This window comes from Prionailurus viverrinus, chromosome X (genome assembly GCF_022837055.1).
Source record: "Prionailurus viverrinus isolate Anna chromosome X, UM_Priviv_1.0, whole genome shotgun sequence".
Lineage (NCBI taxonomy): Eukaryota > Metazoa > Chordata > Mammalia > Carnivora > Felidae > Prionailurus > Prionailurus viverrinus.
Window position 1 is genome coordinate 87,395,852 of NC_062579.1, and position 137,170 is coordinate 87,533,021.

A 137,170-nucleotide genomic window follows, 5' to 3' on the forward strand; every position below is an offset into this window, starting at 1 on the left:
AAAAAAGCATCTAGTAAAATGTTTCACATGATTCTGCTCTCCCTTTTTATACTTAATTATAAACCTTCCCATATTTTCATCAGAGTAAATGAGTCATCTTGCCCCAGAAGACATTCAGCTGCCCTTGGTAATTCAGGCTAACTTGTATTTTAATTTGATTTTTAATGGACAATTTACCACATGCTTTGGGAGGCACTAAAATAAGTGAAATGATTCCAAATGTTTTAAGTCAATATAACTTACTTTACCATAAAAAAAAAAAAAAGGAATGAAATAGAGGCACCTGCGTGGCTCAGTCGATTAAGCCACCAACTCTTGATCTCAGCTCAGGTCATGATCTCACAGTTGTGAGATCAAGCACCATGTTGGGCTCCACACTGACAGCATGGAGCCTGCTTGGGATTCTTTCTCCCTCCCTCTCTCTGCCCCTCTCCTGCTCATGCTCTCATTCTCTGTCTCTAAAAATAAATAAATAAACATCTTTAAAAAAGGAATGAAATAAATAAATACCTTTTTCCATTTGTTCACAAGGGATGTAATCTGTAACTGAAAGCGTCGAATTTCAGCTCAGGTCATGAGTTCACAGTTTGTGAGTTTGAGCCCCGCGTGGGGCTCTGTGCTGACAGCTCAGAGCCTGGAGCCTGCTTCGGATTCTGCATCTTCCTCTCTCTCTGCCCCCTCCCCCACTTAAGTGCGTGCTCTCTCTCTCTCTCTCTCTCTCAAAAATAAATAAGCATTAAAAAATTATAAATATTTAAAATTAAGTATGTATTTGTATGGGGCCCAAATTTTGTATTCATCATGGTAGCCTGAAAGAGTAAGTATGCTTTCAACTTGAAACCAAGAATTTCTGCCTAGCAAGAGGAGAATGGACTAACATGAACACCATGAAAAGTAAGTGTAGTTTTCTTCCCTAAGCATTCCAAAAGAGGAACATGCTTTGCGTTAATATTTGCTAATTTAACATTATATGAACTTGAGTTTTATAAATACTTATATTATTCTTCATGTGACTAAAATCACATGGTCATGTGTGCTTAAAATAGATTTTAAAAGAAAATTTAAAAAATAGTATTAATCAGAGCATCAAGCACATCTCTTTTTTTTTTTAAGTTTTTTAAATTTATTTTGAGAGAGACGGAGACAGAAGGAGACAGAGAATCCCAAGGAGGCTCTGCACTGTCAGCACAGAGCTCAATCTCATGAACTGAGAGATCATGACCTGAGCCGAGATCAAGAGTTGGAGGCTTAATCCACTGAGCCACCAAGGCGCCCTAAGCACACCTTTTAAAACCATAAAAGAAGGGGAAAGCGTTGGTGGGGAAGGGGTTAAATAGGCAATGGGGACTAAGGAATGCACCTGTCGTGATGAGTACCAGGTGATGTATGGAAGTGTTCAGACACTATATTGTTCACCCGAAACTAATACAACACTGTATGTTAACTAACTGAAATTAATATAAAAACTTAAGAAAATAATTAAATAAAACCATAAAAGAAAATCCAAAAGTTCTTAATAAAGTAGAACACATTTCAGAATAGAGACCTATTAAAAAATGCTAAGTACCTGTTACCAAGACCTTGAATCATCACTTAAAATATCGAACTACTATTGTATAATAAACTGATACTGACATAAAGTTTGAACGACCACAAAGCCTTATTACTAAAACTGGTCGCTCAGCCAGCAAGATCTGCATCACTTGGGAGCTTGTTAGAAATGGAGAATCTGAAAGCCCACCCCTGAACTGTTGAATCAACTGGTATTTGGTTAATAAGGTCACTAGGTGCTCCACATGCATATTAAAGTTTCAGAATCACTGTCCTATAGAATAATATTACTTCATAAATTATACAGCATTACTTGTTATTTCTTTGCATTAGAAGTGACTGAGGTATCTGAACAAAGTTCTAGAAAATTCAACTTGCTATCTGAAAAATCTATTTCTATTTATATATTTACATATGGACATACCTAATATATTTTTTGCTTATTTAGGTAGACCCTTGATGAATATTAATGGCATACAGTAAAAATGATTAACTTTCCTTAATCTTCAAGTGGCAGCATAATATTATGTATTTAAGAATCAAAGAAAATAGGCTGCAATAGCTTCTTCAAAATTTTTTAAAAGAAAAAATTTAAAGAATTTTCAAGAATCTTCTCTTTTACAAATTGTGGTAACTTTCAAATGATTCAGTCAGCAACTTCCCATCCTAAACTACTGATGTCAGAATTCTCACAGCTTGTAAAAACTCTGATTTTCCAATGCAGTAAGACTCTCCTTGGCTACAATAGACGAACCCTTGCTTAACACGTGCGTGCGTGCGTGCACACACACACACACACACACACTCACACACACACTCTCTCCCTCTTTCTGTGGAAAATCTAAGCTATTTTAACACCATAAGCACAGGGATTTTTTTCATGTTTTAAAATGCAGAAATAAAAAAGACTATGCCTTAAGGAAGAGAAGACATCTAGGCATTTCCAAATTAACTTAATATACATTAATGTATCAAAGGGCACCCAGTCTGTTAGAGCACTCTGGATGCTGAGACAGGTTCCTGAGAACCTTAGAACCACTCTATGTATAACATCAATATTTATTAAAGCAAATAAAGACAATTCAAAATTCTGTGATAAAGTTAGGATACTTTTTTAACAACTTATGCTAAATGTTTACTTCTTTTCAAAAAAAAATTTTACATTTATTTATTTTTGATAGACAGAGACAAAGCACAAGTTGGGGAGGGGCAGAGAAAGGAGGAGACACAGAATCCAAAGCAGGCTTCAGGCTCTGAGCTGTCAGCACAGAGCCCGACGAGGGGCTCGAACTCACAAACTGTGAGATCATGACCCGAGCCGAAGTCGGATGCTTAACCAACTGAGCCACTCAGGCACCCCACTGTTTACTTACTTCTTAAGCACATCTTTAAATCTCAGACTTTAGGGTAACTTTATAGTTACAGGGGCAATATCACCTTTAATAATAATATTTACCTGAATAAGCTTCCACTAGTAGGATGAATAATAATTATGAATAAATGACAGTCATTTTAATGAAATAGGTGGAGCTTTTAAAAACTGGAATTACTTGAAAATGATTTTTTTTATCAAATTGCTTAAGGGTAATTCAATCATATACCTCACACTAAATTCTACAATATAAATAACCACCTATCCTATCTTTTATTTTACGTAAAAGTTTATCTGACATTTATGTATCTAAAGAGTCTAACTTATATAAAGGTGATTTATTTTGTGACAGTATCTTAGGAACTGTAAAGAGAATCTGAACTCTTAAGCAACTTACATGAAATATCCTCTTGAAGTCTATTTTTCCATAGTAGAGAATACAAACACAAGCTATCAAATACCTAGGAAAGATGGATGCTGTGATGTTGGGAGAAGAAGTAAAGAGAGAGAAAAGAAATCTCAGACTTTAATTTTTTCATTCAACTTTATCCACAGTTTGCATCGGTAATATACATTTAGTGTTCCATTTATTTTTAAATGCATCAGAAAATCAATTATGATAGATCTGTGACCAATACAAAGATTTCTGAATTCTTCAAAAAATTCACTTAGAAAAGTTGATAAACTAGCATTCTGTAAAGATAATTATTAAACAAATGGTAATGCATTTTTACTCCTTATTTCAATTCTAACATATCCAACATCACTTCTTTCTTGTGCCATACAGTAATAAAATTTAGCAGAAGTAGCTATCTACTACATTTTTTAGGGCCTAATAAAATATTTGCTTGACTTATTTAACCCCTTCAAATCACAAATCCAATTCAAATAATTATAATCATTCTTAATTCAATAAGTGATGAAGTAAATATAAAATAACCATAAAAACCATTTAGAATAAAATTTACACTTATTTTAAAAACTACTAAAAGAAATACATCAGAGCCTTGATAAAATGTGTCCTTGGGGACTATGCTGAGAAACTGACTTAGAGGTGGTGTTGCCTTTTGGCACTAGAGTAAATAGACTGACATGATGTGAACCTCAGATGAACCCATCTTAAATGGAATTTTGCTTTGCGGCGAAGAATGCTGTAAGTGAGGTTCTGGTGTATTTTCCCTTTAAAGCAATAACTGACAAGTAAGTGAAATGCAGTAAGGAAATGGCCTATAATTTCAATGAGAAACAGGAAAATACCTGTAGAATAATTAACATCTAGACTGACTGAGAAGACGAATCCTACCGCATGGGAACTATGAAAGCAGTATGAATGATTGCTGTAGCTCTTAATGGTCACTTGATTTGTAACGTCGTCAGATTTGTACAATAAAAACTAACAACTTGAGATCTTTATTTGCCATTTCTTACCTTTATTACCCAAGTTTTCACTAGGGAGATTGATTATGCCAATGAAGTTTTTTTTTAGATCCAACTGAAAAATAGTAACTAATTAACTGAAATATTTAAAGTAATAAATTACTAATAATTTAATTTTAAACCTTACAGTTATAAGAAGCTTTAGTTCTTTAAAAGCTCCAATTTCACACTTGGGGAATGTAAGGAACACATGTGTATTCTAATGCCAAAATGTAATTATATGGCTTCATTGCCAACTGATCAATAAAAGTAGAGTTGTTTCTAAACCAACCCTTATTATACCATTTGGCACACTAGTTTTTACCTTTTATATATACCCTTTGAAATACCCAGGCCAACACTTTTAATAAGTTGCATCCATATTAAGAGGTAACAAGTGCAAATAATCACGTATTTAAGATATGGTACTTGCTTGGCTACTACAAAAGTAATTATACTAAGGTTCTTCTATAGCAAACTGAGTTATTACAGTAATGTTTTTGAAAAATTCCTGCACTCCTACCAACGTAAATTTACCCAGCTCCAAACTAAACAAGGACTTTAGGTAACATAGCATACTTAGGAAAATATTTATAGAATGGTCTGTGTTTAATTCAACATCATGTTCATTGAGGATCCTAAGATTTACAGGATCCACAAATGGCCAGATTCCAAATACACACCTATTCTTCAATGGCTGCTCTATGAATCTGAAAAAAAAAACAACCCAGCTAATGGCAGCATGCCGACTGAAAGTCCAGACACAGATCCAAACTTTGGCAGTTTTATCAAAGTGTCCTTGATAATGAGTACTTGGCTACTTCTCAAAAACCTTACTGCTTTGTGTAACATTTTCAATACAGAAATAAAATACTCTTCAAATAATACATATTAAAAGATGATTAAGTTTTGCAAAATTAAATAGCATAAATTAAGCATATTAACATTGTTTTTTTTTTTTTTGACAACATGACATAACCAATTTAAGGAAAACTGCAATGGACTAAATAAAAAACCACAAATGTCACCGTGTGAGGCACATTTAAATCCTCACGTATAACTGACCTTACAAAATCTACTAAAATATTTTAAAGTTCCATTGATTCCATTAATACATAAAAAGAAATTGCAAAAATGCTTAAGACTATGTAAGAGTCATCAATTACACAGGCACTTCACATGTAAACAGTCTACAGTACAACTGAAAATATTTTGGCACTAACCTATAATACTAAAAGAATTTAATATAAAGCCAGAGTTCTGCATTTTCTACTCATCTTTTTCTAGAAAACTAAGACCAAAGATTGAAGAAACTGTGTATAAACTAGAATTAGAAGTGTATTAAATAACTCAAATATAGAATAGTTTTAAATCGGTAAAAAAATGATTACCTCATCCAGGTGTTTACTAGTATGCTCTGATATAAAAAAGTAAACCTAATGTGATTATTAAATTGAAACCACATCTTAAATTTAGTATCAATCTGGTTTTTGAAAAATAATGAAGGTTATCAACTGACTCAGTAAAAAGAGAATTTGAATTTATCAAAAACTCTTATTAAGTTAATCCAGTTTTTCCCCCAAAAGAAGTTTGGGCAATTCGAAATTTAACTTTGATGTTTTAACATGATTTTTTTTAAGCTATGGATTGACCTAATAAAATTATTAATTTTGATTAGACATTCTTATCACGAATTTGAGATTTTTTAAATCACTTCAAATAAATGAAACTATACACTTATAATTTTGAAATGTTACATCAAGCTGTAGAAAGCTGAGATGCCTTGGTTGTAGGTAATTCAAGAAGAGCCTGCACTGTGACACCAACTTTCACAAGACCTCTCTCTTCCAGAATATGATGAGGCAAACAGAGTCTTTCCTGAAAAACAAAATAAATGATATCAGAACATCTGTTTTTTAATAGTGCAGTAAAGCCTGAACAAGTCAGAACTGGATTTTTAAAACATGTGTCCTGTAAAACTTCAAGTAGAAAGTACACAATTTTAATTAAATTCTAAACTTTTTATTCTCTTCTTGAGGTGTAACTGCCATGTAACATTATATTAGTTTCAAGTGTAAAACATAATGATTTGAACAGCATTCTCTTCTCTGTATCTATAATGTACATTTTATTTTGTTTGTCCACTTGGGTTTTTTTTAGAGTCTACATGTAAGTGGAAACATACAGGATTTGTCGTTCTCTGTCTGACTTAATTTTGTTTAGCATAATTCCCTCAAAGTCCATCCAAGTCACAAATGGCAAGATTTCGTTCTTTTTTATGGCTGAGTAGTATTCCGCTGTATGTATACCACATCTGTGTCCATTCATCCACCAACGGTCTCTTCGGTTGCCTCCATATCCTGGCTATCGTAAATAATGCCACAATGAACACAGGGGTGTGAATATCCCCTTGAATTGGTATGTTTGTTTTCTTTGGATAAACACTCCGAAGTAGAATTGCTGGATCATATGGTATTTCTATTTTTAATTTTTGAGGATCCTGCATACTGTTTGCCACAGTGGCTGCACCAATTTACCTTCCCATCAACCTGACGCAAGGGTTCTCTTTTTTCCACGTCCTCATCAACATTTTGTCTTTTGGACAACAGCCATTCTAACAGCGGTCAGGTGGCATCTCATTGTACAAATTCTAATTCTAAAATGGCTCTTTCGATAGACTTTTAGGGTATGGGATTCTATTTTACGGGCTCTGTTCTGATCTGAGGTTGATCTGATCCACATAAATAAGCGAATATTTTAAAGTGAGACAGTCATGCTAGAAGTTCCCTAAGCTCTTGTGCTGGAGTAGAAAGAGCACTCCATTTCCAGTCAGGAAATCTAAGGGCCATGCAATACGAAGTACTAAAGGTACTAAAAACTACCCAGAGACTCAGTTTCTTCAACCTGAAGAAAGGACCGTGTAAGAAACAAACTGAAGAGTGTAAACTCTTCAGTCCTGTACAAAATTGGCCTCTCTCGTTCATTCTACCAGTTCTGAGGTTCCACGGTCTCTAATATATGAAATGATTCAGTACTTTTTTTTTGTCTTACTGTTACTTCTTTCCAGCTGCTAGTGATCTTTGTTGCTTCTTAGTTCAGTGCTCTAGAATTTGAGAAGTAGCAACTGCCTCCTCTTGTAAACACATCACATGTCATTTGACCTTAAAGGCAGCTTTGCATTAGGTTTCATTAGCCTTGGCTGATCCTCTTCTAACTTCTTTCCTTTTTGTAAGTAATCTCTACTCCCGACGTGGGGCTCAAACTCACCACCCCAAGATCAAGAGTCACATGCTCTACCAACTCAGCCAGCCAGGTTGTCCCTCTTCTAGCATTCTTGATGTTTTCAAGAGTTCTGTCTTCACTCTCTTCTCTTTTGTACTATATCTTCTCTTTGGTATTCTGAAAGCCTTATCAAAATTGCAAGGGTTAACTAAATAAATTTGGTAGCTATTTCTGAAGAAACAGGGCAGTCCACTGCTTCAGCTGGGACACATATTCATCTCAGGAAAGTAAGCTAGTAATGGATAGTGTGGGCGGCAAACAGACCATCGACAGGACCCATCTGGTCCATAACTATACACTTGGTGAGCACAGTATCTTACAAGTCTAGAAACATTACATTTTTTTCTAAATCCACTGTTTCTTCAAACATGGGGGGCCTTGGCAAGACTAGGCCCCTATTCCCAAACAGTAATAACTATATCCTCCACACTGATGACTTTCAAATCTTTATTTCCTGCCATGACCTCTCTATTGAGCTCCAGATACAAATATGAACATGATACAGCCAAATGGATGTCTAACAGGCAGATCAAAATCAATCTGTCCACAACCGAATTACATCATCACTAAGTTAAACTGTCCTTTTATATTCTGTACCTACGTCAGTAATACACTATTCAATTTCTCTCAATATAAACCTCGGAATCCTAAGTCTTTTCTTTCTTCCTTATTCCCATAAACCATTCACCAAACACTACTGGTAATAATCCCATTTATCAGAAGCATTCTCAAAAACTATCTTCTTATCTCCATTTTCACAATAGCATTTGCTGCCTTTCCAATGTTGTGTTTATTTATTCAAATAATCACTGAAATGTTAGAAAAGAAAAAAAGGTTTCAAATCAATGACCTCAGCTTCCACCTTAGAACTAGAAAAAGAACAAACAAATTAAGCCGATGGCAAGAAGAAAGAAAGAACATATGAAGTTGAGAGAGGAAAGCAATAAAATAAAAACCAGAAAATAATAGACAAAAAAAAAAAAAAATCAGTGAAACCAAATGTTAGTTCACTGAGAAAATTTTTAAAAATTCATAAGCTTCTAGCTAGGTTAATCAGAAAAAAGAAAATACACAAATTACCGACATCAGGAATAAGAGAAGTAACATCAGAAGAGATATTACAAATACTAAACTGATAATAAGGGGACATTATAAACAACTTTATAATAATAAGTTTGACAAACTACATGAAATAGACAAATTCCTTGACACACAGTATACCAAAAGCTCATGCAAGAAGAAACAGAAAACCAGAATAGCCTTGTATCTATTAAAGAAATTAGAATTGTAGTTGAAATCCTTTCCGCAAAGAAAACTTTTGGCCCAGCTGGGTTCATTAAAGAATCTGACCAAATGTTTTAAAAGGAAGTAAGATCAATTCTACACAAAATTTTCACAAAAAGTGAGGAGCAGGGAATACTTCCTAACCTATTTCTTAAGGTCAATATTACCATGACACTAAAGCCAGGCAAAAGATATTAAAAGAAAAGAAAACTAAAGACCAATATCCCCATGAACAGAGATGTAAAAAGTCTAAACAAAATTTTAGCAAACTGAGTTCAACAATATCAAAACAACAACAAAATCTATGATGACCAAGAGGGGTTTATCCCAGAAATCCAGGTTTGAGTTAATATCTGAAAATCAACCACCATTAAGTCACAATACTGTGAAAGAAAAAGGATGTTATCATCTCAGTAGTTGTAGAAAAAGCATTTGACAGAACTCAACATCCGTTCCTGATAAGAACTCTCAACAATCTAGGAATAGAAAGGAATTTGCTCAACCTGATACAGTTCATCTATAAAGAAAAACAACAGCTAACATTTGCAAAGCATATATCTCATAGAGTACTTTTATCTGGAATATAGAAAAAAAACACCCACAACTCATTAATAAAAAGGTGAATAATCCAATTAATAAAGGGGCACAGGATTTGAAAAGACACTTCTCCAAAGAATGTATACAAATAGTCAATAAGCACATGAAAATGTGTCCCACATAATTAGCCACTAGGGAAATGCTAATTAAAACCACAATGGCTGTGGGTGCCTCACATCCAGTGAGCTATGCTAGCTTACTGTCAACTTCCCCTAGAGGGTGAGGGCCCCCAATCCAGCTGCACAGCTGTGGATGCTGGGGATTGTGTTGGATGTCCAGAAACAGTCAGGGGTGGCAAATGGGTCAGATCCACATTTCAGCTCTGGAGGAACTCTGGGTGCGGGGTGGGGCAATGGGATCCTCCAGCCTTTGCATCCCAGGCTCCCCCATCGAGCCCAGAGCCCAATCCCTCCCGAGGCAATGGCAGGACTGGGTCCCTAGCTGACCAGGCGCAGGGATGCCGCAGGGGAGGCGACACAGGCATCAGCCACAAGAAACCGAAAAGCAGCAGCTGTGAACCTCTCCCAAGCACAGTAAATGATGTGACGTTCCCCGGCTCCTCTGAGAATCTCTGCCTGCTCCCTCCTCTTTCCCACCCTCAACTGTGTCCTTGGGGCCTAGGTATAGAATGAAGAAAGCTGAAACAAGTGTTCAAAAAAAAAATTTGTTCATGAGTGTTCATAGCAGCATTATTCATAATAAACAATGAGTGGAAACAGCCCAAACGTCCATCAACTTATGAACTGAAAACAAAATGTGGTATAAATGTTAGTTAGTTAGAAGGTATCAGCCAGGAGGGATAAACTGGTGCTGGCCACACCCTCGGAGGCACCCCCAAAGGTTGACAGCCACACCTTCAGAGCCACCTCTAAGGGCTAACAGAGCAGGAAAGGCTTAGCCACAGAGTTGGCTCAAAAGGCACAAAGGGACTTCTAAGAACTGAGCAAGCACACAAAAGGTTGCCTTGTGCTATCCCCTGTCACCTTAGGTTACCTTAAAGTCACAGCAAAGCCCATTAAAACTCTTGAATATGCAGCACATAAATAAATACAATTATAACAGAATGCATCATATGTAGCTAGAGCTTCTCAGGTCCATTGCCATTCTTACTCCGGCAGGGGCCTGATTTCACTCTTAAAAGTATACTATACTTATCTACTTGATAAACTCTATCTCCCTATTCTGGTCTCAGGTCTCTAATTCATTGCTGCATCCAGGCCAAGAACCTAGTGACCCAGTAACCTAGACATACAATAAAATATTCAGCCATAAAAATAAATAAAGTACCACTTTACACAAGAACACGGATAAACCTTGGAAACATTATACAAAATGAAAAAAGCAGACACAAAAGATCCCATATTGTAGGACTTCATTTATACGTAATGTCCACGATAGGCAAATCCACAGAAACAGAATGGGGTGTGGGGTGCTGGGGGTGGGGAGTATGGACAGGGAGACTACTAATGGGTAAGAGGTTTCTTTCTGGGAGGATAAAAATATTCTAGGGGAGGAGCTAAGATGGTAGAGTACTAGGAGGACCCTAGGCTTCCCTCATCACTGGAACATACCTAGATAACCATCAAATCATTCTGAATACCCAAAAAATCCATTTGAGGACTGACAGAACAAACTGCACAACTAAAGGGAGAGAAGGGGCCACATCATGGAAGGTAGGAGGCACGGAGCTATGGTCTGGGGAAGAAAAGTGCTGCAGAGGGGAGGGAGCCCTGGTTGTGGAGAAAAGAGAGGGAGGGAGAGAGGGAGAGAGAGAGAGAGAGAGAGAGAGAGAGAGAGAGAGAGAGAGAAGCACAACAGGGGGTAGCATAAGGAAAACACTTCTCCAAAGCTACTGACTGGGAAAAGGAGAGAGGCTGATTTTCATGAGTTTTCGCACCCAGTGGGGCTCAAAGACTGAAGTATTAGAGGTCTGTGGCACAGCTGGTCTAGAGCCCTGAGAGCGCTGCAGTGCTCCTGTAAGAGGTGATAGGCAGGTGACCCGGGGGCAGACATGTGACGCGTGGACTGCCTGAGATGCACTGACAGAGACAGTTCTCCATTCTTGGAGCACATCTGAGAGAGGTAGAGTTTCCTCTCCAGGGACAAAGGAGCCAGTGAACGCCATTTCCCACCCCTGCCCCCTGAGCATAGACACAGAGACACCCACTGAGGGCAGCCAGCCTAGGCACTGGTTCTTTAGCGCACTTGGCCCCTGCCCTTCTGGGTCAAACCTGCATCAATCCCAGTGCAGCAAGACCCTCCCCAGGAAGACCGGCACAGGTCCCCCCCCCCCCCCCCGCCATACCTGGGTCCCTAAAGTTCAGAGTTTTAAACTCAGTGGGCCTGGCTGGGATAGAGTCCAAAGTGCACTGCACTGCTCCAGGCAGGCAAACAATCCAGACATATTGTGAAAACAGCAATCTGAAAAACACCTAGGACACATGAGGGGAAATTATTAGCTCCTCTGGGAGGGCTTCCCTGACAGCAGTGAGCATAAACCCCTCTCTGGGGACAAAGGAGCTGGTTGGTGCCATTTCCCTCTCCCATCCCTCAGCATAGACTAACTTCAGTCAACAGCACAGTGCCAACACCTGCTGCTAAAATTACTTTCACTAAGCCCCGCCACCCTTCGTTGTGCTGGTACTGCTTTTCTCAGGCAAACATCCCTGAGAACTGATGCAGCAGGCTCCTCCCCCAGAAGACCAGCACAAAACCCTGCACAAACCACATCTACTGACCATAAAGATCTGCAAGGCTTCAGCTCTAGTGGAAAAAGCATCAGGTCTGTTAACAAGCAGACCAAAGCACATGTAGATAGAACTAGCCACGCTCTGGCCAAGGTCCAAACACTCCCCACTGCAGGCAAGGAGCAACTCTACAGAGGACTAACGGATGGGATACAGCAGTCATAACGTGGCAGCAGAGCACATGTAGCATACGCCAGAGACACTTCCTGAAGCGTCAGGCCCTGGATGTTCTATGATTTCTTATTCATAGAGCCATTAACCTCAGAAGCAGGGAACATAACAGGCTTTCCTAACACACAGAAGAAGACAGAAACCTAGACAAAATGCCAAGACAAAGGAATTCATCCCAAAAGAAAGAATAAGAAAAAGTCATGGCCAGGGATCTAATCAAAACAGATGTAAGTAATACGCCTGATCCAGAATTTAAAACAACAATCATAAGGATACTAGCTGGGCTTGGGAAAAGCATAGAAGACATCAGGGAGACACTTACCACAGCGATAAAAGAGCTTAAAACTGATAAAGCCAAAATGAAAAGTGAAATAACCAAGATTCGAAACCAACTGGTTGTAATGACCACAAGGACGGAAGAAGCAGAGGAATGAACAACATATAAGATAAAATTATGGAAATAATGAATCTAATCAAAAGAAGGAAAGAAAAATCTTGGACCATGAATGTAGACTTAGGGAACTCGGTGGCTTAATGAAGTGTAGTTAACATTCATATCATAGGACACCCAGAAGAAGAGACAGAAAAGGGGACAGAAAATTTATTTGAGGAAATTATAGCGTCCCTAATCTGGGGAAGGAAATAGACTTCCAAATCCAGGAGGCACAGAAAACTCCCATCAAAATCAACAGAAACAGGCCAACACCAAAATATATCATTAATTTGCAAAATACAGAGGTAAGGAAAAAAATCCTAAAAGCAGAAGACAAAAGAAGCCCCTAACTTACAAGAGATGACAAATAAGGTTAGCAGCAGATCTCTCTACAGAAACTTGGCAGGCTAGAAGGGAGTGGAATGATACACTCAATGTGCTGAATGGGAAAAATCTTCAGCCAAGAATACTCTATTGAGCAAGGCAATCAATCAGAAAAGAAGGAAAGATAAAAGAGTTTCCTAGACAAACAAAAATTAAGAGTTTGTGACCACTAAAGTAGCCCTGCAAGAAATATTAAAGGGGACTCTTTGAGTGGGAAAGAAAGACCAAAAGCAACAAAGATTAGAAAGGAACAGAGAAAATCTCCAGAAACAATGACAAAACAAGTAATAAGATGGCACTAAATTCATATCTATCATTACTCTGAATGTAAATGGACGAAATGCTCCACTCAAAAGACACAGGGTGTCAGGATGCATAAAAAACAAGAGCCATCAAGGGGCGCTTGGGTGGCTCAGTCAGGTAAGTGTCCAACTTTGGCTCAGGTCATGATCTTACAGTTCGTGGGTTCAAACCCTGTGTTGGGCTCCATGATGACAGCTCAGAGCCTGGAGCTTGCTTCGGATTCTGTGTCTCCCTCTCTACCCCTCCCCCACTTGTGCTCTGTCTCTATCTCTCAAAAATAAATAAAACATTAAAAAAAAAAAGACCCATCTATATGCTGCCTAGAAGAGACCCATTTTGGACCTATAGACAGCTGCATACTGAAAGTAAGCAGAGGGAAAAACATTTACCATGCAAATAGACATCAAAACAAAAAAGCCAGAGTAGCAATACTTATATCAGACAAACTAGATTTTAAACTAAAGATTGTAACAAGAGATGAAGAAGGGCACCATATTATAATAAAGGAGTCTGTCTATCCAACAAGATCTAACAAGTAAATATTTATGTCCCCAACTTGAAACCCCAAACATATAAAACAATTAATAACAAACATAAAGGAACTCGTTGACAATAATACAATAATGGTAGACTTTAAAACCCCACTCATATCAATGGACAGATCATCTGAACAGAAAATCAACAAGGAACAATGCCTTTGAATGACACACTGGACCAGATGGACTTAACAGATACATTCAGAACATTTTATCCAAAAGCAACAGAATATACATTCTTCTCAAGCACACATGGGACATTCTCCAGGATAGATCATGTATTAGTTCACAAATCAGGGCTCAGCAAGTACAAAAAGATTGAGATCATACCATGCATATTTTCAGATCCCAACGCTATGAAACTGAAAGTGAACCACAAGAAAAATTTTGAAAATACCACAAATACATGGGAGGATAAAGAATATCATTCTAAAGAATGAATAAGTCAAGCAGGAAATTAAAGAAGAAATAAAAAACACACATGGAAACAAATGAAAATGAACAACATGGTCCAAAAGATTTGGGATGCAGCAAAAGTGATCATAAGAGGGAAGTATACAGCAATACAGGGCTACCTCAAGAAGCAAGAAAAATCTCAAATACACAGCCTAACCTTACACATAAAGGAGCTAGAAAAAGAACAACATATGAAGCCTAAAGCAAGTAGATAGGAAATAATAAATATCAGAGCAGAAATAAATGATATAGAAGGAAGAACAAGAACAACAAAAAACCACAGTAGAACAGATCAAAGACACCAGAAGCTGATTCCTTGAAAAAATTAATAAAATTGATAAACCCCTACCTGGACTTACCAAAAAGAAAAGAGAAAGGACCCAAATAAATAAAATCATGAATGAGTGGGGAGAAATCACAACCAACACCACAGAAATACAAAGAATTATAAGAGAAAATTATAAAAAATTATATGTAAACAAATTGGACATTCTAGAATACAATCTGGAATAAATTCCTAGAAATATATCAACTACCAAAACTGAAACATGAGGAAATAGAAAACTTGAACAGACTAATAATAACCAGCAAAGAAATTGAATCAGTAATCAAAACTCTCCCAACAAACAAAGTCCAGTATCAGATGGCTTCAGAGGAGAAATCTAACAAACATTTAAAGAAGAATTAATAGCTATTCTTCTCAAACTGTTCCAAAAAATAGAAATGGAAGGAAAACCGCCACGTTCATTCTACGAGGACAGCATTACCTTGATTCTAAAACCAGACAAACCCATTAGAAACAGAGCTACAACCCAATATCCCTGATGAACATGGATGCAAAAATTCTCAACAAAATACTAGCAAAGCGAATCCAACAGCACATTAAAATAACCATTCTCCACAATCAAGTAGGATTTCTTCCTGGTTGCCAGGGTTGGTCAATATTCACAAATCAATCAATGTGAAACACCACATTCATAAAGGAAAGGATAAGAACCAACATGATCCTCTCAACAGACACAGAAAAAGCATTTGACAAACTACAGCATCCATTCATGATAAAACCCTCAAGAAAGTAGGGATCCAGGGAACGTGCCTCAACATCATAAAGGTCATATATGAAAAACCCATGGCTAGTATCATCCTCGCTGGGGAAAAACGGAGAGTTTTCCTCTACAGTCAGTAATAAGACAAGGCTGTCCACTCTCACTGCTGTTATTTAACATAGTACTGGAAGTCCTAGCCTCAGCAATCAGACAACAAAAAGAAATAAAAGGCATCCAAATTGGCAAAGAAGAAGTCAAACTTTCACTATTTGCACATTACATGATATCTATGTAGAAAACGCAAAAGACTCTACCAAAAGACTGCTAGAGTTGATACACAAATTCAGTGAAGTCGCAGGATACAAAACCAACATACAGAAATCTGTTGCATTTCTATACACAAATAATGAAGCAGCAGAAAGAGAAATCAAGGAATCAATCCCATTTACGATTCTACCGAAAACCATGAGACACTCAGGAATAAACAAATCAAAGAGGTAAAAGATCTGTATTCCAAAAACTATAAAACATTGATGAAAGAAACTGAAGACATCACAAGGAAATCGAAAGACATACCATGGATATTCTTTCCTGCTTTGTCAAAGAGGAGTTGACCATATAGTTGTGGATTCATCTCTGGGTTTTTTATTCTGTTCCACTGATCTATGTGTCTGTTTTTGTGCCAGTACCATACTGTCTTGGTCCCTACAGGTTTGTAATACAGCTTGAAGTCTGGATTTGTGACCCCCTCCAGCTTTGCTTTTCTTTTTCAGGATTTCTTTGGCTATTCGGGGTCGTTTGTGGTTTCATACAAATCCAAAAGCACTATTTTTAAACATGATAAATTTTACTTCAAAAAATATAAAGCTTGTGCTGTTTGGAAGATACTATAATGAGGGGCACCTGGGTGGCTCATTTGGCTAAGCGTCTGACTCGACTTTGGCTCAGGTCACGATCTCATGGTTCTTGAGTTCAAGCCCTGTATTGAGCTCTATGCTGACAGCGCAGCATCTGCTCGAGCTTCTCTCTCTGTCCCTCCCTCTCTGCCCTTCCCCTTCGTGCTCTCTATGAAAATAAATAAATAAACTTAAAAAAAGATACTCTAATGAGAATGAAAAGATAAGCCAAAGACTTGTGATACAATATTTGTTTATCACATATCTGGTAAAGAACTTAGTTCAAAATTTATAGAGAAATCTCAAACTCAGTGACAAGAAAACAGCTCAATTAAAAAACAGACAAAAGAGGGGTGCCTGGGTGGCTCAGCTGAGTAAGCATCTGACTCGATCTTGGCCCAAGTCTTGATCTCACGGTTCTTGGGATGAAGTCCCGCGTCAGGCTCTGTCACTGATAGTGCAGAGCTTGCTTGGGATTCTCTCTCTCTCTGCCCCTCTCCTGTGCACACATGCATGCGTTCTCTCTAAATAAATAAATAAACTTTGAAAAAAGAGACTAAAATAATAGAAGATTAGAATAGAATACGCCATAAAAGAAGCCATACCAATGGCAAATAAGCCCTTGAAAAGATGATCAACATTATTAGCCTTCAGGGAAGTGCAGATTAAAACCACATTGACAAACTGGTACATACCTATCACAATGGCAAAAAATAAAGAAAAAAAAACCACTATATTAAATGCTGTTGAGGATATGGAGGAACTAGAACTCTCATATACTGTTGACAGGAATGTAAAATGGTACAACTACTTTGGGAAACAGTTTTTTACTTTCCTGTAAGGTTAAGTACACACCTACCATATGTTTCATTCATGTTACTCCTGGGTATCTACCCCAAATTAAAGAATGTATGTATATATTCAAAGATTTGTGTATAAATGTTCATAGCAGTCTTGTTTGTCTCAGTGGTCGCTAAAACTGGAAACAATCCAAATGACCATCAACAAGTCAAAAGACCAACAAACTGTGGTTCACAATGAAATACTACTCAGCAATAAAAAGGAATGATCTATTTATATATGCAACATCACTGATGAGTCTTAAAACAATTACACTGAGTGAAAAAAGCCAGAAAAAAAATCATACATATTCTATCATTCCATTTATATACAACTCTAGATAGAAAATGCAAACTATTTTTTTTATTTTTATTTTTTTTACATTTATTTATTTTTGAGAAACAGAGTGAGACAAAGCATGAGCAGGGGAGGGACAGAGAGAGAGAAGGAGACACAGACTCCAAAGCAGGCTCCAGGCTCCAGGCTCTGAGCTGCCAGCACAGAGCCTGACGCGGGGCTCGAACCCACGAACCGTGAGATCATGACCTGAGCTGAAGTCGGATGCTCAACCGACTGAGCCACCCAGGCACCCCAGAAAATGCAAACTAAACTATAACAACAGATAGCAGATTAGTGGTTACCCACAGAAAAAAGGATTGCCAAGGGACACACGGAAAGTTTTAGGGGTCATGAACATGCTCATTATCTTGACTATGGTGATGATTTCATGGTGTATGCATGTCAAAACTTACTTAATTGTATAGCTTATCTATATGCACTTTATTGTATGTCAATTATACCTCAAAAAAGCTATTAAAACACAAAAATCTCTTGGGGCTCCTGGGTGGCTTAGTCAGTTAGGCATCTGACTTCGGCTCAGGTCATGATCTCATGGTTCGTGAATTAGAGTCTCACATCGGATGAGCTTGAGCCCAACTTTGGGTGAGCCTCACTTCTCTCTCTCTCTCTCCCTCTCTCTGCCCCTCATGGGATTCTCTCTCCCTCTCTCTGCCCCTAGCTCACTTGCACCCTCTCTCTAAAAAAAATACAAAAATACAAAAGTACATGAAAATGAAATAAAAAACACTAAATGAAGAAACGGACTCTATATTACAATTTCTAAGTCAAGGAAAAACAAGAAGCTAATGCTAAAACTCTTTCCCCGATACCAGTAGCTGGGAAGTTTGAAAATGGGAGTTGAGGGGCGCCTGGGTGGCGCAGTCGGTTAAGCAAGCGTCCGACTTCAGCCAGGTCACGATCTTGCGGTCCGTGAGTTCGAGCCCCGCGTCGGGCTCTGGGCCGATGGCTCGGAGCCTGGAGCCTGTTTCCGATTCTGTGTCTCCCTCTCTCTCTGCCCCTCCCCCGTTCATGCTCTGTCTCTCTCTGTCCCAAAAATAAATAAACGTTGAAAAAAAAAAAATTAAAAAAAAAAAAAAAAAAAAAAAAGAAAATGGGAGTTGAAAACTGGTCCTTCCATAGTCCCTCTTGTGGTAGCATGGGTGGGTTACTAACCCTTTCCTAAAACAAGCTAGAAAGAGAGTATTAGACTATGCTAAGTAGAATAGTTTCCGTTAAGACCTTCCTAATTGATGCTTCTTGCCTACTGTACCAAGAAGGTATCTGGAATATGTTGCAATGTCTTTTCTTTCATATAAAAGAACACAAATAGAGAGTATCCAAGCTTGAGGATATGTTCTCAAGTTAGATCACCTGGGTTCATAGCTTGGCCCCCACTGTGCACTAAAGATGAGACCTTGGACAAGTTCTCTAACCTCCCTGTGCCTCAGTTTACTCATCTGTAAAATGTGCATTCATTCGATAAATGTTTATCGAGAATGCCCCCCCAAAAAACTCTTAAAAATGATAAAACAGAAAAATATATATAATGTAATCCTAACTAGAAAACAAAACTTCCTAATTTTTCTGTTTTCTCAATAAGAGATTAAGAGTCTAACAAAGAAGAACTAACATAAAAATGTTTAAGAATTAAAATTTTAAAACATCATGTCAAGCATAAAGATGTAATTAGAGAACAGCAGCATATAGTTTCGAAATTACAGGGTAATTCAACTGATTCTCTCTATATAAATTATATTTATTCACTTGAGGAAAGAGATTAAAGTGGAATCTGTCGACCAGATTATTAGGACACTGGTAAAAAGAGCTAAATGAGCACAACTCAATATATAAATGTATCAAATCAACACACTGCACACCAAACTTAATGTTATGGATCAATTATATCTCAATAAAAATGAATTTTTAAAAATAAAAGGATGTCAGCAAATTTGACAACAAATTATATTTGAAAAACTAAATAAAGAAAATAAAAGGGAAAAGTATCACAACTATATTGTGATCTGGTAACAACACCATGTCCTTTCAACACCTGATCATCTTGATGTTGGGCCTATGATGTTTTCTAAAAAAGTAGTATTTTAATTATTTGTTTTCATTATACATTTACAATACTACTTTGCTAATTTTATAGTACTGCAATTATCACCTGAAACATAAGCCAAATTCTACAAATTTCAGACAAAGTTTGTCCCATGAGAAATTGTCATAATATGTTACTAATATGTAGAATTCGACATTCTAAAGTTTAAAACGCTGTTCACCCTGAATGCAAATCTTCTGATGAGAGTCTACCCATGGATTTACAAAGCAGTCCAAATGTGTTTCAGCAGGAGAAAGGAAAGCAGCAACTGCATCACAATCAACTTTTAATATAGCCACTAAGTTATGTTTTCTCAGTGATATGTATGATTACTGCATTTTTCCATATATGTAGCTATTTTATAAATGACTTTAAAAGCAGCTTTAAAACATTCATTAGACAGCTGCTACAGTTAAAGCTGGAACTCAGTAAAAGGTACCAAGAGAACGTATTCATTTTCATGTCCACAAAGCATTATTTGTTCCTATTGTGAAGAAGAACCCTGGTATGCACATAATAAGTTAATATTTAAATGATCATTTTGTTAGAAAAAGAACAGTTACCTGTGAGACACCCAACTTTTTACATGCGTCAAGAAAATTTTCTACATTTCTTCGACATTTTGCCATGCTCAGTTTAGGCTGTGAAGTAAGGGGAAAAAGGTATTTTTCAGGCACACTTATACAAAAATTAATCAAAACTAAAAATTACATTTACTGACGTGTATTATTTAAAGACAGTTTTGAGAAGCTCTATCTTCCTTTAGAGAATTACTGAAGAAACTTACCACTGCTGGTGATGGCACGTGAATACTAGCTACAGAGCGTGGCCTTATATGATTGGCTAAATGGCAAAGAACAACCCCATCCATCAGTGCAGCTCCAATGTCATCAGGCAAAATGACTTTTAACCTGGATTCGAGATTCTATAAAGAAATGGGTATAAATCACAGACATTCTATCTAAATATAAATGCTATATATTTGTATCAGTAACCATTATATAATCCAAAATTTTAAAAAGCTTTGCAAATAAAATGCATCTAGCTTGCTAATTTTCCAAGTTAAACTCATTTCTGCAAAGCAAATCTGTAAGGTCAATCTCGCTTACGTTGCGAAGTTGTCGTATTTGCTCTCGTTCTTCCCGGAGATGTTCCATCTTTCTTCTCATTGTAAATCCTGGATCTGCTGCCCCATATTCCTGACGAGATGAGCGGCTAAAAGCTATAAAAACAGACATTTCCTAGCTTATCACAAGGCTAACAGGAAGAAGCAACCAGCAGTGGGGGAAGAGGCATGATGAAAAAGAATCAGTACAAAACTACAAAAAACACCATCACTCAATACATTCTAAATACTTTTTGTAGAATATCATTGAAATCTACTTATGTGCATAACTGAAAGCAACAGGGAAGACAAGTGTAACAATTTCTACCACCCATACATGTTCTTATTTAAACATATGTGATTAGAAACTTATGATCCAGGTTAAAAATTGTTATTGAACATACATCAGCCGTTATTATCTTTAAAGAAAAAGGAAATTATTCTTGAAGGTCAATACAGTTATTCAGGAATAAAAACTATAATTCAATACCTTGCCAAGTAACATGGATCCATTTTCTTTTGGGCTTGCCAAATGCGAAAAGATCCCTTTTTAAAACCACAATATAATGGAGTGCTACAATTTCAAACAGTGTTTGGTCTGCTGGCAGAGTGGTCATTCTAAGAGCAGTCACAGTAGAGTAGAAATAAGACTGCAGTATATCTAAGGCAAAAAGCTGAGGTTTCAGGAGCTTGAAGGTAAAGAGGAAGAAAGAAATGGGGGATGGGAATTGGAAAGACAAATAAGGTTAAGAGAAAATTACTTTTAGGAGAGGGGAAAGAATCTATGTGTACTTAAAACTACGGAATCAATCCCATTTAAGCAGGAAAGCTCTAGTTTCATACATAACCAATAAATTTTATTTGCAGAATATATATTTACCTGATCTAGGCTTCAAGCCAAAAGGACCATGTGAAAAACCATCAGTTCTATCATACTCCTAAAAAAAAAAAAAAAAAAAAGAAAAAAAAAAAAAAAGAAAAGAAAAGAAAGAAAAAAAATAAATAAATAAAACCACTTCTCTTTCCAAATAACCAAGGTAGTTATTTGTATCCGTTTCAATTTTAGAAGTATTTGGTTTTTTCCATGATTAGTGGAGCACAGAAAGGTAAACTGCATTTCAATTCAAATCGATACATTTCACTTTTAAAAGACCTACAAATATTTGCTAATTGATCTGACTGCATAAGCTTTTAAATACTTCTCTCTCATAGTTTAAGGAAAATTAAAAATTATTGAATTACATAAAATAAATAGGTATTTTTTGAATGAAGAACCAGATTAAAGCCTCCGAAAAAAATGAAGTAAGCTTCAATGAAGAAATAAGTGAAATCAGCAACATTTACTAAGTGTCTACTACGGACTTGACATTGAATAGATAATCTGAGGCAAATCTACACGTTCACGGTAATAGGGAGTGACAGGTGATACCAACAGATGACAAATTATCATCTCTTCTATTTTAAGGTTCATTGTTTCCAAGTGCATTTAGAGGTGTGCTATGGAAAGAACTGTGGTATGTTTTTAACGTCTGAGCTTGGAGTTAGAAAGCTTAGCAAAACATTTAATTTCTCTGTGACTACTTCTTCACATTTAAACTGGAAGACTGTTGTGAAGATTAACTGAGATGACTAAAAGAAAGTACTCTGGAAATTGTACAGCTGTAAGAAAACAATTTTAGCAGTAGCTTACTTAACACTTGCAACAACTACAAGGGCCTCAGTCACTTCCCTACCATTTATTGACTGGGATCTTTGGCAAAGGTTACCAGTCTCCTCAGCTATAAAATTATGAGGATAATACTCAGCTCATGGGGCTGGCTCTAGGTTCAGGTGGACAGGCAAGCACTTTGTTAAAAGTAGAGTACTATAACTAGGGGCGCCTGGCTGGCCCAGTCGGAAGAGCATGCAACTCTTGATCTCGGGGTCATGAGTTCAAGCCCAACGTTGTGCATGGAGCCTCCTTAACATTTTTTAAAAAACGGAAATGAAAATAAATAGTATAGCAATATACTAAATGTTTTTACCATTTTGTTTTACAGATGAAATGGAAGTTATCAGAATTTCGGTGATTCTCTGAATCTTCTGCTGATTAGTATGGTACATGCAGTTCAAGTTGAATGTTAATTGAGCCACCACCACATGTATTCATCACCCTATCCACCCACAAGCCTCACGATTTGTTCGTTATTTTGGTTAAAAGTATTATGAATTCCCCCAAATTTCATTTATCCAAATGCAAGCAACATGTATTATAAAAGCAATATAATTTATCTGAGAAAATTGGCACTAATACTCTCTCCCCATGAGCATAGATCATAAAATCATAAAGCAACCAGGCAACTAGTCACTTATATGCTTACATTTTTATAACTGAAAGTAAAAGAAAGGATTAACAAAAGCATGTGACAAAGACTAATTTTACGATACCCTAACTTAAATTACTTTCTAAAAGAACGCAAACCATTTTACCTGCCATACAAATAATTTAGAGATGTGTTTATAAAACTAACATCCAAGTCCATTTAAAAGTTTTATAATGCAACTCACCCAAAACAACAGACAAATGATCCGGGCTTTTTAAAAAAACTAACACCACCTATATAAAATGAAACACTACCTTTGTAATTAACCAAAGTTATATGGTGAATATGGATGACCCAAACATTTAGACAAAGTTCCGAATTCACCAAATGAATACATAATCATTTATTTACCAATGCCAACACACTTTTATAATACTAAATAAGGTCATCTGAAGTAGCAAAGACACTGCTTAGAATTGCTCATTTATCTCTTGTTGTAAAGCAATAGGTCTCACTAAGTTAGAAGAACCAATCATTCAAACCACTAGAGTATTTGGGTAAGATCTCACAAACTCCACCTTTCAGCCACCCCTCCTTCCCCAGGCTCGCCCTTAGGTCTAAGATGCCAGGAAATGTGTACCCTCCTGTCGATAGGAACAACCCACCGCAGGGATGTTTCTCGTGGAAAAAGGAAGTTTCTGTTGCATTGCTTTCAGACCTAAGTGGTTATGAGAAAAACCAAAGGTCATTGCACAATGCTGAAGTACTTCTTTCAAATTTAAAACTGTAAAGTTGCTCTTCTCATTTCAAAATATAGATGAATTCTAAAACACAGAATTTTATAAATGGAAGTCTTTTCTGTGCTCTACAGGCATTTTCCAATTATGATTATGAACATTTGTACAAAAGATGGTGTCCTCAGAATTTTTTTACAGACTAGGTTTGTACAAATTAACCTACTATGGATTTTTTAATATGAGTGAATAAATTGTATTGTTTCAAAAAAAAAAAAAAAGAAAGATGAGGTTACAGAGAAGAGACAAGGAAGAAACCTATGTAAACACACATAAAAACAGAACTTGTACCTCAGATGATACTGGAGATTGTGGTGACATATAAGCATTATCACTGTCTTGCTAAAATATAAAAATAAAAAGATGAAAGATGAAATTAAAATACAAATGATGATTTAGACATATAAAAGAAAAACTGAAAATTGCTTCTGATCCACTGCTAAAGGAAGAATCTAGAAAATACCATCTACCACCTTGCCACTCAAAGTGTGGTCGGTGAACCAACAGCATCAGCACCCTCTGGAAGCCTGTTAGAAATGCAGAATCTCAGGCCAACCCTAGACCCGCTGAACCAGAATCTAGATCAATAAAATCATAAGCACTTTAAGGTATCAGAAGCACTATCTAGTCGTATCAAATATTCCTGTGAATTTATGTCCTTTAAGTAACACAAATGAGGAAAATCTTTATTTCTTACAAGAGATCCATATATTAGGATTAATTCAAAATGCCAACAATACGCGACAATCTGAGAGAAGTACGTGGAGGCAAGCAAAAATTGCATCACCTCAAATAAGAACATTTACCTGGAAAATTACGTGTATCTACTATAGGCTTAGAAATAAATACAAAAGATTTACCTGCCTAAACTAATAGTAAATAGTCCATGTTTTTTTAATGACCACTAGCAACCAAATTGAAAAATCTTAACATTTAACCTTGAATATGCATACCATAGGACATCATCATTTCCTTCAACAGAAGATTACCGACTACCTACTGTATGTCAGACACTGTGCTACCCAGTGGGAATATTAAAACTTAGTAAAATATCATCCACTCAAGGATCTCTCAGTCTAGGGGGAAAATAGATTCATTTGTACAGGCAATACAACCTTCTCAGTACGATGACAGACCCATGGCCTGGCATATTATGAGACGCAGATGAGGGGCACTTGGGGAAATGGTAGGGGTGGTGGAGAAAGGCAAATTTCCTGGGAAAGTAAAAAACTGAGTAGGTGTTTACCAGAAACAGAAGGAAGGGAACGACATTCCAAGATGAGAGGACAAGGACGAAGGCACGGGAGCAAAAATGAAAGGATGAGGCAGAAAACCCGTGAGCAGTTCATACTGCTGGACGGCACAACGAAAGCGAGAGAAAGCAGAACACATCATGAGCAGAGGCTGGTGTGGTAAACAGGGGCTTGATCAGGAAGGCCCTAGAATTTACCTTCTAAGTGACGGGGACGCATTGAAGGTTTCTAAGCAAGGAGAGAACCTGCTCACATTTCTGTGTTCTTTGGAGCAGTCACTGTGGCTGCAGGGAGGAAAATGGACTGGAGAAAGGGATGAGAGCAAGGACACTATTGTGGTGGTACAGGCAGAAACTGTTAAGGGCCTGGGTCAGGGCAGAAATAGCAGAAGTGCAGATGGGGAATGTATTCAAAACATTTCAGTATCAAAAAGAAAAAGTAGGTCTTGCTAAGTGATTAGATATTGAGGTAGGCAGGACCAGAGTGGATATAAAATATAAAGGGACAGGGACAATAGCCAAGCTGAGCGTCTAGCTCAGGGTTCAGCAAACATTTTCTGTGTGGTCCCATTTCTTAAAATTGAAGTATTCAGAAGCCCTGCCAAGTACTCAACACCAAATTAATACCAATCCCTTCAACCAAAAATACCCAAAGCTGAAGTATTTATGGTGATGACACTGTGTCATTCCAAAAATGCTAGGTTGCTGCATAACTTAAAATGGTGAGGTAGAAAAATTTATAATAAGGCACAAACCATAGAAATCTAATTTCAAATGTTAAAATAGTACACAGAATTTGCAGAAAAAGATTAACAAATTCCAAAAGAATCTCAACTGACCACAAGGTTGGTTTAGGGAGACAAAAGATGAGAAAATGTAAAAGGTAAATGTTAATAAAATTCTAAAACCGAACTATTAGATGGGGCGCCTGGGTGGCTCAGTCAGTTAAGCGTCTGACTTCAGCTCAGGTCATGATCTTGTGGTTCGTGGGTTCGAGCTCTGTGTTGGGCTCTGTGCTGACGGCTCAGAGCCTGGAACCTGCTTCTGATTCTGTGTCTCCCTCTCTCTCTCTCTCTGCCCCTCCCCTGCTCTCACACTTGTCTCGCTCTCAAAAATAAATAAACATTAAAAAGAAAGAACTGAACTGTCAGAAATTCCGTTCGAGGTAAAAGATATATGGAAATTACATAATTAAATCAATAACTGCATGATGATGTTCTGTTTGTATTATTGGAAAAAACCCACGCATTAAATCACTAACAAACTGACAGATGTATTACATTTTACTTTCATTGAACCAACTACATATGAAAAGTAAACATTTTAAAGAATTGCTTTACCCTCTTTTCTCACCTCATCGTTTTCATTGCCACTTGAACTCTTCCTTGATGATTTATACTGAAAAAAATTTAAAACATATACTTTACTTTTCTTTGAACATACGAATTCTCTACTAGTAAATGCTATGTGAGGTTTATTCATATCTTATTAAATTCTCTGATACTTTTGTTAAATTACCTGATACCAAGTTTAGATATATAAGCAGTTAAATAGTCCTTGGCGCTTACTAATAGCTAACATACAGTGCTTTCTATGTGCAAGGCATTGTTCTATATATCTAGTAACGTTTCTTTCCTGAGCTGATCCATTTCCCATCCATTCAGGTTTGCTATCTGAAGGTTGGTCTTAAGTTCGCCCTTTTTCTTAACCCACCATATCCAAGACATCATTGTCATTTTTTTCCATAATCTCTCTCAGACTTACTTCTTCTGAACTCTTGTAACTACCAGGGTGCCTGGGTGGCTCAGTCAATTAAGTGTGCAACTTTGGTTCTGGTCATGATCTCACGGTTTTGGGGTCCAAGCCCCACGTCGGGCTCTGTGTTGACAGCTCAGAGCCTGGAACCTGCTTCAGATTCCATGTCTCCCTCTCTCTCTGCCCCTCCCCCACTTGTTCTCTCTCTCTCTCTCTCTCTCTCTCTCTCTCTCTCTCTCAAAAATAAATAAACATTTGAATTCTTACAACTACCAACTTATCCTGGGCCCCCATTATCTCACACTTTGTCTGTAATTTCACCAAAAATGCAACCTATTGCTAAGAAGCCTACTGATTTCAGGTAAGAAAAAATACCATACTAGGTGTTTATATTGACTATACAATAACAGTAGTAGCAATAATAGCTAATGCTAATATTGCTGCTTCCTATAGCCCAAGTACTGAAAGAAGTGTGTTTACATGTATCATCCCATTTAATCATCGTAACCACCCTCAAGTAAATACTATTATCTGCATCTTATACTGAGGCACAAAGATAATATGCTTAAAATAAAAAATGCTACTATGTGAAAAGGTGCTTGTTTTTACAATCAAGAATTGAAGAAATGCAGTATGACAACCACTAGTGTTCTTATTTCTAAGTCCTCCTCACCACAAATAATCTCGTAAATCAGTGGCAGATTACAACACTTGAAATATTGGGGCGCCTGGGTGGCTCAGTCAGTTAGGTGTCCGACTTCGGCTCAGGTCATGATCTAGCGTGGGTTTGAGCCCGGCGTCCGGCTCTGTGCTGACAACTTGGAGCCTGGAGCCTGCTTCGGATTCTGTGTCCTCCCTTTCTTCCTGCCCTGACCCTGCTCTCTCTCTCTCTCTTTCGAAAATAAACATTAAAAAAAATTTTTTTTAAACACTCGAAATACCACTTGCAACTCAGGATTCTCCTATTGGAAAACCGACTTGCAAATTTCTTTGCCTGGCACTCCCATGTTTTATTTAATGGCACCCTTTACTTACGCAGCTTTAATTCCCTACTCTTGGGAAACGAGATAACCTACCTGATAGCTCAAACACAGATTGGTGAACGAGCACGATTACGGATTACAAATATGAGACCTAAGTTCCTCCATTGTCTCTCCAGTGATTTATGACAACCACCACTAACCTACCAGGGTGCTTTTTCAAGCTGACCTCAGACATAGTGTCAATATGTTTGCAACCCGATGTTCCAGAGACAGCCCCTGAAGGCAGCCGGCATGTGCGAACAGACCTATCTGCCATCTCTAGGCTCAATGCTCACTGGCAGCATGTATTCTTGGTCCTATTCTACTTTAACAAAAGGGTGACATTTGCACAGCAGACCCCAGGACCTGAAGATGGTGTCAGTCATAGCAATAACGGAGAAGAAACGCATGGATGTCAAAACGGAGCCGCTGCCAAGCTGAATACCGATGCAGGATCTCACCCCTAAAGGCACTGTTGGGAGGGTTTCAAAGAGGTTACTACCAGTACCACAAGTATGTCAATGCGAAGAAAGGGAGCATCGTGGGGGTTTCTATGTCGCTGGCATCTTACATGCTTTTCAACTACTGCCGTTCATACAAGGACACTCAAACATAAGCAGCTACACAAGTACCACTGAAGAAGGCCCAGTATGGATTCCTGCCTTCCTGACCATGACCTTCTTTGCCAGGCACCCCTGATAATTTGCTGCAACCTTTCATATTTTAATTGAGAATGAATACCCGATAGAAGATGACTCCTGCAAAAACAAAAACTAAAACAAAAGAATGACATTTGAGTGAATAATAAGCTAATTTTTATTAACTGTATACTCTATGGCAAGTGCTTTTCTAATAAGCACTTTATATTATTAAGTAATTCATTAGTGAAAATAATCCTGTAAAGGAAGACACTATTCGAGTCATTTGAGGATAGAAAAAAATTAAGCTTAACAAGGTTAGGTAATTTGTCAAAGTCACACAGTTAGCTGATCTCCCAGTTGAACACTGGAACCAAAGTGGTTTGATTTGACAAGCCAAGGATATTAACCCCTATGCTATACTTCCATCTCTAAATCCCGAATGATTAGCAAAGGTTTGCCAGGAATAAAAAGGGCTAGTGGGCATTCTCAGAAGAAGGAAAGCACAGAGGAATAAAAAAGCTCAGTCTGTGCAGAAAACAAAGAGTAGCAGTATGGCTACTTGAGAAGAGTGAATTGTGGAAGGTAGTAAGACTTAGAGAAGTAGGGAAGCCTGGCGCCTGACATTTTTTAAAAGTCCAAACTTGGCGTGTCTGGGTAGCTCAGTCAGTTAAGTGTCTGACTCTTGATTTCGACTCAGGTCATGATCTCATGGTTCATGAGCTCGAGCCCCATGTCAGGCTCTGCACTGACAGCACAGAGCCTGCTTGGGATTCTCTTTCTCTTTCTCTCTCTCTCTCTCTCTCTCTCTCTCTCTCTCTCTCTCTCCCCCCCCCTCAAAATAAATAAATAAACATTAAAAAATTAGTTTAAATTAAAAAATTCTTAAAATATCCAAGCTTTCTGTTGTTGATACTAGAGAGTCAAGAAAGTCTGGCCCTAAAATAAAAAAGATAAGGCAACAGCTGCAAGGGGAATTAGGGATAACTGTAGAGGTCTAAGCACATTTATAAGATGGAACGTAAAGAGACAGAAAGGATGTAGAGAAGTGAATAATTGATAAAGGAAAGAAACAGAGGATGATGAAGTCAAGAACACAGATAGTAATAATATTACCTACTACTCAACTATACTTCTAGTGAAAACACAGAAAGGTACTACTTAGTTTGCATTATGCACAGATTTGAAGGTCCTAAAACCCCAAACCTAATATATACACAGATTTGAAAATATTCTAGAAGTCCAACTTGTACTGAATCAACGCAATGCCCTCAATTAGTATTAGTCTGAATAACTGAAGCTTACTATATCTAAATTCAAATAATATAATAAAGACCTGTTTACAAACCAGAGAAACAAAAAGGTCGATTCACTTTTGAAATTTAAGTTAATTTCACAGGAGAGACAGTAACTAGTGCACAAACTCGAACTCAGAACAAATCAGGTTATTTCACAAACCCAACTGGCTTCCCCATCCCAGTATAAAATTAACCATGATCACAGAAAATATACAAAAATATTTTCCTTGGAGTTAGCCTTTAAATTCAAACATTATACTATATTTATGCAATCAGATAGGTATTTTAAGGGTCATTGTAATGTTTTAGCGCAACAGTAATAAGATACCTTTGAAGACAAATATGTATGGCATGTCGATAAATCAAATCATCCTTAAAACTGATATGTTACAGTTACTGTAATGCTTTATAACTTCTTTGTTTAGAAATCAATCATCAAATGCATTTAGAAATTCATGTGTTATCATTCTTAGAAGAAATTAAAGCTACTAATTTATATTAATGTAATTTATCAAAAAATCAGATGTTCATATTTTGTTGTGTATCTCATTAAAAAGGTTAACACGTTTCTGTAAAGTGTAAAATACATTTGCTTTTTGTAAATGATTTTTAATAAGGTAATATATTTCCTGAAATACTTTTACTCTGAAAAATGCGGTGACTTTATTTTGGCAATAAGGACACTAAATTTGATTTAGTAGAGTAGTAATCTGCACAAGAATGGCCTGGAAGCCTAGAAGGGTTAGTCAGTATCACTCTGCTGTAGTGATTTACTTACTCAGATAATCTGACCCAATTTATCTTCTTGTTCACATAATCTGGCTAGTATGTTGAAACATTTTTTACTTACTTTCAGGGGCTTACCTGAAAAACCTTACTACCCAAATTCAGTCTTGGCAACTAGGAAGCAGTAACTGGAGAGATCCACATACAACAAACATTCACACAAACGCTTTCAATAAATATACCGAATAACAACACCATTAATAATTTACCATGGAACATAAAGAAACCTTGTGGCTTAGCCATTTATATGTCTTAGGATAAAGTGGCAACAAAAGCTCTGTATGTTTCTTAACACAGAAAAGCTAAAGGGGCCATCACTGAGTGAGCCTGGTGATATTTTTCTATGAATCTCTAGAGTAGTGCATTTTAATGTTGAATGAACTATAAATCCAGATTAAGTGCAGTGCTGTATCCTATGAATAACCCTTTTGATTCCTGGGAGATGGGTGATTAAAAGAAATTTTGTTTTTTTAAATAAAGACACTTCATAGCTGTCAATGATGTTTCAATCAAGAAAATCCTGGCAATTCTGAATAATGGTTTTGACTTAGAAACTATCTCAGGGTTTATATATTTTTTTTTACATCTTAGGAAAAAAATTGTTGACATTCCATTTTTTTGCAGTGTCCTAACACTGACATCTTCTGACTGTTGAGGAGAACTACATATCTCCTTAAAATTTCCCAGTCACTAAAACTTACCTTTGCACCCACTTTATTTTAAAGTGGAAGACATTAACATTTGTTGAAAGATAATAATGTAATGGACATTTCAAATATTATCTCATTTGATCTCTTAGCAACTTATAAAAGAGAAATATTACAGGAGATAATTTAAGCCATAAAAAATGAAATCCTTATCAACAAATGATGCTATTAACTCAAAGAACTTTTTTAAGAGCTCACTGAGGCTTCTAGTAAGACTTTATTGAGAAGTTCAGTTGGGGGCGCCTGGGTGGCTCAGTAAGTCTTAAATGTCTGACTTCTTTCTGCTCAGGTCATGATCTCATGGTTTGTGGGTTTGAGCCCCACGTCAGGCTCTGTGCTGACAGCTTAGAGCCTGGAGCCTGCTTCAGATTCTCTGTCTCCCTCTCTCTCTGCCCCTCCTCCGCTCGTACTCTGTCTCTCTCTCTCAAAAATAAAGAAACATTAAAATTTTTTTTAAAAAGTTCAGTTGGGTTACCATAAAATATTTTTTAAAACAATGAAACTGTATTGATTTGCAAGTTTAATTTGATATTAGGCTATCCACAGTAGATAAACAGACAGCATAGCATAGGCTCTGGGTTCAAATCCTGACTCAGCTACTTATTAGCTAAGTGACGTGGAGCATATTACTTTGCCTCTCTGTGCCTTAATTTCTCCATTTGTAAAATAGGAACGATAAGGTACTTACTTCACAGGATTGTTATGAATATTAAATGAGTTGATATTTGTAAAGTACTTAGAACAGTGCAAAGCATTTAGTACATGGTGTGCAAGAGTTCTGATAAATTGTCAGAATTTATATGCTTTTACTTTACTAGTAGATCAAATAAATATCAAAATCTCATTCTTTAGCCAGAAATACCAAAATTTCCCCCACATCATCACTCATTCATCAGGTTTTCTCTACTAACAAATTTTATCAAGTGCCTTTGTTCGAGATCCTATAAACTAAAAGAGGAGACTTTAAAATCAATGTCAGAATGTACACAAAACTGCAGATCTGTAGAGACATGGGATAAACAGACTTAAACCATTACTGATCAGGGTTCTACTTTAGAGTGTTTTTCCTTTTTTCCCTATATCTTTTATTACTTCATTACCTCTCACAGTGACCAGGTAACATGAAGCGCAATAAAAAGATTCAGTAATTACTTGTTGAAAGATGAAACTTGCTATGACATGTAATGTTTCTGTTTTGGTCATATGATACTACTTCCATATATGCTATACTCCCATATAAGGAAACAGATCAATGTGTATAGATAACCACCTCTACCAAAGAAAAACATGAAATATAATCCTACCCATTAGTGATATAAACTTCAAATTACCTACCCATTAGCATAGAGCAATGTCATTTACATAAAATGATTATTATTAGATAAAAATTAGGCTTCAGGAAACAGAAAAGTACACAAAGACAACAGAATTTGCTATTCATGGGGCAGGAAGCTTCCCTGCACTGTTCATTTGAGTCAGAAATTCCAATAATGGATTCTGATTAGTACTGAATATTATGCTAATTCCACAGGCATCTACAAACATAGCGGACTTTAACCACAAATGAGTAATACTACAATACTTACAAAGGTATACCCAGTAAAATTTCATTAAAACACTTCTAAACTAGAAATCTGAGAGAATTCAGATAGTCTAAGCTTTCCAAATTTATCTATGATGAAAGATCATCTTAAGAAATCTACTATGGTAGCAAGAAGAAAAAATGAGGGACAAACACTTTCAGGCATTTTTAAGAGCCATGTACACAGCATTTATTTAGACAGAAACAGTTAAATGCTAATTGCAAATATGTGTGAACTACATACTGAAACAAATCTAATTAAAGACCTTTTCTAAGTAATTCTTCTAAAACATTACTACATATTGCTACAATTAGCAGGATAGCAACCATTCATCTTTCTTGTCAAGTATTTGGTAAATCACAATTCAAACTGATCTACTCATCCTTAGTTATTCTGAATTATTGAAATTTTACCTATTTAACTGGATCATAGTATCCATACTCTTGCATGGGGGAAATCAAGACAAAATAACATATTTACTATATGTAACTAGAGTTCTATTCTACCTTATTAACACAAAACTGATAACATCAAAACTAATAATTACGAAGTAAATTTTGCAATTCAATAAAGTACCTTGAAATATTCTTTTCTAATCTGTTTGCTCCGCCTCCTTTCTTCACTCTGCCAGATTATAGGTTGAGATTCTGGCCACTGCTGTTCATCTATTTGATCCTTCTGATTTTCTAAAGGCTGTAATGAGACAATTTCTTTTAACTAAATAAATGAGAACAAAATATTAGATATAACAGTAATTCATTTTCCTCTTACCTGCCATGTGAGAGGTGATAACGGTGAATTAACTTCATCTGCTGAGACACTACAAAATTAAAGATGCCTTAATATATTAAAATCTTTAGAATTACCCTTAAGTATTTATTATGAGCATTATAAAGTTGTCTCTCTCTCTCTTTTTGTAGCAGAAATCTAAAGAATTTACCCATGTCTATGGTTTGAACTAATAACATAAAACTTAGCTGACAAAAACACATTTAAGTTCCCAATCACTTATATTCCTTTAAAAAACATTAAAACGAGTTTACTTAATATCATCCTACGCACAGAACTCCTCTAAGGACTTTTTAGAGGCCAAAAGAAACGTGACACCTAGACAAACAATGAAAACACAGAATGTTTATTGTATTAAACCATTACCAAAAACAAACAAACAAACAAACAAACAAACAAAAACCGAGTAATTTCTTTATACAAATGTCTTTTGTTTAAATGCCAAAGAGAATAGGGGAGCAATTCTTTTTGACTATTGAATTACTGATTATGAACCTCTAACGCTTCATTCTGACACACAGGGGCTATGGCAGAAATTCTTTTCATCTATTTTTGTGGGGAACAGTAAACCACACATGCTGTTGTTAGGTAGCCACTCTGAACAAGAAGTTCCTTTGGAAAAAATACACAAACAAAATTCCCACAAGAGCTATTATTATTCAACACTGTTATAGAACTTCTCTATAGTACAGTTAGAAAAGAAACATGTAAAAATTAGAGAGAAAGAAATAAATTTTCAAAATTTATAGAAAACATAATTATCCAAAGGAGGTAAAATCTATTCTTACTAAGAGAATGTTACCAGTTATAAAAAATATACAAAAGTTAATAGCCTTCTCATATAACAATTATAACAAGCTATAAAATATATTAGGAAAAAACTCATTCATAAAAGTAAGGAAAATCAAAAATATGGAAGAAACTGAACTTAAACATGCCTAAGACCTACATGGAAAAAAAAAAAACACTACCAATGTCTAGTAAGGAACTTGAATAATTGGAAAGTTCTTAGACAGAAAGACTAAGTATTATAGGTGTAACTTTTACTTCAAATTAATGGACACCTGAAATGAACTATAATAAAAAACCAGAAAGTATTTTGGGGCTTGTATTAGAAATGCAATAGGGGCGCTTAGGTGGCTCGGTGGTTTAAGGGTCTGACTTTGGCTCAAGTCATGATCTCGTGGTTCACAAGTTCGAGCCCCGCGACAGGCTTTGTGCTGACAGCTCAGAGCCTGGAGCTTGCTTCGGATTCTGTGTCTCCCTCTCCCTTTCTCTCTCTCTCTGTCTCTCTCCCGCTTGTGCTCTGTCTCTGTCTCTGTCTCTCTCTCAAAAGTAAACATTAAATTTTTTTTAAATAAAGAAATGTGATAAAAGAATTTCCAAGTTGATTTGGAAGAACAGATGATCAGGAAGAGAAAAGTTATATAATAAAAGGGACTTCCTTACTAGGAAATTACATATATTCTATTAAATTAGAGTAATTAAATACTACTAGATCCAGATTTTCCAGGGGAAGACAAGTACAGGACCACAAATGTAACAACTTTTGATTTAAAAATATGAAATTTACAATCACCGTAGAAATGATAGGTTATGTAGCAAATCGTGTTGAGACAACTGGTTAACCAATTATAAAATACACACAGAAAGAAAGAAAAACAGAAGGGGAGGAGGAGAGGGCGTGAAAAAAGGAGAGAGGGAGCAAGAGAGGAAAAAAAAACACTAGATACCTTATACTTTTCATCAAATACCAAATTAATGACTAAAAGATTTAAATATAAATAAAGATAACATCACAAGCATATGAAAAATATGGGCAGTAGAAGTTTTTAAACATTGGGACAGACAAGGTATATGAAGAAGCAAACTAAATATTGACAAAACACACAAAATGTAGGAGTTATACTTTGTGTCTGGCCAAGACAGAAGTAACAGTGATCAGATTTATTCCCTGACTAAAAACACTAAAAGAACAGACAAGATATATAAAATTCTACCTTCCAAGATCCTGAATATCAGGCAAGGCCAAAAAAAAAAAAAAAAAAAAAAAACATTTTTTTTTTCCTGGACAGATGGCTTAACAAACAAGTCAAACCCCACAACTGTGCCAGGTTGCTGCAGAAAGAGAGCTTCCAGGCTTCAGGCTTCAGCCCACAGACCAGGAACCAAAGCACGGCCCAAGGGTATCCGTGAATTAAGGAAACCGAGCTGGGACCCAGAGTGAAAGAGGTAGATGGAATTAACAGGACAAAGTAATAAAGAAAAGAGCAACACGCAGAGAAAGAACTTACGAACTCTCACAAATTGTCTTCAAATTTTCGAATTTCAAAATCTTCAAATTTTCAGCTGAGTACTGATCACCGATCTTATACTAGGCAAAAGAATGAATCACCAGAAAGATTCGACAGAATAGTTCTCAGACTCACAGAGGACTACAAGCAATACGGGTTCCCACAAGCCAGACCAGAAAAGCATATAGTTGATGGAGCATCAGCCAGAGTACTAAGAAAGTCTTGCCCCACTAGGGGGCCAAATCTGGCCCCAGACTAAATGTCACACTGATTCCACGTAACAAGTCATAAAAACCAAGTCCCCAAAATATCAAATCGTTGTCAAGTAATTTAACCACATCCGAGAACAAAGTTCCAGAATATTTACAGCAATGCTGTAAGATCCAGCACCCAAGAAGGTGAAGTTCACGGTTCAACCAAAAATTCAATCAGGTAATGTTCAGGAAGCTCGAGGAAAAGACTAAACATGTTAAGTACAGACGTGATGGACATAAAATAGGTAAAAATCAAAGTTCAAGAGATGACAAGTACAACATCTCTTTCAAGTACGAAGAAAATGACACTACATGGAAACACAAAGGAACACGGGGCACTAGAGATGGTGATGAAGGGAGTAAGGATAAAAGGCATTATTCTGATTATTTAAATCTCTTTAAAGAAGTTACTATTTAAAGCAAAAGTAGAACAATGTATTATGGGGCTTATGACATGTATAGAAGTCAAATGTGTAGCCGCAACACCACAGAGGCCAGAAGGGAAGAAATAGGATTCTGTTGTGAAGTCATGCAATGTATGAAATGGCATAATAGCACTGGGAGATAGACTGTGAGATGTTCAAATACTATACTGTAACCCCCAAAATAATAACTAACGTATGATAACAAAGAGTTATAGCTAATAAGCCCATGAAGGAGAGAAAGAGGAATTTTCAAATAAAATTTAAAAGACAAGAGAAAAAGAAGAAAGATGGCTACAAAGAACAGATAAGACAAAAATTAAACACATTACAAGATGATACATTTAAATCCATTAATACCAATAATTCCATTAAATATGAGCAATATTAACGCTGCCATTAAAATTCAGACTGTCAGATTAGATAAAAAAGGAAGGTGCCACCATATGCTAACTATAAGAAACCCATTTTCTTCACAAAAACACAAATAGGTTAAAAATAAAAGGATGGTAGGGGCGCCTGGGTGACTCAGTCAGTTGAGCGACCGACTCCAGCTCAGGTCATGATCTCAAGGTCTGTGAGTTCGAGCCCCGCGTCGGGCTCTGTGCTGACAGCTCGGAGCCTGGAGCCTGCTTCGGATTCTGTGTCTCCCTCTCTCTCTGCCCCTCCCCCGCTCATGCTCTGTCTCTCTCTGTCTCAGAAATAAATAAACATTTTTAAAAAATTAAAAAAAATAAAAGGATGGAGAAAGATGTATCATGTGCTGAGATGACTATATAATATCAGAAAAGTAGACTTCAGAGCAAAGAACATTACCAGAGATATAAAAAATGCCATTTCATAATGACCAACGTATAAACTCGCCCTAAACATTTATGCAGCTAATAAAAGCCTCAGAACATATGAAGGAAAAATGATAGGACTTCAAAGACAAATCCCCGATTTGTGCTGGAGATTTCAATAGTCTTCTCTAACAACTGATAAAGCTGACTGACACTGAAGTGTGCCAAGGGGGCGGTGGGGTAGTGAAGACAAACAACGAACAAATAAAGCAATACACATTCAGGATGCCAGATGGTAAAAAAGTATAAATTCAGAACGTCAGAGGGTTCTGTGGAGAAAAATAAACCCGAGATATGGATAAAGAGACAGAAGTGGGAGAGGCATGGTCTTTTATTTAAGTTGTTCAGGGAACCCCTTGCTACAGAAACCTGACGGCAGAGCATAGGGCTTATACGGTTACCTGGGGGTGAATCATTCCAGGCAGAGGCAAAAGCCTTGAAGGAGTGGAAAATGCCTGGTATATTGAGATTCAACAAGGAGGCCAGTAGAGCTAGAGAAGAACTAACTAACTAGGAAGACCGAGGCAAGAGAGGAAGACAACAGGGAGCCAGATGATGTTAGAGGTTTCCGAGTCCTCAAAGGGCTCTGGTTTTTATTCTCAATGAGATGGAAAGTCATTAAAGAATTACTTCTGAAGGGTGACGTGATCTGACTTACATTTGAAAAAATACCGATCTGATGCTTTTTTGAAAAACAGGCTAAAGGAAAGCAAGGGCGGGAGAACTGTTAGGAAGCTACTGTAATAAATGAAGGAAGAGAAGGCCAGGGCTAGGGTGGTAGGTGTGGAGGTGACAAGATGTGATCGGATTCAGGGTATATTTTGAAGGTAGCCTCAACAAGATTTGCTCGTGGATTAGATAGGGTGTGTGAAAGAAAGTGACGAGGTTGACTCTGAGGTTTTTGAGCTGAGTAACTACAAGGATGAGTTGACATTTTCAGAAATGGGAAAAAAAATACAGGAAAACCAAGTTTAAGAGGTACAAGGAGGGAGATTAAGAGTGTGGTTTTGGAAAATGAAGTTTCGTATGCCTATTATACATCTAAGTAGAGGTGCTCAATAGGCACCGGGTCATACAACTCTGTGGTGTGTGCACACACGCACACACAGATGAAAAAAGGGCCTCAAGGGAAAAATATCAAAGTACTATAGCTTGTCATCTCTAGAGAGATGGACAATAGGTGGTGTTTATTTATGTGTTTGCTAAATTTCATAATTTTTCAACAAAAAAGCTACACTAATCTTATAATCAGGAACAAATTTAAATTATTTTTTGTTCTTACAAAAAATATTGAGGGCCGCCTGGGTGGCTCAGTCGGTCAGGCGTCCGACTTCGGCTCAGGTCACGATCTCGCGGTCCATGAGTTCAAGCCCCGCGTCGGGCTCTGGGCTGATGGCTCAGAGCCTGGGGCCTGTTTCGGATTCTGTGTCTCCCTCTCTCTCTGCCCCTCCCCCGTTCATGCTCTGTCTCTCTCTGTCTCAAAAATAAATAAAACGTTAAAAAAAAATTAAAAGAAAAAAAGAAAATATTGAGTGTTTTGAAGATGAGGAAAGTAGAAGTAACAGTTCTATGAAGGAGAGGCCAGGATTACACATCACAATTTTGAGGTCTGAGTAACTGGGGCTTTCTCAAGAGAATGTTAGGAACCTGGGGAGGAAGCTTAAGATGGGAATGAAAGGAAGTGACAGGGAAAGTGATAACACAAACTTTACGAGAGCAAACATGTAAGAAAACACAATCAGTTTTCAAAAAGGGAGGGAGTGGGTTAAATCCAATTAATGAAATTTGAGTAGAGGAATGTTTCTAGACTGGAGTATAAAAAGTCACCTTAGGGGTGCCTGGGTGGCTCAGTCAGTTAAGCGTCCAGTTCTTGATTTTGGCTCAGGTCATGATGTCACAGTTGTGAGATCAAGCCCCGCGGTGGGCTTGGCACTGGGCATGGGGCCTGCTTGGGATTCTCTCTCTCCCTCTCTTTCTACCCCTCCCCAGATCACTCATGCTCTCTAAATAAATAAATCAATACACGAACTTAAAAAAAAATGTCATCTCACACTTGAACTCAGAATTCTGAAAGCCCAAGTGAAAAAAAGAAGGGCAATCCCAGTAGAGAAACCAGGATATAGAACACAGATATATGAAACCATGCTAGAATAAAGAAGAAAAAGCACCCTTCCAAACGGCAAAAGGTGCCAGTGGGAAAGCACATGATAAGGTTCTTGAGGTAGGCAGAAACTCACTTCAATCTTACAGGTTAAGTCAAACATTTTCAGCTTTCTCCTGAAAGTTATAAAGAACCAGTAGAAAATAATAAATGGGAGGCACACAGTTAGATGGTTTTAGAGCCATCACTCTTTACGTCAGTGCAGGAGACAAATTTAAAGGTAGGCAAAAGTGAAGAAAAGAGATGACTGGTGACTGCTGCAGTAATCCAGGAGGAAAAGGATGGGGCCTAAACCAACACCACCGTGCGAGGAATGGAGAGGTTGGGATAGATGCAAGTGATGTTAAGGAGCTAGAATTTTCTGTGATTGACTAGATGACTGACTAGATTGGGAGGGGTGCCTAACAGAGAGAAGTTTCCGATGATTTCAAAGTTGCCGGCTTGGGTGACTAAGTAGTGACACATTCATTCAGGCTAACCCTATGAGAAGCAGTCACGTCGGGAAAAAGAAAGTTCACTTTAGACCGTGAGGTATCCACGAAAAGTTATCAGTGGGATGTGTGAACCTCGAGGAAGCTGAATGTTGTTACCATATCTTACGATGAGGGGTTCTGGAACCAGACAACCTGGGCTTGGATCTTCACTGTACCACTTACTAGCCGTGTGACCTTGAGCAAATTATGGTAATTTCTGAGCCTCAGTTTTCTCCCCTACAAAATGGGGTAACAACAGTAACGGACTTCACAAAGAGGATTAAATGAGAGAAGACATCTAACACATCAGAACAGTTTGCATATAACAAGCATTCAAGAAATGTTCGCTCTCTCTGTATTTCAATACTCAGCCTACCCCTAGCCTTGGACCTCTACACTCCTGGGGGAATGACCCAGGAGTTGAGCCTGATGCAAATTTTCAAACCGCCATAAAGAATAAATCGAAACTTTCAAAGTCTTCTAATTCTGTGGAATTCATATATATTAACTTAGACCCTGTATTCATGTAGAAGAATTTAGTAAACCCCAATTGAAATGAAACGAAAAAGTGAACAGTAACAGAGAATAAACACAATGATGAAGAAAAACATTATTCCTGGCAGTAATAGTAATCCAATAAATGGTTTGCTGAATTAATAAATGAATAAACGATTCTATCACCAAGACAGAATGCAGGTATGAGCACAAAAAGAGATCAAATAAGCATTTTTGGATCCGTTTATATGAAAAGTAAATTCAACTGGTGCTGTAAACACATTTCCCCATTAAATTATCTAGTTATATTAAATCTATATCATTTATTCAATTAAAGCCCACACATGGGAACATCACTGTTAGAGAATCAAGTTTCATTATACAATACTAAATATAAGGACTAAGATATTTATATACCTCTTTTCGCATTCCACACTTTGTTTTGGCTTGTTTCTTGGGACAGAAGTTGAATGGTTAAGAATCCTAGAAGTAAAGCAATACATTAATTTCAAAATACATCGAAAAGTATTCTTTTTTTTTTGCACACGATAGAATAGATCTCCCTAATAAACTGCATCTGGTCCGTGAAGATCTCTGCTAGAAAACAACGTTAAATATTATTTCGATCTAATGCCTATAAGCGCACTGGGTATTACTAGGGAATGAAGCTCACCGACTGTTCCGTGCATCTTCTTTCATAAACCCTTTCTTTAAGTTTGGGGATCTTCTAACCATGCTATTGCCCTGCGTATCTAACTTTTGGCCGAGACAGAAGATAAACAGATGCAGGTTGTTTAGGTACCATCATGATTGATTTCATTTTCCCAGCACAGCAAATGACACGAGTTATACTGATGTAACAGATGACTATTTTGCTAAAAGCCAAATACATCTTAATTCTAAAGGCAAAGCCATGTTGAAGTTCCATTCTTAAAAAAAAAACAAAAACACAAGTTTATTACATTTTTAATACCCAAATGAAATGGTATTTGAAGAAAACAAAAAAGAAAAAGAATGATAAAGCATTATATGAGAGAACTATTTGTCCATAATTTTATAGAATTCTAAATATTATTCTCAAAGTCAAAAGTAATGAATTAATATATTTCTTTAGCATAAGTCACCAACATATTTAATAGTTCTTAATATTTATCTAGTGACCATAGATATAAATGTAACTTTTCAATTTTAAAGTTTAGTCTTATAAAGAATAAAATACATCTTATATTCAAAACTTTTTGGAGGTCAACTATCAAAATATACAGGAGAAAACACTTAAAAATTAAAACTACATATTAACTACTAAAATATATCATAAGCTAAAGATAAGTTGGTAACTATAGAAAGATGGTTGACATAAAGAAGCCAATTTCTATGACCCCGCGTTCCTCACTAGCTTGGATGTATTAAAGCTCCCCTGGGAAAAGTCACATGAGAGGCAAAGGACAAGGAACACAGGCAAAGGAGTGTAGCTTTGCACCAAAGAATTTCGAGATTAATGACATCTTTATTCTTCTTAGTACGGGCATGTAACTAAAATTGCACTTAATCCCCAAATGCAGAAGAATCAGGGTAAAAAAATACTCAAGACTATTAAGAAGAAATACTTTTTTAAAGAGTGATTTTTAAAAAAGAGATATAACAGTGAGAACTATCCTGAGGGGTGAGTGTCAGAATTATTGCAGGGGGGGGGCGAGCAGGGGGAGGATCATATTACTATGCCCTCACTACAGTAAATTCTGAATTCTCCTCAAACCACACTTACTAGCATTGTGATCACTGATGCATATGAGTCATACTGGAGGAGAAAGAAAAAAACAGTTGAGACCTACTTACCTATAAAATGTATTTCATACACTTAAGAATTCTCCTATGTAAATGTTTGTTTGTACGTGGATCTTTAATGTTTTACTCTGTGATATTAAAGGTCAAAATAAACCTCTGCTTGGGGCGCCTGGGTAGCTCAGTCAGTTAAACTGTCCAACTTCAGCTCACGTCGTGACCTCCCAGTTCACGAGTTCGAGTCCCGCGTCGGGCTCTGTGCTGACAGCTCAGAGCCTGGAGCCTGCTTCGGATTCTGTGTCTCCCTCTCTCTGCCCCTCCCCTGCTCATGTTCTGTCTGTCTGTCTCTCAAAAATAAATAAACATTGAAAAATAATAATAATAATAAACATCTGCTTTATCTAAATATCTATTCTAGATTATTAACACATTTCCCTAATCCAGTTACCAGTACTATGTTTTAAGTAAAAGACTATAAAATTCAGCTGTACCCACCTGGCCCCTTAACACTTAAGGCTTCCACAAACTCTATAGACACCCTGATGCATGCCCTGCTGCTCTGGTCCTCTGGAAGAGGTTTTCACTGAACGATGCTCTAGAACATAAAGGCCTCTGTCTGTATTCACATCTCCCGTACATCACCCAAACCAAAAGACGGAAGGGGTAAGATTAGGGGGAGAGGACAGGGAAGTCATTAGTAAAGCAAACAGAAAAGAAAGAATGGATGGATTTCAAGGGTTGAGAGAACTACTTAATTAGTTATAACAAGCTAGAGGTTAACACTGGACTACTTGTATGGTCAGAAAAAAAAAATCCCACGAAATTGGTTATGTACATAATTTCAAAATTCCAAACCAAAGTAATGAACTTCTCAAAATCTGATTTTCCTTTCCATGATCCTTAGTTATACATCAATAGAACGTTTCAAAATTGCTTTTTTTTTTTTTTATTCAGCCATATCACATAGTACTCAGAAGTACATCTTTCCACAATAAGTGAAAACTCTCAGGACACACTTAACAGCAAATAACATAATTATTAAAAAGAAAGATGTAATAGAAAATAGCATACAAGTTAAGAGGAATGAACATGCAATGGGAACCGGTCAACTGAAGCTATTCATTGCAAAAGACCCACATATATTGTAATCCTTTCTCTATGATGATAACCAAGCAAATTCTAAGGAGCCAGCTAAACGTCAACTTATTATAAAGCCACATAGTAAGAAAATCTGTGTAAGAAAAATAACAGTAGCCACCTCTCTAATAATAAGATAGATAAGAAGGATTGGTGGAAATTTGAAGAATTAGCTAAATAATTTAGGGTAGAACATTAAGGTAATTTTTAAGACAATAGTATTTTTTTTTAATTTCCCAAATTACAGCGAATGTTGAAAACTTGCAGAATAGGGGCACCTGGATGCCTCAGTAGATTAAGCATCCGACTTCAGCTCAGGTCATGATCTAATGGTTTGTGAGTTTGAGCCCTGCATCAGGCTCTGTGCTCACAGCTCAGAGCCTGGAGCCTGCTTCAGATTCTGTGTCTCCTTCGCCCTCTGCCCCTCCCCTGCTCACACTCTGTCTCTCTCTCTCTCTCTCTCTCTCTCTCTCAAAAATAAGTTAAAACATTTTTCAAACACTTGCAGAATAGCTATTTTAATATGGACAGCTTCACTGATTCAGAGGGACTTCAATACACTCAAATACAAGTAGAAATAATCCAGTATTTTGATAAGGGGGATAAAGATGAGCTTCTAAAAACTCAACAGTAAACTGCCAATACAAAGTAGCTTAACCTATGCAATTCAGAGAGGAAACAGTCTTCTAAAAACTAGGCTTCAGACTTTGAACACGTACCAGTTATCTACTTGATAGTCTATTCGATCTCCTTTCCCACTCTTTTTGACTATTAATTCTGTGCAATACCCTCTTGTTATTTTCCTAGGGTATTGCATAGTATGTTTATGCACATAAACATACTAGGCATGTTTATACCTAGTATTAGTATAAACATGCGTAATGAATAAAAGACATTTTTAAAAGTAGCAGGAACTAAACAACTGGCAAAGTTGCTTTAAGAAAATCATCGCTGAACCCAACCTAAGCAGCTTTTTAATAGCCTCTCGTTTGGGAGTGCGCACACGGCTTCTTTCAGCTCAGAGCTACCACTGCATTTACCTTCAACTAGTAGCTAGCTAAAGAACATCTAAGTAGTATACAGTCAAAACAGGAGCCCGAGGTGGCACTTCCTGATATGCGAGGGTAACCTTACTCTAAATAAATTATTTTAAATCGTGACAAACAACAAACAAAAACATTGCAACGACTGTGTTACAACCTAAAGAGACATGTTATAACTCCTGGTTGATCTGCAATTTTAAATAGCATTTCAGATTCTTTATTAATAAAGTTGGAATCTACAATGCAGTATGGAAGAGCAATCTACAACCAGAGAAGGTGTAAATAACATCAAATCCTCTAAGGGATGGATATATCCTTATAGAAGATTACTTCTGATTTTCTTGGACTCACTCCAATTCAAGTATTGTAATAGTAAACAAAAATCTTAATTATCTATACCTAAGAGATGTGAGCAATAGCAACATACTTTAGAAAAAGGGAAGAGATTATTTAGCGGAGAAAATGCTAGAGTTAGCATAAAAAAATTCTGAGATCAATTTAACAGAACTGGCCAAGGATCTAATTAAAATTGTTTATAAATTATACATTTCAAAAGTAAAATGTGCTCCTTACATTATGACCAGATATGATAAATATTTTAATGCCTTCCAAAGCTAGACATAATTATTACATTAATGTCACTGCATATTAACGTTTATCTTTAAGAAATCTGTACTCCTATGTGTTAACATCTGAAAAGGGAGATGAAGAGAAACATCAGACATAAATTGCTTTTGCACACATCTAAAAAAATAAGTTATTTAGAAAGGACATCACTAAATTAATAGTTCCTATTAGCTTTACATTTGTTTACCTCATCTTCCAGCAATCAGTTAACTAATAATATTACTGAGTACCTACCATGTACAAGGCACAGTGCTAGGTGCTATTTTGTACAGATCACAAAACTATCACACAAAAAAACCCTAGGAAACATCATTTGATATTGTTTCTATAGTAAAAAGAATAATTCAAGCCATAGGAATAGATTAAAAACTAATACAGTAGTAGAAAACTGGAAAATATAGAAATGATATATAGGACGATGTTAAAATCTAAAATTATGTACTCTGGTGCTATTCTTCACACAATCAGAGAAATACTGTCGTGGGTTCTTTCAAAATCAATATTATCTGCTCATAATGACAAATACAATTATTTCACCCGCCAGGTACAAAAGATAGAAACTCAACTATTTCTTAAGCTACACAGAGCAGGTGATGGCTTGCTTCAACAAACCTCTTAAACCATGGGGGAGATCAATACTCGGATTATACTGGAAGGGGAAAAACATACACTAGCACTCACAAGTAGCCAGTATAAAAAGAGGCCCATTAGAAATGAATCATAGGAAGAGATTAGAAAATAAATTTCACAGAAAAGGGTGATAGAAAGTTATGGTAAAAGAAAAACATGAACTGGGAATGAGGATACATTAGATATAGAAGGAATAAGGATGAGTGATATTTTCTAGTATGGTTTTTAATTCTATAAATGTAGTAGCTGCACACATGCACAAAAAATATTTAGTAATTATTTTAAAAAACATAGTGGCCCTTAAAACCACACATCTGCAATTTGCTAAGTCTTAACAGCCATTATTCTTCAAAGCCTATCTAAGCAAATGCCAGTATACATCCTAAAACACGGTCACGTAAGCCACAAACATTTATTGTTTTGATTGAGAAAAACAAAATACTCATTAGTTACCCACACTAATAAATGTACAAAAATTATCCTTTTAATTTTCTCAAAGCAAAAAACCACTCAGATCTTCTTTATCATTTCAAAACTAAACTAAATCATGCAGATGCACGAAGAACTGACCCTGAGCAGCACGCAGAACTTCTGTAATTAAAAAGGGACTCGCATTCATTTCATACTCCTTCATATAATGTCTTTCTTATGGCCAACGGCACGTGTATCTGGAGAAAGTCCAGCCAGAGGGAGAAACCCTCCCTGACCAAGAAGCAGACCAAAGTGAACCTGTGACCTTCAAACCATAATGCTGATTTAATCAACAATTATAAGTCCATTCAATTCTGAGGAGTTTACGCATATCCCAAGTAATCTGGAATCTCATAAAAAGCATACTACACACACATGACACGGGGAAAAATGCTTATAACGTCTCTAAGGCTATTGTGAGCTAAAATGAATACCAACAAATAAATCAGTTACTATTATTTAGCACACAGGACTAAAAAAGAGACACCTACACAGTAGTTAAATAAAATGACTATGTGGGTATAAACCATTTGTTAATTGTGGGTGTAACTGGACGCTTCCCTCCTAAGTATTTCCTAGTGTCTTTTAATAGCCCCTTGACACAGATCTTAAATGGTCCTATTGTTTACTGGAAACTTCATTTGATAATCTTTGAATAATCATTTGAGGATTATAACGTCTGCCTATTTGAATCTCATTACTGAAAAAAATACCTGTTCTTCTGCTCTTGCTGCAATAACTGAGCGGCTATTTTCCTCAAATCAGTTACTTCCTTCAAATCATCATCCTCTTCCTCTGCAAGTAACTGTTCTTTCCCAAGTCTGAAAGGTGACACAAACATGGTTATCCAGAAAGTAAGGCAGATGACATTTTATGCCAGCTTCCAGAAGCAGAAACCATTTGTTCGTTTTTAATATCAACTGAAAGCTAAAATCCTAATGTCCTTGTACTTGAAACATTAAAACAAGAAATAAGGAATATTTAAGGAATATAAAAACATACCTAACCTCTAGTCAATAGGAAATGTGTCATACTGGTGATATTAATAAATGGCTAACAAAGTAAACTGTATTACCGTTTTGTAATTTCTGAAATGTATAATTTAACAACGCATACTCCCCAGTCTTGAGTGTAATAAGAACTCCAGAGCCCTATATGCCTGTCTTTATAAATATCAAATGTTATCAGTTTATCAGTTTATTCATCGTGACGTTAAAAGTCTCTATGTAAGATGTTTAAGTAGAGGAAATGCAAAACAGGTCCAAGTAAGACTGGCGAATTTGCAGGAAAATGCTCATTAAAATACATAATTTTTAATCAAAGAGAACAAAAGAATTTTTCAATAAGTTCTCCAAACTCCAGTGATTTTATCCCAAAGGTATTTCATTTACAACGCAGTATCAAACCCTAAGACTCCGTATCTTCACCATATCTTGTATGCCACTGTGACCCTCAAGTTTAGGCAAAGATCTTCAGGAGATAAAGTGAGAAAGTAAGAGAAGAATGACATATAAAGAGTGTAAGACAAAGCAATGTACCTCCTTATGGGGTACCAGAGATGATTAATTCAAGATTGCTTAAAAAGTTACCAATGAGGTCATTTGGAGGAAGCACAATGGACAGAAAAGAGAAAAGCTTGGAGATCAGAAACAGCTAGGGTCACACCGTAGGTTCTAGTGGACGCCATCTAAGTGGTTCTAGGCAAGAAACTTTAGAGTCTCCCAAGCTTCATCTTCCTCATCTGTAAAAATGGGGATAGCATTAACCCTGCAAGATTTAGTGAAGATTAAGTAAGAAACATGAGGGGCACCTGGCTGGCTCAGCTGGGAGAGCACGAAACTCTTGATCTCAGGGCCATGAGTTTGAGTCCCATGTTGGGTTAAATAAATAAAACTTAAAAAACTATATAATAATCTTTGGGACACCTGGCCGGCTCAGTTGCAAGAGCACGCAACTCTTGATCTCAGGGTCATGAGTTCGAGGCCCACACTGTGTATAGAGATTACTAAAACAAAATAAAAATCTTTAAAAATAAATAAATAAGAAACACGGGAAAGCACACAGCACAGATCCTGGTACATGGTAGGTATACGACAAATGTTCCTTCCTTCCTTCCTTCCTTCCTTCCTTCCTTCCTTCCTTCCTTCCTACAGCTGTATAGCAACTTTAAGGAGTGACTGAATGTGGCAGGTCACACTCCATCATTTCCTAAGATGATACAGAAAAGATCTCAAGTGCATTATTTTCATAAAACAGAAGTAGATACCCTTAAAATTACTATAACCAGTCTGATGAAATGGAAAGTGTAGTAGACAAAGAGTTGAAACATCTCAGTTCCAGACATTTGAAACTCCAGGTCTATATCCTTATTGGCCAAATGATGCAAAAAAAAAAAAATCATTTATTTTCAAGAGTTGCTTAATAGCTCAAATGAAGCAATGAATGTGAAGGTACAGTCGTCCTCGGTAATAACAGAATTATTACACTTCTTAGCCAGGGTGGTGGGGGGATGTATATACTACACTGAGCTTAAATGCTTACTATCATCTTCAGTTTAATTGAGGAATGCAGACAAATGTTTCGTGTATAAGTTACATTTCAATTGGAGGATTCGTGTATGCTTACCTTTTTTCATCTCCCAATTCTTCATTTTTCTGAGATTTCTCAGGACCTTTTTCTTTTCCCTTACATAAAAGAAAGTTACCATTTTAAATCTGTGTGGTGTACTTTTGTGAGATAAAGAAGAGTATGTTATTAATATTTGTTCAAAGTTTTCTTTACCTTAAGGAAAGAGACATATGATCCAATATGTGCATCTCCTTGTTCAAGAACTGCTACATCTTCTGTGTTGGGATCAATAAAATCATACACCTCCTGGTCTAAGTATAGATTAGTAATTATTAGAAAATATAAATAGTAAGCAGTATGCTTTCATACTGTAGTGTTTAGAATAAAAGTATATTTTTTCAATAAAAGAGGTGGCCAAAGACATTGTAATTTTTCGAAATGCATTTCTGATTAAGGGCAATATACATGAAATAAAAATAGGGGTGCCTGGGTGGCTCAGTCAGTTTAACATCCGACTTCAGTTTGGGTCATGATCTTGAGGTCCGTGAGTTTGAGCCCCACGTCGGGCTCTGTGCTGATAGCTCAGAGCCTGGAGCCTGCTTCAGATTCTGTGTGTGTGTGTGTGTGTGTGTGTGTGTGTGTGTGTGTCTCTCTCTCTCTCTCTCTGCCCCTCCCCCACTTACGCGCACATGCTCTCTCTCTCCCTCTCTCTCTCAAAAACAAATAAACATTTAAAAAAATTAAAATAAAATAGCAGGCACCCATATGAATTACCTTTCTGAGAATCAGGTTTGCTTCCAATTGAGTGACTGTCATTTCTTGATGTCTGTTCTCTATTTGACTCGGAGACTTGAGAGTGAAGGCTGATTGTGTCGTCATCTGATGGCTGAAAGGAATAAGCACAAAGTACAAATGAGGCACTTGAAACATAGAATAAGGATTAGGTTATTTTAATTTCACATAAGACGCGTAGAGTATCTGCTTTACATCTCCAGTTCTCAAACCAAAAATTAGTATGTTAAGCTTTCCTGTTCTGCTTCTAAAAATGTGCATGTCCTTTTCATCTGAAGTCATTAAATGCAATAATGATTGTATTTTTAAGCAAAATAAATCAAGTGTGCACAAGTGTCTATGTATTTCAAAACTCTAACAAAATTTATAAATAAAATAGATTAGCAATAGAAAAGACTCACTTCAGTTGTAGATAATCGTTTCTCTCCATTATCACTTCCAATCCCAGAGTCAGGGCCATGATTTTTATTTGGATAAAAATCTTCCATACTATGGAAATAGAAATTCTAAGGACAATTAGGGTTTTCTTCTTAAATCAACACAGACTTGACCTAAAATGTCCCTAGATAATACAGAATATATACTCTTGATGTTTAACATCCTTAAGGACATGAAGGGAAAGTATCAGAAACCATCTGATAAAATATTTTATTCATATCCCTCATGTAATATTTTCCCTTCATGTGCTCTGTTGTAAAGTGTCAATTGTTAACAATAAACTATTACTTCTCCTGAGAGATTCAGAAAAGCAGAGTCCTGCTAAAAAATACTCTTAATGAAAGCCCTTTCTATTTTTCTCATTGCTTTAACAAATTTTACCATAGAACACTGAAATATGTTTTTAACTTCATAGTTTCTTCTTCATTAGCTGTAAAAATACGCTTTCGCTTTATAAATAATGCCCATCCGATAATTAAGAGAAAATGCAAAAAAAAAAAAAAAAGTATGCAAAGCACTGAATAAACAATTGTTTTGGCAGAGCAGTCCTTGAAAATTTCGGAATTACACAACACAACAGTATGCCGCCCAGGTTGCAAGGTATTTTTCGCTTTAATTTGCAAATTTACATACGCGCAACCTTGCATACACTCCATACGTACCATTTATTATGTGCCAGGAATTAAGCTAAGTGCTTTAAAGACAATACCTCACACACGCCTTGTGAAAACTCTAGCAGGTTGGTGGTGCAGTCTCACTCTGCAGATGAGAAAACTGAGGCCAGGAGGGATTGAACAACTTTTCCATGACACGCAATTTGCAAATGGCGGCTTAAATGTGATCCCAAGATTATCTAACACTGAAGTCTCTGATCTTAATCACGATGCTCTTATTTCTTCCCCAAATGCCGATCCGTACACTTTCCAGGAATGTATCAATATAGGTGCGCCGCCTCCTCCCCTCCGTACGCAGAAGGCCGGGCGGGGCCCGCGCGACGCCCCGCCCACTCCCCCTCCGCCCCCCCATCATCAGGCCGTGACGTCGTCAGGAAGCGCACTCGTGAGCCACGAGGCAGAGCGGGCGGCCGCGCGCCGGGAGGAGGCGGCTGAACGCCGGGAGGTCGCATAGAGCGAACGAGCGAGCGCCCGCGCGTGTGACCCGTGTGGCGTGAGGCGTGAGGGGAAGCCGCTGCCTGCCCCCTTCGCCTTCCCTTCTCTCCTGTTCCCTGCGACCGTGACCGCGACCGTGGAGCAGCACCATGTGGGCGCCGGAGGCCGAACTCGGTAAAAAGCTCAACTCCAACCACGACGGGTCCAGCGAGACCGCAGAAAAAGAACAGCAAGAAGCGATTGAACATATAGATGAAATACAGAGTGAAATCGACATACTTAATGAACAAGCCAGCGAGGAGATCCTGAAAATCGAAGAGAAATACAACAAGCTCCGCCAACCGTTTTTTCAGAAGAGGTCGGAAGCGATCGCCAAAATCCCAAATTTTTGGGTAACAACATTCGTCAACCATCCACAAGTGTCTGCGCTGCTTGGGGAGGAGGATGAAGCGGCGCTGCATTATCTGACAAGAGTGGAAGTGGCAGAATTTGAAGATATCCAGTCAGGTTACAAAATAGATTTATATTTTGATGAAAACCCTTACTTCGAAAATGAAGTTCTCTCCAAGGAATTTCACGTGAATGAGAGTGGTGATGCATCTTTGAAGTCCACCGAAATCCTATGGAAATCTGGAAAGGATCTGACGAAACGTTCAACTCAGGCACCGAACACGGGCAGCAGGAAGAGAAAGTATGAAGAACCTGAGAGTTTTTTCGCCTGGTTCACTAACCATCCTGATGCAGACGTGGATGAGTTAGGCGAGCTCATCAAAGATGATATTTGGCCAAATCCACTGCAGTACTACTTGCTTCCTGATATGGATGATGATGATGAAGAAGAGGAGGAAGAAGAAGAAGAGGAAGAAGAGGAAGAAGAAGAAGAGGAAGAGGAAGAAGAGGAAGAAGAAGAAGGGGAAGGGAAAGGAGAAGGAGAAGAAGAGAAGAAGGAAGAGGAAGAAGAAGGTGAAGATGATGACAAGGGGGAGAAAGGCGAGCCGGATGACGACAAAGGTGACTAATGGAACGCGGATGGATGCCAACCTTCCTTTTTCAGTTTTCTCCAGTCTCTGGGAGCAACTTACAATCTTCCCCACCCCCATCCCCCCCCCACCCCCGCCCTTCTCCTCCTCTTGTGCTCATTTGCCCTGTTTTTTGTGTACTTCATTTTTTTTAAAATGTTTGTTTGTTTGTTTTTCAGAGAGAGAGCCAGAGACACACGCAGCGTGAGAGCCACAGGCGGAGAGAGGGGGAGACGCAGAACCCGAAGCAGGCTCCAGTCTCCAAGCTGTCGGCGCAGAGCCGGATGCGGGGCTCCAACCCACAAACCGTGAGATCACGACCCGAGCCCAAGTTGGACTGAGCCACACAGGCGCCCCTCGTTTGCCTTATGTTTTGAAGTCTCTTTTCTCTCCCTTTATGCCATGGTTCTCTACTTATTGGGGGGGGGGGGGGAGGGGGAATACGTTGAGCAGAATACACTGGGAAAAGAATCTCTACCCCTTTCTGTTCCAAATTCATTTTTATCCCTTTAAAAATTTCGTCTCAACAAAAACTTTATGGAATCGGCACTGCCATGTTCTGTGGGGAAAAAAGGGAAAAAAAAAAGACAAACGTTCTGCTCCCTTAGCTCTGCTGGAAGCTGGAGGGTGTTTAGGCCCCTGTGTAGTAGCGCATAGAATTCTAGCTTTTTCCCTCCTTTCTCTGTATACTGGGCTCAGAGAGTAGTACACTGTGTCTCTGAATATGGACAGTTAGCATTTACCACCATTATCTGTCTACTTTCTCTTGTTTAAAAAAAAAAAAAAAGAAAACTTTTAAAAATAGGATTAGAGAAGGTCAGCAAAGGGTGAGATGTTTGGGTGGGTTGAGCGGGCATTTTGACCACATGGCTTCTGCTCTGGCAGGTTTATAATTGTGATGTTTAACAGACATCCTTGCAGCTGAAGATGACACTCTTACAACAAAATTCTCTCCTGATGATGATTTGAGCCCTGCCACTTGCCAGGAGAGTCGGCAGAACCCGTAGGATCTTATTTAGAATTGACATTCTCTTGGAATTTTGTTCTTGTTTATTTTTAAATATCTTTTTCTTTCATTGGAAAGATGATGCTCAGTTTTAAACGTTAAACGTGTACAAGTTGCTTTGTTACAATAAAACTAAATTTCTACAAAAAGGATTTGATGCTTTTCTCTCAGAACAGATGTATTTCATTATGACTTTCCAAGTTTGAGTCATATAATGTATTGTCAAACTTGGTCACCCTGACTCCGTATTTTTTGACATGCACTTTGCCGGGTGACCTCGGGGCTTGTGTGGACTGAGAAAGGGATTTGAATTAATGGGTACGATTTGCCATCAGCTTCTGAAATCTTCCACCTCAGTTGGGGTACCAGATTGCTCAAAAGTCAGTTCTGATTATGCCGTGCCCTTGATTTGTATCCCAAATTGGCGTTTTTAAAAATGGGCCTTTATTTACCTGGATATAATCACAGTGCCTGCCACCGCGGTCAGACAGACCTGGTGCTCTAATGCCGAATTACACGAAGGGCGGTTGCTGGCCTGTCTTCATTGGCACTATGAGATGTGGCCGAGAAGACAGACTCTCAAGAGAAGTCTGTGCTGGTGGTGAACTCAGGAGTACTTTCGTCTCAAAGTACTAGCTATTTCGCGCACAGCTCTCAAGCGAGGCCTGTCTGTGTGAATCTGGGTGAGAATGACCGGCTCGGCTCCGCTAAATGCCATTGTGCGCAGACTAACATTTTGGGAAGCTACCTAATGCATAAGCTTTTTCATGCTGTAAAGGATGATAGCTAAAATTAAATGCCACTTAACTTTTTCAGAGAGGAATTCGTGGATAGCCAGGTCAAATTCAAAGTTTTCTGATGCATGAAACTTTATAAATGGAACGATTCCATCGATAGGCAAAGGGTAATGAAAACCTGTCTAGATGGATAGCACGTATAATTTCTGCACAGGTCATGTTTAGTAAGTACTACATCAGTGTATACGGGTCAGGAATCTTGCTCCAATAAAGGAACATAAAGATTTAAAACTATATATGTATAAAAAATTAAATAAACTCAGGTGAGCAATTACCAAGTGTCAGACACTATGCTGAATGCCTGAAAAGATAGGAGATGAATTAAACAAATGTTTGGCCTCAAAGGGCTCTCAGCCCAGAGGGGAAGTGTGTTTATATATTTTGAAGACTATGACAAAGGTAAATCTATCAAGTAACATGAGAAAAGAGTGATCAATTAATTCTCCTTGGTAAGGTTAGGAAGGGCCTCACCCAAGAAAGTGGCTTTGGAGCTTAGTCTAGAAGGATGAAGAGAGGCAATCATTGCTAGCATTTATGGAGTGTCCTTATTAGCTTCTGTGCCAGGTACACATCATATTTTATTTATAATCCTTACATTCTGCAATTCATGCATCATTTCTTTTCATAAATGAGAACAGAACTTCTAAAAGTTATCCTCCCAGGGGGGAAAAACAGAACCCGTACTGAATATCATGTCTTGAACTAGTTGCCGAGTACACATTTAATTCTCACAACAAGCTTTTGAAGTGGGTATTGTTAACATTTTAAACAAAGAAATAGGCTCAGAGACAGTAAACAACGTATGCAGGCAAAAGAAGAATTAAGAGGTTAAACCATGATTAGAAGCAAAATCCACCTGACGCCACTGCACAATAATACATCCGTGTACTATACTAAAATCTATGCGTATCTGTGATAGTTGACAATGATAACAATAAGCTATTAGTTGAGGAACTGTTATGGGTAAGGCGTGTTAAGTGCTCTATATACATTATTTAATTTAATCCCGACAGCATCCATATGATTATTTCCCTTTTTACAAATGTAAGAACACTGAGGGCTACAGACATTATGACACAAGGACATGAAGTTATCAAGAGTCAGAGAAGGGTTTCATGGGTATATTATGCCTGACTGCAAAAGTTGATATACCTAACCACTGTAATGCTTATCTGTGTAGAATAAATACTTCACAAAATCGCCAAGGCACAGAAGGCTATTCTAGGTAGTAAGAATCAAAGAGACAAAGGCATAAGCGTAGAGGTGGAAAGTGCACACAGGAATTTTCTAAGTAGTTCAAAACAGCCTGTGAGTAGAAAATCAGCACGCCTAAGAGTCGCTTCATAAGTAGATTCAATTGACTTGTACTACCCTATATAGTAGCCACTAACCATCATATGGCTGTTGAGCACTGGACATATGGCTAGTCTAAACTCAAACGTGCTATAAATGAAAAACACACACCAGATTTCAATGATGTAACAGAAAAAGAATGAAAAACCTTACATTTTTTATAGGGATTACATGTTGAAACATGTAATTACGGGTTTTGGATATCCTGGGTTCAGTAACATTAAAATTAATTTCACCTGTTTCAGTTTTACTTTTTTTTTTACGTGTATTTATCTTGAGAGAGAGAGAGAGAGTCAGACAGAGAGAGACAGAGGGGGAGAGAGAATCCCAAGAGGGGCTGGATCTCACAAACCGTGAGATCATGACCTGAGCCGAAATCAAGAGTCGGACGCTTAACTGACTGAGCCTACCCAGGTGCCCCATTTTTGCTTTTTTTTTTTTAATGGATTACAAGAAAATGTAAAATTACACATGTGGCTTATATTCCACTTCTATTGGACACCAGTGCTAGAGACCATCTCTAAAATATATCTCCGTTCTTTCCACTCCTTTTCGTCTCCACCGCACCCACCCTATTCCAGACCCCTTGATCTCTTGGCAGTACTGCAACAACCTAACTAGTCCCTGTGCTTCTACGTTTGTTTACTTCCAATCTATGCTCCTTTCAAAAGCCAAAATAGCCGTTTAAATATAAACCAGATCATGTTCTTCCGCGGCTCATAACTGTCTGCTGACTTCCCACTGCACTGTAAGTAAAATTCAAACTCTGCACACCACAGCCCCCAAAGCCCCCACGTGACTTGAGGCCTGACTACTTCTCCAAAATCAACTCGGACGTCTTTTTCTTCAGCCACTCTGCTCCGACCGTGCTGGCCTTTCAGTTTCTTTAACACACCAAGTTTCTTCCTAACTTCGGGTCTTAGCGCGTGTCGTGCTTTCTGCCTGAAATGCTCCTCCCTTAGTCTTTACGCAGCTAGCTTTTCTCCTTTCAAGTCTTGACTTAAAACCTCACCTTCCCAAAGCGACACTCCCTGACCACACTCCTGAAACATGTTCCTCTCCTTTGTAGCCCTTGCCACAATTTGAAGTCGTATGTGTGCATGTGTATTAGGTTTCTTTGCTTCATTTGCTGGCTGGCTCCTTCTCCGCTAGACTGTGGGCTCCATGAGGGCCGATACCAAGGTACAGGCCATTCAACAAAACATACCCTGAACCTGCCAGCAGGCATCTGACTGCTATTTGGTGTTTGGTTCAACTGATATTGGTACAATAAACAAATGATTAATATAATCAGTGTCACTACTAAAGAAAATTCATTTTTACATAAACGTAAAGCAAACTAATAGAGATCACAATACGAATAAAGCCTAATTTTTATAGGACTGTTTGGCTTATTATCACTCATAATATTAAACAGAATAATCTTTAGGAATTAAATATAATGTGTAAATATTTAATTCTACTGAGGCAACAGAAATACTCTAGAAAACATCCCATTTGGGAATTCAAAAACACTACTTAAATACTGCCATTCCAATTACTCTAAACTCTGTCACAAATAAAATGACAAACCTTTAAACATTTCAGGCAGGAGTGTAGTCTCCCTTTCTGCAGTCTCACCCCATTCCACATTATTTCCCATACTACTTGGCGGAATCGTATTTTCATAAAATCTTTCAGACATCCCGAAAGGATGAATCAAAAACAGATAGTCAAATCTACCATTTCAAAATCTCACGAGGAGATAAACACCAATGTCGTACAGAATATCAGTGATAAGTCATCTTTAATCCAGACATGAAGAATATGAAGAAAAGGAGAAAGGTACCCTAAAATGTCTCACCCCCAAATCAAATTCTACTAGTTATTACAATACTAGTTAGTACAATAGAGGGATTATCATAATAAATTAACAGTTGCCAAGGGCTGAGAAATCAGTGTTTCTGTAATATAAAGTCAAACATTTACATTTTGCTACCAAAATACTAGTAATACTTAGTTTTTTGAGACAATCCCATATTTATTCTAGTATCACAGAATTCTATGATGGTGATATTTCACTTCAGTCAGTTGTTGATTTTAATCCTGGGCCAATCAACCTAAATATATTCAGTACACTCAAGATGAATCTGTATCTTTTACCTACAGAGAAGACAGCAATCATGAAATGAGACTGTATGAATATTAAGAATATTACATTACCTGTCTGTGAGAGGCTGGGAGGGCATCCTTTTACTCAGTGAGGGAAGATCCAGAGAATCTGGTTTCTTATCCATTCTGCAACATGCTTGGATATTTAAGTATTTAAATATGTGTACTTTACCCTTTAAACATATCTGTCAATAAATAATTGAGAAAGTAGATTTAGTTATATAGGCCCAAATATTAATGTCACCTACCAATTTATTTATATGTGTATATATATATATATATATATATATATTTTTTTTTTTTAAGTTTATTTACTTTGAGAGAGACAGAATACGAGAGGAGGCGGCACAGAGAGAGAGACAAAGTGGGAAGACAGATAATCCCTAGCTGGCTCCACAGGGTCAGCACAGAGCCTGACGTGGGGCTCGAACTAACCAAACTGAGAGATCACGACCTGAGCTGAAATCAAGAGTTGGACATTTAACCAACTGAGCCACCCAGGTGCCCCTATTTATATATTTTAATAATCTTAAATTATGCTGAAACATCACAATCACAATAGAAACTTTACATATCTGAATCATTTGTACTTCTGACAGTTTATGAAAAAATCTGACAATACCAACTAAAAGTCTACTGCCATTTATAAGTTAATTTTTCTGTACGTGACTAAAGTTTTCTTGCTAAAAGTACAACAAACCACTAAATAATATAAAATCTATAATTCACAAAAGTTGCTTATTTTATTTTATTAATGTTTATTTTGAGAGAGAGAGAGAGAGAGCGGGGAAGGGGCAGAGAGAGAGACACAGAATCCAAAGCAGGCTCTAGGCTCCAAGCTGTCAGCACAGAGCCGATGCAGGACTCAAACTCAAACCTCGAGATCATGACCCGAGCCGAAGTTGGATGCTTCACCGACTGAGCCACCCAGACGCCCCTCACAAAAGTTGTTTTTATTAGAAAAAAGTGAGAAGAAATATATTCACTGTAGTGATGAGAACAGAAAAAAAAATAATAACCCATGTAATTCTTTAAAATAATCTTATCAGAACCACAAAGTTGTTTGGTCCAAACACTGGAATAAAGTTAATCAAAATAATATAAATATAGGAAAAATGCATTTGTTGAAAGGTGTGATAGCAGGCCAGTTAGAATAAAATAATTTTTCAAATGGTCAATTCAACTAAAATATTGTCCTGAAAAGTTACTTTCGTTGGTGGTGGAGAAGAGGAACAATGGGGGCTAAAATACTATGTGAAAGAAAGTATTTTACATAAAAAAGACAATGAGCAGTAAGAAAACGTAAGTTAACTTCAGTCACCATGAATAATATCAAATAAATATTTCTCAAAAACTGTCATCATGGGGTGCCTGGCTGGTCAGTCAGTAAAGCGTGCCACTCTTGATCTCGGGGTCCTGAGTTCAAGCCCCACATTGTGTAGAGAGCTTACTTTAAAAAAATTTTTAGGGGAGCCTGGGTGGCTCAGTCAGTTAAGCCTCCAACCCTTCGTTTCCGCTCAGGTCATGATCCCATGGTTTATGAGTACGAGCCCCACGTTTGGATCTGCGCTGTTGGCGTGGAGCCCGTTTGGGATTCTCTCGCTCTGCCCCTCCTCCTCTCCTGTGCGTTGTCTCTCTCTCTCTCTCTCTCTCTCTCTCTCTCTCTCTCTCTCTCACACACACACACACACACACACACACACGCACACATTTTAAAAAATGAAGACAAATAAAAAATAAAAACAGTTTTTTATAACTTATTCAAAAATGTTTTGGAAGGACTGGCTGGCTCAGTCGGTGGAGCATGGGACTCTTGATCTCGGGGTTGTGAGATCAAGCCCCACATCGGGTGTAGAGATTACTTAGAAAGTGAAATCTTAAAAACCATGCTTTGTTTTATGGATGGTCTTACATAACCTACAAACATGCAAAAAATAATCAACAAAGAAAACAGTAAGAAACAAACAAACAAAAAAAAACCAGTAAGAAAAGTACATGAAACAGTAATTATCATTCCAGGCATAAAGAATGTTTCTTAGATAATTGTAACAGATACAAGACCTGACCACTGAAAAACTTCATTTAAAAGGAAAAACTCTGAGCTATTAGAATATAAATAATTACCAATTAAAATATATCCCATTATCTGTATAAACCAAAAAACAATCATCTTTCATTACCAAATTAAATACCGGTGAATTCTTTTCTTCTGTAATTTTTTTATTGCAGTAATTCACATACATAATTTAAAATCAAAGAGAATTACAAAAGTGGTAACGAAAAATTAATCCCCCATTTCACTCCTTTCAATCTCCAAGACTTAGTCCCCACATACCAACTCTTTCGAGCGGTTTTCTGCTATTTACCTTCATATATATCAGTAATATGGTTCTGTTTTACTTCTTAGCTATAGATGTTATTTATTGAGGTCTTACTAAGGAAAATGAGGACTCAGATTTCTTACATTACCACTGCCCACCACTATCACATATCATCACCGCCACCATACCATCCTCCCATCTTCGATCCCCATCAATTTGTTTCCTCCTTCAGAAGTATAGCCTAGTGGTTAGAGCACAGACCCTGCAGTCAGACTGCCTTGCTTTGGAACCAGCTGTACCCACGCTAGCTATGTGGCACTGAATAAGTAAGTCCCGTAACTTCTATGCTTCTGTTTCCTCATGTATGAGATGAGATATAATAGTACCTATTTTACAGGGTTACTGTAAGAATCAAATAATTTAATGCATGTAAAGCATTTCGATAGTGCCTGGAACACAGTAAGCACTAGAAATATCTCTGCTATTATTACTCCTATGTCACAATCTCTCATTAAATCAAAATACAGTATTATGACAAGAAAATATTCTGCTGAGGCCAAGAGTGATACACATTTGGCTGCTGAGTTATGGAAGAGAATCTGAGAGAATCTACCTACGCCGTAGAATAAACCCCAGGCTTTTGCTAAGGCAAGTGAGGGCTAGGCATGCGACTACAGAGCTAAGGGCAAGAATCCGAGGGTGTAAATCTTTTTTTTTTTTTTTTTAATTTTTTTTTTTAACGTTTATTTATTTTTGAGACAGGGAGAGACAGAGCATGAACGGGGGAGGGTCAGAGAGAGAGGGAGACACAGAATCTGAAACAGGCTCCAGGCTCTGAGCTGTCAGCACAGAGTTGGATGCGGGGCTCGAACTCACAGAGTGCGAGATCATGACCTGAGCCGAAGTCGGCTGCTTAACCGACTGAGCCACCCAGGCGCCCCCGAGGGTGTAAATCTTAAGACCTGTAGTGTCCGATATGGCAGTCACACTAGTCACATGAAGCTATTTCATCTAAAATTAATCAAGATAAGATTAAATTTAAATTTAGGCTCCTTAGGGGGCGCCTGGGTGGCTCAGTCGGTTAAGAGTCTGGCTTTGGCTCAGGTCATGATCTCACGGTTCATGAGTTTGAGCCCCACGTCAGGCTCTGTGCTGACAGCTCAGAGCCTGGAGCCTTCTCTGGATTCTGTCTCCCTCTCTCTCTGCCCCTTCCACGCTAGCTCGCTCGCTCGCTCGCTGTCTCTCTCTCTCTCTCTCTCTCTCTCTCGCTCTCTCTCAAAAATAAACAAACATTAAAAACAATTCAGGACAGCACAAATCACAGAACATTCCTGTAGCTGACAAAGTTCTGCTGGACGGCACTGCCTCAGACATTCTACAGACTTTCACAGTTCCAGTCTTTCATCCTTCTATTCAGTTACAGCTCTGCTCCAGTACCAAGCCATTCCCAGGTCTAACACAGCAAGTAAATCAACCTTCTTCGTGTTGCCCTCTCCCATAGCAGACCCAAGTTCCAGCTTTCCCCTGCGCTGCTAAGGCAGCTACTACCAGGACACCAGGCAGCCCTCATTTGAATTAGAAAAAGCATCCTCTTTGGAATGAGTGGAATGTACCTTTGTAGAAAGAAAAAGGCAACCCTTCTTCTGGAGCAGAGCGCCTGCTGGCATCTCACTGCCACGTGCCTCCTCAGCCAGATCCTCTCGTGCCAGTGTAAGTAAAGACCCCAGTTCCCACTATTTCATCTATCTTCCATGTTCCAAAATTCTGTTGCCATCCCTCCCCTGCTGCCCTCTTCCCTCTCATTCTCTGGCCTTATTATGGGTTTATATCTTGGTACATTCCTTTACTGTCATTTTAGTAGATTCCATATGGATTGAAACCTCAAACTAAAAGGCTGAATTAATTCTTTTCCACTTGTATCTTGTTCTTTCTGTTAGGATTCCATCTATCAGTGTTGAGAATGCGTTCCAATCAGGGGCGCCTGGGTGGCGCAGTCGGTTGAGCGTCCGACTTCAGCCAGGTCACGATCTCACGGTCCGGGAGTTCGAGCCCCGCGTCGGGCTCTGGGCTGATGGCTCAGAGCCTGGAGCCTGTTTCCGATTCTGTGTCTCCCTCTCTCTCTGCCCCTCCCCCGTTCATGCTCTGTCTCTCTCTGTCCCCAAAATAAATAAATGTTGAAAAAAAAATTAAAAAAAAAAAAATAAATAAAAAAAGAATGCGTTCCAATCAATCATACAACAAAAAGTCAAGTAGATACATACCCGAGTAGGATAGAGGCAGAGACCCTCCACAGTCTATGTTTTTAAAGGAACGCTGACAAACAGAATTACGCATCTGGGCATTCTAAATTCTGTGCTCCAGAAGCGAAACTAAAACTCCTACCAAAGTGAAAAAGTCACTTCGCAGAAAAACTCCTTTGGCCAAGAAGGCCTCAACAACGAATGGACTCCTAATTCTGATGCTTTCTGATTTAGCAATCTGATGGATAATTATGAAGAAAAATAGAAGGAACACGTACTGTATTTTTATTACAAACCTGTGCTGGTGGTACTTGCAATGGATTATTATCCAAAATCATTACTTGCAAATGATGCAGCTTCCTGTAACAAACTGGAATTTCGGTCACTTTATTACAGGAGAAATCCAGCTTGACTAAGGGAAGATCTCCTAATTCTGTTCAGAAATGAAAAATAATAAAATTAAATTGCATATAGTTGCTCTCTTGTTCATTTCAGTAAAAAGAATGAACATCTTACCATCTGGCAACACGTGAAGATTATTTCTTCTGATATTGAGCTCTCTAAGTGAATGTAATTTTCCCATTTGTTGGGGAAGGACCTGAATCTCATTGCAGCTGATATCCTAAGGAAAATAAGAAAATAAAATGATCACAAACTAACTGAGAAATACAGACATATTTCCATTTTCAAATTAAAGCACATGGCTAATAGCAAAAGCTACCTCAAATGTTGTTTCTCTGAAAATGGATTATCTGGCAGATTTCTATTAATGTTTCATCATAAAGTCAAGGTGGCACAGTTAAATTTTTCCGTGCAAAACTGTGAATAATAACTTAGGACTACATAATTCAGCCTTTTGAAAATCGCAGCTGAAGACTACTCTCACCAGCCAAAACCAGAAGTAAGGATAATCCAGGCACTCCTCATTCAGAGGTAAAATAAAAAACAACGATCAATCACTTTGATAATCTGTCAATTATGGTAGTTTTGAGTTACTCTGTTGGACAGAAGCTGAGAAAGTCAAGGATTTACAGACGTGAGCTGGAGAACCAAAGGCTACGGTCAGAATCAATTTAAACCTCTTTCTCAACGGGACACAAAATATGAGGGGTTACAAGCTCAAAATCTTGTGGCTCACATCATAACGCAAAGACTTTCCAGGAGATCTGAATCAGAAATGTCTCAAGGTTAAACTAAAATGCAAGTTCCTGATTTAAAGGTAAATGACACCACTTTCCCATAACAGGAGACAGCTGAAAGTAACTGTGCTCTCCTCTTCCTCCCCTCAAAGAAAAATCTGCAGCGTGAGCTCATACAGCAATCATTCCAGACACACGGCAAATGAAATTCACATTCTTCTGCAACTTCTTCCAATTTCCAGCTTTCACTGGAAATGATATTAGCTTGAAGGGAACAGAGTGGCACATATATCCAGTTTTATCAAAAATTAAAAAGGCAAGAGGGTAAATTCTGAATACTGAAGCCACGTAGGGAAAAATCCAATAGAGCTAAGACGATTGGAAAAATGTATCCCAGAACACCTGGATGGCTCAGTTGGTCAAGTGCCTGACTCCTGATTTTGGCTCAAGTCATGATCTTACGATTCGTGAGATCAAGCCCCAAGTCAGGCTCCGTGCTGACAGCACCCGAGCCTGCTTGGGATTCTCTCTCTCTGCCCCTCACACGCTCGTGCTCTCGCTGTATTTCAAAATAAATAAATAAACTTTAAAAAAAAGAAAAAATGTACCCTACATACTTCTTTCAAACTATACCTAAGGCACCTTCATTCAACAATATCTATTCATCAAATACTATTTGCTAAACCAGGTTCTAAGTGCTGAATTTAGATTGTCTCATGGAGAAGCTGGTATTTGAGCAGTCTTGTCAGAGCTGAAAGTATGAGCCATGCCAATATATAAGAAAGGCAAAAAAGAAGGAACTTAAGGAAAAAAAGAAGGGACAATAAATGTAAAAAGGCTCGTGAGCAAAACATGCCTGACTTGTACTAAAGAACAGTAAGAAATTCAGTGTCACTAGAAGAAAGCGGGCAAGCAGGAGACTAAACTGGGGGGAGGGGTACAACTTAGGCCTTTACTCAGAGAGGTGTGGGCAGGAACCAAAAACTTATAAACAGAGGTATGACATGATCTGACTTCTATTTTGACAGGACCTTTGCTGCTACGGTGAGAATAGGCTATTATCCAAATGAAAGATAATCAAATTTGGAGAAAACATCCTTTAAATTAATACTATTGCTTCCTGCAAAAAGTATCCAATACTGGAGAGTTCTATATAAAAAAATCCATTGAAATTTGATAGCCGCCCAGAAGAAATAAACCCAAACACAAAAAACTGACCCACTCACCAATAGGTACTCTACAAAATACTCTGCCGGGATTGGAGACTTGAGAAGATTTCCTAGGTTTCTAATTATAGAATCGCACTATAGTTGGCCACCACATTCTTGCGGAATGGTGTCACGGGAAATACTCCAATGACAGGTAATACCCACAAATTCATTACGTGATTTACCATTATCAATTAGCCATCTTAATGCTATCTATCCACTGTTACTGATTTCAAGAATTTAAATAAAAGCATGATATTTTTATAGTGTCTAGTAAAATACAATCTTTAGTAGCTTTAAAATATTCTATTTAATAACTAAAAATACTAGAATAATTCTAAAAATCCTAAATATTCTTAAAATTTTATCTATCCCAAAACCATCTCATGTAATATAATTTAGAACATAGGGCCAAAACTAAATGACAAAAAAAAAAAAAAAGAAATTACACAGCCACAGAATCTTAAAGTATAATATTTATAAAATCTTTAGAAATATTAAATATCTAGGGGCACCTGGGTGGCTCAGTCAGTTAACCGTCCAATTCTTGACTTCAGCTCAGGTCATGATCTCAAGGTCCATGAGTTTGAGCCTCACCTCAGGCTCTGCGCTGACAGCGTGGAGCCTGTCTGGGATTTTCTCTGTCTCCCTCTCTCTCTGCCCCTCCCTCACTCACTACACTCTCTCTTTCTCTCTCCCTCAAAATAAATACGCTTAAAAGAAATATTAATAGTGTCTGGGTCAAGCTAAATATTGGTCCCCGTTTTACTATGAATTTGTTAAATCACATCTAGAATCTTCTGTTCATTTGTGAGTATAATGTTAAAAGGGACCTCAATAAAGGGAAACATTTTCAGGATAAAAATAGCTAAAAATAGTGAGGCACCTGGGTGGCTCAGTCGGTTAAGTGTCCCACTTCGGCTCAGGTCATGATCTCACGGTTCATGGGTTTGAGCCCCACATCGGGCTCTGTGCTGACAGCTCGGAGCCTGGAGCCTGATTCATATTCTGTGTCTCCCTCTCTCTCTGCCCCTCCCTTGCTTATGCTCGGTCTCTCAACAATATATAAATGTTAAAAAAAAAAAATTTTAAAGAGCTAAAAATAAAAAGTAATGAAGAACAGAAATACAGAAAATATAGAAAGGAGTAAAAGTAATAAAGATGTTTAAACTACAGAAAAATAGGCCTTAGAGTTTGGTGAAATGGGAGAGTAAACACATGACAGATTACAAATACTTGAAGGGAAGAAAAGTTGTCATTATCTATACTTTTTCACATGGTAGTCCCAGGACCAATGGATAAAAGTGGTAGGGGGCGTGTATTTTAGTTCAAAATAATAAAAATAACAAATAGGAGTTTTGCAAAAGAGAATAAAGGATGCCTCGGTGACACACACACACAAGATTTATCCACCACTGAAAACGTACAACTAGATGTGTTGGGGATTCCTATGCTAGCAAGTGGTTAAAATTCTATGGTTCTAAAACATAACAGGACTAAGTTCAAGGCAATCTCCTTGTGTTATAATTGCACATGCAGGTATTCATTACTGGACAAAAGAAATAAAAGGATGATGTTCCTGAAACGTCTGTTCATAACATTCTATTTGCACATTAATTTGCCACTGAAGAATCATGGATAAGTTTCTCAAAAAAAACCTTTTGGCCCTCCACACATAATAAAGTCATACTTAAGAATACTTTCGTTTTTTTTTAACGTTTATTTATTTTGAGAGAGAGAAAGAGAGAGGGCAAGACAGAGTACGAGGGGGGGGGGGCCAGAGAGAGAGAGAGGGAGAGAGAGAATCCCAAGCAGTCTCCGTGCTGTCAGTGCAGAGCCTGAAGTGGGGCTCAACCCCACAAATGGTGAGATCATGACCCGAGCCAAAATCAAGAGTCAGATGCTTAACCAGCTGAGCCACCAAGGCACCCCAATACTTAAGAATACTTTTAAGGGGCACCTGGGTGGCGCAGTCGGTTAAGCGTCCGACTTCAGCCAGGTCACGATCTCACAGTCCGGGAGTTCGAGCCCCGCGTCAGGCTCTGGGCTGATGGCTGATGGCTCAGAGCCTGGAGCCTGTTTCCGATTCTGTGTCTCCCTCTCTCTCTGCCCCTCCCCCGTTCATGCTCTGTCTCTCTCTGTCCCAAAAAATAAATAAACGTTGAAAAAAAATTAAAAAAAAAAAAATACTTTTAAAATGTCCATATATCAGGAAAGCATTACTCCAGACAGAACAAAAAATAGAAATAAACTGCAAGCTATATACTGTGTGAGGTGGAAGCATTGGCGAGAAAGAAATGCCTTTCAAAGTCCTTCTAGACGGACTAAGAATCAAACTGACATGAGACAAATTAACAGGAGAAAATGAAATCCCGTTTCTTAAGTACGGAGAATCCATACCAACATGAAATTCCCAAGACAGGCAAGAAGAGGCTTATATGACATCCTGAGCTAAGGAGAGGGGTAAGAGTCTGGGGATACAAAGGAGGAAGAGCATTATTAGCAGGAAGGTGAGAGGACATGTTTGGAAAACAAAGTGTGCTGGATTATTCAAATAACTTTCTTAGGCAAAGAGGAACCTCTGTTAATAGTGCCTATCCTGGTACAGGCTCTCCTTTCCACTGTAAATTTAGACAGTTGAGGTGGGGGACTAAAGAACTTTTCCTAAATCTGTTGGATGGATTGCTTTTAACTCAAAAGAAGCATGCCAAAGTGCCCATCCTGGCCTGCCCTTGGCCCCTCCAGAAAGTAACAGAAAGATGAGAAAACGGGCCAATGTTTTGAGGAGATAATTATGTTTCTCTCAAAGTTCAATGTCCTTTAATACTAAAATGTCCTGTACAAGGTAATTACTTTATTCCTTTATTTCTACAATCAGTTGTACACGATGGCCTCTTTCTATCTTGGTCCCAAAAGTGTTGTAAAATCACATGAGAATATAGAAGCGCGAGAGCTATTTTATTCATTCTACTTTGCAGGCATTACACTCTCTTCCTTTATTCCCTTTCTCTGAGGCTTTCATAGCAGCCCCGGTCGAAGACCTTTACTGCCCCCAAAATGCACAGACAAATGCTTACTGGTTTGAAAAGCATTTCTCAAAGCTTATAAGCAAACCTTCTGACCTCACTAGGACTGAGAAACAGCCAGGCTCTTAATGTGGCTGTGAGCTAAAATCAGACATAAGCAATGGGATCTCAAAATTTTACTACGGTGAACACAGACACATACCAAGTTATTCTTTAAAAAAAATTACACTGAAATTCCATGAAAAGCAATCTTCCAAAATACATGTTATGCATATTACACACAATACATTATTATACACGACCAACACAACTGTTTTACTCACCAATTCCATTAAGTCTTTTAACTTCCCAATTTCTTCTGGAATGGATACCAGTTTATTATTACTGACGACCAAAACTTTAAGGGGAAGGTCAAATAGGTATTTTGGCAATGTTGACAAAAGATTTCGACTGAAAAGAATAAGAGAGTCTCATTATGAGATATGTCTGAAATTTCTGCTCTGTTGAAAAAGAACAAATCACCTGAAAAGTAAATAAAAAGCTTCACCAAATAATAACTATCATTTAATGAGTGCTTACTCTGTATCATACTAAAAGCCTTAAATGTAGTATCTCCTTTAATACTCACATTAACCCCGTAAGGCAGGTTAGCAGTACTATCTCTATTATACAAATAAGAAAACAAAGGTTACAACTGTGTTAAGTGACTTGCCCAGTCACAAAAGACTGCAAAGCCTGTGTTGTCACCTATGATACTGTCTTACATGCCATCAGGTCTCAAAACCCAGAATCATTCTTCTGCGCTAGAAAATGCCAGAACCTTGCTCTCTGGTCTCATTTCACCGCATTCAATACCTCCATACCTTTACCTAAGGAAAAGTCCCAAGGATAAGTTTGCACATGCCACCATGTTAAAATGTTTATAAAAGAATGACTGGGGCTACATGTTCAAAAACATGTAGTAACCCTAATCCATTCCCTTTTCTTATGAGTTTATGGTATAAGGGCCCACCCACACCGTTATCTCGGATCAAAGCTGACAGAACATTCCTATCTCTGTGGATATAGCACAACTAACATTAGCAACAACTAACCTAAATACAGCAACAACTCGCATTTATTGAGTACATACTACGTGTCGGGCCACGGTCGGAGTACCTCCCATGAGTTAACTTCGCTAACCCTCACAACAACCTGCTTTAGGAAGAGAGAGAATATCACGATGCCCATTTTACAGACGAAGAATCAGTCAAAAAGAGATTAAGCAAACTGCTCCAAGTCACACAGCTGGGAAATAGGAGAGCCAGGATTCAAATCCGGGCAGTAAGGCTCTGGGGTCCTTCCCCTCAACGTACATACGGTGGGTCAAATTCACATACCAATGCAGACCCAAATGATCCCTGCTATAGATTCAATGTTTGTGTTCCCCACAAAATTATAATGTTGAAACCTAATCCCTCATGTAATGGCCTCTGGAAGTAGGGCCTTTGGGAGGTGATCGGGTCATACGGGTGGAGCCCCCATGAACGGGTTTAGTGCCCTTATAAAAAAAATACCTCAGAGAGCTCCCTTGCTCCCTCTGCCAAGTGGGGACAGCTAGACGACGGCTGTTTATGAAATCAGGAAGCAGGTCCTCACCAGACACCAAATCTGCCGGTGCCTTGACCTTGGACTTCCCACCTCCAGAAATGTGAAAAATAAGTTTCTGTTGTTTACAAGGCACCCAGTACATGGCATCCCGTCAGAGCAGCCCAAACAGACTAAGACAATCCCCCTACTAAAAAAATATAAAGTATGCCATTACATTTACACACTAACAAGTATTCATAAAAATAAGCTATTATTTTTCCTGTTTTTCAAAGTGGCAGTGATAGACCTGTACCTAGCATTGTGCGGAACGTACACAGCAACAAAAACCCAGTGGCAGCCCAAGAAAGAACATCAGGACCTCTCCCTCCCCATGTTATGCCTGCAGAGGACATCCAGAAATACTAGATTGGCTTTAATCACAAGGAACAGACTTAAAAAAATAGACAATACCCCTAGACCAGCAATCCTGGCCAGGCTGCTGGAATGTCAAATATGCCAGGAGCTTGTTACAATTCTTGACGCTTTCAGGATCAAATAGAATCCTTGGGAAGGTGCCCTTGTGGAGCACACAAGGATCTTCCTACAGAATTCTTCTAAAAAAGGGAAGAGCACACAGGAAGAGAGAGCTGAAAAAGCATCTTACAAGTTTCTCAAGGTATTTTCACCAAAATAAAAAACAAAGTAAGTGAGGAAAATAACAGCACATACAAACTCATTCTAACCTTCCCCAGACCAAAAAAAGTTAAAAATTGGTCTATTTTGAGCGGGGGGGAGCACCTGGCTGGCTCAGTGGGTAGAGCATGCGATTCTTGATCTCAGGGTTGTGAGTTCAAGCGCCACGCTGGGCCTAGAGCTTATTTAAAAAAAAAAAAAAAAAAAAAAGCCTATTCTCCTCCTTTAAGAAGGTTCATTGAGTTAGCAGTCAGCTTTCTCCAGAGTCGAATTTCTTTATACACAGCTACTAAGTTGTTAATCTTCACTTTTTTGCCATGTTTTAGAGACAAAAGAAATCAGAAACAAGGACTAATGTTATTTCAATAAAGTTTGTTCAAAACTGTTTGACTATACACAAAAATCGGGAGGTGACTTTTAGAGATCAAAACAGCAAAGAATCAGAGAAAGTTTTAGTGAAACTATTTTAAGATTACCATACATTTCTATTCAAATAGAAATTCAATTTTTGACAAGTTTACTTTTTTCCATAAAAGAGCAAACTGAAACAAAAACAGAGACAAAACTTAAACTAAGGCCTTACTTGCCTCAAACCTCTCCCCCAAGCCAGGCCAAGGAGATATTAGAGAATTAGAAAAGAGCAACCCAAATGACTACATCTATGAAAGGAATTTCCTCTCACACATTTTCAAGTATAAGGTTTCAGCTAAAATAGTTAAGTACTGCTAGATGACGTCACTGAGGGAGACACACAGAAGGATTAATACATCGCAGTGAGGAAGGAGCATTATTATTTATATGTATTAGTATTTCCCACTTCCCTATATGGGAATTTAGACAGGTCATTTTGTTAAGGAGGGGGAAGAAATGACCCTTACAACTAAAAAAAAGGAACGCAAGAAAATGATTTTACTTTTTTTGAAGACTTGATTTTTTTTAATAATGTCTACACCCAACATGGGGCTCAAGCCCACAGCCCCGAGATCAAGAGCCACACATGTCACAAAGGCTCCCCGAAAATGATCTTAAGCATAAGTCACAACATACCAGTTTCCATTCAATGTCACTCATTTGACAGGACAATCTTTTTCTTATACTTATCGAATGGTGACTGGTATAAATAGAGGGTAACAGCTAAGAAAGAGAGTTCTACAGTCATACTGCTTTCATCTGAATCTTGGCTCTACCACTTGCTGTGTGTGTGTGTGTGTGTGTGTGTGTGTGTGTGTGAGACTTTGGGCATACAGTTTCCCTCTGCACTTCAGTGTCTCATCCGTAATGCAGGGATAATAATAGTACCTTTCTCAAAATGCTGCTGAGGAGATGATGTAACATGGATAACATATTTGTAATGTCTGGCACACAGTAAGCATTATTAACATCAACTGTTATCTACTTCCTAGCATTCCAACGCTCCCATCCCAATCCATCCATCCTTAAAGTGGCAACAAGAACTCACAAGAGTGTGAAAAACAGAGCTCAAGAACTGTTTCTTCATAATGGCTCACTTTAAGGGCCGTCTGGGTGGCTCAGTCAGTTAAGTGCCCAACTCTTGGTTTCGGCTCAGGTCATGATCTCATGGTTCGTGAGTTCAGGCCCCTCATCGGGCTTTGAGCTTGGGATTCTGTCCCCCTCTCTCTCTGCCCCTCCCCTGCTTGCGCTTGCTCTCTCATTCTCTCAAAATAAAGAATAAACTTAAAAATAATAATAATAATAATAATGTTTCACTCTGAGGATGCATATAAATAAATCTGTAGTGTGGTGCTATGGTTTCAGAAAAATACTTCTGCTCTAAAGCCTTGCTACCCAAAGGGATAAAGACCAGCAGGCATTGGCATTACCAGGGGGCTCGCTAGATATGCAGATAATCAGATGTTTTAATCCCCAGGTGGCTCCTGTGCAGGTTAAACGTTGAGAAGCAATACTCTCAAGAACAAGACCAAAAACCTATAAAGTAATGTGAACACGTAACAAATATAAGTAAGACACTGCTGAAATAAATATGGGTTACACAGCCAAACCAAACACAATCCTTTGTTACTGGAAAGGGTTAGAACTGCAATAAAAAACAAAATCTACAAAAAAAGAAAAAAAGGTTTCCTTACCTAATGTTAAGGTATGTTAACATCTGCAGGTTTTTAATAGCTTCAGGAATGGTTTTGATGCAATTATGATATAAATTTAATGTTTCAAGAGGTGCAAATAACCAAACATCAGAAGGAATTTCTGTAAAACGGTTTCTCGAAAGATCTGAAAAAGAAAAGTAATATTTGAGTATCAAACATAAACCTGTATCTATTAACAATTAACAGAATTATTTTCATACTTGCTGAATCACTTAGAACCTAAGCAACTACTTAAAATATCATAAAATATGGGGCTCCTGGCTGGCTCAGTCGGTACAGCATGCGACTCTTGATCTCAAGATTGTGAGTTCAAGCCCCAGTTGGGTGTAGAGCTCACATACATACATACGTACATACATACAATATTATAAAATATTATCCAAAAAGGCAAAAAAAAAACCCATGTAGAAACATACTCATTTAAAGCTTATTTATTAACAAATTGTACTTGATACGCTTTGATAGCTTTAAAATTTATCTTTCAAAATACCAATGAAGAATTCTCTCCGATCCTTTCAAAAACACAAAACGTCCTCCGCTGATCCCACATCCTCCTCCACCTCTTCCTCCTTCACAGCCAAACTTACATAAATCTACAACACATCTAAATTTCTTACTTACCATGCATTTCTCAACCCACTGTAATTTTGTTTCTATTCCACTTTCATGCTCATCAAGGTCACCAACAGCCTCCATATCACTAATGACTCATCCACCTGGAAACATTTCCCGTCTCTGGGCTTAGAAGCCTACATTTCTGCATCACTTCTTATCATCTCTCTGGCTACTTATTAGTCTCTTGCTAGATTTTCCCCTGTCTGTATTGTAAACGTCGATGTTCCTAAGAGCTGTGACAAGATATTCTCTCCATCTTAAGATACACTTTAGCAGATGATTCCACCCAGTCCCAGGGCCAAAATAATCTTTATATACCGACAAGTTTCAAATTAAAGCTCTGTCTCAACACCTATGTTCTGATCGTCAGAACTTCTCTTGATAACTCTCAAGCACCTCAAATTCTACAAAATCTGTACAGATTCTGTAAAAATCCGAACTGAAGATCTTCTTCCTCACATCTGTTTCTCTTATCTCAGGTAATGTCACCAACATCCTCCTGTTGAGTTGCACAAGCCAGACACCTGGTATTCATTCTTGATTCCTTCCTCTCCTAAATTATTCCCCATACACACAAATATACTTCCATTCATTTCAATTTTCACAAAAATAAAATCGTGGAATTATTATAACCATTACACCTCCTTTAAAGGTTTGTTAAATGGCATTTTGAAAAAAACTTAGGACATCATGTGGCAGGTTGAAAAAAAATACCCTAAAAGCGTTTCTTAAGTGAAGCACTACTGACCTTTTAGGGGGCATGACGATTTGTTGTGTGAGGCTATCCTGGGTGTTATAGGATATTTAGCAGCATCCCTGCCATCGATCCATAAGATGCCATTAATACCATCTAATCATGGCAGCCAAAAAATGTCCCCTGGGGTTCAAACCCCCCTACACGTGTTGAGAACCACTGCTACCTCATCAGAGAAGTTCACTTTGCTTACATTAATTCATTATACTTATTTGGTTAAAAACATAAGAATATTATTTATCTGTGTCAGGGAGAACATCGATAGTGTACCTTCACCCACCATGTATCATTTAGCATGCGATCTGCCCTCATGAGAAGAACAGCCTCCTATCAATGCTCAACTTCCTCACTCCGAAGAATGAGACCCACTTACTTAGCAATACAGTAGATTCCTATTTGGAATATTAATATACATGTATTAATATATGTTTGTGTGTGTATAAACACGTACTCACCTAATGTAAAATTTTATAATAGGCAAAAGAAAACATTAGTTATGATTATTTGAGGATTAATTTGGAAACTTCTTCCTACAACCGTAAGATTCTGAATGACTAAATAAAAGGATAGACAGAATTACTAGAAACCAAAATCTGAACTTGAAACAGAAGTTTCTCAATATCCTGGCTTACTTCCTCTGGATACCCAAGCATCATGGAGGACAAATGAATTCATTATTTCTTTAGTTTAGGATGTTTCTTTTACATTTAGGGTTCTACCTCTTGCTCTTGTAACTTCAGAATCCCAGGAGTTGAAAATTACTGTTTACAATTAATTTTAAATCCTAAAAACAAACTTTGCCTAGTTCATTATTCTGTATAAGTATTATATACCCATAAATAATACAGTGGTCCTAGAGCTAGATGATGGAAGCTTCAATTAAGATTGCAAGAATAAGGATAAGAAAATTAGGTAGAATTTGAAATATATCTTGGCATTAGTACTTAACAGGGATTGGGCAAGTGACTGTCTATGTGGGATACATAAGAGGCAAGAATCAAGGATGGCATCCAGGACTCTGGCCTAAGCAACTAAAAATGATGCTACTTAATAAAAGAGGTGGAGGTAGAACAGGATTTTTGGTTTTCTGCTGGTGGAAGTTTTATTTTGTTTTTTGAGGCAGAGGTTAGAATCGAAGATTCTATTTCATATTTGTATAATGTGAGATATCTGAAAGAGAGCCAATGGAGGAGTTAGTCAGATGATTATAGATCTCAGAAATGAGGTCTGGGATGGATATATAAAACTGAAAGTGGTGGGAACGTGGTCAGTACTATAAAATCATAGAAATGGAAGACATCACCAAACATCAGAGTACTGAGTTGGAAAAAGCTCAAGAATGGGCCATCAGGATAGCCAATATTTACAAGCTGAGTAGAGGGGGGGGGGAAGCAAGCAGAGAAGACTAAAAATAATGGTCAAGAGAAAGAGTGCTCTAAAAAGTGACAGGAAAAAAATATCAAAATTACTATTTGTTCAGCTACAAGGTAAAAGCAATCATAATCCTATTCTTGATTTGTTTTATCAGCAGACAAGCTAACTGTTGGTCTGATGCGTAACTGTAGCCCCAAACATAAGAGAAACAAAATGAGTGTACATTTATTTCCTGACAATATAAAAAAGCCAAAATATCAGTATTAATAAAAACAATGATTTTAATAAAATAATTTAAATACTATGAACACATTATTTTAATAAGTTACATATTATTGTGTGAGGCTTTATGTTCTTTCCCCTCTAAAAAAAAGGATTATTTAGTTAAATTACCAAGTAATATTGAGAGTTCCCTTAGGGAATTTAATTAAATTTGCAATAATAACCTATTTTCTGGATGAGCTAATATACTTGCTTAGTAAACACCACTTAAAATTACAATTAATTATTCTAATTTAATTGAGTGAAATCAAAGCATAATAAACTCAAAATTAAAACTCAAGCCATTATCAAGCCCTTAATTAAGAATATCTTGTTCTAGGGTTTTTCAGATTTTAAATCTCTATAAACATCCTTTCTAGGAATTCGGTAAACAGAATAACAATGTCAAAAGAAAAAAAATACGACCAAGGAAAGAAAGATAGGGAATAACACAAAACAATCTGTATCTCAATTTCTTGAAATATCACACACTAACAGCAGCTCACATTTTCCTTCAAAAAAGTACAAATGGACTTTTAGATAGATACAATGGATAAAATTCTAACTTCTAAATTTTTCATCTTGCGACGTACAATGAAAACATAAAAGAATCTTTACAACATTCAAAATCACTTAATTAACACGTACAGTTGGGCACCTAGACTAACATGACTGGTAACGAACATACTCAAGAAACACATGCAGAATTGGTATCGTATTTAATACGGTTCCATCCAAAGATGAGAAAACAAAGTGTTAATTTATTCCTTATGGGGACGTTCATCTCACAACAGCCTTATAAAGCCTGCCTTCTTTGGGGGTAAACGGGACTTGGGAAAAGATAATTATAAAGATGTTCCTGCTTTCCCCCACACACACACACAAAAGAAAACTAAAATTCGTTCCGTATCTTCCTGAAGTGAGTTGAATGGTGGCCCTCCAAGACACCAGGCCCTAATTGCTGTGAACGCTTAGGCGGTAACATCGTGCAGATATAATTAAGAGTCTTGCACTAAGGAGACTAACCTGGATTGTCCAGGTGGGCCCTAACTTCCCCCACAGGCATCCTGATAGGAGGAAGGCACGGGGAGGTTGGACACACACATAAGAGGAGAAAGCCGTGTGAAGATGGAGAGAGAATTGGAGCGATGCAGCCAAAGAATGCCAGCAGCCGCCAGAAGCTGCAAGAGGCAAGGAAAGAATTCTCCTGTAGAGCCTCTGGAGGGCGAACAGCACTGCTGAAACCTTGATTTTAGCCCCATAAGACTCATTTCCTATTCTGGCCTCCAGAACTGTAAAAAAAAAAAAATAATAAGCTTCTGCCGTTTTTAAACCACCAAGTTTGTGGTAATTTGTTACAGCAGACACAGGAAACTAACACACTCCTCATCAAAATAGTTTATCAGAAGTAATGAGACAATGAATGCCTGCGATTTTTCTTTTTTAAATGAAATAGCTGCACATTTTTTCTTCCTTAAGCAGGAAGGTGATATCTCAGTTAATTAGTGTCCTTGGAGATAAGCACCTTTATAACCACTGAATTATTTTTCTTTTGTCTTGGTGTTAATCATAAATCATTACCAAGCAGTACTGGCAACAACTCAACAGCAGACAGACTGCTGTGTACTGTTTCCTGCCTTCTTTCAAACCTCTCCCGGTAAAACTGCGAGGAGCCTTTTAGAGATGTTAATAGGTCATTTTACATAATCTGATCTAAATTATGTCCTGTATCACTCTTGGGCTTCAGAGGTCAAGGAAGCCAGGGGAAGGAAGGAAAGGAGTCAGATGGAATGGAAATCTGTTTGCTGTCCCCCAAGCTGCAGCCACAAGAGCCACAGATGGGTCCATATGCCAGCCAGTGCCATTCCTGGCCCACCGGCTGGCATTCCTGCCAAGGTATAGAAAACGGCTTTCAGAAATTATACTATTATACCATAGTAATTATACTAATTATAGTTTGATCTTATTCCATGTACAAAAGAGTGTACGGTTTTTGTCACAAATTGTTGAAATTTAAACGAAGATGCGTGAGTCTTCTTTAGGTGATATTTAATAATATAGATTACTATAGCCCCTCTTATTAAAAGAATCCTAGATAGTATCTGAAAATCTGACACATTTCTACCTCTGGAAAAATATCTAATAATGAAGCATGTTGTTGGAACACACCCTCATCATTAACAGAGATATCATCATAGAATTTTCTGCTTAAAGAAACATGAGGAGGGCACCTGGCTGGCTCGGTCAGCAGAGCATGTGACTCTTGATCTCGGGAGTCATAGGTTTGAGCCCCACGTTGGGGGCAGAGTTTACTTAATAAAAAAAAATTTTTTTTAAAGAAACATGAGGATTAAGTGGAGAAATAATTTGAAATGAGAACTCAAAATTCACACCAACAATAACCTAAGTGGAACTGGGGTGACTATTTCTCTCTCTCTCTCTCTCTCTGTCTCTCTCTGTCTCTGTCTCTCTCTCTGACACACACACACCCTGCATATGCTAGATCAGAATACTAGAGGCCTTGCATAATTATGTTTAATCCTCATAACAGCCTTGTAAGGTAGCTATTATTCCACATTATATGTATGAATCAAAAACAGATTGAATGTCATGCCCAATGTTAAAAAACTAGTAATAACCGACAGCACCAGGGTTCCAAACTCAGATGGGACTTCAAAGCCCACATTCTATGTGTGGATTCCACTCCTTCAACACACTATTATGACCTCATGTCCCAGATTTCAAATATTCTGTTCCACTGGAATCAGAAAGCAGGGTCAGAGAAATTCTCAATCTCCTAGCCACATTCATAGGTTAGGTTACTTCTTGCAATAGGAAGCAGTGTGTAAATCTTAGTTCAATCCAATTTTTAATTAAGAAAATAATGAACACCTTTATAAAGCTCTCAGCTGTTCCTAATTTACCAATTCAGAAGTGTTTGGTCTGAGCCAACACACAGCTTTCTTGGCTCCTTGAAGAGTGGACTCTACTAATTTTTCAGTATTTTTAACCAATCCAATGAACAAGGATTAAAGAAAATGAAACAAGTTTCTTCAAAAGGTAAGTAACATCTTATAGGCAAAACCAGTCAGTTGAGTACCTGTCAAAAACTCTGAAGAATCTGAGACTTTATCCTACTTGCAAGCCAACGAGTTAGCCTAACATAGTTGTATGGATGCTGGATGAAGGTAGGAGGTTCCTGTGAGACAAAGGACTTTATTACTCACAGGTGGCAGAAGCAGCATATTTTTATCAGTTCTCCTTGCCTCCCAAATCCCACCAGGGCAACACAGATAAGTACAGATGAATGCTTACCCACATAGTATATCGTGTTATAGGAGAGGAACTCTGAGCTGGGAGAACCAAATCTTTTATAATAGACAGTAAGCATGCATGCACTTTGTTCAAAGGGAGGCATTATCTTCATACTAGACATTAAGCACAACTGTCCTTTGCTCTGCAGAGAGAAACTATCTCATTTTTCCAAAAGACAGTCCTGAACAAAGAGCAGTTAGTGCCTCACTCACAAGCTGTGCAGAAACATGAAGCCCATGGAAAATTATCTCCCAATAGTACCATGTACATTCCTTATCAAGCAGGGATTTGAAGTTGCAGCCTCACCACAGAGACTATACAAGGTAAAACAATTACCTTAATTCTCAAGTTCGCTGTCGTCCTGCACTTACTGTCTGTGATAGAGGCAGGCAAATCCTGATCCTCACCTTCTAAGCCCCATTCTCTTTATTTCCTGGGCAGCATTCTGACTGGACTCATTTATTCAAACAAAATTCTCTTAAGCACTATGAATTAGGCACTAGGTGTTAAGGTAGGTAAAAAGCCCAATCAGACACCAACCCTAAGTAATCCCAATTATTGTTTCACTCTAGCACCAAATATAATCTACTTAGATAATAACAACTCACTGAAAGAAGCTATGGAAGAAGAATCACACCCACTTAGTTCTACTAAAATTGTAATTTTTATAAAGCTGTTGTGGTGAGACCAGTACTATATCATTCGTGGAGTATATCTCAAAGTTCACACAAAGACTGGCAGCATGAAAAGGGAAAGGTAGCCACTATTTAGCAGCTGAGCACTAAACTGGATCTGAATATTCTGATTCTACTGATTACTACCTATAAAACATCGCCAAAGTCACTTATTTACTATTCCTCACTCACTCAGAGATATTGGAAAGGAGTGAATCTTCTATGAAAAACCTAAAATCCCAAGAAACAATAGAAATGAAGGGAAAATTACCAACTTGCACCTAGTGAGATATATATATATATATATATATATATGCTAATAAAGATACAAAATAAAATGATAGAAATTGATCATTATATTCAGTTCTTATGACATGGAAAATATGTACCAGAAGTCTATGTCTTTACGGTGTGGATAAAAATCAACCAACCCAAAAGCATGTATCCTAATATGAAAATTTTAAAATTAAATTTTCTGTGCCCTTTGGTAACTGGTATTACTCAAATGTAAGCAGTTACAGTATGTAAAATCTCATTAATATGCTCTCAAATATGAATGCTTCCTTACCTATTTTTCCATCTAGAAGAAATGTCAGGACTAAAAACAAAAGCAACAAGAAACCAGGAGGCATCACAGCTGTCTGTTGATGCAAGAATGGAGAGTGTCTTTGAAGTATCAGAGACTCTGATGTTGGAGCCTGATGGGAAATGACAACCCCGTGGCTCTGGCATCTGCTTTCAACAGATGCCCTCTGCAAAGACAGGTGATTTCTTGATTCAGTATTCCCTAGAAGGGTGTTGGGCTGTCATTCGGGACAAGATAATGGAAAGTCCATCTAAAACTCTGAAGCCTTGTTGAATGAGTAAGACGTATGGGTAACAGAATTTCTAAGCTCCGTGGTGAGTTAAATTGCTAACCGTAAGTACAGTGGAGAGAAAAAAAAGGGGGGTCAAGTAGATATGTGAAAAAAAATGAAGGAAAAATGCTTTAAAGCCAACAATTATGAGAAACAATAACAGGCAGACCTCACTGGCCTACAGCAACCAACACTGGAAAGCTCTTTTTGAGCACAGGCACTTTGAGAAGTAAGGGTGCAAACAAAAACAGATGCTACAAGGAGAAACCACAGCTGCTAACCAGAGGGTAGATTACATGCATGCTCAGTGAGAAAAGGACTGTGAGTCATACAACTATTAGGCCACGTGGAAGTATGAGACTTTATTTAAAAAAAAAAAAAAAAAAAAGAGGGGGCAGCTCCATGCAGTTATCTGTAGGAAATCCTGCGAAGTGTTTTAGTTTCGCCAAGAAATAACGACTAATTAACCGTGCAATGACACTCCAACATCAAAGTAATGTTTAAAAATGACACTATACTTCAAACCTTATGAAGACTTATTCTACTGTACATTTGGCATTATGAATCTATGCAGTATTATTTATTAAATGGTTCTTGGAAAACCTTTATTTTCAAAAGACAAATGTTATAGCCTCATCATATAACTTTTACTAAAATAAATTCCAGATGGAGGAAAAAGATAAAAATGAACCAGAAAAAAAACCAGAAAAACACTGTAGTGAACAGTCACTATTAGAATGGGGAAGGACTTTCAAAGCATTAAATAAGGGAATAATTCAAAAATGAAAAGATTTCTAGATTTAGTGACATAACAAGAAAGGAAAACTGAAATAAAAAAAAAAAAGCAATGTATATATATATATATATATATATATATATATATGTATACACACATCCCAATAGCTCATAGGTAAAACCTGGGCCAAAGACATAAACAGAATCAAAAATGAAAAATTATCAATGACCAAGATGCCCATGAAAATATGTTCAACCTCACTGTCAATCAAAAGAAATGCAAAGAATAAGATACCATAACTCACTCATCAAATTTAAAGGTTTTTAAAGGTATCGCTCAGTATTGGCAAGGCATTTCCATACACCACTGATGGGATTTCAAAATGAGATAACCTGTCTAGAAGGCAATTTGACAATATGAATCAAGGTCCCAAAAAATGTTCATACCCATTGATCCAAGAAATCAACCTCTAGCAATTTTTGAAACCAAATAAAGATACATAAGAAATTATGTACATTGGCAGCACCTGAGTGGCTCAGTCGGTTAAGCATCCAACTTCGGATCAGGTCATGATCTCACATTTCTTGAGTTTGAGCCTGCATGGGGCCGTCTGTGGTCAGCACAGAGCCCGCTTTGGATCCTCTGTCCCCCTCTCTCTCTGCCCCTCCCCTGCACTCTCTCAAAATAAATAAACTTAAAAAAACCTTTTAATTAAAAAAAAGGAAATTATGTACATTTAAGGATTATTTAAAACAGTAGAAAATTAGAAACAACTTAAATGTCCAACAGTAGGTAAAGGCTAAGTAAAATATGGTATATACTTAAAGTAGAAGATCTTGCAGCCTTTAAAAATTTAATTTTAATTAAATTTAATTTAATTAATTTAATTTTAATTAAATTTAATTAATTTAATTTAAATTATTTTAATTCCTTAATACGAAAATAAGAATACTCACAAAATAACTAGAGCATTTTAAATATCAAGCTGTATACACAGTATGAACCGTTTCCTTTAAAAAGGTACATTTTTAGAAAGTACCTTTTATACACTCTTTCATACACATATAAAGGTAGGGAGTGTGGGAGTATGAAGTAAATATACCAAAATGTTAATATTTATTCAAGGTTGGTGGAATGCGGAGTATTTTGTATTTTCTTCCCTATGCTTTTATTTTCCAGGTTTTCTACAATAAATAAACGTTTCTGTTATGAGAAAAACACAACATTATACTATTTTAAGGGTATTCGACTGACTACACAAGGTAAACTGAATTCTAACCATATACATCCCACTCATTAAAATGGTATGTGCAGACAGTTACAGGCTTTGTAAGTTGGTATTATATATAATCTTCTCTTTTGATGGGACACAACTTGGTCCTGCTACCACAACCTCCTACAAAGCATCTATCACACGTTATCATCTATAACATGACGCTGAGTCATGTTATACTGACTCTACTAAACATCATAATTTATTAAATTACCAGGAAAGTATGCAACTTTTAATGGCAAGATCATGCTCTCATGTCAATCCTTTTCTTTTTTTTTAAGTGTATTTATTTTTGAGAGACAGAGAGATAGGATACGTTTATACAGTATACTTTTTATTTGTCTTAATTTAGACACCTTAGTAGCTTCCTACTGCATGAGAAAAGAAAAATCTAATGTAATAAGAGAACAGTCTGCATCAAATGGACTCCCCAGAATAGTAGGCTTTGGATTCCAAAACAAAAGTAGTTCTTTAAAAAAAGAGGTGGGGGAGGTCACCTGGCTGGCTCAGTAGGTAGAGCATGTGACTCTTGATCTAAAAAGGGTCATGAGTTTGAGCCCCACATTGGGCTCAAAAAGTACTCATAAAGTAGAGCTTACTTTCAACAAGCAGTCCTGGGGTGGTGGTGGGGGGGACACCTGGGTGGCTTAGCTGGTTAAGCGTCTGACTTCGGCTCAGGTTGTGATCTCACGGTTCATGGGTTCAAGCCTGGCAACAGGCTGCGTGCTGACAATGCAGAGCCAGCTTGGGATTCTCTCTCTCTCTGCCCCCCCCCCCCCCGACTTGCACTTTCTCTCTCAAAATAAATAAATGAACTTAAAAAAAAAAGTAGTCCTAAGGGCACCTGGGTGGCTCAGTCAGTTAGGCATCTGACTCTTTGTTAATTTTTTTTAATCTTTTTATTTTGAGAGAAAGAGAGATCAGGGGTGGGGACAGAGAGAGAGAAAGGGAGAGAGAGAGAATCCCAAGCAGACTCCACACCGCCAACATGCAACCAGATGCAGGGCTCAAACTCATGAACCACGAGACCATGACCTGAGCCAAAATCAAGAGGCAGAGGCTCAACTGACCGAGCCACCCATGTGCCCCGTAAGTGGACCAACTCCTGATTTCAGCTCAGGTCATGATCTCACTGTTTCACCAGTTCGAGCCCCGTGTCGGGCACTGCTCACTGACCATGCGGGGCCTACTTGGGATTCTCCCTCTTTCCCTCTCTCTGCCCTTCCCCTGTTCACACTCTGTCTCTCTCAAAATAAATAAATAAACTTAAAAAAAAAGAGGCTAATGACCGCTTCTCAGCCTTTTGATTAAGATCAAGTGTCAAAAGAATGGCTAATGAATTATCTTTTTTAAAAAAAGTAGTCTTTGAGGAGGGTTAAAAACAACAACAACAACAAATCCAAGAGCAAGCTAAATAGATACAAAACCATCCTAAATAAAACTAACTGCTTCATCTTTGATGAATCCAGATTATGAGGAATTTTACAGGCAGTATACTGTGCTCTTTAAGAAAAAGTACTGTATTTAGAGAGCAAAGATCATGCTTACTTGAGTTGTTTCACAACAAAGCACTAAAATATCAGATGCTGATATTTTTTTTAATGTTTTTTTTTGTTTGTTTTTTGTTTTTGAGACAGAGAGAGACAGAGCATGAATGGGGGAGGGTCAGAGAGAGAGGGAGACAGAATCTGATGCAGGTTCCAGGCTCTGAGCCATCAGCACAGAGCCTGATGCGGGGCTCGAACCCACGGACCGTGAGATCATGACCTGAGCCGAAGTCGGACACTCAACCGACTGAGCCACCCAGGCGCCCCTGGATGCGGAAATTAAAAGCAAGTTACAGCACATTAATCACAAAGTAATGACAAATTCCACAAACCAGGCCAAAGAAGACTCCATCCGTTCGTGGTAAGTGGTCAAGCAACGCCTACAGAGCAGCACACTGGCAGCTACCAGTAAGACCGAGTGAATTCACAGGCACTTTATTGCTAACAGAGAAAGCATCGTAGGAACGCTATCAGTCCCCCACGTCTCAAGTCCTACAGGACACAACCAAACTGGAGGGAGGGACCAAGTGACAGACCACAGGCACAGTGGGCCGCCCGTTCTGGAGACGTCAATTCTAGACTGGATTGCAGCTCTGCACTTTTATGCTCACAGCTATACCTGGATGTCCAGCGTCCCAAAATGAGAGAAGAAGATAATAAACTCCCACAAGATAGGGAGGTGGATGAGAAATGACCTGACGTCATCTGTCTATGTGCCCTGTACCGGGGAGGAGTCTTCCCCCAAGATATGGGTCAGACCGTGGTCGAGCCCGGCGTATGTGGACTATGAGGAAACGTGCAAGATCACCAAGGTACCGTGGCAGAGCCATTCCACTAGTTTTTAGTAAAAAAGAACAAGAAGTCCGTACATAAAAGAATATACCATGACGTGCCCACAATATACCATGACCTCCCCACAATTTTAAATCCAGAAATCTGACAACCATTGCAGAGAAGCACAACACCGAACCAAACACTATAGGGAATTTTTGTATCTGCCCTCAAAGCATTTAAATTCCTCTCGGGGCAAGCAATTTAAAGCCAAAAATACAATTGCACCTGGCTGTCTACTCACATTAAATAGTCACTTAAAATTCTAACAGTAGAAGATGGTTAAATAAAATACGGTCCATTCATACAATAGACTATTAGGCCGTCATAAAAAATGTTATAAAAATTTTTCTTCAATGAACACTGGCATAAGGAAGACTCAGGAAGAACAATTTGGAAGAAGACTGTACAACAGACTATAATGGGAAGACTTTTATGGCAACATTACACAGATAAATGTTGAGAAAATTCAACGATGAGGTGATGAGGCTTTTTACAAGAGAAGCACTGAACATATAAAGAGTTGTTTATGAGGGCCTTTAAGCTCTGATCCTACTGAGGATGATAAACTTTGCAACTCGGAAGTGTAGACCTTAGCTTTGCCTAAGGCAAATGGAGGACGACAGACGAATCATGTAAGGACAGAGTACTGGACCAAGACATGCAAAAAATATAGTTTTAAACAATTTAGAGCTATACTACCAAGAAAACTGCTAAATCTAATCATAAAATGTGCATTTATCTCCCAATTTTTATGGGACTTCATCTACCAATGTAATTTTCAAAACAGAATTTGTTAAACCAACATAATAATCCTCAAAACATTTTATAATTCAATATTTTCTGTGGGGGCTGGGCTTAGGAATCCCCCGGGCTTACACCAATGGGTTAACAAGGCACAAAGAAATACAAAGCCATAGGATGCTCACACCCGAGTTTGGGTAAACCAGATTGGCACACTAAGAATAGGGAGGTGTAAAGGCACCCCAAAATAGAGAGGGGATGCAGAGCCCCCAGAATAGAGAGGGAGGGGCAAAAACCCAAAATAGGAACGGGCGCAAAGGTTCCCAATACAAAGGTATACGACGTAAACCAGATCAGGCGTGCGGGGCCAAAATGCCCCCCAATTTAGTACTATAGCAGAAAAGCTGCTTTCACAGGAGGGAAGGGCCAAGTTAGGTAAACTGATAAACTGGACTATGGATTGCTGTGCTGCAGGCGAAGCAGCCCACAGTGGAGATGGTTAACAAAAGAAAAGGTGCCTTGTTAACCCTGAGGTTATTCCCCCTATCTGTCTCATCCCCTAGGCTAGCTAAGATAAACAAGCACAGCGCCTCCTGTCTGCCCTCAACAACCATCTGCCCATCTGCCCGGCGCCAGGATTTTGTTTTGTAACTGACCCAAACCCCAAACACCGTATATCTTCAAAACCCCCCTTTTCCCTCATGTCCCCAAGTTAATGTTCACTGTTCCTTTGTCTCTTTGTGCACGCCCATCACGTTTGTAAGCCTTCTGATCTGAATAAATACAGGGCAAGGACCCTTATTTGGGGCTCTTGTCTTTTTCCAGACATTAGCCATCTCTCACTTTAATCCTGCATCCCCCTCTTTTGCTGACCAAAAGAGAACTTTAGACTTAGAGTCTACCACAGTTTTCAAAAATCAATTTAATTAGTTAACCTAAATATTTAAAAGTAGTCAACTATTCTGTGGAGCACCTGGCTGGCTCATTTGGTAGAACATGCAACTCTTGATCTCGGGATCGTGGGTTCAAGCCCTATGTTGGTCATACAGTCTATAAACAAACAAACAAACAAACAAATAAATAAAAGCTGTCAATTATTATAAAATAAAAACATATCCCATGCTACAATATAACAATATACAAAAACTATAGATAAAATAAATACACTTTTTTTTTTTAGAAGAGCATGACTCTTGATCTCAGGATCATGAGTTCAAGCCCCACACTAGGTCTGGAGGTTATTAAAAACACAAAGAAATAAACTTTAAAAAAAACTATAGCTAATGTGCAATAGTTAAAAATTAAATAATCATATTTCTGCATATGAAGCAATAATAAACTTATTTTTGTAGTGACTGGCTGGCTCAGCCGGTAGAGCACACAACTCATGATCTTAGGGTCGTGAGTTCAAGCCCAACGCTGGGCATGGAGCCTACTTTCAAAAACTAAAATAAAAAATAAACGTATTTCTTTTCTTCTAATAGTTTTTCATTTTTTTAAATAATAACAAAGCAATTATTATTTTTTTTAATGTTTATTTTTGAAAGAGAGACAGCGTGACTGGAGGAGGGGCAGAGAGAGAGGGAGACACAGAATCTGAAGCAGGCTCCAGGCTCTGAGCCGTCAGCACAGAGCCTGACACGGGGCTTGAACTCACGAACTGCGAGATCATGACCCGAGCCGAAGTCGGACACTTAACCAACTGAGCTACCCAGGTACCTCAATAACAAAATAATTAAAACAACATCAGGGAGACAATGAGAAGTCCAATCTGACTGGAGAACAGAGTACACAGATGAGTAGTGGGAAATATAGAGGAAAAAGAAATAGACAAATTATGGGAGAACTGAAAAGGCATTCAGGGTAAGAAGTATGCTTAATTGAACAAATGTGTTAAACACCTACTATGCACCACACACTCTACTTTAGTGCTGGAGTGGCAGCAAAGTAACTACATTCAAATAACTCCAAAATCAGTAAAAGGAAATGTAAACAAATACCATATTTCTTTGATTTTATAATGCCCGTTTTCTTCTAATGTTAACATTTCTGAAATCCACGTGTGTGCTTATTGTGGAAGTTTTCTTTCCAGAAAAGTTATTAAATTGATGGTGAATGCTACAACAAAGGAAATACATTAATTGCAATAAAGGATCACACCTGTTATAACAGAAGTATAGAGTAATCACGATATGTGGAAGATGAGAGGACAGGAAACAAATAAAGACCTGATCTGGGATACAAAAGATCGATAGGAATTCACAAGGTAGAAAAGAAGGAGAAGGACATTTAACAGTAGGTGGTAAAAACATGGAAACCTAGAAGCTCATGATATGGGGCACCAGGGTGGCTCAGTCAGTTAAGTGTCCAGCTCTTGGTTTCAGCTCAGGTCACGATCTCAGTTTCATGACTTTGAGCCCCACACCGGGCTAATGTGCTAGCAGCGTGGAGCCTGCTTGGGATTCTCATTCTCCCTCTTTCTCTTCCCCTCCCCCGCTCGTGCTCTGTCTTTCTCAAAATAAACTTAAAAAGAAAAAAAAAAAAAAGAAGTGCATGATACCATCAAGGAACAGCATGTAGTTTGGGAGACTGCACTGTGGAGTCTGGGGGCAGCATAAGACTAACTTGAGGGGTGCCTGGGTGGCTCGGTCGGTTAAGCGACTGACTTCACCTCAGGTCATGACCTCACGGTTTGTGAGTTCAAGCCCCATGTTGGGCTCTGTGCTGACAGATCCGAGCCAGCTTCCGGTTCTGTGTCTCCCTCTCTCTCTGCCCCTCCCCCATTCACACTCTGTCTCTCTCTCTTTCAAAAATAAATAAATATTAAAAAAAAAAAAAAGACTAACTTGAAGAGCAGTAAGCCAGGAATGCAAGGGGGATATAATAGACAAAAAACAATCAAAGTAAGTATACCATATTAATGCAGTAAAAGACAAAACCCACGTGATCATCTCAACAGACACAGAAAAAGCATCTGAAAAATCCAACACCCTACTGTGATTTAAAAAATTTTTCAAAAACTTCGGTATAAAAGGCACTTTCTTCAACTTAATAAAGGGCATCTATGAAAAAAACAGAGCTAACACCATATTCAATGGTGAAAGACTGACTGCATTCCTCTTAAATTCAGGAACAAGGCAAGAATTTCCACTCTCACCATTTCTACTCAACATTGTACTACCAGAAGTTCTAGCCAGGACAATTAAGTCAGAAACAAGTAAAAAGCATCCAGATTAAAAAAAAAAAAAAAAAAAAAAAAGTAAAACATTTCTATTTGCAGATGACATGATCTTGTATACAGAAAAACCTACTGATCCATTAAAAAACTATTAGAATGAAGACACTAGTTCAGCAAGGTTGCAAGATAAAAGCTCAGTATGTAAAAACCAATTATATTTCTATGCACTAGCAATGAGTATCCCCACAACAAAATTAAGAAAAAATGTCCATATTTACTCAGCCATAAAAAAAAATCTTGCCATATGAAACAATTTGGATGAAACCAGATGGTATTATGGTAAGTGAAATAAGTCAGCAGAAAAAGATAAATACCTTGTGATTTCACTTATATTTGGAATCTAAAAAACAAAACAAATAAAACAAACATAAACACAGAGAACAAACTGGTGGTGGGAGGAGGGATGGGCAGAATAGGTGATGGGGATTAAGAGGAACAAATTTCCAGTTATGAAATAAATAAGTTACGGGAATGTAAAGTGTGGCATAGGGAATATAGTCAATAGTATTGTAATAACTTTGTAGGGTGATAGATGATAACTACACATCATGGTAATCATTTTGTAATGTTTATTAACGTCAAATCAGTACACTGTAGAATTGAAACTAATCTAATATTCTATGACAAGTAAACTTTAAAAAAGAAAAATTCTATTTACAGTAAAATAAAAAAAAAATAAAAACTTAGGAAAATTATAAAATGTTGAAAGAAATGAAAACTATAAATAAGTCAAAAGACATGAACATTTGAGACACCCGGGTGGCTCAGTCGGTTAAGGGTCCGAATTCAGCTCAGGTCATGATCTTGTGGTTTGTGAGTTCAAGCTGTACTGACAGCTCAGAGCCTGGAGCTCACTTGGGATTCTGTGTCTCCCTCTCTCTCGGCCCCTCCCCTACTCATGCCGTGTGTCTTTCTCTCAAAAATAAATGAACGTTTTAGGAAAAATTTTGTTTTAAATTTTTACAGACATGAATATTCACAGGTTGGACAATCTAATATTAAGACAGTAAAACTCCCCCAAAGTGATCTAGAAATTCAACACAATTCCTATCAAAATCCCAACTTGCATTTTCTAAAGAAATGGACAGGCTGATCCTAAAATTTATACAAGAAGGCAAGGGTCTCAGAGCGGCCAAAGCAATCTTGGAAAAGAACAATGCTGGAAGACTCACACCTCCTGGTTATAAAACTTCAGACACAGCTCACTACACAGCTACAGAAATCAAGAGAGTGTGGTACTGGGATAAGGACAGAAATATATATATATATATATATATATATATATATATATATATATGTATATATAACAGAAATAAAGATCAATGGAGTAGAATTGAGAGTCCAGACAATCAACTGATTTTCAACAAAGGTGACAAGACAAGTGGATGAGGAAAGAAATCTATTATCGAGAAATGGTGCTAGCACAACCAAATATCCACATGCAAAAGGATAAAGGTGGACCCTGATCTCACACCATACACAAAAAACTAAAAATGGACAATACACCTAAATGTAAAAGCTAAAGCTCTGAAATTCAAACAAAAACATAAGGGTAAGCCTTCAGAACCCTGGGTTAGGCAATGGTTTCTCAGGTATGGCACCAAAAGCACAAGTAACATAACTAAAAATAGATAAAATGTGCTTTGTCAAAATTTCAAAATTTTGTGTTTCAAAGTAGAGATCCCACAGAATAGGAAACAAATATTTGCAAACCATATATCTGTGAAGGGATTTATGTACGGAATTAAAAAAATAAAAACTCTTATAACTCAGTAAAGATAAGACAGCCCAGGGGCGCCTGGGTGGCGCAGTCGGTTAAGCGTCCGACTTCAGCCAGGTCACGATCTCGCGGCCTGTGAGTTCGAGCCCCGCGTCAGGCTCTGGGCTGATGGCTCAGAGCCTGGAGCCTGTTTCCAATCCTGTGTCTCCCTCTCTCTCTGCCCCTCTCCCGTTCATGCTGTCTCTCTCTGTCCCAAAAATAAATAAACGTTAAAAAAAAAAAAAAAAAAAAAAAAAGATAAGACAGCCCAATTAGAAAACGGGCAAAAAGTCTGAAGAGATATTTCCATTAGGAAGATATACACGAGATGCTTAACATCATCAGTTATTAGGGAAATGCAAATCAAAACCATGAGGAGATTATACTTCACACCCTAAGATGGCTGTCAACAAAAATACAGCTAATAACAAATGTTGTCCAGGAGGTGGAGAAATTAGAATCCTCACGATGTAAAATGGTGGTGCTAGCACTTTGGAAACAATTTAACATTTCCTCGGATTGTTAAACATAGAATTACCACGGGATTCAGGAATTCCACACCTACCTATATACACAAAAAAGTGACAAGAGACATCTACACAAAAACTTGTACATCAGTGTTCACAGCAGTATTATTTATAATAAACAGCCAGAGTGGAAACAATCCAATTGTCTATCAATTGATGAATGGATAAATAAAATGTACCATGGAATATTATTCAGATTTAAAAAGGAATGAAGTACTGATACATGCTACAACATAAACGAACTTTGAAAACATTATGGTAAATAAATCTGTCACAAAAGGCCAGATACTTTATGAATCAATCTATATGAAATGTCCAGAATGGGCTAATTCTATAGAGACAGAAAAGAGATTAGCGGCTAACCAAGTCTGGATGAGGGGAATGAGAGGGTAATGGGGAGGGACTGCTTATAGTTATGGGGTTTTGGGGGAACAAAATGGAAATATTCGAAAATTACACTGTAGTGATGGGTGCAGAACTAATAATCAATAAACTATACACTTTAATTTTTTTTATTCTGTTTTTTTTAATTTAAGAGAGCTTGCAGGCACACACACGTGCATGCAGGGGTGGTGGAGGGGTGGAGGGAGAGGGAGAGAGAGAATCTTAAGCAGGCTCCTTGCTCAGCATAGAGCCCAATGCGGGGCTCAACCCCATGACCCTGGGATCATGACCTGAGCTGAAATGGAGAGTCGGACGCTCAGGGTGCCTGGGTGGCTCAGTTGGTTAAGCGTCAGACTTCGGCTCAGGTCATGATCTCACGGTTCCTGGGTTTGAGCCCCACAGCTCAGAGCCTGGAGCCTGCTTCAGATTCTGTGTCTCCCTCTCTCTTCTTGTCCCCTGCTGTGCTCTCTCTCTCTCTCTCTGTAAGAATAAATAAACTAAAAAACAAACAAACAAACAAAAAAGAGACCCTCAACCAACTGAGCCATCCAGGTGCCCCTATACTATCTATATACTTTAAATGGGTGAATTTTTGTTATGTGACTTATAACTCAAGAAAATGTTAAAAAGAAAAGGAGTAAGCAGAGATAGATCTGGAAAAAAAGATCTGTGTCTTAAAATATGAAACTGGACCTCATTCTATTATATAAAAATCAATTCCATATTGATTAGGAACTTAAACATCCAAAACAACCCTTTAAAACTCTTAGTAAAAAAGGTAGATGAATATATTTCACACATTCTTAAAACAAGATGCAAAAAGCAATAACTATAAAGCACGGACAAAGTTGACTGTATTCAAATTTTGAACATTTGCTCATGAAAAGACTTCTTAAAAAGCAAAAAGAGGGGCGCCTGGGTGGCTCAGTCAGTTAAGCGTCTGACTTCAGCTCAGGTCATGATCTCGCGGTCCATGAGTTGAAGCCCCGCGTCGGGCTCTGTGCTGACAGCCCAGAGCCTGGAGCCTGCTTTGGATTCTGTGTCTCCCTCTCTCTCTGCCCCTCTCCGGCTTGTGTTCTGTTTCTCTCTGTCTCTCAAAATAAATAAATAAGCAAATGTTTTTTAAAAATTAAAAAAAAAACAATTTAAAAAAGTAGCAAAAAGACAAGTGATAAACTAGGAGAAAATATTCACAATATGCAAAGTTGACAAATGAGTAGTGTAAGGAATACTTTTTTTAACTCATAGAATTCTATAAGAAAAGGACAAACAGGGGCGCCTGGGTGGCGCAGTTGGTTAAGCGTCCGACTTCAGCCAGGTCACAATCTCACGGTCCGTGAGTTCGAGCCCCGCGTCAGGCTCTGGGCTGATGGCTCAGAGCCTGGAGCCTGTTTCCGATTCTGTGTCTCCCTCTCTCTCTGCCCCTCCCCTGCTCATGCTCTGTCTCTCTCTGTCCCAAAAATAAATAAACGTTGAAAAAAAAATTAAAAAAAAAAAAAAGAAAAGAAAAGGACAACCAACCAATAGAAATGGGGCAAAATACACAAAAAGTGATTTCACAGTACAGGAAACAGCTATGGCCAAAAAGACATTTGAAGGTATGTTAACATCACTCGTGATCAGAAAAATGTATACCAAGAAACACTTCACTGAAACACCATTTTAAACTCATTTGGTCAAAAGGTGTAGATCTGACAACATTATGTGCTGGAGATCTGGATTCGTAGGCTCTCTCATACATGATGAAGGAAATGTAATTTTTTTTTCATTTCAGAGAGAGAGAGAGAGAGAGAGAACACATGCACAGGGGAGAGGGGCAGAGGAGCGAGGGAGAGAATAGGGAATGCTAAGCAGGTTCCTCGTTCAGCGTGGAGACCGACACAGTGCTCAATCCCAGGACCTTGGCATCATGACCTGAGCTGAATCATGAGTCTGGATGCTCAACCAACTGAGCAACCCGGGAACCCCAAAAGAAATGTAAATTTTACACCAATCTGGCAGTCTCTCAAGTCGAACGCTGGCATGCCACATAACCCCGAAATTCCACTACCAAGTGTATACGCAAGAGAAATTCTTGCACGTGCACCACAGGAGACATAATAATACTTACAGCAGCACTGTTCACAAGAGCAAAAACGTGGCAACAACCCAAATGGCCATCAGAGAGAAAGTGAATAGAGTATAGTATAGTCACACAATGAAAGATAAATATTAAGTAACACAAAAATTACCAGTCATATAGAGCATAGTGTATGCGTTAGCTTTTTTAAACGTTTTTTTAAATATTCAAGACAAAGAATAAGCAAGGTATTGTTACGGAGCCAGCCTACTGGCTCCAAGGTGTGTTAGCAGCTACGAGTGACAATCAGATCTGCATATTAGAAAGAGTGCTGTGGCTACAGTGTGAAGAATTGGATTTGAAGCATATAGCAGGCAGAGAGAGATCATTCAGGAAAACTGCTGGTAAGTCCAGTTAAAGGTGAGGGGAGGAGGACCTGAATTACAACAATAGCAGCGAAAATAGACAGGAAGGAAAGAGATCTGAAAGCTATTCAAAGGGCTATGCCCAACAGGCCTTAGTTCCTAACTAGATATAGAAGGGAAAGGGAAGAGTCGAAAATCATTCCCAAGTTTATGGTCTGGGTGACCAGGGGGTCTAAGGTCAATAGCAAGAGCTGGTTTTTTAACTTATTTTTTTAAGTTTATTTATTTATTTGGAGAGAGAACGCGCACACGAGGGAGGTAGAGGCAGAAAAAGAGGGAGAGAGAGAATCCCAAGCGGGCTCTGTGCCAATAGCAGGGCTTGATCTCACGAACCATGAGATCCTGACCTGAGCCGAAATCAAGAGTCAGAGGCCTAACCAACTGAGCCACACAGGCACCCCAGGAGCTGATTTTTTAAATATATTTTGAGTTTGAGGAGACTCCAAGATGTCAATATTTATGTAGTTTCCCTCTTCATGAGTAACTATAGAATCTGATCCTTTCCCCTACCTCCAATATCCTCTATAAAGCCCTCTCTGATGTTCTACCAATGCAATCAGATGTCACCTCTCCCTCTTTGAACTTGCACTGTGGCAGCCCTCTCTACACACTGCAGGATCCTTAGGGGATTCCAGGCCTCTACCCACTAGATGTCAGTAGCATTCCAAAGTTGTGGCAATCAAAACATCTCCAGATATTACTAAATATACTCTAGGGCAAATCTTCCCTGGTTGAGAACAATTGATCTAGCCTATACAATAGATACGTGAGTACAAATAAGTATTTATTTCATAGCACTGTGAAATCATAAATTCCTTTAAGGCAGCAACTTTACAATCTTGTCTATATAGGTAAAACAGATATGAAAACCCCATTCTTTTTTTTCTTAAACAAATGTTCCTTTGGGGCACCTGGGTGGCTCAGTTGGTTGGGTGTCCAACTCTTGGTTTTGGCTCAGGTCACGATGTCTCAGTTTGGGTTCGAGCCCCGCATTGGGCTCTGTGCTGACAGCCTGCTTTGAATTCCCTCTCTCCCTCTCTCTGCCCCCCTCCCTCACTTGTGTGCTCTTTCTCAAAAAATAAACTTAAAATTTTTTTTTTAAATAAAAAAATAAACAAATGTTATTTTTTTAAAGTTCATTTATTTTTGAGAGAGAGAGATACAGAGTGCAAGCAGGGGATGGGAAGAGAGAGAGGGAGACACGGAATCGGAAGCAGGCTCCAGGCTCCAAGCTGTCAGCACAGAGCCCGACACGGGGCGCGAACTCACAAATCACAAGATCATGAGCTGAGCCAAAGTCTGCACTTAACTGACTGAGCCACCCAGGTACCCCATGACAAATCCATTCTTACATATTAAGGCAGGTTAAGTTATCTATGTTCATAGGGTGCCTGGGTAGCTCAGTTGATTGAGCATCTGGCTCTTGATTTCAGCTCAGGTCATCTCACAGTTTGTGAGTTCAAGTCCTGCATCAGGCTCTACGCTGACAGCACAGAGCCTGCTTGAGATTCTCTCTCTCCCTCTCTCTCTGCCTCACTCCGGCTTGAGCTCTCTCTCTCTCTCTTAAAATAAATATATAAACTTAAAAAAAAGTTATCTATGTCCAATTTACTATTTTTAATTTATAAATATCTTTAAAAGTAATTGATTTCTTTTTAAGTTTTTATTTATTTATTTTATTTATTTAACTACACCAAACATGGGGATCGAACTCTGACCCCAAAATGAAAAGTCACATGCTCTTGTGAGTGAGCCAGGCAGGTACCCCTAAAAGCAACTGATTTCCCACTGACACAGACATCCCCAACCAAATAGCTCAAAGTATTAAGGATTTACATATTGTAATTACTTTTTTAAGAGAGGAAGAATTCTAGGGGTGCCTGGGTGGCTCAGTCGGTTAAGTGTCCGACTTCGGCTCAGGTCATGATCTCACGTTTCGTGAGTTCGAGCCCCACGTCGGGCTCTGTGCCTGGAGAGATTCAGATTCTGTGTCTCCCTCTCCCTCTCCCTCTGCCCCTCCCCCGCTCATGCTCTGTCTCTCTCTGTCTCTCAAAAATAAAGATTAAAAAAAAGAGAGAAAGGAAGAATTCTAGGCTGTGCATTCTAGAGCCTCTTTGGGGCATAACCATCTAATGAAGTGATTTTTGAATGCAATCCAAATTCACAAATGTTCTAGAACTGGTTAGTCTCCGTAGAGTTCAAATAAAAGTTTATGCTGCAGTTAATTATTTCTGTCTTTTGTCATCTTGAATCCCTAATATTATGCATAAAATTCTACTGAAAAAGACTGAAGTGATCAATTTAAAGGTAAAGTGACAAAAATCTCTGTCAAAAATCATACAAGAGTACATAAAATTAGATTTACGTCCTTACTTGGAAAAAAACAACTTTTAAAATTTTTCGTATCAAAAAATACATTAGAAAACAGCCATTGTTTACCCATTAGAGGACACTGATATTCTGTAAGTGGAATGCTACCAACTTACAATTTATTTGAAACAAGAGAAATGTAAAGATTAAAATTTAAAACTTGACCTTTAGAAGACTTGAGTGCACTAGTTTTTAAGTGAGACTAAACATAAACTTAAATTACAATTATAAAACTGTCTTGTACAGGGGCATCTGAGTGGCTCAGTCAGTTAAAGCGTCTGGCTCTTGATTTCAGTTCAGGTCATGATCTCACAGTTCGTGAGTTCGAGCCCTGTGTCCAGCTCTGCACTGACAGCACAGAGCCTCCCTGGGATACACACACACACTCTCTCTCTCTCTCTCTGTCTCTCTGTCTCTCTGTCTCTCTGTCTCTCTCTCTCTCTCTCCTTCTCTGCCCCTCCCCTGCTCATACTCCCTCTATTTCTCTCTCAAAATAAATAAATAAACATTTTTAAAAAATAAAATAAAACTGACTGGTACAGCTTTTATTATATTAAATGGTTCCCTGGAATGTAAGGTGTTCCTTTCTATAAAGGGAAGCAGACAAAACTTTCTGAAACTTTCCAGAGTATTAAAATGATTCAAGAAGTACCCAAATATACCAGAGTGTAACAAAACAGAGAGAACTAAAAGATTTCCCCTCTAGGTCATGATGAAAAACTTTGGGGGCGCCTGGGCGGCTCGGTCGGTTGAGCGTCCGACTTCGGCTCAGGTCGTGATCTCACAGCTCGTGAGTTCGAGCCCCGCGTCAGGCTCTGTGCTGACAGCTCAGAGCCTGCGGCCTGCTTCAGATTCTGTGCCTCCCTCTCTCTCTGCCCCAACTCACTCGCGTTCTGTCTCTGTCTCTCTCAAAAATAAATAAAACATCAAAAAAATTAAAATTAAAATTAAAAAAATAAAAACTTTGTAGAATAAAGGGTGGGTATCACACAGTTTAAGCATCCCTTAGAGTGAGCTGTTGGGATGGTCTAGGAGAATGATATGCCCTTCTGCACAGTTTCACAGTGCCTTGGAAATTAAACAAATACTATGTACCAGGGAATCAATAAGCTGCAAGTCTTCAATTATTTCCATTGGTGAAATATATTTTATTTGTGAAAAGTATTCCTAGCATCATCTTTTATTTTGTCCGTACGCTTCTGGATCTTGTCCCACTTTATGCTTTGATGACAAATAAATGCTTCAGGGTTTGTATTACAGATAATCTAAATCCAAGTATTAAATTTTAAACTTTAAGCAAAGTGTCCCTATAAATCCAATTCCAAAATATCCCGATCAACCACTTCTGTTCTTTTACCTGCCACAGAGTATATATATTTTCTCATAAAATATGATAAGCTCATATTTTCCAAAAGCTACTAATTTAGCTGCTTACCACACAGTCCTAATTCTAAACTGTGGCTTCTTCTCCAAATTGATTCCTTAAAGCACTATGCTCTACTGAATACCTTTTCCTACGCTCATCAACCTTTTCCCTGATGACACTGCCTCAGTTCTTTACGATTAAAAGTTAAGACATTAGCGTCCCCAGACATCTAACTTCACTTGCACCTTAGTCAGGCTACTTCTCCCATCCTTGGCTAACAGCTCCCCACCCTGTTCTTGCTTCCCTCGCCCTCAAATAAAGGTCCTCTCTCCTCCTCCTCTTGCATTTTAACACCGAACTCTCCACCAGTTTCCTCCTCTCAGCCTCTTAGTATGTTTGCGAAAATACAGAGTAAACCTTCGGTTAACATCTGCCCTTAACACGCAGTGTCTATTCTCAACTCTGTGTTCATAACAGTTTTTCCCCTGAAATTCTGCAACTGCCCCTCCTACCTAACCATAACTTGATCCCATGCTGATTGTTGATCTCAAGATTCAGCATACATCTAACTTTAAAGGAAGCTTTCTCAAACTAACTTCACTCCCACTAAAAGGAAGCCTTATGACACAGTTTCACATCACTTATTTGTAGATTTTATAAAAGCATACAATTTCGAATATTCTCATGTCTTTTCCTTTTTATGAATATTTTAGTAAGTTTCTTTTTTAAGTTTGTTTGTTTATTTATTTATTTATTTATTTATTTATTAGTAATCTCTACACCTAACATGGAGCTCCAGCTAAGCCAGCCAGGCACACCTATTCTTTTATAATTGTCACACATATTCCTGTACACATTCAACTACTATGTTACAAACCCTTCAAGGACAAGAACCATGTCTTTTTCTTTTGTACTGGCTAGTCATGTTTCCAAAGTTGGAGATCAATAAAGGCTTTCTTTTTTTTTTTTTTCAACGTTTATTTATTTTTGGGACAGAGAGAGACAGAGCATGAACGGGGGAGGGGCAGAGAGAGAGGGAGACACAGCATCGGAAACAGGCTCCAGGCTCTGAGCCATCAGCCCAGAGCCCGACGCGGGGCTCGAACTCACGGACCGCGAGATCGTGACCTGGCTGAAGTCGGACGCTTAACCGACTGCGCCACCCAGGCGCCCCAATAAAGGCTTTCTTAATGAATCTCTTCTAAAACCGTCAGAAAGAGAAGCATGGCGACAAGCTATGCAACTACCACGCCACACAGAACAAAACACACTGCGCCACGAGCGAAAATTATATGACCTATGAAGTTAGGTAAGCATTCTCCAGAATAAATACTCTATTAGTATAGTGTTTAGTTGAACGAGAGTTTTATTATAAAGGCAGAATGTGTCACGATGGAAATAACACTGTAATGGTGAGTGCTACCGGCGGAAAACCTAGGCTCTGACCCACACTTTGTCATACGCTGGCCATTTCGCTTTGGGCAAATCACTTAACCTCTCACAACAACAAGGAGTAATTACTATGTATACCCTGCCGAGCTCACAGGGTTATTATTAGGATACAATAGTATAATGTACATGAAAGCGCTTAGAAATTTATAAAGAACTATATAAATGGTAATATTTTCATGATGAACATACCCTCCAATTTAAGATGACATTTTATTTTAAAATGTGAACTTACAAAAGAGAGCAATTAGGGGCACCTATTTATGCTGTAGAAGAATTCATCACTGAATAAAATAAATCGCTGCAAGGTCCAGCAACTGAAATTCAATCTAGAGCAAGTAAACGATGAGTTAACTGTCAAAAATGTGCTTCACGTCCAATTTTCCAGGAAGACGCTTATTACATAAAGCAAAGTAGATACCTGAATCAGTCCACAAAATCACAATCACAGGTCCATTCCACTGGATGCACTGAGAGGACCTTCATCTACAATCAGATGCTGCAAAGTTTATCTGGCTCCATTGTACAACCTGATACAATGCACCATATGCCCCGCAGTTGAAGGGGTGAACCAGCACATGTAGGAAATAGTACAGTTGACTCCAGGTTTACAGGAAAACATGTGATTAACCAGGACACAGCACGATCTGATGCGTGTAAGAATTCCTAACTCTGTTTCACAGACCTATTGTTTATGGACATAAAGGGGTAGGAAGAAGCAGAGGGAGCAGCTGCAAGTAGGCTGAGACTTATTTGTAGCATTGGTGACAAAGTCAAAGATGAAAAGCTTCAAGATTTGTTTGGGTGGCTATTAAATAATTTTCAAGCTCTCTTAAGGTCAACAAATTATCACAGTATCCACAGAGACGAAAAAGTTCTAGGTAACTTCCCTTTGCCTCGCCAAGTCTACCTATAGACCGTGGAAGACAAGACATTACAACAAGAGTCAGCTACTTTCCTGAAATGGATTACCAGCTTTCTCATCCCTGTTTTTATGTCTTTATATAGACGAGGACTTGAACCAAGAAGAATCTCAAAGGCAGACATATTCAAAAAGGTCAGGAGCACAAACCACCAATTGAAGATTCAAGTAAATTAGCAAACTCTCCCTTTTAAATATTCATCTCCTGAAAAGGCTGCATAATTAGTTAGCTTTGGGCTACATCAGAGCAGAAGAAGGGGAGTGAGCTAAAGAGGGGAAAAGAAACAAGGAGAGCAGGCGGGCAGGGCCAGGTGAAGAACACACACCAGAAATGCAAAAAAGGTAATGAAACATCAAAAACAAACTTGGTCAATAGCTACCAACTATCCATCTTCCCTCACAGCAAGACTATTAATAGAGAAAACAAGATTTTGCTGCTACGTGTTTTGGGGGCACTATTTTCTTAACGCAAAGTTATTGAACAGTATTAAATATAAACCAGTGCAAATATAAACTGAAGAAACTATAGCTTCTTGTAAGTTTCTACTCATTAGAGGCATGATATAATGGAAAAAAAAATGTGTCTCTGCTTCACCAAGTCTAATAAAAATAATACTGAGGGGCGCCTGGGTGGCTCAATCATATATAAGCATCAGACTCTTGATTTCGGCTCAGGATTTCGGCTCTGGTCCTGATCTCAAGGTGAGATCAAGCCCTGAGGCAGCTGGGCGCTGACAGCAGGGATGGAGCCTGTTTGAGACTCTCTCTCTCTCTCTCTCTCTCTCTCTCTCTGCCCCTCCCCCACTCATTCCCTCGCACTCTCTGCCCCCCCAAGTAAATAAATAAACATTAAGAAAAGTTTATTCCTAGGTATTTAAAAACTAATAAAATAAAATGAAAAGAATACTGAACTAGATCTTGAATACATAGCTCCTAATTTTGATTTTGACCCTCTTGACAAGTGACTTCGGTTTAGTCACTACATTCTTATCCATGTTCTCATTCACTTAAACAGTATTTCTTGAGTACCTTAAAAATGAGCTATTTTAGACTTTCTCAGCCCTGACTACACTTTAGGATCATCTGGGAAGACTTTAAAAACAAAACAAAAAAACGAGCCTCTTGGCCCCTGAGATTCTGATTTAATTGGTCTGGGGTGGGGCCCAGTGTTTTTAAAAAACACTCCCTTGCGATTTTAACGTGCAGCCCAGGTGAAGAACCACAGGTCTATCTTGTCTTGTGGATGTATATGTGAGAAACAGCAAAATGATGCAAAAAGCCTTCCCTGCTTCCTTTGAAATTTATCACTTTTCCCTTCTTATCCAACTTAGTTTTACCCCCAGATTCTCACCACCTCACACCTAGATTAACAGAATACCTTCCTACCTATTTTCCCTTCCTCCAGTCTCCTCCCAATCCAATAAACCATGATATGCTTGCCTAACTAATGAGTTTGGTTCTGAAACATTATCCCACTGAGAGTCATTTTAAGTGTAACAATACCAACAAACAGAACTGTTTTCATCAAACAGAGGATACCTTATGTATACATATGTGTATGTATGAGCGTGTGTATGTGTGTATGTATCATCTCAAATGTGCTCTATTCTTCTTCAGTTTCAGTGTACCCACCTTCATTTATACATAATGAATAGTAGTCCCCTAACCTACAAAAATATTGCCCCTAAATAGTTCATGACTGAATTTTGTCAAAAATGAATGGAAATGAGTCACTCACAAATTTCTCATTTAAATCTGGAAGGGTTCCCACAAGGAACACGCATTCGACTGAAAAAAAACAGTACAATGAGGTGGAATTATCTCAAACCCTCTGTCTTACAGTAGACACCAATAAAGTTTATGACAAATGAATGCTTGCCAACGACAAATACGGTTCTGCTTTGTGTTAAAAGCTCGCCTCAAGAAAACCAACTGAAGGCTTAAAAGCTAAAGAGTATAAGCACACAAGATGATACTGATGCGTATGAAAAATATTATCAAGTACAATATAAGCAATATATAAAGAGAAGACGAAACAAGGAAATGACCTATCCCCTGCCTTTAAGTAGCTCCCCATCTTCTCAGGCACCACATGACACAAACATAAAAAGAAACTAAGGCCAGCACTAACAACTATGTGGTAAAGATAGTAAGTACCATAAAGACTCAAAAACAGGGAGACTGCTATGGACTCAGGGAGTCACAGACAAGTTCTTGGAAAAGCTGGGGCTTGAACAAAACTAAATAGGTGGAGTAAAGGAAGAAATCCCAAGCATGTGGGTGACCTTCAACAAACATGAGGCAGAAAATTCATTAAATACATTTGAGGAACAGGGAGTTGACTTGGTCGGAACAGAGGGTTCTATGTAGGAGTGTTTGGGGTAATAAGGTTGCAACAATAAACTGGAGCAGACAGTGAAAGCCCTGAACGCCAAGCCAGGATGCTCCAACTTTGTCCTACAGACAGATCCTTTACAGGTTATAAAGCACAATAAGCAAAACAGTGTAGCCTTATAATGATGCAGTCTGAAACCATTTTTCTCGAAGCCTTTGAAGAACATACCAAGTACTATAATATTTTGCCAATATATTCATAATTATGTGAACATATTGTTTATGAAATGTGTTCAGAGTGAAGGAGTAAATACTCAAACATGCTTTCCAAAATACAGAATCAGCGATCGATTACGCATTCATAGTTCTTAGGGTAATTCCTAAGAGAACACTGGGCGGAAGGCTTCAATTTTAGGTTTTCCTCCTCTCTGCACCCTCCTCCAAACACATATCTAAATTTAATATCCAGAAACTGAACACACTGAAATAGTGTTACTCCGAAAATAAGAGGCCTTTTATTACTTCTCATTATGGGCGAATTTACTTGCTGTACTGTTTCAAAATTACTACATCTATTCAAATAATTTTACCCATGATCTCTTTCAGCAAAGCAAATAAAAATAGCTAACAAATGTAAAGATTATGAAAAGCAAAAAACCCTTCATGAAACCAAAACACATTTAAAACAATCAGCGCTGATTTATAAGACAGAGGGGAAAGAGAGTATGTTCATAACAAAAAATGCCATCCACAACAAAGAGTACCAGAGAGGGTACGAAGAACATTACAATAGCCAATTTCTCAACCAAAATGATAAGCCATTAGCCCACAACTCCCTGAAGAACAGAGTTCATTCTGTCTCTCAAAAATGCCCTTCAATGTTTTGGCTATTGCTGCTATAAAAATTAGGACTCTTAACATAACTCAAAAGAAGGATCCTTTCCCCTAGTAACCGGACACGTTAGTGATTGATGATTTCATTTGCCGCTGCAGCAAATACTAATTTAACCACCACTACCTTCTCAACACCAGGAAAATGAAAAATCTCAGTCTTTACAGGCATACGTGACAAGAAGGCAAGAATATTCTCGGATGATTCACACACATACACACACAAAATAAGAACACAAGAAAACCGTGGCAATGCTGCTGTCGCTGTACTACGAAAAGGAATATGCCGTTCTTACAGGCACGTATGCCTTTAAAGAATATGTAGCAATTGTGATTTTATGTATTGTCTTTTTTTTTTTTTTTAACCCGTCCGGGGAAAGATGGGAACATCCAGGAGAGTTGGAAGAAGTGCATTAAGGAAGGTGTCAACACCTCCCTCCCTACTCCTTACTGGACAAAGTCGCTTTAACAATAATGCTCTTTCACCCCTCACATCCCGCCCGGTTTCCATACATCCTTCAATCAGCACACACGCACGCGCGCGCGCGCGCGCGCACACACACACACACACACACACACACACACACCCGCCACCATTCCCTCCTCTCCCCCTCACATTCAGGAGAACAGGCTGCTCCGACTTTGTCAGTCTCGCCGCCCCCGCGAACCCGCCCAGACCAGCAGAGTCCAACAACGCAGCCACGCAGCCACCTACTCCCCCCCACCTCCTCCATCCGAGCCCAGCTTCCCCTCCCCGCCCCCCACCCCGTCCTGTCACCTGCTTGGGTGGTGTCCGTCAGGTCGTAGCCGCTGCCGGGGAAGTCTCGGAGTTTCCTACCGCTGAGGCTCAGGATGCCGGAGTTGCCCGCCTCCTCCAGGGCCCGGTCCAGGCTCCTCACCGTGTGCTGAGGCTGCAGGCTCCCCGGGTTCCACTGCGGCCCGTTGGGGAACGGCTGACCGAAGAGAGTCGGTACCGGGATGGGCACCACCAGGGTCCCGCCGCCGCCGCCGCCGCCTCCCCCTCCGGCTCCGCCACCTCCCCCTCCGGCTGCGCCACCGCCACCGCTACTTCCACCTCCACCACAACCGCCGCCCCCACTGTTAACACCACCTCCCTGACTCGCCGCCATGTTCCTGGGAGAGAGAATAGCCCCCGACAATACTCTCAGCTTGTGCCGCGAGTGTAGGGGATTCTTAGGACGCATGCGCAGGCTGGGGGGGTGGCGGCTGGGGGGGGCGAGGTTGAGGGTGGGAAGGAACCAGGGGGCGGGCTGGGAGGAGGTGTTGGGTAGAGAAGAGACGGTGTTCAAACGTGCAGAACGCTTGCTTTAAGAAATGTGTGCTCAGAGGAAGGATGCTAAATCTCGGTTCCGCTGCTTTGGGTACCAAAATCTTGCGAAGCGACACCAGCTTAAACACAGGTCAGTTAGCAGTAGGTCTCCAAATCTGGAAATTGCTTCACCTTTCTCCCTCTGCAAAACAAAGGCAAATATATCAGATAGGGGTGAAAGGGATTCGTTTCAGAATATATTGAAACAGCATTCAGAAGGGCTATCAGCCACCTTATTGAAACGCTTACCGCACATGCCTCAGGAATTGTTTACCAGTGTTGACACGGAGAGAAACGGCGGAGGGGCATTTGGGGAGGAAAACTGATGCAGAATTGAGTTTTAAGCATATATGAATTTTGCCATATAATTTAGACTTCCAAAATAGGAAACGACTTTTTAAATGTTTTCAAGTATGTGTGGGTCCCAGCCAAACTGCTGCCTTCCAAAACTTGGAAAAGTTCTCTGCATGCTGTTCTATCACTCTTTGAAGTTGTGCCAAGATCTCCAAAATATCTCAGGTTTCTTCTCATCATGTCAGTATGGCTGATGGAAAACTCTTTGATCGTTAAACAACCTGAAAGTTTATTTTTGGAATGAAGGTTTTGGTTTTAGGTGGAATTCTGTAGGTTTAACACTTGAAGATAACAAGCTAATCAATCTTGGATTTTAGGAGGTCATTCTTAGAACCTGAACCCAATCATTCAGGCCACTGTTACCTCTCTACCTGCACTCAGAGTATTCAAGTCTTTTTCACGAAGAGTCAGTAAAGTTACCAAAAAAAAAAAAAAAACCTATCAGAATGCTTGGACATATTCGGTTATCATTAATTTGAATATCCAATGCATCTCTTTTACATGCATTTCAATTTGAGCAATCTGCTAACAATCTCATTTTCTTAGAGCTATCTCCACAAAAGCTTATCTGCCATTGGCTCTACTTTGGGGAAAAATGCAGGAGAAATTAACAACTTGTCTAAATTGCTTTGTGGCCATACAGGCTAATTAAAATTATGTTGTCAGAAATTACATTTGCCATATGCATGACCCACAGAAGGAAGAGAACTGAGAATCAGACCCTACGATGAATTAGCAAGTGAAATCAAATTATTTAAACCCACCGGTGTCCAAAAGGGATGCTGTACCTTATAGCTCATCTTTATATCACAATTCAAATCAAGTATTAATTGAGAACTTCCAGAATCAAGAAGGGTAGGAGGAGAAAGTAAAGTCATTAGTCAGAGAAAAGATTAGGAAAGGAACTCTTTTAATAATTAGCCAATAAGAATTTTGACATTATTTAAAACAATGTATTGGACTCCAGGAAAAATAGGTCTTCAGGATCAGGATACCCATCAAGTGAAAATGGCCATGTACAACCAAATTTAGAAGTAAAATAATCTTTTGGGGCGCCTGGGTGGTTCAGTCACTTAAGCATCTGACTTCGGCTCAAGTCATGGTCTCACGGTTCATGGGCTCAAGATCTGCATCAGGCTCTATGCTGACAGCTCAGAGCCTGGAGCCTACTTTGGATTCTGTGTCTCCCTCGCTCTCTGCCCCTCCCCCACTCGTGCTCGCTCATTCTCTCTCTCTCTCTCTCTCTCTCTCAAAAATAAATAAAAATTAATTCTTAAAAAAGAACTATCTTTCAAAGAATTAAAAGAGAGTCTAAGTACAAAAAGCAGGAAGCCTGCAAAGTTGGCTAGATATACAAGACAATCGGACAAAATAACACATTCCAGAGCTCTTTCACACAAATATCAAGGCCATAAGGAGTGTTAAAAGGTAAACTGAGGCATACTCTAAAATGTTTAGAGTTGATCTGAGCACTCATCGACTTAAATTAGGCAGAGTACCAAACCAGAAGTAGCTCGGCCAACAGGAGCCAGGGGAAAGACAAGTAGAAAAAATGCAGAAGCAGAAAAGGGAAATTATCTGATTGGCTATGACTTAAAACTTCCTTGGCTGTTTGTGATTGGTTGTCCTTAGCATTTTGATTTCATAACCTTGAGGCATTTATAGGCTTAAATTCTGGTTTGCTTAAGTAAGTCGCCTTAACACTAGAGCCACCTCAGTCTGATGGCCTCCTTGTTTCATTAATTTAACAGGAGAGAGAAGGTTTAGAGGAAAGAATATGAAACTTAGAAATTCGTTCCAACCACTTAGCTGCCTCTGGAATACTCAGAAAAGTGACTTAAAATCTCTGTACTTCAGTTTCCGCAAAATGACACTAAAAAATGACAACAAGAACAAGGAGAAGAAAATTTAAAGTAGTGCTTACTATTTACCAGGAACTGGTCTCATTCCGTTACATATACAAAGCCATTCAGCCCTCATAACGATCCTGTAAAATAAGCCCTATTATTCTTCCATTTTATGGATGAGATAAAACAGTCTGTGCTTTACATAGGATTGTTCTGGGAATAAATAAGGTTACTTATGAGCTATTACGCTGTTCCAGCAACTCTTCTCTGCAAGTAATAGTATAGCATTAGGTACTCAGTAACTGTTAATCTCTTTATTATATCCTTGCCCCTCTCAAAAAAGAAAACTAAATAACAAGGAATATACAAATACAGGAGCCAAGGGAGAAATCAGTTAATTTGTTGATAATTGTGGGCAAAGAGATACTTGACATGTTGCATGATTTATTTTTATTTTTTTTTTTTTGTATCAGTCTACACTAGAGAATATTTTACAATGATTACCACTTCAGTGTTATTTCTGATATGGACATGTTTGCCATTGGTTAAATTGCAGTCAATAGTCAGCATTATCCAAGCCAAACTTAGAAAACAAATGTTGATAGGGACACGTGGGCGGCTCAGTCAGTTAGTGTCTGACTCTTGATTTCTCCTCAGGTCGTGGTCCTCAGGGATTCCTGAGTTTGAGCCCCACATCCGGCTCCGCACCGACTGCAGAGTCTGCTTGGGATTCTCTCTCTTTCTCTCTCTCTCTGTCTCTCTCTCTCTGCCCCTTCCCAGCTTGAGGTCTGTCTCTCTCAAAATAAATAAATAAGCTTAAAAAAAAAAAAAGAAAACAAATGTTGATAAATCACCAGGACTAGATGACACATATCAAAGATTACAGAAGGAAAACAAGGGATTTTGAACAAAATATGCAGCCTCTATCAAATAAAGCACTGGCAAATGACAAATGTGATTGTATTCAAGAGAAGTCTAAAGGGACCTTCTGAAATTCCAGGCCCGTTTAGAGTCACTGCTATTCCAAACAAATTGGTAGTTACTCAACATCTCCAAACAATATGGAGAAGGAAAGGCACAGTTCAAAACTCCAAATTCTTCTATTAGAGAACAAGGTTATTGCGATAGACTACAGGATGTTCTTAACCAGTCTGTAAATGAATCAAAAGTGAGATATGTTTTATCTCATGATCTAGAGCAAGTCAACGAACCTGGGGATTAAATGGACCAAACTATAGTATGAATTTTTTTTTAATCTTGATCAGAAGCCAAGAAAAAGCCCTGTGAGTCTCTGCAGTTTGTTCCCTGAAAACATCAGGTCAATTACATGCTAATTTCAGGGGAAGGGGGTGCAGGGGGCTAGCTGGCTCTATTGGGAGAGCATGTGATTCTTGATCTGGGGGTTGTGAATTCAAGCCTGCCTGGGGCATAAGGCTTATTTAAAATAAATAAATAAACAAATTCAGGGAAAATAAGAAATGGTGGGTATCATCAAGATACATATCAGAAGCCCTAAAAAAACCTATTTTGGGGGTGCCTGGGTGGCTCAGTCAGTTAGGCGTCCGGCTTTAGTTCAGGTCATGTTCTCACTGTTCGTGGTTCGAGACCCACGTGGGGCTCTGTGCTGAGAGCTCAGAGCCTGGAGCCTGCTTCGGATTCTGTGTCTCCCTTTTGCTGGCCCTCCCCCGCTCACACTCTGTCTCTCTCTCTCAAAAATAAATAAACGTTTAAAAAAGTTTTTTTAAAAAACAACCTATTTTTTAAATCAACAAAGATACATTTTTTAAGATTTTAGTTTTAAGTAATCTCTACACCCAACACGGGGCTCAAACTTATAGCCCCAAGATCCAGGGTCACGTGCTCTACTGACTGAGCCAGCCAGGCACCCCTGGAAAAGCCATTAATGTATCTGTACTGAACTACTTCACAGCTGCAGCTAGAACGAGATGTGCAGTTCTGCTCACTCCAATCTCAGCACAACTCTTGAATTAGAGAAAGCCCTGAGAAGTGCACTTAAAATGATTGGCAACATGGGGAAAGGGGAAACTCACTTGGTCCTCCTCTCTCTAGTAACTTGATCTTTAGTCCCTTCCAAAATCCCTGTTCTGGTATGGGACTTTCAGAAGACTATACGTTAACTTATTTCAGCATAATTTATAGCACACTATTTACAACATCCTTGATCCTCCTTTGCCTCTCTGTCCCTGCTTCTACCCTTGCAGCTAACCCTTTGCACTGCTTTAACCGATCTTGACAAACTCTCTAATCCCAAAGTTAATATTTATTAACTCAAAAGAGATTTTGACAAATGTATCAGTGATCATTATTACTTAAAAGAAGCTATTGCATACCTAATCTTCAGTGTCGACATCAACAAGCACTATTTTATTCTGTCGTGGTCAGAATCCCTGCTATGACACTTACAAGGTATGAGATAGACAAGTCTTACCTCTCAAGCTTCGGACTCCTCATCTAAGGACCAAAAATCATAACATTATTAGCTGTTTCATAGGATTGCAGTGAGGATTACATGAGAAAATTACATAAAACACCTACCATATTATAAAGGTTATTATTATCTTTTTTCTAGGTTCACTTTGCCAATAGAACACTGAACTGAGTGAACCATGAATTACCAGCATGGCAATTCTTAAATTCTTCTGTATTATTGTGCCACCAGCACTAACAGACATTTTCCTCTGTGCTGCTGTTGAAGTTATAGCCTTGTTAACTCACTCCAAATTTCTGCCTCTCCTAACTTTTGTGTCACCACTATGATCCCTTAACCTGATTCCAATTCCTGTTTAATGTCTCTAATGCAATTCCAGATTTTGACCTCTAGGTTTCTAGTATGTTAACCTGATATCATGAAATCCATTTAAATATCTGTCCCAGGGGTGCCTGGGTGGCCCAACTCTTGATTTCAGCTCAAGTCATGATCCCAGGGTCGTGAGATCGAGCCCCACATCGACTTCTGTGCTAAGCATGGAGCCTGGTTCAGAGTCTTTCTCTCTCCCTCTGCTCCTCTCCCCCACCCACTCATTCTCTCTTATTTTTTTTTTAAGTTTATTTATTTATTTTGAGAGAGACAGAGAGAGCCTGAGCAGGGGAGAGGCAGAGAGAGAGGAAGAATCCCAAGCAGGTTCCACGAGGCCAGCACAGAGCCGGATGTGGGACTCAAACCCACAAAACTGAGTTCATGACCTGAGCTGAAACCAAAAGCCAGACACTTAACCGACTGAGCCACCCAGGTGCCCCTTGCTTTCTCTCCCTCTTAAAAAAAAAAAAAAAAAAAAAAAAAAAAAAAAAAAAGTTTAAATATCTGTTCCAAATCCTTCTCAAAAATATACCTTAAAATGCAGCTCAGTGAATAGAGCATGTGACTCTTGATCTTGATCTTGGAATTGTGAGTTCGAGCCCCACATTGGGGGTAGAGTTTACTCAAAAATAAAAAACCAACACAAACAGAGAGGGAAGGAGGCAAACCACAAGAGACTCTTAAATACAGAGAACAAACTGAAGGTGGATGCCGGGTGGGGGTGGAGAGGGGAAAATAGGCGATGGGCATTGAGGAGGGCACTTGATGGGATGAGCACTGGGTGTTTTATGAAAGCCAATTTGACAATACATTATTTTAAAAGATAATAAGATTACAAAAAAATTAAAAAATAAATAAAAATAAAAAGCCTATATATATATATATATTTTTTGTATATATATTTTTCTGTATATATATATATATACATATATATATACATATATATATATATATTTGCTTGTTTTGTTTTATTTTGTTTTGTGTAAGCGACACAAGTCTGTTAAACATCCTGAAGAGCTTTCTTATTAGAGGAGCATGTAAAAGATACAGAGCATAGAGCACAGAATTTTGCTACTTTAGCTTGGCCGAAAGAAAGTATATAAAGCATCAACTAGATTATTAAAACTGTAATTAGAAAACATAAGGTTGAGGAAGATTTTTCTTTTTTTAGTCTTCTTTAGTATTACATTGGAAAGTCTCCTCTTTATATATAAACATGGAAACATGCCATATGCCTTTTGGGTAATCTTGTCTTGTATAATTTTCTTCTTCTTGCACTATGTGAAAGAGAATGATGAAGTAGGGCCTTTTTGAGCAAAATCCAAATTCCTAATAGGAAAACTTAGGCAACAATCATGCTACCTATAAGCAGGCTATACCTGTGATAGAGAAAAACAGACATTAGTGGCATTTCAGTAAAGCATATTAAAGGAATTATGATATCAAGCTAGATTAAAACCTCAGGAGAAAATATAAATGCCAGCAGTGTTTAGATTCTTTATGTCCTTAAATAGAATAAGATAGAAACATTTGGCCCAAAATCTGTGTATAAAATGAGGCTTGTGGGGCGCCTGGCTGGGTCACTGTCTCAGTCGGTGCAGCATTAGGTGGTGATTTCCAGATCATGAGTTTAAGCCCCACGATGGGCATGGAGATTACTTAAAAAAAAAAAGGTTATGATGAAATGATGAAGAATCAAGTTGGACATCTACACATCTACGAAAGCCTAATTATATTTGTTTACCTTAAAATTTGGCTCAAAAAATTTTTTGGTTCAAGAGTGCCTGGGTTGCTCAGTCGGTTGAGCGTCCGACTTCGGCTCAGGACATGATCCCATAGTTCGTGGGTTCCAGCCCCATGTCAGGCTCTTTGCTGACAGCTCAGAGCCTGGAGCCTGCTTCAGATTCTGTGTCTCCCTCTCTTTCTGCCCCTCCCCGACTCATGCTCTGTCTGTCTCTCTCTCAACAATAAATAAACATTAAAAAAAATTGGGGGGGAGGGGGTCCAAATCTTCATTATTGTACATAGCATTTATTTCATGTGAAGAGTGGCTGGTTTACGGGTTTATGTTTTTTGGTTCCCTCTCTCTCGATCACGTAAATGTAGGACATAAATCTCTGTGGGACTGTGACTGAGGTATCACCTGGTGACAGTATACCCAAACTACAAGGGTTTTTTGCTTTTTTGTTGGGGCGGGGGGTTTGGTTTGATGATGAAAATCCTTTTATTTTTTTTTTTTAGTTTATTTATTTTGAGAGAGAGCGAGAGAGAGCACATGTGCGTGCATGAGAGAGTGGGGGAGGGGCACAGAGAAAGGGAGAGAGAATCCCAAGCAGACTCCATGCTCAGTGTGTAGCCCAATGCAGGGCTCAATCTCATGACTGTGAAATCATGACTTGAGCTGATATCAAGAGTTGGACGCTTAACCGACGGAGCCACCCAGGCACCCCAAAATTCCTCTTAAAGATTAAGTCTACAAACCTAAATTTCTAGGGTTGCCTGGCTCGCTTGGTTGGTAGAGAATGTGACTCTTGACTTCAGTCAGGGTTATGAGTTCGAGCTCCACATTGGGTGCAGAGATTACTTAAAAGATTAATTAAAATCTGATAAACCTAAAGCTCTAAAGTGATAACTGGGTCACAAATGACCCTAAACTCCAGTTTTTCCTCTCCATGTGGCACCAAGACTATTTCTTCTTGGCCACTGCCATAATCATGACCCCAGTTAGCCTACTTGTAAGTTGTCAGAAGGAAGGGTCAAAGCTGTGTTCCCTGAACAAGAGAGCGTATGATCAAATATTGCAAGTTATTTTAGATGTGTCTCGTTTTGGTGAGGCAGTCAGAAATTTCAGTTTTCACTAACATTATAGGTTTAGGTTGGCAATGCTAACCCTCGAGAGCTATTTATTTCTGCTTAAGTACTTTGTCTACAATTATGGTATGATTCCACAAAGTAGGAGAAAATATATTGGTTGCGATGACCTCATGTTTTACACTTCCTGTCTTTAACACGAATAGTTAATGTAGAAAACTAACACACTTTCCCACTCTTTTGTGGTTGTAAAGGTCTCTTTATTGAAACAGCTAGCCATAGTCATTCAATAACGGAGTAGATAATTCTAAGGTACTACTGAATAAACAACTAGGTTATCCTTGATGGCTTCATTGACTTCTCTATTTTGTGCAAGTTGAACACTCCTTAATAAATTCTTCACCTTAAATACTTCTACTTAGATTAAAACTTTTTTTTTTTTTTAGGATACAGACATACAGTTCCAGAGGCCTTTAAAATTTTCTTACCTAATAATAATAATAATAATAATAATGAAATAAGATTTTCTGAGCTGGCAATGGCTTCTCTTATCGGTCATAAACAATAGCCTTTTGATAGGTTGGCAAAACCATAAATGCACCATACTACGTGAATACTAACACCGTCTCTACCGCCTTAAACTTCGTTCAAGTCATTATTTTCTCTATTGTAGTCTCCTCACACTGGCCTTTCTGCTTCTATTCCTCTACAACTTAGTAATTACCTAAGGGCGCCTGGGTGACGCAGCTGGGTGGCTCAGCTGGTTCTCTCTGCACCTCCCCCCTCACACCGTGTCTCTCTCGGTCTCTTGGAAATAAATAAATGTTAACAAAAAAAATTTTAATTAATAATAATTATGTGGTCTTGGGCAAGTACCTTAGCTTCTTTGTGTCCCCTTTTTCTTATCTGAAAAACAGGTATGATAATCCCACCTACCTTACAGGGATACTGTGAAGATTAGAATTATTTAATACATGTAGAGCATCTAGAAGAGTATCTAGCACATAGTAAGTCCTCAAAGAACCTTTGCTAGTATAATTGCCATTATCAGTAACATACTCTGCTAGGGGCGCCTGGGTGGCGCAGTCGGTTAAGCGTCCGACTTCAGCCAGGTCACCATCTCGCGGTCCGGGAGTTTGAGCCCCGCGTCAGGCTCTGGGCTGATGGCTCAGAGCCTGGAGCCTGTTTCCGATTCTGTGTCTCCCTCTCTCTCTGCCCCTCCCCCGTTCATGCTCTGTCTCTCTCTGTCCCAAAAATAAATAAACGTTGAAAAAAAAAATTTTTTTAAAAACATACTCTGCTTGCTAGTAATACCTAGTAAATGATCTCTCTTAATTGCACAAGGGTCCTGTGGAGTAGACATTATTATTAAACCCATTGTATTTACTTACTTACTTATTTATTGTTGAGAGAGAGAGAGAGAGAGACAAAGAGCACACGAGCAGGGGGAGGGGCAGAGAGAGGGGGTGGGGCAGAGAGAGGGGGTGGGGCAGAGAGAGGGGGTGGGGCAGAGAGAGGGAGACGGCAGGCTCTGAAGCATGCTCCAGAGTGGGGTCTGCACTAACAGCAGCAAGCCTGACATGGGGTTCAAACTCACGAACTGTGAGATCTTGACCCGAGCTGAAGTCTGCCATTTAACCGACTGAGCCACCCAGGCGCCCAAATTATCCCCATTTTATAAGTGAGGAAACTGGTTCAGAGAAATTAAGTAACTTGTTCAAGGTTTCAGTTGCAAAGTGGCAAAGCAAACATTTGAACAGGAATATGATTGACTCCTAACCCTAGGTTCACTTTTTTAAAAATTTTTTTGAAATGTTTTATTTTATTTTTGAGAGAGACAGAGCGTGAGTCCGGGAGGGGCAGAGAGAGAGGGAGACACAGAATCCGAAACAGGCTCCAGGCTCTGAGCTGTCAGCACAGAGCCCGACGCGGGGCTCGAACTCACGGACTGCGAGATTGTGACCTGAGCTGAAGTCAGACGCTTAACCGACTGAGCCACTAGGTGCCCCTAACCCTAAGTTCTTAACCACTGTAACTTCTGGCAGAAAAATATCTGCATTAGTGTCTCTTCTCAGTCCAAAAAATTTTGGCTACTTAAGTCCTTCAAAGTTATCTCCATGTAACAGTTACTACCAGTTGCTAAGTACTGCCTGGTTAATTTATATAAAATCATTAAGTTTACTCATTAACAATTTCCATCAATTTTCAAATCAACCAACTTTCTTATATGGACTTATATTGACTGTCTTCTCTTTTGAAATCCTATAAACCCAAGATTATCACAACAGATTTGTTAAAGGTTTTATTATTATTATTATTAAGAAAATTTACCCCTAGCCCTGGTTCACAAAGACAACCAAAGGTATGTATTTGGTGATAATATTTTTATACATTTGATTCCAGGTTTTCCTGTAGGCATAAATTTTTATTTTATTTATTAGTTATGATACATATAAATATCTATAGTATTTATTTTATAAATTGATATAAGCATTTTTATTATTATATACTCTTTAAAGATATTATTTTAAATGTTAATTTATTTATTTAAGTAATCTCCACATCCAATGTGGGGCTTGAACTCACAGCCCCCAGATCAAGAGTTGCATGCTTTTCTGACTGATCCAGCCAGGCACCCCTCTTTACAGATATAACTATATACTGCATATTATATATTTCTCTATATTATATAACCATATACTGCTTGATCTGTACATCTGTTATTGCATGTTAGGTTCTTACCAATATTCCTTTATTATGCATAACCTTGCTATTAAGATTATTACTAATAAAGTGCTTTTCTTATGTATTTTTTCCTTACACTAGATTCCAAGAAACTCAGTTACTTAATCTTAGGGTAGAAGTATTTTAAGTCTCTTAATAAATATTGACAAGTTGCTTCCCAAAAGGTTGTACCTATTTACATTGTCAAAACAATATAAGTAAGATTATTTTGCCAGTACTAGGAATGTTCCGTTTTTTTTAATATCTTTACTATATTATATATGGCAAAAAAGAGAAAAGAGTCTTAGTTCTTCTGCTTAAAGCCAACATAGCCTAAAGACACCAGATTTATTGTCCAACCTGAAATAGCCAAAAACTTGAACAAAGTATATGAAACTATGGTTTTCAAGACACTGAATATCGGTCAACAAAAAAAAGTAATACATGAGGTATGAGACACAAATGAAGTAAGACCTGCAAATGCTCAATTTTATTGCTTTGAGGGAATTTCCAGAAACTTCCTCGACTGGAATAAAGAAAATCTATGAAACACCTACAACTAACAATAAACTTGATGGTGAAAGAAGGCTTTCTTTCTAAGATCAGGAACAAGAAAAGGATGCCCACTCTCACCAACTCATCGAACATTGTACTGAAATTTCTAGACAGAGTAAGACGGCAAAGGAAGGAAAGAAAAGAAAAGAAGAGAAGAGAGGAGAGGAGAGGAAAAGAGAGGAAAGGAGAAAGAAGAGAAGAGAAGAGAAAAGAGAAGAAAAGAAAAGAGAAAAGAAGGAAAGGGAAGGAAAGGGAAGGGAAGGGAAGGGAAGGGAAGAGGCAGGCCTGGGTGGCTCAGTCAGTTGAGCCTGATTCTTGATTTTGACTCAGGTCATGATCTCAGTGGTGAGATGGAGCCCCTAGTCCCACGTCTGGCTCAGCACTGGGCACGGAGCCTACTTGAGATTCTCTTTCTCCCTCTCCTTCTGTCCCTCCCCTGCTCATGTGCACTCTCTCTCTCTTTCTCAAAAAAGAAAGAAAGAAAGAAAGAAAGAAAGAAAGAAAGAAAGAGGAGAGAGAGAGAGAAAGAAAGAAAGGAAGGAAGAAAGAAGAGAAGGAGAGAGAGAAAAGAGGACAGGAAGGTAGGAGGGTGGGAGACAAGCTGGAAGGGAAGAAAGGAGGAAGAGAGGGAGGAAGGGAGGGAGAGAGAGAGGGAGAGTTTGAGGCAGATAAGCATCTGGATTGGAAAGAGTCTTTATTCGTAGATGATATGATCATCAATGCAGAAAATCCAATGGAGTCTACAAAACAGCTACAAGAACAAATAAATGAGTTTGACACAGTTGCAGAATAGGAAATCTGACAAAGATGTGAAAGACCTGTACACAGAAAACTGCAAACTACTGCTAAAACAAATTAAATACGTCATAAACGGATACATATCAACTCCAAGGGTTGGAAGACAATACTGTTATGATGTCAATTCTCCCCAAAGCCTCAGAAGGCATTTTTGTAGAAATTGGCAAGCCAATTCTCGAATTCATACGAAGATGCAAAGGATCTAGAATAGTAATCACAATTTGGAAAAAGAAGAACAAAATTCAAGACAAAGCTACACTAATCAAGGCAGTGTGGTACTCGTTTAAAAACAGAGAAATAGGGGCACCTGGGTGGCGCAGTCGGTTAAGCGTCCGACTTCAGCCAGGTCACGATCTCTCAGTCCGTGAGTTCGAGCCCCGCGTCGGGCTCTGGGCTGATGGCTCGGAGCCTGGAGCCTGTTTCTGATTCTGTGTCTCCCTCTCCCTCTGCCCCTCCCCTGTTCATGCTCTGTCTCTCTCTGTCCCAAAAATAAATAAACGTTCAAAAAAAGAAAATTAAAAAAAAAATAAAAACAGAGAAATAGATTAATGGCACAGAATAGAAAGTCCAGAAATAAACTCATATATACGGACAAATGACGTTTGACAATGGTATAAAGGCAAATAAGTGGAAAACAAGACAGTTCCAACAAATGCTGCTAGCACAATTAAATATTCATATGCGGGGGCACGTGGGTGGCTCATTCAGTTAAGCATCTGACTTCACTCAGGTCATAATATCGAAGTTCCTGGGTTTGAGCCCCACATCAGGCTCTGTGCTGACAGTGCGGAGCCTGCTTGGGAGTCTCTCTGTCCCTCCCTCTCTGCCCCTCCCCCACTTGCATCTGTCTCTCTCCCTCTCTCAAAAATAAACTAAAAAAATAAATAAATAAATAAATAAATAAATAATATTCATATGCAAAAAAGATAAACATAGATCCATACCTCACATCACATATAAACGCTAACCAACAGTGAATCACAGACCTAAATGTAAAACCTAAAACTTGAAATAAAACATAGGAGGAAATATTTGTGGCCTTGATTTTAGGGAAAGATGTCTTAAACGTGACACCAATAACACAATCCATTAAAAAATTAACAAATTTGACCTTATCTAGATTATAAATCTCTGCTCTTTGAAAGACAAAGATTCTTGTTGAGGGAATGAAAAGGGAAAGCACAGAATGAGAGAATGGTATATTCACCAAGTTCATCATGGTGATGGCTGCATGAGTGTGTACATATGTCCAAACTTATCAAATTGCACACTTTCATTATGTGTACTTCATTGTATGTCAATTATGTCTCTATAAAAATGTGAAAATTGATAAATATTCATTGTAAAATGAACATGGGAAAAAGTGCTTAAGATTAAAGTTTCAGTAAAATAAAAATACAAAAAATAGGGGCGCCTGGGTGGCGCAGTCGGTTAAGCGTCCGACTTCAGCCAGGTCACGATCTCGCGGTCCGGGAGTTCGAGCCCCGCGTCGGGCTCTGGGCTGATGGCTCGGAGCCTGGAGCCTGTTTCCGATTCTGTGTCTCCCTCTCTCTCTGCCCCTCCCCCATTCATGCTCTGTCTCTCTCTGTCCCAAAAATAAAAAAAAAATAAACTTTAAAAAAAAAAAAAAAAAAAAAAAATACAAAAAATATTAAAATGTTTTAATAGCATTTAATAGAAAATTGATCAAAGATTTAAACTGGGTTCATTGAATTCACTCTTAATATGCTTTCTCAACAAAAACAGTCAGTGAAATGTAATTCTGAATCAAATGTTTGTACATACAAGTAAGAAATCAACATGTTTGGGGTGCCTGGCTGGCTCAGTCCAGTGGAGAGAGTGACCCTTGATCTCAAGGTTGTGAGTTCAAGCCCCATGTTGGGCGTGGAGCCTACTAGAAAGAAAGAAAGAAAGAAAGAAAGAAAGAGGGAGGGAGGAAAGGAGGGAGGGAGGGAGGAAGGAAAAAGAAAGGAAAGGAAAGGAAAGGAAAGGAAAGGAAAGGAAAGGAAAGGAAAGGAAAGGAAGAAATCAACATGTTCTTAGAGTTCAAATATGTACTGTAGCAAAATCGGTGAAAATGTTAGAATGAAAATGGCCTGGACCCAATTGGGATAATTGAAGTAATATTGAATTATATCCCCTTGATGAGTTTACAATGTAGCTGAAGAAGTAAGACTTGCATATAATACACTGTTAAATAATAGTTAAATTATCTATAGGGTATATGTTTCCATTTATAATCGTAATGGGAAATCAAAGAACTAAGAAAGTTAAGGAACTCTTCATGGCAGGGTTGGAATTTGATCTGAGCCATGAAGGACAGTGGGGCAGACAGAGCAGATAGAGTATTACACCTCAGGAAGGGACAGAGACAGAAAAGAGCATGTCGTGTTTTAGGAACAGGCCACAGCATGGCCTGACCATAGGGGGCACGTTGGAATGAATGGAAGATAAGCTTGCATAGGTAGCATGGAACTAGATTATAAAAGATCTTCAGGTCAGAAAGAGATGTTTTGGTTGGATTTATTAGACAAATTTCTCAAAGAGGATATGATATCATTACACTGGATGAGTTTAAACAGGAAAAAATTGGTATAGAGGAGATTTAACTATTCTGGAAGACTAAGGTAGTGGTGTCAGAAATGTTTAGGAGACAAATTTAAGAGAGATTTTATAGGAGGACTCAACAAGACTTGGAGACCTATTAGACATTTATTTCCATCACATCATTCGTTCTATTCCTTGTTTCCTTGATATTTGATTGATATCTAGTGTTGATCTAATATTTAAGTCTGCTTTCACATCCATAGTTAAGAATAATTACATAGTCACATTTATATAATCTAAGCCTGGGATCTTTTCTATTCTTGTTCAAGCATAATCTATCATCTAACTCTTCCTGATTAATTTATTCAGTATTAAGCATTCTGAGTTCAGTTTTATTAACATGCTTTATATGATGGCTTTAGTGTAACCACACTTCATAATCTGATATACTGCTTATTCTGTTTATTCTGTTGTGTTTTTTTTTTACAACAAGATTCATTTTTATTTTTTTCATTTATTTTTTAAGTAAGCCCTGTGTCCAGCACGGGGCTTGAACTCATAACACTGAGATCAAGAGTCCCATACTTAAGGCTCCTGAGTGGCTCGGTTGGTGAAACGTCCAACTTTGGCTCAGGTTGTGATCTCAAGGTTGGTGGGTTCAAGCCCCAAATCTGGCTCTGAGGGGCAGTGTGGAGCCTGCCTCGGATTCTCTGCTCCCTCTGTCTCTACCCCTCCCCCATTCTCTCAATCTCTCTCTCTCTCTCTCTCTCTCTCTCTCTTTCTCTCTCTCTCAACATAAATAAACATTAAAAAAAAAAAAAAGCGTCGCATGCTCCAAGGGCTGAGCCAGCCAGGCACCCCACAAGATTCATTTTTAAATGGATATATTGAACTATAATTTTTTAAACTTTTGGACTATAATTTTTAAAACTTTCCTTAGTATTATTTTTAAAGCAGGCCCCACACCCAACTTGGGGCTTGAACTCACAACCCTGAGATCAAGAGTTGCATGCTCTGTCGACTGAGCTAGCCAGGTGCCCCTAAAACTTCCTGTAGTGTTTTAAACTTAATTTCTGTGATAATTGTCCTAATAATTTAACATTTATTCTAGTTATTTCTTCTGACTGTTCCTGTACGTACTGAAGTCAATATCATTGTCAAATGCATTCCATACCTCTTCCGGACTCTTCCTTTGTAAAATAAACAGATTTCTGGCCCAGAAAGTCTCTTTTTTTGTGGGATTGCGCAGAGGGTATTTGGGCATTTGGAGAGAGGAAAAGAGACAGCTGGCAGAACCTTTCTCCCCTGCTCTGACCCTAGCTTGCTTTATTCCCATTGCACAATTGCCCAGAGCAGGCTGAACCACATTAGTTATTAACCCTCCACGATAGGCTAAGCGACCAATCGTCAGCAAATGGTTACCCTTGCAAGCTGAGCAGAGAAGAGAATATGTTTCTTTTGCAAAGGACGTTTTCAGAATGATTTTCATACCCTCTCTCTACTGCCACCACATCCACCACTTTGACCTCAGGGTCAAACTAAGGCGTGGATCAACACAAAACGAGGACAACACAACTCTGTCTGAACAGTCTCTCTCAGACTCAAACCCATTCCCTTCCTGCCATCCCCAGTGCTTCCTCTTCGTTCAGACCCTAGTCACAACATCCTGAGCTATTATAGCAGCCTCCTAACTAGTCGCCCTCCTTCTGGTCTTGCCTCTCTCTGGTCCTTTCCATTCTCTACACTGCAGCCAGAGCACCTTACCAAAATGGTCACTTACCAGCAGCCTTAGCGTAGCATACAGGGCCTTTCATGATTTGCCTCTTGCCTATCTTTCCAGCTTCATCTCTCACCACTCACTGGCTTTGTACTTCATGCTCTGGTCTAGTCCTCCTCGGTTACCTACATTTCCTGCCACATACCATGCCGCTCCCCTTGACTGAGTTGAACTCCCCGAACTCTTTCCTCTGGGTAACGCCTACTCATCTTTCAGGATTCAGTTGAGGCATCGCTTTTCCAAAAAGCCTTTATTCAACTTCTCATCAGCTGGCTCCCCTCCGGCTCACTTTGTTCTCAATACGTTCTGGGCTTTTCTCTAATTGGTTATTACCGAGTTCTGGTCCAGGGGCACCTGGGTGGCTCAGTCGGTTGAGCATCCAACTCTTGATGTCAGCTCAGGTCGTGATCCCAGGGTCATAGGATCGAGCCCCACAGTGGGCTCCACGCTGAGCCTGGAGCCTGTTGGAGATTCTCTCTCTCCCTCTGCCTGTCTCCCCCACTCGCCCTTGCTCTCTCTCTTAAAACAAATTTTCAAAAATTAAAAGAGTCTGGTCCCAACTCTTTTTGAGGTATGCATATATGCATGTGAGAATTGAAATCACTTCATCCTAACCTCTGCAGTAGAAAGATCTTTTGGGGGCGCCTGGGTGGCTCAGTCGGTTGGGCTTCCGACTTCAGCTCAGGTCATGATCTCACGATTCGTGGGCTCGAGCCCCGCCTCAGGCTCTGCGCTGACAGCTCGGAGCCTGGAGCCTGCTTCGGATTCTGTGTCTCCCTCTCTCTCTGCTCCCGCTCGCGCTTTGTCTCTCTCTGTAGCTCAAAAATAAATAAATGTAAAAAAAAAAAAAAAAGAAAGATCTTTTTTTTCTCAGACTCACATTCTAAACTCGCCTCTCTTCACATCATAGTTGAGATCATGGCCCTATCCTTGCATTCTCCACAAAGCTGCCATGTTTCAAAGTTTTGTTGCTTGCAACCCCAAGTCCCTTTCAGACTTCCAGTTCTATCTGAAGACGCTAACAACTAATTTCACCCAATGTGACGGTTCCCCCCCTGGATTTCTGGGAGCCTCAGACTCCAGCCTTGTGAGCAGCTAAATTCCACCGCTTACTGCCCTAAGGCCAAATCCGAGAAAGGTTTTCTGGCTCATAAATTTCTCCTGCTGTTTGGAGTAGAGAGCACAGAGCCTGGGTGTCATAACAGAAAGTGCTAATCTGTACACCGGGTGTACTGAAGCATGTAAAGCCAATTCATAACATTCTATGACACTTTTATGAGCTTAAAAGCATCTTGCCAGACCTATTCAAATTGTATGCATGTGGGAGAATTGTGCTCATAGCTATATTTAGAGTTTTAGATCATCTTTTACAAATATGCCAAGGTACCCTCGGTAGTCTGTGAGATATCAAAAATGTTTCCGAAGAAGTGTGCCAAGGTTCCAGTTCCTTCTGATGTGGCAGGGCTGCTTACAGAATAGTGATCCTTATTGTGGGTTAAGAGGTTGGGCAGCTGGACAAGAAGGACAGCTTTCTAATAAGACGTAAAGCAGATTGTTAATCTGCTGAGACTCCAGAGAGAGGATCAGGAGGTGACCGGGGGCAGCAGTTCCTGCAAAAGGCTGGCAGGGGGACATCTCAGGGGCTCAGGGGAAGTGGACTTACCCAGAAGTCAGTGCGCCACCTTTAGCGGGATACTATATATGGCTGCCCCTCTTCAGGACATGCCTTTATCTACTGTCGTCTCACCCTATTCCCTCTGTCATTTTTTGTTAACGTTTACGTGTTTGTTTTTGAGGGAAAGAGAGTGAGCAGAGGAGGTGCAGAGAGGGAGAGCGAATCCCAAGCCAGCGCCTCACTGTCAGTGCGGAGCCCAACGCGGGGTTCGATCCCACGAACCGTAAGATCATGACCCGAGTTGAAATCGAGAGCCAGATGCAGACGCTTGACCGGCCGAGCCATCCAGGTGCCCCTTTCTCTTTCTTTCTCATCTGTGACCTTCAGGTTATCCATTCCCTGTAATCCATTCCCGCCCTAACGGGTTTTAGCTAACAACAAAACCACAGTCAATAATGTGACACGTGAACAGTTTCAGAAGGTACAGAAAGCAGGTTAATGGAGATAATATCTTCGCTCCACTTCTAATTAATCAAAATACACCCGGGGCGCCCGGGAGGCTCAGTCGGTTGGGCGTCCGACTTCAGCTCAGGTCGTGATCTCACAGTTCGTGGGTTCGAGCCCCGCGTCGGGCTCTGTGCTGAGAGCTCGGAGCCTGGCGCCTGCTTCGGATTCTGTGGCTCCCTCTCTCTCTGCCCTTCCCCCGCTCTCTCTTTCTCTCTCTCAAAAATAAATAAGTGTAAAAAAAAAATTAAAAAATATACCTGAATATTTGGTTCTAGCATGGGGGCTACACTTGAAGAGAATAGACACAAATACCTAGTGACTTTGAAGACCAAGTCTTACAAACACCATTTATTGGAAATTTTTAAAAATACATTTTCCTAGGCAGTGTCTCTTGACAAGTAGTCTATGGACTATCCGTATCAGCATTCTCTGGGATACTTGTTAAAATTTCAGATTCCTGAGCTCAGTCCCAGACTTATTGAATCAGAGTCTCTGGGGATAGGACCAGGAGATCTACATTTTTTGCATGTTCCCCAGGCAATTCTGTTGTACATTAAATCTTGAAAATTAATGGTTTAGAAAGTACATAATAATGACCTTCATCTACTTGGAAGCGTTCTTATATGGAAAAAGGAAAAGATTAATTTTGAGTTGCTCAAGAAGGCAGAACTTTAACTATGGATGGAAGCTGTAATAGGGAAGTGCTTACAATGAGGAAAATTAAAAAAAAAAACAATTAGTCATCAATAGGAGTAACTTTCTTGAAAATCAGTGTGTTCTTCACCTCTAGAAGTGTTCATATAGAGGGGATAAAGGGCTGTCTTTAAGGCACGATGTCGTACGGTTTTTACATTGAGTGGGAAGTTGAACAAAGTGATTTCTTGAACCCCTTCTAACTCATGCACTTGATAAATTTATGCAAAAAGCTTCAAACTAGAAAGATTATGCCATGGCCTCCAAAATTGATAATGCTGATTTCTTTGATCTTTCCTTTTTTTATTTTTTAATTTTTTTAATTTTTATTTTTAAAAAAAAATTTTTAACGTTTATTCATTTTTGAGAGACACAGAGACAGCGTGTGAATGGGGGAAGGGCAGAGAGAGAGGGAGACACAGAATCCGAAGCAGGATCCAGGCTCCCAGTTGTCAGCACAGAGCCCGACGTGGGGCTCGAACCCACGAACTGTGCGATCATGACCTGAGCCGAAGTCGGATGCTCAACCGACTGAGCCACCCAGGCGCCCCTCCTTTTTTTTTTTTTTAAGTTTATTTATTTATTTTGAGGAAGAGAGAGTGAGCAGGGGAGGGGCAGAGAGAGAGGGAGAGATAGAGAATCCCAAGCAGGTTCCTTGCTGTCAGTGCAGACCCTGATGCTGGGCTAGATCCCATGAACCATGAGATCATGACCTGAGCTGAAATCAAGAGCTGGATACAGAAGCTTAACTGACTGAGCCAGCCGCGTGCCCCTCTTTGATCTTTCCTTTATTTAGCTTTTGCTTGTGAGCAACTAGTATGAATTGAACACTGTGTTAGTTTGTAGAGATACAATGGTCAACAGGCAGCAATGTTCCTGCCTTCATGGAATGTACAGTGTAGTCAGAAAACAGGATAAAGGTACAATTACAGAGCAGTAAGTTCTGTGATGGAGGAAATACAAAGTGTTAAGGGAACATAAAGAAGGTGCACCTCACTGGATTTGGGAGTCCGGGAATGCTCTCTGGAGGACATAATATCTAAGCTAAGAGCTCAACAATTGGCAGGAGTTAACGAGGCACAGAGACAGAAGAGCCTATGCAAAGGGCAGGAGGCAAAAGATAGCAAACCCACTCAGGGAAATGAAGGCTATTCAGAATGGCTAGAATAAAAGTGCCAGGGGGCACTGGCACTGAAACGGTATATGGGATCCAAATCTGAATGAGACTAAAATAGTCTAGGGGGTCCAAATCTCTCTGGGCCATGTAGATCATAATAAAGACTTTGGATTTTATCCCAAAAGGCAATGTGGAACCATTGAAGGGTTTTAAGAAAAAAAATAATAGGATCAAATTTTTAGCTTACCAAAAAATATTTTTTAGTGCCCAGAAAATATTGGAGAGCAGGCAAGACTAAAGGCCTGGACACCAGTTACAAAAGGCTTTCTTCAGTAGTTTGGAAGAAAGACAACATTGCTTAGACCAGTGAGAAGATATTGGAGATGAAGAGATGTGAATTATTTGAGAAAGATTATAAGTTATCTTTTTATTTTTTTAACGTTTATTTATTTTTGAGACAGAGAGAGACAAAGCATGAATGGGGGAGGGTCAGGGAGAGGAAGACACAGAATCTGAAACAGGCTCCAGGCTCTGAGCTGTCAGCACAGAGCCCGACGCGGGGCTCGAACTCACGGACCTCGAGATCATGACCTGAGCCGAAGTTGGCCGTTTAACTGACTGAGCCACCCAGGCGCCCCTATAAGTTATCTTTGATAGGAGTTGATGATTGGATGTAAGGGTTAAGGAGAAGCAGGAACCAAGGACAGTTCTTAGGTTTATGGCTTGAGCAGCTGAATAGATGGTAGCATTGCTCAGTGAGACAGAGAAATAAGGGCCATAGGTTCTATGCAGAGAAGGTGGACACGATGAGGTCAGTTTGGAACATGGAGAATTTGAGCAGCCTATAAGGTATCCACATAAAGATAGAAAATAGGCAATTGCATATGTTGAAGAAGGAGAGGGTTAGGGTTAGAGATTAGGTTTGAAAGTCATCAGCTTTTGAAACCACATGAAATAGACAGAATCACCCAGGGAGAGTATAGTAAGTGAGAAGGTCTAGGAGAAATCCCTATGAAAACTAACAAGCTACAGATGAGAGAACAAAGAGCCAGGACACCTGGCTGGCTCAGTTGGCAGAACACGATCTCAGGGTTGTGAGTTCAAGCCCCATGCTGGGTGTGGAGCCTACTTAAAATAAAGATTAAAAGAGAGAGAGAGAGAGAGAGAGAGAGAGAGAGAGAGAGCGCCTGGGTGGCTGAGTTGGTTAAGCGCTCGACTTCAGCTCAAGTCATGATCTCACAGTTGGTGAGTTGGAGCTCCGCCTCCAGGCCCTGTGCTGACAGTTCAGAGCCTGGAGCCTGTTTCGGATTCTGTGTCTCCTTCTGTCTCTGCCCCTCACCTGCTCACACTCTGTCTCTCTCTCTCTCCGAAATAAACATTAAAAAAGAGAGAGAGAAAACAGCCTACAAGGAGCACTGAGAATGTCCAGATTTTTTATTCATGCATTTGTATTGTTTTTTATTTCCAGTTGTGAACCACTGAACTCTAATAATGGTTTGGTATACATTAAAAGGCACTCTCTGTTGGGGAGCCAGGGTGGCTCAGTCGGTTAAGTGTCCGACTTCAGCTCAGGCCATGAACTTGCAGTTTGCGAGTTTAAGCCCCACCTCAGGCTCTGTGCTGATAGCCCAGAGCCTGGAGCCTGCTTCAGATTCTGTGTCTCCTTCTTTCTCTGTTCCTCCCCTGCTTGCACTTTGACTCTCTCTCTCTCTCTCTCTCTCTCAAAAATAAATAAAGATTAAAAACATTTTTTTTTTTTAAATACACTCATTGTCCCATTTGACTACTTGGTTTTCTGATCATTTCCTTAGTACACAGAACAGTCTCTTGCTCTGACTTTCAGCAATAATGTTCTGGAACCCTACTTGCTTACCTAGTGCCCAGCTGGCTTTGATCTCTGGCACAATGTTTCCTATGACTATTACCTACTTTCTGATTACTACCTCACCGCCATCATTCATATAAAGTAGAAGGTAAATGTGTGGACACGCAGCCACACAGACTGATCTTGAGTTACTTATGCAACCTCTCTAAGACTCAGGTAAGTGGCTCATGACCACCAGATCACAAGCTCCATGAAGACAAGAATCTTGTTTACTATGACAGCCCCAGGGCCTGGTACATTATTATTACTCTGTTAATATTTGTTGATTGAATAACAAATCCATAAAATGTGGATTTGGGCACATACCTATCCCATTGTTGTCATTAGTATTGAAAGGGAGAACTACGTTGCAAATATAAAGCCCGAAACATAGTGAGGGTCCAGGAATAATGGTTGTCACTGCCATCATGATGTCTTGCTGCTCTTGACTCTGGAACATCACCTTATCACCCTAGTCTAATGTAATTTACAGTCATGGCTGGACACGGCTGACCCTGGCTTTTCTCCTCTTTTGCATGAGATTGCCAGTTTCCTCAACACCTGGTAAAGATTTCCGTAACTGGGTATTGTATTTCCATAACTGTGATTCTGACTTCATCCAAACCAAAAAAATTAATAGCAATTTTATTTTGAAAATTCTAATATTATATTAAGACTGATGCTGAAAATTCATGATTCAGCATATTAGGAAATACATTGTTTACAGTCTTTATAATAATTATCTTCTCTTTTTCTTTATCTATTTTTTAAAAGATTTTATTTTTAAATAATCTCTACATCCAACATGGGGCTCAAACTCACAACCCTGAGGTCAGGAGCCAGCCAGGCGCCCCATAATAATCTTTTAAATGGTTGTTATATGATGTAATTAAAAATAAAAGGAAAAGGGGCGTCTGTGTGGCTCAGTCCATTGAGCATAGGACATCGGTTCAGGTCATGACCTCCATTTCCTGAGTTTGAGCCCCTCATGGCCCCCTGCTGAGAGTGTCCGCTTAGGATCCTTTGTCCCCCTCTCTCTGCCCCTCCTCCTCTCTCTCTCTCTCTCTCTCTCTCAAAAACAAACATTTTTTTTAAAAACTTTATAAAAACAAAATAAAAATAAAAGGAAGATGAATCAATCCAAACCAAGAAACCATGCCTTAGACATTAGTAAAAGAGAACCCTTTCAACTAATACCGAAACTGGTGAAGTGCAAGTTTGGTTTCAGCTACTTGTATACACTAGGGATGCTCAAATCCGTAAAGAACAAAAGCAGAAGATTTGCAAATAGTGATGATGTGAATCAAACTAGGGAAAGATGGATTTGGCGAATTGCTTTCTCAGCCCTGAGGCAGGGAATGGTTCTGTTTACCAGCTGTCTGCCTATTTTCCTAATGTATCTGTTGGGCATTTGCTGTAGAGAGGAAAACAAACAAAAGTCTTGCCAATGTAGGTGAAATTCTGAACAAGTGACCTAAATAAAGGTAATTGGTGTGGTGAGACAAAGAATAATGTTATATAACACTTCCCCGGATTATGTATATTTAATGGCTTAACCTCTAAGAAGAGACCACGGGGTGGTGGATAGAAATGGATGTGAATTTGTGTAGGCCTAATACCAATAAAAGTTTGGGGAAAAAAATTAAATTGTCTGAAGGTAAAAGTAAATGACTAGAATGAGGAAAACATAGACATTTTTGACTGTCCCTTGGTCAGGTCAACACCAGAGATCAGGTTGAGAACACTCTTACGGAAGCAACATTGTAATACGTGAATGTAAATTTATCTAATTATGTTTCCGACGTAGTTGATGATACATAAAAATGTCTAATTGTTGTGTAATCAGGAGAGAGCCAACCCTATTTTGCCCCAAACTCACTTGATAACATTTTATTAAAAGAGATTTTAGATATTCCCTCCACATGCCAAACCTTTTCAGAGTAGAACCGGCTTCATAAGTCTATCAACTGGATGACATTGTAAATCCTATCAAAGAAGATCCTCCCAAGAGCATAAATAGATTGTAAATTCATTATTTTAGAGTAGGTATAGCAACAATCACAAAAACACAACAACAAGAACGCATGCAGGATGACACTTACCAAATGAAAGGTTATAGGCGGAAAGATGTCTCCCCAAGATTTGGTAGCTCTCCCTGTAGAGGAGACAGACTAAGCAAATCTCTCCTTCCCTCATCTGCCGGTCCAATCCTGAACACAGGCCTTATTGTCAAAGCTAACTAACATTCAGGAAATGATCTTGTGTCTTCACTCTAAGGTCTTTCACAAAGATAAAATATAGACTGAGGTAGAGCGCAGAAGAGAGAAACACAAAAATGTGTCGCTGAAACGCTGTCAGAAAATCTCTGATAAATTCAAGCGAAGTCCCATTTATTTGTGACAGAACCAGTTCTGGAAGTCTACAGATACCTGAAATGTATTAAAAGAACCATTTTCCTATCCATCTGATTTGGCAGTGGAGTGCCTCTTAGTGTCCATGGTAACTCCCCTAGAGTGGTTTGGAAATTTATCATTAAAAGGCTTGCACATTAAAATATAATGGGTCAGCCACAGTCCGTAGGTAATGTTCAGTTTCTGAACTTCAAAACAAATTTAAACCATTCTATACCTTTAGGAACATATTATCAGCCGAATCCGTATATAAAAACTAGCCAATTTTTAAAGTCCACAGCAAAATGATTTTTCAAGTATTACAAAGTATATAGCTTTGTAATATAGAAAGGGTAAAAACAGGAGCGTATTTGGAAATCTAGTTTCCTGTTTCCTTAAAAAAAATAAAATAAAAATAAAGCCTTCAGAAATGTTTTCTTAATATAAAAATGAAGGCTTCAGAAACATTGTCTTAAAAAATAGGCTCACAAAATACAAAATGTATATATAAGCTGTAATCATAGAAATGTTATTGAAGGAATAGGAGAACTTCTATTAATGTCCTCAACTGGCTTTTTTGTTTGTGTTCTTTATTTCATTTTATTTTATATTTTTTTATGTAATGTTTATTTATCTTGAGAGAGAGAGAGAGACAGAGCATGAACGGGGGAGGGGCAGAGAGAGAGGGAGACACAGAATCGGAAGCAGGCTCCAAGCTCCGAGCTGTCAGCACAGAGCCCGACGAGGGGCTCGAACTCACGGACTGTGAGATCATGACCTAAGCTGAAGTAGTATACTTCACTGACTGAGCCACCCAGGCACCCCTTTAATTTTTTATTTTTTTTAAGTGATCTCTACACCCAACGTGGGGCTCAAACTCACAACCCCGATACCAAGAGTCTCATGCTCTACCGACTGAGCCAGCCAGTCACCCCTAAAGTGACTATTTCCAACTCCAAAACTCCTAACATTTTTTGGTTATTCTTTCAGCATTAAGAAGCTAACTAAAATTGAAGTAAGGCGAAATTTAATGTAGTGGGTTGAAACTAAAGAAATCTGTCTTGGTTCCCAACTATAACCCTTCCTTGACAGGTTTCATATTACAATTTGAGAAATTGGTTAAATGCATGGAAATACTTCATTGGTCTGCTTGAAAGCAACTGACCTTTACCCGGCCTGTTAATCAGTGAGTGAAGTCAGTGAGATGTGACTAATCCCAGAGAAACAGCTTTTGAATATACCTTAGTGTGAGTAAAACCTGGCAGGAACTCGGGATGTATTTAGCTGAAATTGAAATTAAGAATACAAAATGTTAATCTTTTAGTGGTTTGAAATGCATTCTCTCTCTCTCTCTCTCTTTCTATATATATATATGTATATATAAACTTAAAAAAAGTATATATGCTTTTTTATATATATAATATATATTTAGTATATATTTATATATAGTATATATAGTATAGTACTTATTATATAAGTATTTTATATTTAGTATATATATATATTTCTTTTTTTTTAATTTATTTATTTACTTTGAGAGAGAGAGAGAGAGAGCACAAACGGGGGAGTTGCAGAGAGAAGGAGAGACAAAATCCCAAGCAGGCTCCGAGCCATCAGCACACAACCAGGTGTGGGGATCGATCTCACAAATCTTTAGATCATGACCTGAGCCTAGATCAAAAGTCAGAGGCTTCACCGACTGAGCCACTGGGCCTCCCTGCATTCTATATTTTTTAAAAATAGATATCTCCTTGGGGTGCCTGGGTGGCTCAGTCAGTGAAGCCTCTGACTTCGGCTCAGGTCATGATCTCGCAGTTCGTGAGTTTGAGCCCCGCATCAGGTTCTCTGTGCTGACAGCTCAGAGCCTGGAGCCTGCTTCAGATTCTGTGTCTCCCTCTCTCTCTGCCCCTCCTCTGCTCACACTCTGTCTCTCTCTCTCTAAAAAAAAAATAAACATTAAAAAAATAAATAAAAGAATCAAAACCAAATGGATAAAATTAATCGCCTGGGAAAATATTTTCAGGAAAATAACCCACGTAAGAGGTGATTTCTGAGTATGTTTATAATTGGACTAGGGGGTTCTTAAGTCGGAAACACCCCATTTAAAAGACGGTGTCAAGTTAAAATGTAACAATGAGCTATAATCAAGGCCACGTAAAACATGTCTCTCATGAGGAAAAATTAAAATGGACAAAAGTTGTGATAATTGATAAAGAGATATAATAAAGTAAGAGAGTCAGTGTGTAGCCATATGTCCATTTCTCTGGTGCCATTCAGTTTTTCTTTATTTTTCTTTTATTTATTTTTCTTTATTTTAATATAATTTATTGTCAAGTTAGCTAGCATACGGTGTATAAGAGTGTGCTCTTGGTCTCGGGGGTAGATTCCCGTGATTCATCGCGGTTTTTCTTTACAGCCCTATCCCTATAAAAGCAGTGGATGCATCTGATTTTATAACTGGATTACCCTAGCCATTAAGATAATTCAATCCTTTATGCTTCCTTTATACCAAAAGAGACTTTTATCTATCACATATTTCACTGTGAACATTACCCCTCAAGCCCCCGATAAGTAGAGGCTGTAATGCATTGTGGTTCTCCCTCCTCCCGCCACCATGAATAGACATGCTAAGCAGCCAGCTAGACTCCCTCTGTGCCACCTTACGGAAAACGTGGATATGCTTGAATTGATGCTCTGCTGTTGGGAACAGACTTCTATAACTCCATTCGAGAAAAATATTCTTGGGGCGCCTGGGTGGCTCAGTCGGTTAAGGGTCCAACTTCGGCTCAGGTCATGATCTCACAGTTCGTGGGTTCCAGCCCCACATCGAGCTCTGTGCTGACAGGTCAGAGCCCGGAGCCTGCCTCGGATTCTGTGCCTCCCTCTCTCTCTGCCCCTCCCCTGCTCAAGCTCTGTCTCTCTTTCAAAAATAAATAAACAGTAAAAAAAAAATTTTTTTAATTTACAAAAAGAAAAATATTCCTTATTTTCAAAACGTATTGAAGAAATTAGTACCTTACACTCCGGCACCTGGGTGGCTCAGTGGGTTAAGCCTCCAACTTTTGATTTCAGCTTGGGTCATGATCATGGTTTGTGAGTTCAAGTCCCGCATTGGGCTCTGCGCTGACAGTATGGAGCCTGTTTGGGATTCTCTCTGTCTCCCCCTCTCCCTCTGCCCCTCCCCCACTCGTGCTCTCTCTGTAAAAAAATAAATAAACTTCAAAAAAAAAAAAGAAAAGGCACCTTACATTGGTACAGCCATTATGAAAGCAGTAAGGAAGTTCCTCAAAACCTTAACAAGAAAACTACCATATGATCTAGCAATCCCCCATCTGGGTTATATCCAAAGGAAATAAAATCACCATCTGAAAGATGGGGTGCGTGAGTGGCTCAGTCAGTTACGTCCGACTTTGGCTCAGGTCATGATCTCACGAGGAATTCAAGCCCTGCATGCGGCTCTGTGCTGACAGCTCAGGGCCTGGAGCCTGCTTAGGATTCTGTGTCCCTGTCTCTCTGCCCCTCCCCCACTCATGCTCTGTCTCTCTCTCTCTCTTTGTCTCTCTCTCCAAAATAAATAAACAACGGGGTGCCTGGGTGGCTCAATCAGTTAAGCGGCTCGGGTCACCATCTCACAGTCCGTGAGTTCGAGCCCCGCGTCGGGCTCTGTGCAGACAGCTCGGAGCCTGGAGCATGTTTCAGATTCTGTGTCTCCCTCTCTCTGCCCCTCCCCCGTTCATGCTCTGTCTTTCTCTGTCTCCAAAATAAAGAAACATTAGAAGAAAATGTTTTTTTCATAAATAAACTTAAAAATTTTTTTTTAAAAATCTCTAAGAGATATCTACACCCCCACATTCACTAAAGAATTATTCACAATAGCCAAGACCTGAACAGAACTTAAATGTTTGTCAATGGAGGAAGAGATCATGAAAGTGTGATCTATGTAAAAAATGGAATATCATTCAACGTTACGAAAAGAAGGAAATTCTGACTTATGCTACTGCATGGGTGAAGCTGGAGGGCATTATGCGAAGTAAAGTTAAGTCTGACACACAAAGACAAATATCCTACGATCTTACTTATATGTGGAACTTTAAAAAGTTGAACTCGTGGAACCAGACAGTAGAACGGTGGATGCCAGAGTCTGGGGAGTGGGGGATATAGGAAGATGTGAGTCAAAGGCTACAAATTTCCACTTACACGATGAATGGTTTCAAGATCTAATGTACACTATGGTGACTCTAGTTAACAATACCACACTGTATACCAGAAATTTGATAAGTAAACAGATCTTAATTAAGTATTCTCACCACACAGACAAAAAAATGATAACTCTATGAAGTGATGGATGTATCAGTTAACATCATTGTGGTAACCACTTCACAATGTATATGTATATTAAATCATCGGGTTGTATTATCTTTTTAAAAACCACATTGTACAACCTAAATATATACAATTTTGGTCCATCATACCTCAGTAAAGCTAGAGAAAAATAACTGGATCTTGCATTTGATGAAAAATGGGGTATATCCTGATTTGAGAAAATTCAATGACATATATATATATGTATACATACATATATATGCATACATATATATGTATACATATATACATATATGTATATATACATATACATACACATATACATATACATATATATGTATACATATATACATATGTATATGTATACATATACATATATATGTATATATGTATATGTGTGTGTATGTGTGTATGTGTATATGTATACATATACATGTATACATATACATGTATATATACATATATGTGTATACATACATATATGTATACATATATATATATGTGTGTGTGTATATATATATATATATATATATAGTAATCTCTACTCCCAATATGGGGCTCGAACTCACGACCCTGAGACCAAGAGTCACATCTTCCACAGACTGAGCCAGCCAGGTGCCCCTTCAATGACATATATAAACTCTGAGAAATAAGTCCACTGACCCAATCAAAGGAGGGACTCGGAGACTGGGAGCACAGTGAAGCAAGGCTTTAGTCAACGTTCTTGCAAGAGCAGATGTCTGATGGACAGGCACACCCGGGGCAGTTACAGCAGGCAATTTATCTCCTAGCAGGAAGTCCCTCCCCTGATTCCTCATTGGCTGAGTACCACAGAGGTTACAGCCTTACCCAGACATTGCATTTGTCCATGTAAGGCAAAAAGTAGTCTGATTGGATCAAATGTGCATTCCCTAAGGTGATGCAGAGACTTTCAGTCCCTCCTTTGTTCTTTGGCACATGCTCATGGCAAAGCCTGGGAAAATAAGCCCGCAAAACTGGAGGGAGGAATCAGGAAGAGAAGTGTCCAAGGGTTTGGGACTCCATTATGGGGGTGGGGGGATTCATATATTTTTCCATTAGGTTGTAAACCTACTGTTAACTAGATAGCACAACTTTAAAAAAAAAAAAAAACTCAATGTTTCTTTTTGAGAGAGAGAGACAGAAACGGAGTGTGAGCAAGGGAGGGAGGGCAGAGACAGGGAGACAGGGAATCTGAAGCAGGATCCAGGCTCTGAGCTGTCTGCACAGAGCCCAATGCAGGGCTCGAACTCACGAACTGTTAGATCATGACCTAAGCCAAAGTCGGACACTTAACGAACTGAGCCACCCAGGCACCCCTAGATAGCACAGCTTTTAATAGGTGTTTCTGGAAATGAATCATCTCCCTCACTTCTCATGTAAACAAATAACACCAGAAACAGAAATCAGGGAGTGAATAAATTATTTAAAGTCTTTTTCTTACAGATTCACTGTGTGTTTCTTGTAAATAATAAATAACTCTTACAGATTTCAAATGTCAGTGAGCTATAGGCATAACTTTTTAGAAATGTTTCTAATATTTCAAGTGAGGAACAACTTCAAAATGTGTAGAGCATTTGGCAATCTTTGACATGTTTATTCCTCTTACATTCTACAGCCAGTTTTGCTTCTTCAAAATATACTCCAAATCCAACCACTTTGCACTGTTCCAAATCACCATCATCTCTCACCTGGATTACTGCAATCGCAGACCACTTCTCCTTACTTTCTGCCTCCATTCCTGTCCCCTAAAATCTTTTCTCAACCCAGCAGCCAGAGTGATTCATATTTAAAATATTTTTTAAGTTTATTCATTTATTTTGAGAGAGAGAGAGAGAACAAGGGGCAGAGACAGAGAGAATCCCAAGCAGGCTCTGCACTGACACACTACAGTGCCCGACGCTGGGCTCGAACTCACAAACCTGACCCAAAACCTAGTGTCCGATGTTTAAACCACTGAGCCACCCAGGCGCCCCAGGGTGATTCATATTTAAAATAGAAGTCAAATCACCACCTCTCTCCTCGGTTCAAAACCCTACAAATGGCTTCCCATCTTAGTCACAAAAACAAAACAAACTGAACCAAGGTAGTGAAGTGTAGCAGAATATATCACCCCAAAAGGTGCCTCTTTGACATAAGGATTATTTTGAGCTGATTATTTTGAGAAAGAGCAGACACAGCAGAAGCTCTACCAACAGAGTAGAAGTTACCCTTTTGTAAGGGCAATTTACATTTATAAAGGAAATCTCCGTGAAGGTATTGATTTTTTAAATGTGGTGCAGTTCCTTTATTTTTCACTGGTTTCCACGATCGGAAACCCGGAAACCCGAAAACCCAAAGATGGTGCATCTCTTATAAAACATCGGTTTGGTACGCAAGGCTGCAATTATGGCCAACCCTTTTTGTATTAAAAATGAGAACAAATGGTGAATGTTACTTAACAAAAGTACTTGAGCCTGAATAGACTTAGTGGAATGTTTAATGAAAGGAGGAAGATAATTGTGATTATTATTATGTGGCATTTTGTATAATAGTAGAGAGACTACAAAATGTTCCCTGCTATTCATTTGCAGAAGGTTCTTAACAAAGAGCTCATATATTCCTAAGAAAACTGAATACAGGAGAGCAACAAACAGGATTCAGGCCAGAAAATGAAGCAGTCATTAATGAGGGGTGTAGATCTCTTACTGAATGCATTATTTTATCCAAAAACGTCGGTATTTGATATCACAGTCGAGAAATAGGGAAGAATTGAAAATGTTTTTCCTACTAAGAAAAATATGTTTCTTTGAAATTTTTAGGAATGAAATTTAAAAAAATTTTTTCTTTGATGTTTATTTATTCTGGAGACAGAGGCAGAGCATGAACTGGGGAGGGGCAGAGAGACAGAATCTGAAACAGGCTCCAGGCTCTGAGCTGTCAGCACAGAGCCCCACGCGGGGCTCGAGCCCATGAACTGTGAGATCATGACCTGAGCCGAAGTCGGACGCCCAACTGACTGAGACACCCAGGCGCCCCAGGAATGAGATTTTTAAAATGCCATGTCTCAAAGGTGACTTTGGGGCTAGATACTAAATTATGAAGCCTGAACGGAAATGCCCAGGAAATAGGATGTCAGGACTGAATCAATTTTCTGATGAAACGTAGGTAAATTTATTTTTGTTCACATTTTTGCTTAATAAAAATATTCTAAAGAATATTGTTTCTCATGGTTGAATTAATAAAACCAAATTCAACTGAATTAGATTAATAAAAAACCAAAAGAGCTTTTTTCATGCTTGACCATGTGGTACATTTTTGGATTATCATTTTGAACAACGATCACTCTCCAGTGGCCTAGAAATAGAAGGTGAATTTGTGTGTTCGTTTGCTGTGTTGTTAACAAGGAGAAGTAAAAATCTCTGATAACAGGTTTATTGTGATGCTTCATTTTTGTTTGATTGTTTCAGATTTTATAAATCTGAACTTTATCATATTGGGCTTGTCTTTTTTTTTTTAATGTCAAGGCTGTTTTAGCAGTTGTCTTTTTTTTTTTTTTTTATTCTCAAGTTCGTTAACACACCGTGTCGTCTCGGCCCCAGGAGTAGATTCCAGTGATGCATCACTTATATATAACACCCAGTGCTTCATTTTTTATTCCAAGTGGAAGACAGCAAACACCCCCGATGAATCAGTTGGAAGTGGTCGTTAAGTAGATAAAGAAAATGTAAGATTTCCCATGTATGAAGCCGATTGACAGAAAAGAATTTCAATATTCGATACTTGGACATTTTTATCCTTTTTCTCAGCTTTGTGCATTTCCGGCACGCAGCTTCGACAGGAGCTCTGTGCCCCGGCCCCAGCTCCGGTTGTCGGTACAGGTCAGGCTACACGTAGAGAGCTAAACAATTCACCAGCTGTGTATCAGACTGTGTGCCACAAACTATCCCCATTCCTTGCAGGGGAAAGATGAGGGACAAAAAAAAAAAAAAAAAAAAAAAAAAAAAGGAAATGCATATTTTTCTGAACTCTTCTCTAGGACGGACCTCAATTACATCTCTTCTTCTGTCTGAGCTTCAATAACGAAACACACGAACGTGCGATCCTGATGAGAAAAAAAAAAAAAAGGCTGCGGGTGGGGGAGCAGAGGCACTGTGTCCACTGTAGTGGAAAGAGAAAAGAAGCAACGACAGTAGCTTTAAACAGATGAGAACATGTGAAGCATGGTGTTCATGGAAAGCCTTATCATGGCCGTGAATCGATGTAGCCAATACAATTGTGAAAAGTAGATTTTTAAGGCCGCAGGATAAAATGCAAGGGGCCAGAAAGACAACAAGTGCACTTGATTATTTGCCCAGTTGCATTTTTTGGATACATTTGTTTTCACCTCCCATTTCCCCGAGGGTAGGTATTTCAAAATGGTAGC

General features: G+C 38.8%; 2 protein-coding genes and 1 non-coding gene across 4 annotated transcripts; 1 reads left to right on the top strand and 2 right to left on the bottom strand.

Moving 5' to 3' along the window:
• Positions 1 to 3,467: 3,467 nt before the first annotated feature.
• LRCH2 (leucine rich repeats and calponin homology domain containing 2) lies at positions 3,468 to 103,807 on the bottom strand. Of its 2 annotated transcripts, XM_047844870.1 has the most exons (21): positions 103,456 to 103,807; positions 71,952 to 72,096; positions 67,908 to 68,034; positions 62,728 to 62,833; positions 62,508 to 62,644; positions 57,702 to 57,835; positions 50,179 to 50,266; positions 49,760 to 49,871; positions 49,199 to 49,296; positions 49,043 to 49,101; positions 47,131 to 47,238; positions 41,145 to 41,210; positions 33,769 to 33,817; positions 33,574 to 33,690; positions 26,562 to 26,606; positions 24,248 to 24,298; positions 21,740 to 21,797; positions 20,864 to 20,976; positions 20,542 to 20,679; positions 20,318 to 20,395; positions 3,468 to 6,217 (listed from the first exon to the last, which is right to left on the bottom strand). In XM_047844870.1, exons 1-21 carry the CDS (start codon positions 103,805 to 103,807, stop codon positions 6,098 to 6,100), a joined length of 2,301 nt encoding a protein of 766 aa, XP_047700826.1. In that variant the 3' UTR covers positions 3,468 to 6,097. The 2 variants fall into 2 exon arrangements, with proteins under 2 accessions (XP_047700826.1, XP_047700827.1); XM_047844871.1 differs by lacking the exon at positions 24,248 to 24,298.
• LOC125158031 (small nucleolar RNA SNORA35) lies at positions 23,795 to 23,923 on the bottom strand. The gene has a single exon (XR_007149156.1). It is a non-coding gene; the product is annotated as a small nucleolar RNA SNORA35 (small nucleolar RNA).
• LOC125157830 (protein SET-like) lies at positions 51,302 to 52,558 on the top strand. Its single transcript, XM_047844873.1, has 2 exons — positions 51,302 to 52,335; positions 52,523 to 52,558. The coding sequence occupies exons 1-2, from the start codon at positions 51,474 to 51,476 to the stop codon at positions 52,549 to 52,551; spliced, it is 891 nt and encodes a 296-aa protein (XP_047700829.1). The 5' UTR covers positions 51,302 to 51,473; the 3' UTR covers positions 52,552 to 52,558.
• Positions 103,808 to 137,170: the final 33,363 nt, after the last annotated feature.

Bases quoted from the DNA above. Each gene is read 5' to 3' on its own strand.
- LOC125157830 (XM_047844873.1), top strand. From the start codon at position 51,474: ATGTGGGCGCCGGAGGCCGAACTCGGTAAAAAGCTCAACTCCAACCAC. The intron at 52,336-52,522 runs GTGACTAATGGA...TTTGTTTTTCAG, and splicing joins CGAGCCGGATGACGACAAAG to AGAGAGAGCCAGAGACACAC.
- LRCH2 (XM_047844870.1), bottom strand. From the start codon at position 103,807: ATGGCGGCGAGTCAGGGAGGTGGTGTTAACAGTGGGGGCGGCGGTTGT. The intron at 20,977-21,739 runs GTAAATATATAT...CTGTTTTTATAG, and splicing joins TGGCTTGAAGCCTAGATCAG to CTTTTAGCCGCTCATCTCGT. The intron at 20,396-20,541 runs GTAAGTTTCTTC...CTTACTTCACAG, and splicing joins ACGTGCCATCACCAGCAGTG to CCTAAACTGAGCATGGCAAA.